Source organism: Neovison vison, chromosome 7 (genome assembly GCF_020171115.1).
Source record: "Neovison vison isolate M4711 chromosome 7, ASM_NN_V1, whole genome shotgun sequence".
NCBI lineage: Eukaryota > Metazoa > Chordata > Mammalia > Carnivora > Mustelidae > Neogale > Neogale vison.
In genome coordinates, this window is record NC_058097.1 from 58,500,470 (window position 1) to 58,642,954 (window position 142,485).

Sequence of the window (142,485 nt, forward strand, 5' to 3'; positions counted from 1 at the left end):
TGGCCAACAGCCACATCAATGAAGATATTCCTGAGCTTGCTGGTGTGGAGCGGAAGAGCTTTCTCCTGGGGACTCCGCTAATCAAACTGGAAGGACAAAGAAAAAAGCAGCTGATGCAGAAGTCACACTGAAGCACCAAAAAAAAAAAAAAGAAAGGTCACAGCAAACACTGACAGAGGACTCTGCTGCTATCAGCAGTGCCATCGGGATGTTAGAACAGATGGATGTCAGTCGCAAGACATTCACTAAGCTGACGGGCAGACACAGGATGCTCCTGCTTGCTACGCAAAAACTTGTAATGAGGGGCGCCTGGGTGGCTCAGTGGGTGAAGCCTCTGCCTTCGGATTGGGTCATGATCTCAGGGTCCTGGGATAGAGCCCCACATTGGGCTCTCTGCTCAGCGGGGAGCCTGCTTCCCCCACCCCGCGCCCCCGCCTCTGCCTCTCTGCCTACTTGTGATCTCTGTCAAATAAATAAATAAAATCTTTAAAAAACCCATACAATGAAAAGAAGAAACAAACCGCACAGTCAAAACTTGGTATCCCTCTAAAGAACTCTGCTGGCTAAACCTTCAATGAGTCTTGACGCCTTGGTGCCCTCTACCCGCTATTCTTCAAAAATTAACTGTAGCTCACCACCTCAAACGTTCCTTAGGCCCAGCTGTGTATGTTAATAAGTACCCACACAATCATGGTTTTTCACTTTCAGTATAGTATTCAGTACACTACCTGAGATATTCAACACTTCGTTATAAAACAGGTTTTGTATCAGATGACTCTGCCCACCTGTAAATGAATGTAATCGTTCTGAGGACAGGTAACCCAGGCGAGGTTACGCTATGATGGTCAGGAGGGCTGGTGTACTAAATGCATTTCTGACCACGGTGTTTTCAACTTACAGTGGGTTTACAGACATGTAACCCCACAAGTGAGGGAAGATCTGTGTAGGAGTTTGCAAAAGAGAAAGGAAATGTTAATAGAAAAAAATCTTCAAGACAAAAGGACAATGGAAAGGATACAAGTAGAGGTAAACAGACTATACTTCTCATGGGTTTTGTAAAAATTCCTTGTTGAAGCAAAAAACATCATCCGATATGCTCAGTGCACAAAGAGGAAATACAAAACACAATTATACTGGAGAGTGGGGAATGTGAAGGGGCGGATAAAAGCCAGGTTTCTACATATCAAAGCACTAGGGCGTTGATGCCACAGGCTGTGATAAATTATATGTGTATAAAACAATACCTAAAATGACTACTAAAATACAAAGAGATATTCTCAGAAACACATTTATAGCAAATGAAATTCTAAAAATTAAAGTTAACCCACAGGAAGGCAAAACAAACAAACAAAAAACCCCCCAAAAACCAGAGCAAAAATAAACAGGGAACAAAGAAAGGCCAAACAATAAAATGGCAAACTCAAGTCCTAGCATATCAGTAATTATTTAATCTTAAATGGTCTAAATACAGCAATTTAAGAAAGAAATCAGCAGAATGGATAAAGACAAAGCATGACCTGAGTATGTGCTATTCCTGGACACTTACTTCAAATATAACAACACATGTAAGGTTGAAAATAAAATTATGGAACCATATAAACCCCAAACTGCAAAATATTACCCCCAAAATGCAATAGTGACTATATTAGTGTCGAATAAAATATACTCCAAAGAAAATTTACAGGGGCAAAAAGAGACATTACATAATAATAAAGAAGTCAACACACCAAGATGACAGAGCAATCCTATGAGTGTGCGCACTGACAACAGAGCTTTGAAACGCTCAAAGCAAAAACTGGTAGAATTTAAAAGGAGAAACAGACAACTCCCGATCATACTTCAGGACTTCAATATCCCCCTCTCAGCTATTGAGGGCAATACCAAACAAAATCAGCAAGGATACAGAAAATCCGAAAACATCCTCAACCAACAAGATCATGTGGACATTTACATAAATTCCATCCAATGACAGTAGAATACACATTCTTTTCAAGCAACTTTACAAACATTCATCAAGACAGACCATATTTGGGGTCATAAAGCAAACTTCAACAAATTTAAACAACTAGATCAAATATAAAACAAACTAGAAGTCATTAACAAAAAGCATGAAATACCCCAAACACTAGGATATTAAACAATACACTTCTAAATACTTTATGGGTTAGAGAGGAAGTTTTGAATAAAGAAGTTTTTAGAACCAAATGAAATGTAGTTAAAATGTATTACTACAACTTGTGAGGAAAGTGCTCTGAGGAAAATTTATAGAACGTAATGCTTACATCAGAAAAGCAAAAAATCTCAAATCAGTAATCTAAGCATCCATCCCAAGAAACTACAGAGGAAAATACCGCCAAAGCAGATGGAAGAACGGATATAATAAAGGTCAACACAGATATCAGTGAAATCGGGAACAAAAAGGTAACAGAGAAAAAACAGTGGTATAAAGTGCTGCTTTTTTAAAAAGATCCAAAAAAATGATAAATACCTAAGAAGATTAACAAAGATAAAAAGAGAGTTGATGCGTTTCCAATATCAGGAATCTAACAGGAGATATAAGTAGAGATTCTTCCATCATAAACAATATAATAAAGGAATACTTGAAACAAATTAGAAAATTTAGATGAAATGGTACAATTCCTAAAAATGGACAACTATGGAAATTCATCCAATAATAAACATTCTGAACAGTTCTATACATATTAAATAAAATAAATATATAACTAAAAGCATCCAAAGAAAAATCTCCAGGCATAAATGTTTCACTGGAGAATGCCACCAAACATTAAAAATAAAACCAATTCTATATACTATCTTCCACATAATAAGGACTACTCTCAATATAGTTGGGGAGGTCACTATCACCTACAGACCCAAACCAATGATGGTACGAAACAAAAGACAAAAAAACAAAACAAACAAACATGAGTGAAAGAAAGAAATCTATGTATCATTACCACTAATGAAATTGCAGGAAAACTTCCTCAACATACTAGTATACTGAATACTGTAATAGAATAACAATTATATTCTAAACCAAGTAGGGCTTATTTCAAGAAACACAAAGTTGATTTCACATTCAAAACTCAAATTAATGTAATACATCCTATCGACAAGCTACAGAAGAAAAAAACACAAGATTATATTAATTGGTAGAGAAAAAGTGTGTGATAAAATTGAACACCGATTCATAATAACAACAAAAAACCCCCAGCAAATTAGGAATATAGGAAACTTTCTAAACTTGATAAGAAACTTCTATAAAGAAAACCTTATACTAACATCATACTTGATGAAAAATTGTATGTTTCCCCCTAATATCAGAAACCAGACAAGAATATCCTTTCTTCCTACTACTACTGTTCAACATCATATTGGAAATCCTAGCTAGCACAGCAGATAAGAAAAGAAAATACTAAGTATACATATGGTAGGGAAATAATAAAACTATCTCTTTTGTGGATGATATTTCTATGTTTTCTAACCCCAAGCATCCTATCACAACAAATAAATGGCTACCGTTCAGCAAGGGTGCAGGATACCAAAACAACATCCTAATTTTAATTACATTTCTGCATACTACTAAAACTTGTGTGGAAATGGAAAGTTTAAAAATCAATGCCATTTATAATAAAAGGAAAAAAACTCCTTGATATAAACCTTATAAAGTCCATACAGGACCTATCATTGAAATTTATACAACAGTGATGAAGTAAATCAAATGATACTTAAACAAACAGAGTTTGGGTTAAGTATGAACATACTGTGTTCATAATGATGCAAATTCTCAACAAATTGATCTGAAAATTTAACTCAATTTCTATCGAAATTCAACAGATTTTTTTCATAAAAATAGACAAACTTCTCCAAAACTTTATGTGGAAATTCAAAGTAATGAAGAATGCTAAATCAGTTTTAAATAAAAACAATAAAGAGAAAGAAATCATTTTACACAACTCAAAGATTTACCATCTAATTAAAGCCATCAAGTAAACTAATAGTACAGGACCAAGAAAAAGTCTAAGTATCAGCTCCTCAAAACCACATGAAATTTCTTTCTTTCTTTCTTTTTTTTAAATCAAAGCCTTAAACAGTTTTAACCAGTGCAACAACATGTGCCCATTCATATGTGTGTTCTTATCTCCTCAACAGAAAGGTGTTTGATGGTTCCAGCCTTTGTATCTCTCACAAAGATGAAGCTCCTTAAGAACAGAGACAGTGTTTTAGAACAAAGATGTTCCTGAAGTTTCCAAACCTGCCTTCAATTAACTCTCTTGACACTGGACAGCAAGGAATGTATATACAAGACACATAGCAGTCTGGGTCCTTTATCCTTAAAACAAAACCCTCCCCCTGCCAAGTAAACAAAGGATGCCATGACAAAGTGCCAAAGGCTTGGGAAGGAAGTCTGAAAGAAAATGTGTGTTTACAGTTCATTTTCTCTTCTATGTCTCTTTCTTAAAAAAAAAAAAAAAAAAAAAAAAGAAAAAGAAAAAGAAAAAGAAAAAAATTCCTGAGATATTACTGCGGTGTAAAACAAGGAAAAACATGTAGCTGGAGGTTTTCCTATGTGCACATAATCACTGGGTCTCTCCCTGGATGAACTCTCAGATGTAGGATAAGGCTCCAGATGGGGTAAGTTTCCCATCTGACTCCTCAGATGACAAATGATGTCCTACAACAGAGGGTTTCTCATCGGGAAGGAAACTGAGGGGATTCTCTTTGGTATGAACGATCAGATTCTGAGTAAGAAGTTTCCTCAGTGGTTACATTCAAGAAGTCTTTCCCCAACAGGAGCTCTTGGAGGTTGACTGAGGACTGCCCACTCGTGAAGGGTCTTCCCACTTCAGTTACACGGACAGGGTTTCTCCCAGTATGAATCCTCTGATGCTGAGTGAGGGACGAGCTGCGACTGAAGGCTTTTCCACACTCACTGCACTCATAGGGCTTCTCTCCGGTGTGGATGATAGAGTGTCGGATGAGGTTGGTGCTCCAGCAGAAGGTTTTCCCACACTCCACACATTCATAGGGCTTCTCTCCACTGTGAATCCGCTGGTGCCTCGTGAGCCCTGACCGGCGGTTGAAGGCCTTCCCACACTCCGTGCACTCATAGGGCTTCTCTCCAGTGTGGATGCTGAAGTGTCGAATGAGGTCTGCACGATTGCTAAAGGCTTTCCCACATTCTTTGCACTCAAAGGGTTTTTCTCCGGTGTGGGCCCTTTTGTGCAAGATGAAAGTAGAGCAGTGGGTGAAGGCCTTTCCACACTCGCCGCACACATAGGGCTTCTCCCCAGTGTGGATCCTCTGGTGCCTCTTGAGGTACGACCTGTGGTTGAAGGCCTTCCCACACTCCAGGCACTCAAAGGGCTTCTCCCCAGTGTGGATGACATAGTGGTGAATGAGGGCCGCACTCTCACAGAAGGCTTTCCCACACTCACTGCACTCATAGGGCTTCTCCCCAGTGTGAGTCTGCTGGTGCCACATGAGGTAGGATCTGTGTTTGAAGACCTTGCCACACTCGAAGCATTCGTAGGGATTCTCGCCACTGTGGATGATATAGTGACGGATGAAACCTGGCCTATCACGGAAGGCTTTCCCACATTCTTTGCACACAAAGGGCTTTTCTCCAGTGTGGCTCCTGTTATGCAAAACAAAAGTGGAGCGGTGGGTGAAGGCCTTCCCACATTCATTGCACTTGTAAGGCTTCTCTCCACTGTGGATCCGCTGGTGCTGGGTAAGGTGTGACTTACGGTTGAAGGCCTTCCCGCACTCCATGCACTTATAGGGCTTCTCCCCTGTATGGACCATGTGGTGTTGAAGGAGATAAGTGCTTTTACTAAATGTTTTCCCACACTCGGTACATTCATAGGGCTTCACTCCAGAGTGAATCCTTTCATGTCGAGCAAGGAGGCGTTTCTTGTTAAAAACTTTCCCACATTCATTGCATTTAAAGATATTTTCTTCTTCCTGAATCACAGGATCTTTACCTGACCCATACGAGTCACGGTCATGGAGAGCACCTCCCCGAGGGACAGGCTCCTGTACAATCCCTGAATATACATTATTAGCTGTTCCTATGTTGCCATGTTCAGAGCTTGATTTTCCAGGGAGCTTCTCCTTCTGGGGGTCTATCTCTGGTCTCAAGTGTCCTTCTTGCATTTGCAATGACCCAACCTGATCCTTAGTTCGGCCTACCTGGGAGATCCCTGGAATTCCTTGTGTTAGTTGTTCCTGGTGGAAGACTCTCTCAGACAGGGCTGGCTCACTAGTGGTTGATTCTGTGGTCTTGGATTTTCCTTTGTCACCTGAAAGAAACCCAATACATAAAAAGGTCCATTGGTAATGCCAACACAGAAAAAAATGAGCATTTCAGTGAAATGAAGGGAAAAAAACAAAGATGAAAATAGTGTCTCTGTCTTGCTACCTGTGAATCCTAGGATAACAATGTCTTTCTTTCTTGATCCTAGGACTGTTGACACCATGAAAGGGAAACCTGGGGGAGTGGCTGGGTTAGAAGACAAAGTGCAAGAGAGGAGACACAGTCGATTCCAGATTGGACATTTATGCAAATAGGTAACTCATTTGAGCCCCTGACAGTTCATGCTTAAGAGATGACTGAGGGCAATGTCTGACCACATGCAATCAGAGGGTTGGTGCTTTGAGCTATAAGATAGCAACTAGGCCTCTGGACAGTCACATAGGAAATGATTCAATCATCTGTGCTTATGTGAAGACAGTCAATAACTCTGACCCTCAAGTCAGGTGAAATTCCAAGGCTGCCAAAACTTCGTGCATGGATTTCTATACATCAAAGATAACAAGTCCCTGAGGATACAGTAGGTCATGTATGGAACCCCTCCAAAACCTATTCCTAAAAAACACCTGATACAGACATACTGGATATGACTTTACAACAACCACATTAAATAAGCTCAAAGAGCTAAAGTAAGATATGGAGATAGTCAAGAAAACTATGTATAAACAAAATGGAAATATCAATAAAGAGCTAGAAACCTAAAAAGAAACCAAAAAGAAAAGTATAATAACTGAAATGAAAAATTCACCGCAAGAATTCAAACGAAGATTTCAGTAGGATGAAGAAAGAATCAGCATACTTAAATATAGGAAATGAAAATTCTTGGGGTGCCTGGGTGGCTCAGTGGGTTAAAGCCTCTGCCTTCAGCTCAGGTCATGATCCCAGAGTCCTGGGATTGAGTCCCACATCGGACTCTGCTTGGCAGGGAGCCTGCTTCCCCCACCCCCTGCCTTTCTGCCTACTTGTGATCTTTGTCTGTCAAATAAAGAAAGAAAATCTTAAAAAAAAAAAAAAAAAAAAAAGAGAAATGAAAATTCTGTCCAAAGAACAGAAGAAAAAAAAAATTTAAGAAAAGTGAACATACTCGAATGGACTTTGTGATATACCACTAAATGAGCCAATATAGTTATTGTAGGATTAGTCAGAAAGAAAAAGGGTAAGAGAAAGTATTTTTTTTTAAAGATTTTATTTTTATTTATTTGAGAGAGAGACAGTGAGAGAGAGCATGAGAGAGGAGAAGGTCAGAGGGAGAAGCAGACTCCCCATGGAGCTGGGAGCCCGATGCGGGACTCGATCCCGGGACTCCAGGATCATGACCTGAGCCGAAGGCAGACGTCCAACCAACTGAGCCACCCAGGCGTCCCAAAAAGAAAGTATTTTAATAAGTGGCTGAAAATATCCCAAATTTGATGAAAGAAATCAACAATAAATATCCAAAAAGATCAGTGCACTCCAAGAAAGAAGAACTAAAAGATTCACACCAATAAAACTTACAATCAAACTTTTGAAACCCAAAGATAAACAGAGTATCTTGACAGCAACCTTGATGCTACTTGTCACATATAAGAAATTCTCAATGAGGGGCGCCTGGGTGGCTCAGTGGGTTAAGCCACTGCCTTCGGCTCAGGTCATGATCTCAGAGTCTTGGGATCGAGCCCCGAATTGGGCTCTTTGCTCAGCTGGGAGCCTGCTTCCTCCTTTCTCTCTGCCTACCTCTCTGCCTGCTTGTGATCTCCGTCTGTCAAATAAATAAATAAAAACTTAAAAAAAAAAAAAAAAGAAATTCTCAATGAGATTACGAGCAGACTTCTTATCAGAAACCTGGGAGGCCAGAAAACTGTGGGTCAATATATTTGAGGGTAAAAGACAAACAATGTCAAACAAGAATCCTATATCTGGCAAAAGTGTCCTCTAAGAAGGAGAAATTAAGGGGCATCTGGGTGGCTCAGCTGGTTAAGCATCTGCCTTTGGCTCAGGTCATGATCCCAAGGTCCTGGGATAGAGCCCCACATCAGGCTCTCTGCTCAGTGGTGAGCCTGCTTCCTACTCTCTCTCTGCCTGCCGCTCTGCCTACTTGTGATCTCTGTCAAATAAATAAATGAATAAAATCTTTAAAAATAAAAAAATAAAAGCTAGTGTTACTGTAACTTCGGGCTATAATTCCACATCTAGTTTCTACATAATTCAAAAGACTAATGAATTTAAAAGAGTTATTAGTCTTAAGTCTGGGGCAACACAATATACAAAAATATACTTTTGTGACACGAACAACCAAAACAGTTGAGAACTGAGCTGTAAAGGAGAATTTTGTTTGTTTGTTTTTCAAAGATTATTTATTTATCAAGCCTGATGCGGGGCTTGACCCCAAGACCCTGGGATCATGACCTGAGTTGAAGGCAAACACTTAGCCGACTGAGCCACCCAGGCGCCCCAGAACATTGTATTTTAATAAAAGATCTAATACAGCAAGAAGCTGCAACAATTATAAACATGTACTTAAAAACAGACCATCAAAATATATGGAACAAAAAGTGACACAATGAAGGAAAAGAGAGACAATCCTATAGTAATAAAATAAAATAAAAACTTAAAAAAAAAAAAAAGAAATTCTCAATGAGATTACGAGCAGACTTCTTATCAGAAACCTGGGAGGCCAGAAAACTGTGGGTCAATATATTTGAGGGTAAAAGACAAACAATGTCAAACAAGAATCCTATATCTCAGTCTCAATAATGGAGAGCACAATCAGACAAAATATAAATAAGGAAATAGAGGACTTAACATAATAAACCAGCTAGACATAACAGACATATACAGAACATTCTATTCAACAACAGGATATAAATTCTTCTCAAATGAACATGGAACATTTTCCAGGATAGATCATGTTAACACCAAAATTAGGTCTCAACAGATTTAAAAAGATATCATATAAAATATGACTCACTTCTACTGAAAATGAAAACTTAAGATATTAAAACTTACAGGATGCAATGAAAGCAGCATTAACAGGGAAATTTACAGTTATAAATGCTTATGTTAAATAACAAAAGAGACGTCAAATCAACAAACTAGTAGACAACTTAAGGATGCAGGAAAAGAACACACTAAAACCACAGTGAAGGGAAGGAGGGAAATAGTAAAGATTAAAAGGAAATGATAAAGAAAATAGAAAAATAGAAACAAAAATCAGGATAATAGAAACTTGGTTCTTTGAAAAGATCAACAAAATTGGCAACCTTTAGCTAGATGAACTAAGAAAAAAAAGATACTTAAATGACTAAATCAGAAATGGAAGTGGGGACATTACTACCGATTCTGCAGAAATTTAAAAAAATAAGATTATAAGAGACTATTATGAACAACTGTACACCAACAAATTGGGTAACCTAGATAAAACAGACAACTTTCTAGAAACATAAAACCATGAAGACTGAATCAGGAAGAAATACAAAATCTGAATAGACATCTACCTAGTAAGGAGACTGAATTAGTAGTAAAAATATCTCCCAACAAAGAAAAACCTTGGCCCTGATAGTTACACTTATGAATTCCACCAAAGGCTTTAAAAGAAGAACACCAATCCTCTAACTTTTCCAAAATATTGAAGAGGAGGAAACACTTCTTAAATTATGAAGGCCATTAATATCCTCATACCAAAACTAAAGACACTACAGTAAAATTATAGCCTAATACACCTCACAAACATTGATGTAAAAAATCCTCAACAAAATAACAGCAAATTCTGCAGCATATTGAAAGGATCATACACCATGACCAAGTGGGGTTTACTGCTGCAATGCAAGGGTGGTTTGACATAAGAAAACTGATAAATGTAACAACACATTACTAGAATGAAGGGGAATTGCCCATAAAATGATCTCAATGGACACTGAAAAAGCCTTTGAAAATTCAACATCCAGGGGCGCCTGGGTTGCTCAGTGGGTTGAGCCTCTGCCTTCTGCTCAGGTCAGGATCCGAGAGTCCTGGGATCAAGCCCCGCATCAGGCTCTCTGCTCAGCGGGGAGCCTGCTTCCCCCCCCACTCTGCCTGCCTCTCTGTCTACTTGTGATCTCTGTCTGTTAAATAAATAAATAAAATCTTTTAAAAAAGAAAAGATATTTCATCAAAGACGACATACAAATGGTTAATAAACGCAAGGTGAGAACGCCTGAGTGGCTCAGTTGGTTGAGCAACTGCCTTCAGCTCAGGTCATGATCCTGGAGTCCCAGGATCGAGTCCCACATTGGGCTCCCTGCTCCACAGGGAGTCCGCTTCTCCCTCTGACCTTCTCCCCTCTCACTCTCTCTCTCAAATAAATAAAATCTTGGAGTTCGATTGGGAGCGGGAGCGAAGACCAGACTCGAGAGAGCCCTGAGCAGCCCTACAGCCGCCACTGGCCTAGTTTCCTTCACACCCCGGGAGGAGCTGCCGCGGCCGCAGCCGGCATAGTCCCCATCACCGCAGCCAGGAGCAGCGAGGCCAGGATCCTGCAGCCGCCTGCTGGCCTCGCCCTCCGCGCTGCCCACACCAAGGCCCGCAGCACAAGGAGCGGCGGCCCGGGGGGGCCTCACATTGGCGGCGCCTGCCGGCAGGGACAAAAAGGTCATCGCAACAAAGGTTTGGGAACAGTAAAATGGTTCAATGTAAGAAATGGGCATGGTTTCGTCAGCAGGAAGGGCACCAAGGAAGACGGATCTGCATCACAGGCTGCCCGAGGGAAGAAGAACTCCAGGAAGCACCTTAGCAGTGGAGGAGACGGAGAGACTGTGGAGTCAGATGCTGCGGACGGAGAGAAGGGTGCCGAGGCAGCAAACGTGGCGGGCCCCGCGGGAGCCCAGGGCGGGCCCCGCAGGAGTCCAGGGTGAGGCGGTAAGTCCGTGACAGACCCGAGCCATTACACACGCTCTCCGCGTCGCAGGGTCCTCCACGCAGTCACCAGCCGAATGACCGGAGCAGGGAGCGTGCGGGAAGGACGCGGGATCGGAAAGTGCTCCCGAAGGGCAGGCCCACAGCGCCGACCCCACCGCAGGCGACGGTTCCCGCCTTGTTCCTGCGGAGACCCTACAGCACGGACTGCAGTGGGCCAACCCTCCCGCGCAGGGAGAAGGGATGGCAGGTGCGGACACCGGGGTGCACGGGAAGAAGGGGATTGAAGACCCCGATTCCACAGAGGTCCTCCTCATCAAAGACAACCTAGAGAGGATGGCAACGAGGAAGATAAGGAAAATCAAGGAGATGAGACCCAGGGTCAGCAGCCACCTCAACGCCACTACCGCCGCAACCTCAGTTACCGACGCAGACACCCAGAAAACCCTAAACCACAAGACGGCAGAGACAAAAGCAGCCGGTCCACTCGCTGAGAATTCGTGGGCGCCCGAGGCTGAGCAGTGTGGGGCTGAGTAAACCCCTGCTTTCCGTCTCTACCAGCACCCGGTTAGTCACCCAACACGAAGAAATGAAGATGACATTCCAGCAATAAGAAATGAACAAGAGAATGGAGCTGGGGGCGCCTGGGTGGCTCAGTGTGTTAAGCCGCTGCCTTCGGCTCAGGTCATGATCCCAGAGTCCTGGGATCGAGCCCCGCATAGGGCTCTCTGCTCATCGGGGAGCCTGCTTTCTCCCCTCTCTCTCTGCCTGCCTCTCTGTCTGCTTGTGATCTCTGTCTGTCAAATAAATAAATAAAATTTAAAAAAAAGAGAGAGAGAATGGAGCTGAAGACCTTAAGTGCTTGCTTTTTGCCCACTGACCAGATAAACAGAACTACCTGCATTATCTATGCAGCATGGCCTTTTACTGCTTTTACCTAAAGATGTCTCTTTTTTGAAATGACAAACATGTTTTTTAAGAAAAAAAAAAAAGCCTCGTTTTTCTCAATATACCTTTAAAGGTTTTAAAATTGTTTCATATCTGGTCAAGTTGAGATTTTTAAGAACCTCATTTTTAAATTGTAATAAAAGTTTACAACTTGATTTTTTCAAAAAAGTCAATAAACAGCAAGCACCCGTTAACAAAGGTCTTTTTTTTTTTTTTTTAACAAAGGTCTTAAAAAAATAAAATAAAAACCCACAAGGTGTTCAACATCACTTATCATTAGGGAAATGCAAAGGAAACCTACAATGTGGTATCCTCTCATGTCTATTAGGATGGCTATCAAAAAATCAGAAAGAACAAATACTGGCGGATGTAGAGCCAATGCCAGCTCTGGGGCACTGTCGTGGGAATGCAAAATTAGACAGCCTCTGCTGAAACAGAAAGGAAGCTCCTCAGAAAGTTAAAAATGGAATTCAGAGATGACTCAGCAATTTCATTTCTTGTTATATGCCCAAAGAATTAAAATCAGGTTCTCAAAGATGCTTGTACACCCACGTTCACAGCAGTCTTATTCCACAATAGCAACCCAAGTCTCCGCTGAGGGATGAACAGATGACAAAGTGTGCTATGTGGAGTATTACCAAGCCTTAAGAAGGAAGGAAATTCTGACACGTGCTACAACACGGATGAAACTTGAGGACATTATGCTAAGTGAAACTGGCCAGAGCCAAAGACACACAAATACTGCATCATTCCACTCATACGAAGTACTTACAGGAGTCAAAATCATAGGCACAGAAGTAAAATTGTGGTTGCCAGGGCCTGGAGCAGAGAGATTGGGGGTCACTGTATCATGGGTATAGAGTTTCAATTTTACACAATCAAAAGCTTTGGAGATGGATGGTAGAGACAGGTATACGGGATTATGAATGTGTTTTGTACCACTCAACTGTACAATTAAAAATGGATAAATGTCAAGTTTTATGCTATGAATATTTTAACACACAAAAATAACAGCAAGAATACACATACAATCCCTACAAATCAAAAAGAAAATGCAAAGTTAATAGAAAAATAGGTATTTATCATGAAACGACACTCCAAGGAGAAAATACAGACTGACCGAGATCATATGAGCAGGTGCCAAAGGTCCTCAGGAGGAAGGAAAAGCAAGTGGAGCCCACATGAGATACAGTTTCGTTGACCTGATACCTGAGAGTAGCAGACACCGGGCAGAGTACTGTCAGCGACCGAGGAGCCCTACAGTACCAAGTCCCGGGCAAAGCATGGGCCGAAGGAACCTCCATGCGATCCCGGGGCAAGTGTGAACTGCTACGTGTTCTTCAGAACACCATGGCCGTTAGCCAGTGAGCAGGTGAGCCTGCATGGCCTATAATCCAACATGTCACCCCAGGAGACATCAGAGACACCGCCATCTCTTGCTAGATGACCGACGCAGGACTGCTCCTGGAAGCAGCACCTATGAGAGTCAGAACGTGTGAGTAACGAAGCGCAGAGTGGGTGAACACACCGAGAGACAGGAACTTTCTTACTGCTTTTCTTCGACTGTGAGGATTTGAGCCCATTTGTATGGTGAGTCGAAAAAAAGTGAAGTCACATTACACAACAAGCAGAATATGAATGAAGAAAACAGTTTCCTGCAAAGGTGTGCTCTAGACTCTGGCTCAGAACTGGCCAGGGCCAAGGGCAAGACCACTCCCACTCGATGGTAGGGGAAGCTGCAGACCCTGGAGCCTGAACGAGTGTGGTAGGGTTGAGGATCAAGCAAGGGAGGCGGCGGACCTGACTTTCAACGCCAAGACCCGCTGAGACATCATGGCTGGGGCAGTGGGAAGCCCTGGAAGTGAGTCCGAGCCCCTGAGGTAACTCGTGCAGAACACAGAGTTGACCAGAGGCCCAGCAGATGCAGAGGCCGGTTACGAGGCTAGCAGCAACCCCCAGAGAAAAGACGATGGGAGTGTGCACTGAGCCTGGGGACCGGTCTGAGGGAGGCGGTACGAGTGATGGATTCGGGAGATGGAGAAGATGTAAAATGCATGGAACATAGGCATAGCTGGATGTGGGGCCGGAGGGAGCTGGGGGTGTGAAGAACTCTCGGAGGCTGTCTCCAGTCTCTAACCTGCTTGGGTGGCAGGACCATTCCCTGAAACTTGGGAGGTGGGAGGAGTCAGCGACCTTCTGGGCCCCTTGGCAAGAATGCTGACTTCGGGTCAAAGGGCTCCATGGCATCCAAAGCAGCAGAGAAGCCAGAACAAGAAGCTTCCCCAGGGAACCAGGGCCAGCGGTCTCCTGCTGGTCTCGAGCCTGGAGGGTCCCCCACCTGCCCACACCTTGGCTCGTACCTGCATAGGCGCTCTGAGACAGGTGTCCCTTTAGCATCCACAGCTCCTGCCCTTGCTCCAACTGGTAGATCAGCTCAGGTCTAGGAACAGGACACCCTGTTCACAGAGAAAGAAAGAAGATGCTAGGGTTTGTGTGAAAAGAAAGAAAATCCCTCCATCTAGTCTGTAAACAAGACCTTGGAATAAAACCAGCTCCCATGCACACAAAATGCTACCATGCAAACCTGGGAGCGGAAGGCATGCCATGCTGCCGGGCAGTTTTCTTCCTCATGTAAAGTAAAAAACCAATATATAGAGTCATAAATATCATAGTATAAATACAAACTCTAATCATAAATAAAATCGTAAAGGACTGTGTCAAACAAATGCCTTATAGCATTTCAAAATTGAAATGAATTACAATTTACACATTTATTATTTTTTTTAAAAGATTTTATTTATTCATTTGACAGAGAGAGATCACAAGCAAGCAGAGAGGCAGGCAGCGAGAGAGGAAGGGAAGCAGGCTCCCTGCTGAGCAGAGATCCCAGGATCCTGAGATCATGACCTGAGCCGAAGGCAGTGGCTCAACCCACTGAGCCACCCAGGCGCCCCACAATTTACACATTTAAAATATTGATGTATTTATTCAAAACTAGGCATTTGGCTTCAATGATCTAGCTCTTCTTCTAGATCCTAAGCACGGTTTTGTACTGTTCTTCCTATACGCCACAGACAAAATGAGGATTCTGTCGTAGGACTTCCACCCAGCATCCTTGGCAAGTACACGCTGCAATCAGCACCACTTTGTAGATGAAGAAACCAAGGCTCAGGCAGATAATGGGATGTGCCAAAGAGCACAGAGCTGGTGACTGGCTGAGCCAAAATGGAAACCTGGCTCTAGCCGTACCTGCTCTCTATGCTGTTTGACCACAAAGCTGCACACCATCGTTCCAGATGTGCTGAGTCCAGGCATAAGGATGATGACGACCATGATGAGAGAAACAGGACTGGCAGTGAGATTTTCAGCTGCTAACCTGCACATGAGCTGGTCACACCATGTGTGTGTGAATCCCAGTGACCCACTGATCCGGGCTACAGTCCAGGAAGTAAAAACTAAAGTATGTATCACCCCAGCTCACCATCGAGCACACCGAAGCACAGACAGGTTTGGTATCTTGTCTGCAGCCACAGTTTTTAAGGAGCAGACTAGGACTGAACATCAGGGATCTGGCTCTAGACCTTTGTCTCCTAAACATGACACTAAGGAGGAAAAGGCAAGCAACTCTGTGTGTGGCCAGCAGCCTCAGACCAAGTGGAGGGTGGTGGCGAAGCAGGGCCATGAGCATGAAGATTCATCCTCAGACCAGAGGGGTCTGGGGAGGGACAGACTTAAGGACTCTAGACTTCAGCATTTCTTAACTACTAAGAAATAATAAAACTGAGACTCCTACACAGAGATATGGTCACAGACCATTTACAGAAACATCAAATATTGCACACTGTCAAAAGCATTAAACATAAAAAGGATTTCTACTAAAAAGAAAGAAAAACACCAGAGAACAGCTCCATAAAATGAAATACGTTCCACACTGAGTAAATTAAGCTGTGTGGGGGACTCACTACAGTGGCCGAGGTTTCCTGATCTCCTGAACACCGGGATGCCATGAGATTATATGGGGGAGCAGGAAGCATGCCTGGGGCCGTGCTCCAAGGACCTGAGCAGGCTGTGGCTATTATTAACTACTTTTCCTAAAAGTGACTCACTCTTTATTTTTCCTAGATTCCTTCAACAACGGAATCTGTATCACTGTAGTAGGTGGGAAATCAGCATCATTAGCCTTGATGGGAGGTCACCCTGAAGACTCAGCAAAGAAATCAAAATGATCTTAATCCCCAGTGAGCTCATGAAAGGCAAATTAGCAACGATTAGGGGGTGAGGCGTTAAAATTCAACACTAAACCCAGATTTATCCTTAACAACAATCAGAAGACAGGGAAGAACAGAAATAATGCAAAGATGATGTCAGGGTGTCCCTCCATGCCAGCTGCTGATGTGTCCATTAGTCCCTGAAACAGGGTTTCTCAACCGCCATACAACTGACATGTAAGTCACGGTAATTCTTTGCTGGGAAGATAGGGAGGAAACTCCTGTGCATTGTAAGGATGTCCGGCAGCATTCCAGGTCTCTGCCCACTCAGTGCCTGTCCCACCTCCATCCCACCTGGGACAACCAAAAATGTCTCCAGACATTGCCCAGTGTCCTGGAGGGATGACATCGTCCCTGAATGAGAACCACAGGCATAGCGGGTTATAACCAGGAAGACGAGAGAATGTGAGGTGGAGGGAGGATCCTCCGTGACAGCTGCCGGTCAGGACACAGATGGAGAGGTGGGGACTATGCGCAGAAGGGGCGACCGTGTGAGAGGCCGAAATGCCCCAGAACACGCAGCAGCAGACACGACAGCCAGCGGAGTGAGCTCCAGGAAAGCACTGAAGGTGAGGGGTGAGGTCAGCAGGAGGAGAGCGTGGACTTTTATTCTGAAACATTTTGTTACGAAATATTTAATCTATCAGGCTGTTCTAGTTTTGCTGTTTCTCTTCTCACTGGCAGACGTAATTCCAGTTCTCCAAGAACAGACACGTCTCATCCTCGGCTCTGGATTTATAGTCCCCCTTTCCCTCAAATTGAACAGCCTGTGCTGATTCTACCCAAGGAGAGAAAACACTGAAGCTGGTGCTTCTCAGCCGCAGCACCAGGGACGCAGCAGGCGGCACAATTCGTCACTGAGCGGGCGCTGTCTCAACCATCAGAGGGGGTTACACCATCTCCGGACTTGAACCCTAGATGCCAGTCCCAGATGCACCCACGGCAGGACAACCCAGAGGGCACGCAAACATTGCCAAATGTCTCCTGAGGGCACAACTGCCAGCTGCCGAGGAGCATTACTCTAACGTCTCTCGAACCGGCAGAGGATGCTGGCCCTTGAACCTCGGGACCATCATGGAGGCACAAACACAGAGAAGCCCCATAACTGGGACCATGTCCTTTGGGACAGTATCTGTCGGCGCTGAAGGCAAAGGCCTCCCGGGGGCCTGCCTGACTCACTCCCTCCTTGGAGAACATCCCATCACTCACAGGCCTGCTAAGGACACTTGAGCCAATCAGGCTCGTGCAGTCAGCTCCCCCTCCGGAATGTGAAATCAGAACCTCGGATGGAGGCCAGTCTGTGCTGGGCACTGGGGTGACAGGTCCCGAGAAGTACTGGCTCCGGTGGCCGTTCCTGCCTCAAGAACACCCCACACGGCCCAGCAGCAGACAGACAAAGAGGAACAGTATAAGCACGCCAAGATGCGGAGACGAGGCATCTGGGGGCCAGAGAGAGAAGGGACCAGTGGCCAGTCCTGTCACTACTTGATGAGGCAGGAAAAAAACCTTCCTACATACAGAGACATTAGCAGAGAGAGCCAGAGAGAGAAGCCAGGACAAGAGACCAGAAGCCACAGCATCATCGTCGTGGTTCCCAGTTCCTCTACCAGAGCCTCACGGGACCAGCTGGAAATCCTCCCTTTGGGTTCTGCAGAACACCCCCCTTTCCTTCCACGGTTTTCTAGGAGCCAAAGAGGAACTGTTTCTTGCCCAAACAGACACAGGAGAGCAGGTCCAAAGAGATTAACCTAGAAAATGGCTGAAGCTGCAGGGAGGAGGGTCACGGGGAGGGCTCCAGAGGTCTTCTTGATCAGCCAGGCCTGGAGCCAGAGGGTGCTCTGACAAGGAGGCAGCAGGTGTCCCCATGGTGGAGTGGGGAGGACTTACCCAGAGACACCAGAAGTCCACAGTTTTCCAGCATCACCTCCTGGTACAGGGTCCTCTGGGCGGGGTCCAGCTGCCCCCACTCCTCCTGGGTAAAAGTCACGGCCACATCATCGAAGGTCACAGATATCTGCAAAGTCAAACACAGAGAGTAGCGTTGGCCTTGGGGCTGCTGGATGGGACCAGAGCTCATCCCTACATCCCCGGTAAAGATGCAGAGTGATCAAGGCTCCAATCACCCAGTACCTCCTGAGGGCCAAGCTCTGTGCTGGGTTCGAGGGGGAGGTGGGCCCTGCTCTGGATGTGCTCCAGTAGTGTAAGGGGGAAGCCCTCTGTGGGAGGCCCTGGAAGGTCACACAGACAATGGAAATGACGCAAGGACTGGGAGATGCAGACAGCAAGGGCTCTAGGACGTCAGAGGAATGAGCGAGCATGGTAATAACGGTGTCAGTAACAACAGCAGTACCTGAGCCTCACTGATCTTGCTAGCTGCCTGCCTCAGGCTGAGGGCTTCGCATCCTAGGTAAAGGGACTACGAGTCCCCAGCTCTTAAGTCACCTTGAGTTTCCACCAGTGTTGTCTAGTTGTTCGAGTGTTGACTTGAAAACACTTCATAAGGAGTTTGCCTTGTTAACATTACTCCACCATTTTCTAGTTTCCTCAATGTTAAATATCCAACATGTGCAGGACCACATCCTACACACCACAAGTTAGATATAAAGAAATCAGCTACTCCACTCCCCGATGGACAGCCCCACTACTGCACATCTGTCATTTAAATGCTCCAAGCCACTGGCTCATGGTTTTTAATGTGCACTTTCAGTACCCACATCTCTGTGCATTGCAGTTTTGTCCCCTCTATAAGTGCTCTCGAATTAATATTTCAATTATATACCTGGACATTCCTAATTAATTGGTTCATACATAGGAACCCTGCAGTATTACCTAGCTCTGGTGCTGGATAAACTCACATCACCAGGCACATCTTGGGCATTTAGATAAACACAGAAAAGTCAACTAAGGCCTCCACATTGACAACCAAATGATATATGTCTAAGTTATGGAAACTCTCTGACATGCACTCCCCTAGCATCGTATATGTGATTGGTTAGGGTACAGATATGCATTTTTCTGATCCGTCTTGAGCTGAAAATTGGGGAAGAATTAGCAAGGATCAGTTATTAATCAAATCTTGGCTACCTGGGGCCGAGTCTTAGAGAAGTCATGGTCTAGCTTCCTGGGTGTTACTCAGGGTTAGGAATCGGGCTTCCAGCCAAGAATGACAGAGAGGACTGGTTCCCAGGTTGCTAAGAGTAGAGGAGGGATTCAATTCCTGGGCAGGAGCTGCACGTCTGGGGTCAGTGTCACTTTTAAATACGGTGTGCCCATTGTCGGGCCATCTGCACATTCAGTCCCTCTCCGTGTACTCTAAGACTGGAGATGAAGAAAGTGACAACCTTCTCCACTCGTCTGACACACACACATCAAAGAGAAACCGAGTACCCCCTCGCTCCAGGCTGCCCAGGAGCCCTCTCCGCAGCAGCGAGGCAGCAATACCCCAGACATCGTCCACTCACCCGCGCAGGGTCCATCCATGCCGCCGCCATCATGGGACCCTGTGCACGGAGCGGGGCCCGGACCCGCAGCGATGCAGGCAGGTCCCGCCCGCTCGGCCGACTGCCACCTCTCCCCTGCCCCGGGAGGTGTGACCGCGGCTGACGTTCCGACTCCCCGGACGCTGGGTGGCTCACGGCTCCTTCAAAGGCGCGGGGCTGAGCGGTAGCCGTCTCTCTGCTCTTCTTGGAAGAGCTTCACTGGAGGCGGCCACAGAACAGCGACGCCCTCCCCACAGCTGGCGTGGACGGAACCGTCGCACACGAATGACGTAGGACCAGGAGCCCGGAAGCCCCGCCGCCAAGGGAGCGGACGCCAGTGCACAGCCTTCTGGGAAGTGTAGTTTGGGCTCTATAAAGTGCCCCGGAAGAACCTGTTCCGGAGCGGGTCCTCCTCCTCCTAAAAGACTTACCAGACCCAGAGCTTGTCGTCACACCCCCTCTTCACGGCGAACACAACGCGAGGGGACAGAGGAAAAAAGGCGAGGCCGTCTCTGTCCCGCCCGGGGAAGGCGAGGCTCGGTGGCGGGGACCTCCGCCCGCGATCAGGACGCGTGGTCACCAGGCCCTTGGGTCAGCCGGTGACTACCCCCGTGCGCCTCACCTCCCGGAGATGCCCCTGGACGGAAGACGGATGCTCGAGCGGTGAGGACACCGCCGGGGCTAGGACGCCGGAAGCCCCCCTCCGACGCGGCCCCCTCTGAGGGGCCTCTTGTGGGCCAGCGCCACGCGTTGCGGCGCCTTGACGCGCGGATCGGGCCCGGGAGCCGGAGGGGCCGCGTGCGAGCCCCGGGGCTGGGGAGGCCGCCCGTGACGCAGGCTGGAGCCCGGCGCTGTGGAGTGTCTGTCCCACGCGGCACCTCGCCCTGCGTCTAAACGCCGGCGGAGGGGTGTGCGTGGACGTGGAGTACGGGAGTGGTCGGCCGCCACCGCCGCCTGGGGTCTCCGCCAGGGCGAGAGTAGGTGGAGACGCGAACGGACCCGGGCGAAGCCAGAACTAGCCCGGCGCTTAGGGGGTGCAGACGAGAAACCCATAAAACCGTGTTAGATGCTAACATTCTTTTCAGAGTTATATTAGGCAAAATCTTACATGTCGCCATCAGGGACTTATATAGTTTTCTTCTCATGACTATGAGAGTGAGAGAATAACACCTCACTTGGAAGGAGTTGAGAAGACATACGGTCGTGAAGAATGGAAACTTTGCAGAAGATATCAAGAGATTTAAGTTTATGGACTATTACTCATCCATGAGAAGGAATGAAACGGTGCCATTTGTAACGACATGGATGGAGCTAGAGTGTATTATCCTAAGCAAAATAAGTCAGAGAAAGACAAATACCATATGGTTTCACTCAGATGTGGGATTTAAGAACCCAAACAAACGATCACGGAGGGAAAAAAAGAGGAAAACTAAGAAACGCTATTAACTATAAAGAACAAACTGACTGATGGTTGCCAGAGGAGAGGTGAGTGGGGGAGACGTTCAGTAGGTGATGAAGATGAACGAGTGCACTTAAAAAAGAAAAGATTTTATTTATTTATTTATTTGAGAGAGAGAGAGATCAAGAGCATGAGAGGGGGGAAAGTCAGAGGGAGAAGCAGCCCTCTGCTGAGCAGGGAGACCACTGTGGAACTCAATCTCGGGACTCCGGGATCATGGCCTGAGCAGAAGGCAGCCTAATATAACAAACAACTGAACCAGGTGCCCAGGAGTGCACTTCAGATGAGCATTGTGTTGTGTATGGAAGTGTTGAATCACTATATTGTACACCTGAAACTAATATTACACTGTATGTTAGTTGTAATATAAATAAAAATTAAAAAATTTTCAAAGTAGAGAAGAGCGTAATGACTGAATCAAGGATTAAGATGCAGTTGATTTCCTAGAAGAAGATGCTTTTTATAAAAGGAGGTTGTGGAGAAGTGTGGCTTAATTAGCACACAAGGAACAGTGTGATCCATCATTGGGCATAGTAATTTGACCAAATTGGAAAAGGCATTCTTCTTTTCACATGTGGTTGACACCATTAAATTAAATGGTTTGAGGGTAGGGTGTACATCAGGTACCAAAGTTAAGATTTTTATATTCTGTGTCGTGGGTGGCAGAATGTCCAGAGTAAGTGGTGAGAAAAACTATGTAGCTATTGGGAGACTTTGAAATCCCTACTGTAGAGCATGTCTGAGAGTTTTCACAATTTATACACATCGCCTGGTAGTCAATGTGGAAACCCTCATTGACTTTTCTCTGCTTAATCCCCAAATATGGGCCCAGTGACATGTTTATCTAGCACCAGAACTGAATAGTCTTGCAGGGTTCCTATGTACAAACCAGTGAGTTTATTAGGAATTTCCAGGTGTTTAACTGAAATACTGATTTGACAGCACTGACAAGACAAAGCTAGAAAGCACAGAAATATGGGCACTGGAGGTACAGATGAAAAACCGTGAACTGACGTCCTGGAGCATTTAGATGACAGATCTGCGGTAGTGAGGCTGTCCGTCCGCGAGTGGAGTGGAGTGGCTGAGTTACTTCGGTTTACTTAGTGGGTCTGGTCACATGCAGAGACGTGGTCCTGCAAGTGCTCGACATTTCACATTGAGGAACCCATGTAGAATATGGTGAAGGGAGTGACACATACTTCATATAAAGTATTTTTAAGTCAGGAGACACAGTGGTGAAAGCAATGACTGCAATGAGCAGAGAACATGCTTAAGCTCCCAACTGTGTTTATTCTGGTGCAGTCAACTTATGGATGGACGGAGTAGCTGACACATGAGGCTGTAACAGGATACAGGGAAAAGCTGAAGAGTTCCCTAAATTGCTGCAAGTGGAGGAGGTCTTTTCAGAAGATGCGATGTTACATTCATTATTTAGGCATGATTTACTTGGTGCAGTCAGAATATGACACATGACAGAGGTGCTTGTGAATTCATTGAGAATTGAGTGGCACTGATGTACAGTGAAACATTTTGTCTCAGAGATGGTAGCATGCTGGAGGGGAGTATGAAGAGGGTGGGCCTCTGGGCTGATCAGTCCTGGCTTACAAATGGCATACTCATGAGAACATGGGGAATAGTACACGGAGTCTAGAAGCAAACGTGACAGGTGGTAGGTTGTACACCACCAGAGTGGTTATCTGCATAAGGCAGTTACTAGTTCTCTTTTTTTTAAAAGATTTTATTTATTTATTTGATAGACAGAGATCACAAGTAGGCAGAGAGGCAGGCAGAGAGGGGAGGAAGCAGGCTCCCCAATGAGCAGAAAGCCTGATGCGGGGCTCGATCCCAGGACTCTGGGATCATGACCTGGGCGGAAGGCAGAAGCTTTAGCCCACTGAGCCACCCAGGCTCCCCAGTAACTAGTTTTTAAGGTGAGTGGCTGAGTCACCATCCTTGCCTAGGAGGGACATCATCTTGGGAGGCTCTCATGGGAAAGAGCTTCTACAAGAAATAAAGATTCTACCCAGTCACACACCAACTCAAATAACTATAAAGAACTGCTACAAAATGATTCAATTTTTATTAATTAAAATTGTGAATCTAAAACCAACAAAAGACTGATAAAATAGTAGACCCAGGAGAGCTCTCTGGGCAACCACAATGAAACATGTACACACAAGGCTCAAGAAGCCATCTGAATGGATGGAGGCAACACCCTCTGAGAGTGGGCCTGGACCCAGGGGTGCTCCAGGATCTGGGCTAAGGGCAGCCGCTCTGAAGGCTGGTACCTGAGAAGCCTGGAGATCAAGTCCCGGGCCCCCAAAGGTAATGATGGGGGAAGCCTTACATCGACCTGATGATGCCAGAGAAGAAAAAAAAGAACATTAGTTTCTGTGCTGTGTGTTTTCTCCATTCCTTAAGACCCCTGAAAGCACTGTTCTGGATCTCATTAGACAATCTTTACGTGCACCACAGGCTCTGCAAGCCTGGCTCCCGAATGAATGCCCAGAGTGTAGCCATCTTACCTTGAGGATGCGCTGGTATGTCTCAATATGGGAAGGGCTCTCAAAGGGTGGACTTCCCACCAGCAGCTCATAACACAGCACTCCAATGCTCCACAGATCTACTTTCTCATTATATGTTCTCCTTTCAATAATTTCGGGGGGCAAGTAGTCCAGAGTCCCACATGCTGTCTTTCTCCTAGAGGACACCAGGGAAGGGAGCACTATGCAGAGGCCCAGAACAAGGGTAACCCTCCTTTTCTAGATTCCAGTGAGATGGGAGACCCTCAAAAGTCCGAGAAGTCCCCTCCTGAGCATGGGAGTTTGGAAACACTAAGTTGTTTTTTTTAAAAGATTTTATTTATTTATTTGACAGACAGAGATCACAAGTAGGCAGAGAGGCAGGCAGAGAGAGAGGAGGAAGCAGGCTCCCTGCTGAGCAGAGAGCCCAATGCGGGGCTCGATCCCAGGACCCTGAGATCACGACCTGAGCCGAAGGCAGAGGCTCAACCCACCAAGCCACCCAGGCACCCCATGGAAACACTAAGTTTTAATAAGGATCAAGGTTTAGGGACAGCCAATACTGGGACCCACCAATTCTGTATTTTGGAATTATTCATGTAGTTATGCAGTTATGTAGCTCATGATCCAAGATGTTTTCAGATATCTTGGGCATCAATAGAGATTTTGAACAAAGAGACAGTGCATCAAGAAGGACCAATTAAAATTCCTGGAGTTATAGAGCAATGAATTTGACCTATGTGGGTACTTACTGGGAAAGTCACATTACCAGGGATCAAAAGATAAAAGATAAGGTCGAGCTACATTCTTTGTCTACAATTACACATTAAATATATGCATTTGAAAAAGGCAGTACTCAGGGACGCCTGGGTGGCTCAGTTGGTTGAGCAGCTGCCTTCGGCTCAGGTCATGATCCCAGCATCCTGGGATCGAGTCCCACATCGGGCTCCTTGCTCAGCAGGGAACCTGCTTCTCCCTCTGCCTCTGCCTGCCATTCTGTCTGCCTGTGCTTGCTCTCTCCCCCTCTCTCTCTCTGATAAATAAAATCTTTAAAAAAAAAAAAATTAAAAAAATAAATAAATAAATAAAAAATAAAAAATAAAAAAAAAGAAAAAGGCAGTACTCAAATACAAAAGCAAGTTTGCATCTTGCATCTGGGTCTTACACACAGCATGAATTAAATCGGATCATTCCTAAGTGGCACCCAGGGCCCATACCACCACCACCACCAGACCCACCTCAGAGATGGGGTGTGCACAGACCAGCCAAAGTCTGCAATCTTCACCTCACCCTTGAGCCCCAGCAGTAGGTTCTCTGGCTTAATATCCCTGTGGATCACCTTTTTGTCGTGGCAGTAGATCAGAGCATCTGCCACTTCCTCCATTATCTGAGAGCAAAGAAAGAGCTTTTTGGAAATGAAGTCCTCCCCCCCACACTGCATACAAGACAAAATACTCCTCACGCAGTTATAGTTGTAGTGAAATCTTTGTTTCCTGCTTACCGACCCCATTACTTCCTTAATGGCACCACAGTTCTTGGTGGGGGAGGGATTCCTCTCCCTGTTTTATGTGGTCTTATAGGATGGATGCTGAGGTGACAGAACCTCCCCTTTGCCCTAGAACAGCAAGTAGCTGGACACCAGCCCTGTGCTGAGCTAAACAGATAATCTCCCACAGGACCTGAGGCCTGAAAAAATGATACAAAAGCAGGAAGAAAGCTGCAAGATCATTCATTCCATCAGCAAGCTGACCCAGCACTTCTGCTGGTTTGACTGTTGCTCTGATTCCCCATCTGGAACCCTCCAGAAATCTCTTGCTTCCGATTTCTAAGCCAGTTCCACTCACTTACCCGGGGAACCCCTTCCTAGGCTTTCAACATGCTTCTCTGTATAAGGTAGCAGAGTCAGACGGTCTTGCTTACCCTAATTACTAATATCCTGGGGTGATTAGGGCATCCACTGTGAAGTTATGGGCTGTATATGTCATTACATAAAAGGTACAGAATTTGAAACAAAGAAAAAAGAAGAACATGGACAATAATGACAGCCAAAAGCAGTGACTGCCCCTCCCAAGCAGTCCACAGTAAACTCATGGGCCCCAGAGCTCCCAAGACCCCCGTCTCACCGTCACTGTGCGCTGTTCGTCTAATGTGTGGCTCTTCTGCAGCTCCTGGTAGAGCTCACCCCTTGGAGCATATTCCAGAATCAGGTACACGCGGCGGGCATCATGGAAATAGTTGTAGAGGCGCAGGATATTGGGGTGTCTGGAGAAGGGAAAGAGGAAGGGTTAGACTCTTTAGGCCCAACTCCTGATGCTGTCACAAGTGACTGGTCACACAAGGAGCAAGTTGTGCTGGGACCAGAACAAAGCAGATCCGGGAGTGTGAGAGAGGACAGGAGGAGCAAGCAGCAGAATTTGGGTGCCTGGAACAGGGAGGATGACACGGTGTGAGCGCAGTGAACTGCAGAAAAAAATCGAGGGGCCTATTGGAGGGTGGTTTGGGGGGAATGCCGGGCGGGATGCCAGAGATGGAAGAGAACACAGAGTGAGAAGCCGGTGCCGGATACTCCTGTAGCGGGGCCTCACTGCAGGTGCGCCTGGATTTCAATTTCCCTGCGCAGCTGGGGCTCCAGTCCTTCCTTTTCGATCTGGGACTTGAAGAGGACTTTCAGGGCCACGATAAAATGGCTTTCCTTGAGCCGAGCCAGGTACACATTCCCAAATTTCCCCTTGCCCAGAGGACGCCCGATTTCAAAGTCATCCACTGTGAAGCGCCGCCTGTGAGGAAAGGAAGAAAAGAGCCTTATGGGAGGGAGGTGGAGAGCAGTCGGGGACTCCTCCTTCCCTGGACCCCACTGCGGCCCCTGTCCATTCTCATCCGGTCCACGAGCCACCACTAAACTCGCGTGGCTTGCTCATCGCTTGTCGCGCCACTCCCGTCCCCCTGCAGCGACCGCGCCGCTGACACTCACACGGGTGCGCCGCTGAGCTCCACGCGGCCCGCTGCAATGATGGGGGACGGAGGGCGGTCGGCCCTTCTTCCCGCGCTGCGTCCGCCCCCGGCCGCGGACACCAGCCCTTCGCGACGTTTCTTGCGGTCCCGGGTCCTCTTCTGTTTCCCCGCGGGCTCAGATCGGTTCGAACTCATCACGGCGTCTGATCAGCTCCACGGCGACCGGACGCCTTCCTGAGCCTACCGTAAACGTCCTGAAGGGTGGCGAAGGCCCGCAGCGTACAAGCGCCGCTCCTCAGACGCGGAGCCGCACACAAACTTGCAGGGAAAGCCACACGCCTCAAAGCCTGGGACCCACCGACACCGACGAACTCCCAGCCAGCCAGCGCGAGGCCCTTTATCCTAGCGCCCCCCATTGGCTGAACCTGATTGGTTGAAGCTTCCAAGCGCGGAGGCTGCTGGGAGCTTCCCATTGGTTGAAACTTCTGAGCGCGGAAGCAGCGTGCCCAATAGGAGAGATGGAAATGGCGGACGCGGGCGCGTGCGCGGGGCAGGGTCCGGTGGGACATCGGGAGCTGGGGCGTCGGGGACGCAGGACTTCTCGGAAAAGGGGGGACGAACAGAGGGCAGCCTAGAGGGTAGGATACTCAAGGGTCTCCATGAATTAATACCTATGGAAATGCACGAGTGCGCGAGTCCAGTAATGAACTGACCCGGGGCACGTGGGAACAAATAGACGCCAACCGCGGGAAGCAGCCAGGGTGCCCGTGTGAAGCCTGCAAACCACCTGCGCGCCCCACCGCACCGTCAGCTCTTGAAGGTCGTGCCCCATTTGGGCCACTCCCCAGGGCCCTCCTCCATCACGCTCCCTGTAATTTCGGCCTCCTCCCCCAGTGTCGTGCAGCTTTTGGCCTCCTCACTCCACCCCACAAGCCCTGCAGCCTCCCCTAGGCCTGCAGGCCCACTCGGCGCGGTGACACATAGCCTGGTCACCTCTTGCCTCATATATTTGTTGGACCAGCAAAAAATTTTTACCAGCCAAAAAACCAGGTTTATTTGGAAATAATGGAGAATTACAATTAGGGACAAGGAATCTACAGCAAAAATAATAGGCTAGTCCCTCAAACAGGAGAGGAACACAATTTGCGGAGAAGGGAATTTGGGAGCAGTTGTTTTGAAGGAAAGTCTGTTGGAGAAAAGCAACAGTTAAGAAAAAAAGGTTTCCCACTGCTTGAGTTACAGGGGTGGTCAGTTTCTTGCAGGAAAAGCAATGTACATCTTTTCTCCTTGGGGCCTGTTATAGATTATTCTTTCCTGTGGAGGATTATTCTGTTGGGATCTGTGATTGACATCCCTAGGCAGCATGTGAGAGCTTCCCACCTGGACTCCCATTTTAGAAATTTCCTTTTATTTTCATAGACCCTGTCATCAGTTTGCATTTGGAGTCTCAAATAGTAAAATCAATCCACATGTCTATTTGGCAAATACAGAAGTTCCAGATATTTTTAAATGGAATTCTTTTAGATAGGTAACAATATAAATTATTGGAGAAATAGAACTTAAAAAGAAAAAAATCTTCTCCCAACCCAGAAAATCTCTCCACAAAGGTAGTAGAGAAATAAAAGTGTTTATTACTGAGTAAGCCTTAAACCAGAATGGGATGCCTTATCACAGATAATTGCTAAGAGATGGCAAAGTCAGAAAGATACCCTTTCATATAACCAAGCAGATACTAGCTTTCTCATTACATATTTTCATATGTAATGACAGTCATTAGACATAGACAGTCATTAGTCCTCATGTAAGAAAACATGACAGCACCAATTGTTACACAATTCATCCTAAATTTACCTAGTAATTGAGTTGGCTTTCTGCTGCTACCTTGGCTTTCTATGAGGGAAAACAAACTTCTCATTACCTGAGGGTAGATTGTAGTGTTAATCTTAAAAATACAAGTTACTTTAGCAGCAAAAATGGGTTTATTTGGAAATAGCATAGAAATGCAATTAGACACACACAAGCTATGGTAAAACCATAGGCAGAGCCAACAAAGAGAAGTTACTTTACGGAGGAGGAAGAAGTTGGGATGATTGTTTTGAGCAAAATCCTTTGGAGCAAAGCAACAATTCAAGGTGATGACCATTTCTCAATGGCAGAGTTGCAGGGATGATTGATCTTATGAGAGATCCAATGTCCATATACCCCATGGGGGCCTAGAGTTAGGCCTCCACCTTCTGTCCCAAAACTGGGACAGAGGGATGCTATCTCCTTTGATGTCAGCATTTCAAAGAGAGAGCTCCCAGGTCTTCTGATAAAGACATTCCGGGGTTGGGAGAGCACCGGGTCCCTGAGGGAAAGCAAGAGGGCTAGTGTTAAGGAGGGCACACAGTGCAGGGAGCACCGGGTGTTATACACAAACAAGGAATCATGGAACACTACAGCAAACAACTAGTGAGGTACTGTACGGTAACTAGCAAAAAAAAAAAAGTCCATTTTGTCCAAAAAGAAAAAAATGGCGGCTAGCATGTCTAGAGCTGCAACTGCAGGGGTTCAAGCGGAACGAGACGAGTTAAGTAAATGGAGATAAATTGCGTAGAACCTTGTCAGCCTTTGTAAGGAGGTTGCAGTGTGTTCCAGAATGTGTTCTAAAATGCACCTGTTATTTGTTTAATCAGATATGGTAACGCAGTGGACCTGAGAATGATTGTCAGGAAGAAGTTTATGCTTACAGATTCCCAGACAAGTGAGTCAGGGAATCCTACCAGTGGGAGATCCTGCAGTGTATAAATAGAGCCCTCAGTTCCAGGATTCCCTATGGAGGATTTCCGTGGGGATCCACTCTCAGCAAGCCAGCCAGGATGGTAGCAAGCACAAGTTTATTACAGATGGTATGCTGTCAAAGTGGGAGAGCAGGCCGGCCCAGAGGTGACAACTGCCCACAGGGATCTTTTTAAATAAGTGGGGGTCAGGGCTCATGGAGGGAGTAGTCTCTAATGGAGGCTACTTCCAATCATTTGGGGGACGATTCCTACTGGTTGGGAGGGCGAGTTTTTGATCCTACAAGATTTGTACCCTCCTGGCACTTTCCCCCATGGGGGAGACAAAACCACAATGCCAGTGCATTATAATGTCCCTAGGGTCACCTGGTGCAGAGGGGAAGAGAAGAGCACAGGTTCTGCACCCGTGACTCCTTGTCTGTTAGCCCTGGGGTGCTGGAAGCCAGTCAAGGTTGTTGTGACCTCGGGCTTCTAGCGTGTAACCTGCTTTCACCACCTTTGCCTCCAGCTCATGTCTGTCCATTCTGTCAGGCATACCTTACAGGTGGTATGGGGGCCGCAGCCATGATGGAGAAAGCACAGCCCAGCACACGGACTGTGTCTTTTTGCAGGAAAGGCAAGGTAAGACAGGTCATCAGTTTAGGATTGACTTGTTTGCACAGTCGGAGCATACATGTCACACTCTCTGACTGGTCCCTGGCCCTGGTGTTTTAGAGCAGAGGAATGCTGCCTCCTGGAGTTTAGGAGCCAGAAAGGTGGTTGGTTTGCATATGGAAAGTGAGGTCTTGGAAAAGTTGTTACCTAGTCCAGGGAGGAGCAGCATCTCCCCAGTCAGCAAAGCCCCACATGCAGGACCACAGAAAGTAAAAAATACATACTTAGTATGCTGTGAAACATAACCATCCTGGGGGGGAGGTGTTGAACTGAGTGGCAATGTAATCTGAGTCATGAATTAGAAGATCAATCTGGATATTGTGTGGAGATTAAACTACAGGAGGGGCAAGAAAAGGGAAGACCTGTTAGGCTGTTTTCCAGATGGGTGAGGATGAGGATTTAAATGAAGGTAGTGACAGGGGAGGTGGGTTATCACAAAGTGCGAACAGCTGATCAGAAGGGACAACTTACCAAACTAGTGCAGAAGCACGGACACGAATATAATGGTCTCACAGTAGGCATTGTTGTTCTTTAATTGACCCACACCCCACACGGCCTCCTTCACATGGTGAGCAGATTTCTGGCGATACTACAGTGTGTCCTCACGGAAATGCTTTACTACATAGAGACGCTCAGGCAAATATCACTGTCTGCTGTCCCAGAGCCCAAGCCAAGGGCCAGGCCCGGGGACCATGCAGGAGTGTTCCCGGAACAGCCTCTGCTACTCAAATGCTACGGATCGCAAAGGACTGGCCTCTGACCAGCTCCGGGAAGACAACCGGAGTCCTTGAACACGGCCTGGTCAGAGGGACTTCAGGCCTGTATCTGCAGGGCCTGCGCTTCAGGCTGACCGGGTCACTTAAGCTAACACTGGCTCACAGGAAACGGAGAACGGAGGGTTTTGTATGCCCGAGCCTCTGAGCCACACTGTATCTTTGCCTCCTGTGGTCCCACCGAGTATCCACGGGCAGTCACCAAGGCACTGCGTGCCTCAGGAAGAAACCCTGGGCACTGAAGCGTGGTGACTTTCCCTCGTTGGCGATACCAGAACATGTTGTCCTACATGTTTGCTGAAAGACTTAAGCAAGGGCCTGTGCAACTGCACTGGGAGGGAATGCCTGGAAGCTCGGGCTTAGTTTCTTTACCCTGTGTGCCTTTTCCCTTTGGGGACCTGGACCTGTGTCCTTGTGCTGTCACAGACAGTAACTGGGAGTACAGCAGTTCTGAGTCAAGGGACTCCTCCTGGTGAACCACCAAGCAGGAAGGTGGTTCGGGAGCAAAGAACCACATGCGCACATGGTTATGACCTAGATGGGTGTGCAGGTAAAGCTTCCCTGAGGAAGTGCCATCTGAGATGAGAGGGGAGGGCTGAGCATGCGCTAACCGGGCAGCGTGGGGACAGAAGAGGCCATAGCAGGTGGGAAAGTGAGGGAAAGGGAAACGGGAAGTGAAGAGAGACCAGAGTTGTGCAAGACAAAAGGTAGTAAATTAGGCACATCTCACACCAGGTAGGGCTCCAGGGATGGGCCATGTTAAGCATTTGGTTTTTATCCCAAGAGTGAAGGGAAGTCACGAAACATTTTAGGGGAAGGGGGTGGGGGTGAGCCCTCCATGACCAGTTCGGGGCCACATCTCTGGTCAGTGTGGAGAATCGACTGGGGGAGAAGAGCGGAAGGTAAATGGAAGCTGAGGTGTGGGATGATGCCTGGCTGGACCCTGGAGGGGGCAGTGGATTGCACAGTGGCAAGGTCCCACGTGGGGAAAACTTCACCGTGACAATGGCTGCTAGATGCAGACTGAGAGAAACAGAATGAATGGGGACTTTTAAAAAGCCCCCAGCAGCTAGGAACAAGGCCATGAAGTAGATCCCGGCAGTCTGACTCGAGGGCCCATGCTCTTGACTTTCCACTGCTCCAAGGAGTGCAAAAACCAGTTGCCCATTTACAATCTAGCTCAGACCATTCACTCGTGAGATATGTGAATCTAGCTCATTCACTCGTGAGATGTGTGAGCTCCTGTGAGCAAGCAGCTAACAGGCCGTTAACTCTCCAGACCCGAGGATGACATCACTGAGCCTTCCAGAGGCAGCCCCGCATCTAGGACTGTGACAGGAAAGGCCATCTGTGGGCCGGGGGCTGAGCACGGAGGGAGCTGCGCCTACTCCCAGGGACCAGACTCCCCCAGGCCTCCAGCATCTGGTCTCTGTAGCAGGCCCTCCCAGCTGGAGCCCAACGCTCCTACTCCCGGGTACCCCCTCTGATGGGATCTCAACCTGACCATGCCCGCAACACATCAGTCTCAAGTTAGGTGCACTGAATGACACACATACTGTTTTCTGTTCGTTAAAGCCAGACACTTAAGAGTATGAACAGCAGGAACAAAGAGATGAGAAATCGCTGACATGTAATACAGAAAACACACGGCATCAATCTGGCCTTTACATTTTTATAGATAAAGGTAATAATGGGTCTATTTGCAGGTCCAACCACTTGAAGTCACATATATACACACACATAATTCACATACATCTATCAGGTGTATGCATGCATATGTGTGTATATAGAGAATCCTAAGTGATGTGTGTGTACTCACACTTACACACACACACACACACACACACACAGTGTCAGTATTTGGAAGAAGTCCAGTCTCTTCTCACCAGATTTCCCTGTACCTTGTCATCACTAAATTAAATCCTGGTTAGTCTCTAAGTTCTACTGTGGCTTAGGTTTTTTTTGGCTACAGGGGTTATGTTCATAGAAGCCTCCAAAGCAATGACTTTTTTTTTTCCCCGAAGTAATGACTTTTTTCGAAGTAAAGACTGTGTAATTGTTGTTGTAGGAAGTGTATTTGCTTTGTTACAAAATCTGTTCAGCCTTTTAGTACCATTCAGTCTGTATAAGGCTGTAATACAGCAGGCCGGAGAATTCCTATCCTTGCTGGGCTTTGAAACCTCAGAGGTCAGGTTTCACACCATGCCCAGACACGAGTGTCTCAGTGTGCCCAAGTTTTGGTGTAAACAATGGGGTTTGCATTGAATGCCAACTATCGTTTTGGAAACCTAGAACTTGGCCTGTGCTAGGAGAGCCCCACCCCCTCCAAAAACTCTGGGTACCGAGAATCTCTAAGGAGCTTCTTTAGCAGACGTTTTAAGTAATTGTCTTAACTCTCTGAAAGACCTCCAGTTAAGCCTGTCTGACTTCCCCGAGACAGACTCTGACACCCTCTGGCTTTCTTCAGTCCTTGTACCTCCTCCCTTGGCTGAGTTCGCTTTCTATCCTTTTGCTGGAATGAATCACAGCTAGTGACTATGACAAAATGTGGAGTCCTGCAAGTCTCCCTACTAAACCACTGAAACAGGCTGACCCTGATCACTGACAGCCATTCACTGGGACTTCTGAACCGTTACCGATCTGGCCGTACAATCCTATGCGGGTTCTCATCAAGGTCAATATGTCACATATGTGTTTATATAGTATCAACCATATAAACAGCTTTGTGTAAATGCTCTGTGAGGGACCCAAACATGACAATAAAAAAACACCCTGCTGTGTGTGGCCATTCACTAAGACACACATATACTGAGGCTATAAGGGGGAGAAAAAGTGAAAATGAACACAATGGGACAATGGCTGAAGTGGGGATGATGAAAATGGCTGCAAAGTGTCTGACTTGGGCAACAAGTCAGAGGACAGTGATAGTCACTGAGATATTGGGCACCTCAAACATGTCATATCAAAAATCAAATGCATGCCTTAGCCTTTCTCGACCTCTCCACCCCTCACACCCCTTGTCTGCACTTTCTGCAGTTGTAACACATTATGCAGCCACGAGAGTGAGTTTGGTTTATCCCAACCTAAAGGGATGGTCAAGATGTAGTGTCAAATGAGAACAGTAATTTGCAGACAAACGATAGTGATTTGTTCTATTCTGAAGGGGTGCACAGACCTGCCCTAGAGAGGCAGTAAAGTGGTAAGGGCATGGATTCTGCAGCCTGCCCACCTGACCTCTAGTCCCAAATCCCATACTTCCTAATCAATTGTGAAATCCTGGACAGATACTTTAACCTTAAACCCAACAGAAGCTTTGTGCCTTCGTTTTCTGATCCGTAAAACAGGGATAACATGATCTACCACATAGAGTTATCACAAAGAGGAGGAGCTGATGTGTGGAAAATATTCAAAACAATGACGGAAACATAGTAACATACCATGTCTGCCTGCTCTCGTGCTGGTTACTGCTGCATCCTCATGGGGACGCCTGTGACCACATGGCACACGCAGACAGGCTCCATGTGTATGATTACTGCCCAGCTGTGCAAGGGATGACCAGACAGAAACATTCAACCTGGAGACAAAGATTTGGGGAACTCTGTAGGTCACTGAGCGTCAAATACCTTGAGGGGGGAAACTCACTCACGGAACACCTCCCAAATCAGAAAGTAAGGGCGACAGACGGACTGAGAAGCACCACTGTTTAATGGATGGAAGAAGACATAGTTTCTCTGAAGGAGCAGGGCAGGAGCTCACAGAAACCAGGAAAGTGCCTTCAGGTCAAAGACGTGGGCAGCAGGAAAAAGGTCCCATCACAGCCTGTGTGGGGGGGGGAGGGCGCGGTGGAGAAGGGTGGGAGGACAAGAGGGAACTCTGGGGGACTTGCTTAAGTCAGGTGACGGTGCTGGAGACCACTGTTTAGTTGTCGGCGGGGTGAAGGGACATGAGGGGGTGGCGACAGACAGTGGGTGGAACGGTGACACAGGGTGTGTGTCCACGCGGGTAAAGAGAAGGGCAGAGCTTACTGGGCATGTGGGGCAGAAAGTGCCTGGGGGTGAGACTAGAGACCTGAACACAGGTACAGATGAGGTGGCTAGAAGGGGATTAAGATAAGTTACAGACCAAGCAGGGAGAGTATACAGGAAAGAGGTCCTAGACAAGTTGGGGGTTGGAGGTATGTGTCCAGGCACAGAAGAGTGATCCTTGAGGAGGAGGAACCCCTTCTCCTCTGGGGCTATAATAAGGCTTAGAGAGGTGGGGAATTTTACACACAATTCTCCCCTGAAGACTAGAACCCTGAGTCATCTGCAAATCACCTTCCATTTTAAGATGCATTTTAAGAAGTATCTGTGGATAAAAAGACCCATTTCTCCAGATACATTAGAATTTCTATTCCAATATCAAGATAAACCACCAGAGAATCCTGACTTTGACTACACAGTTTTGCCTGTTTTTTAGAAGTCCTTCTTTGGTATTATAAACTAGGCAAGGAAATAGAATATGTAAAAAAGGAGAGGTTAAACTGGAAAAAAAAAAAAAAAAAAAAAGCAGCAGCAGCCAAAACCAAAACATCAGTGAATAAGCTCAGCACGGAGGAAATGAGAGAAAAGAGAATCAGTGAGCTCAAAGATCAATGGAGGGGTGCCGAGATGGCCCAGTCATGATCTCGGGGTCCTGGGACTGAGGCCTGCATTGGGCTCCCTGCTCAATGGAGAGCCTCCTTCTCCCTCCCCTGCTTCCCCTGCTTGCGCTCTAAAATATATATAAAATCTTAAAAAGAAAAAAAAAAAATCAGTGGAAATTGATCAATCTGAGTAACAGAGAGAAAACAGACTGGATAAAGAAAAAAACGATTTGAAGACGTTAACTGTTGAAAACTCCCCAAATCTGGCATAAGACCTATATTTTCAGATTTAAAAAGATGAACAAATATTAAACAGAACTCCAAAAGTTCAATGCCAGAACACACTATAATCAAACTGATGAATTCTATAGACAAAAATACCCTGAAAGCCCTCGACACATGATGCAGCACAGGCAGGGGAACAATGGTTGAACAGCAGTAGGTTTCTCATCTGAAACCATAGAGGACACAGGGAGGTCACATGTTTTTCTTATACTAAAAGAACTGTAAACTCCAAGTCTTTTATTCCACAAAAAACATCTGTCAGGAATGAAAGGGACAGAGAAACAATTTCAGATGCAAGAAAACAAAGTCCTTTGTCGACAGCAGACCTACCCCAGAAGAAAGGCTACAGTAAATTTGCCAAACCGAAGGGAGATGTTAACAGAAGGCCTGGGACCTCAAGAAGGGAGAAAGAAAATGGAATGGGTAACATAGGTAAACAGACCAGACTTTTCGTGAGTTTTCTAACAAATGTTGTGACAGCCCAAGCACAAATTATAACACCCAATACGGTGTTCAATGTATAAGGAGGAAATACTTAGAATAATTATATTAAAAACGGAAAATGTAGGGCGCCTGGGTGGCTCAGTGGGTTGAACCGCTGCCTTCGGCTCAGGTCATGATCTCAGGGTCCTGGGATCGAGTTCCGCATCGGGCTCTCTGCTCTGCAGGGGGCCTGCTTCCTTCGCTCTCTCTCTGCCTGCCTCTATGCCTACTTGTGATCTCTCTCTGTCAAATAAATAAATAAAATCTTTAAAAAAAAAATGGAAAATGTAAAGGAACCTCATGGAATTTAGGTTTCTATACATCAAAGTGCTAAAATGCTAATAATATTAGACTGTGATAACTTAGGTACGTAAATACTTAGAATACAAAAATTAAGACAATACCCAAAAACATTATAGATAAATCAAATGGAATTCTAAAAAATGTTGAAGTAACCGACAGAAGGGCAAAACAACAACAAAAAAACACAAAACAGAAAAGCAAAATAACAAGAACCAGAAAACAAGTTGAATGATACAAAGGTAATACAAACAAAAACAAATTAAAAAATGGTACACTTAAGCCCCAACACACCAATAATTATTTTCCATTTAAGTGATGTAAATCTACTAATTAAAAGATGAAAAGCAGAAGGGATAAAAAAATTAAGACCCAACTATATGCTGTTACAAGAAACTTATTTCAAGTGTAATGATACAAATAAGGTTCAAAATAAAATTATGGAAAAATAAAAGCCATGCAAACATTAATCAAAACATGCAGTAGGGACTATATTAATATCAATATTTGCGTCAAAGGCAAGAAAATGAACAGGGACAAAAAAGGGACATCACATAACGAAAGGGTCAACACACAAGATAACACACCAAGACTAAACGTGAATGCATCAAACAACAGAGTTTTAAAATACCTGAAGCAGAAAATGATAGAATCTATTTTTTTTTTTTTTAGATTTTATTTATTTATTTGAGAGAGAGAAGGAGAGCACACGCGCGAGCGCGCACGAACAGAATGGCAGGCAGAGGGAAGGAGAGGAGAAGCAGGCTCCCTGCTGAGCAGGGAGCCTGACATGGGGCTCGATCCCAGGACTCTGAGATCAGGACCACTTCATAAACACTTCAACAAATTTAAACAGATCAAACCAGAATTCAGTAACAGAAGATAACAAAAACACTTCCAACACTAGAAAATAAACAGTAATCCATGAACCCATTAAAGTCTCTAAAGAAATCAAGAAACACTAGAGCTGAATAAACTGTAATAAAAGCTTGCAGGATGCAGCTGTCACAGTGTTGTGAGAAAATTTCATACTACCAATGCTAACACTAGAAAAGAAAAAAAAAAAAGTAAAATACAACCAAAGAAGAAGCTATAAAGATCAGAACAGAAATCAGTGAAATTATGAACAGCAATAGAGAAAAATCAGCGAAGAGGCGCCTGGGTGGCTCAGTGGGTTAAGCCTCTGTCTTTGGCTCAGGTCATGATCTCAGGCTCCTGGGATTGAGCCCCCGCATCAGGCTCTCTGCTCGGCTGGGAGCCTGCTTCCTACTCTCTCTCTGCCTGCCTCTGATCTCTGTCAAATAAATAAAATCTTTAAAATTAAAAACTCGAAAAAGGAAAATCAGTAAAATAAAGTGCTGGTTCTCCAAAATGATCAGTAGAATTGATAAATGTCTAAGAGGATGGACAAAGATAAAAAGAGAGTGGACAGATTTCCAAAATCAGCAATCAAATGGGATATAAGTACAAATACTGCTCCCACTAAAAGGGTAATAAGGAAATATTTCAAACAAGTCTATAAACTAATTTAGATGAAATGGAACAATTCCTTGAAAAGGACAAACTTCAAGCTATTCAATGTATCCAACATATAAATCATTCTGAATTCAAGAAATTAGAGGAAAACCTCCTCAACAAAATATAATCAAAATGGAATGTTTTAATATAAAATATATATAAAAAATTCATACTCTACGACCAAATGGGGTTTATTCCAAGGATGCAAGACTGGTTCAATATTCACAACCAGTCAGGCTACAGAAGAAAAATCAGATGATCACATCATCTGACGGAAGCAAAAAAAGTCTAACACTCATTCATAACAAAAAAGACTCAGCAAATTAAGAACAGATGGGAATTTTCTAAACTTGATAAGAAAAATCTGGGGAGGGAAAAAAAGCCTCAGCTAACATCATACTTGATGAAAACCTGAACATTTTCCTCCTAATTTGAGGAATCAGTCAAGAGCATCCTTTCTTACTACTATTCAACATCAGGTTACTTACTACACTATAACTAGTGTAGTAAGAAAACAAAGTAACAGATATATAGATGGGAAGGAAGAAATAAAACTCTATATGCAGCTGACATGTCTTTGCAGAAAAGCCTGAGGATTCTACCCAAAGAAATGGCTACAAATAATGTGGGTTCACCATGGTTGCAGGATACCAAAATATCACTCCAACAATTACCTTTCTGCATACTACTAAAGATCATATGGAAAAATAAAAATGTAAAAATCAATGCCATTTACGATCACACACACATACACACACACACACACACACACACACACAACCCCTAGATACAATTCTCTACAAAAATGTACAGAAACTGTATGATGAAAAACTATAAAACAGTAGTGAAATATCAAGAATGACTTCAACAACTGAAATGTCATACCATGTACGGTGTTCATGATGCTGATTCTCAATAAACAGAGCTACAGATTTCAACCAATTCCTGTAGAAATCCAAGTAAGATTTTTTGGTATCCTAAGATTTATATGAAAAGTCAAAGGAATTAGGAAAGCTAATCAATTTAAATAAAAATAAAGAGAGCAGAAGCACGTTCCCTGATTCTGAGGGTTACCACACAGCTATAGAAATTAAACAGACCAAGAACAAGTCTGAAAAAAATCTGTTTGGTGTTTAAAACCAAATAAAGAACAGTTTTCTAAAATTGTAAGCTTTAGAGTCTTAACTGGTGGAATAAAATGTGTTCTCACATGTGCATTTATCACTTTACTGCCTGTCTTCAACGGGCTAACCCGACACTGGGCAGCGATGAACGTGTACGTGACGCGCATGGGGGCAAGGCCCACTGCGTCTGCAATGATGCCCTGGTCCCACGTAAACATGTGAATCCATGACAAAGTGCTGTAAGCTGGGCAGAGAATTCCCCAAAGTTTTTCGTTTCATTCGCTCTTCTACATCTCCACCTTCTTTTTATAAAAACTCCTGAGATAACACTGCAGTGAAGGAGAAACATGCAGCTAAGGGTTTTACCTCGTGCACAAGAAACCCTGCTCTCTCCCTCACAGATGAATTCTCAGACACAGAATAAGGCTCTGGGCTCGGTCAATCTCTAAAATGCATCTCTACCGGACTACTGATGGTCTGGGACAGATTTCCTCACAGTGAAGATACTTGGCGGGTTTCTCTCTGGTAGGTCCGATCTAATGCCACGGTAGATGTTTCATCTGGCAAAAGGTTTTCCTCAGTGGTTACATTCAAGAAGTCTTTCCCCAAAAGGAGTTCTCGGAGGGTGACTGAGGACTGCCCGCTTGTGAAGGGTCTTCCCACTTCGGTTACATGGACAGGGTTTCTCCCAGTATGAATCCTCTGATGCTGAGTGAGGGACGAGCTGCGACTGAAGGCTTTTCCACACTCACTGCACTTATAGGGCTTCTCTCCGGTGTGGATGATGGCGTGTCGGATGAGGTTGGTGCTCCAGCAGAAGGATTTCCCACACTCCATGCATTCGTAGGGCTTCTCCCCGCTATGAATCCGCTGGTGCCTCGTGAGCCCTGACCGGCGGTTGAAGGCCTTCCCGCACTCCGAGCACTCGAAGGGCTTCTCCCCAGTGTGGATGCTGAAGTGTCGAATGAGGTCTTTCCTAGTGCTAAAGGCTTTCCCACATTCTTTGCACTCAAAGGGTTTTTCTCCGGTGTGGGCCCTTTTGTGCAAGATGAAAGTAGAGCAGTGGGTGAAGGCCCTTCCACACTCAGCGCACACAAACGGCTTCTCCCCAGTGTGGATCCTCTGGTGCCTCTTGAGGTACGACCTGTGGTTGAAGGCCTTCCCACACTCCAGGCACTCAAAGGGCTTCTCCCCAGTGTGGATGACATAGTGGTGAATGAGGGCCGCACTCTCACAGAAGGCTTTCCCACACTCACTGCACTCATAGGGCTTCTCCCCAGTGTGAGTCTGCTGGTGCCACACGAGGTAGGACTTGTGTTTGAAGACCTTGCCACACTCGAAGCATTCATAGGGATTCTCGCCACTGTGGATGATGTGATGTCGAAGGAATCCTGGCCTATGTCGAAAGACTTGCCCACATTCTTTGCACACAAAGGTTTTCTCGCCAGTGTGTCTCCTCTTATGCAAGACGAAATTGGAGCGGTGGGTGAAGGCCTTCCCACATTCGTTGCACTTATAAGGCTTCTCTCCACTGTGGATCCGCTGGTGCTGGGTAAGGTAGGACTTGCGGTTGAAGGCCTTCCCGCACTCCATGCACTCGTAGGGCCGCTCCCCCGTGTGGATCATGTGGTGCTGGAGGAGGTGTGTGCTCTTAATAAATGTTTTCCCACACTCGGTGCATTCATAGGGCTTCACTCCAGAGTGAATCTTCTCATGTCCAGCAAGAAGGTGCTTTTTATTAAAAGTTTTCCCGCATTCATTGCACTTAAAGGTATTTTCCTCTTCCTGAATCACGGGATCTTTACCTGATCCACACGAGTCATGGTCATGGACAGCACCTCCTGGATGGGTCAGCTCCTGTGCCGTCTGTGAGCATGCGCCATCAGCTGCCCCTAAACCATCAAGCTCAGGGCTTGTTTTCTCAGGGAACTTCTCTCTCCTGGGTTCTAAGCCTGGTCTCAAGTGTCCTTCCTGCATTTCTGACGACCCACTCTGATCCTTGGTTTGGCCCAGCTGGAAGTTCCCTGGGTCTCCCTGTCTTAGTTCCTGGAACAAGGCCTCCCCAGACAGGGCTGGTGCACAACTGGAAAGTTCTGTAGTCGTGAGTTTTCCCTTGACATCTGAAAGAAACCCAATGTACAGAAAGGCCTGTTAGTAATGATAACACAGAAAATATAGCATCAGCATTTCAGTGAAAAGAATGAAGATGAAAATAGTGCCTGTCTCTGTTATGTTTTATTACCTCTGAATCTCGGGATTGCAATTTCTTTTTTTTCCCCCCTAGGTATTAGACTGTTGACACCATGAAAGGGAGACCCAGGAGAAGCTAGATAGGAGACAGGGGTCTGGAGTGGAGACACCGCTGCAATTCCGTACTGGATGTAGCCAGAAAGACTAGTAAGAATGTTGTATGTTTGGTTTTGTCTAAGCGAGGACATTGTTGTTAAGAACACTAGGGGGGCACCTGGGTGGCTCAGTGAGTTAAGCCGCTGCCTTCGGCTTAGGTCATGATCTCAGGGTCCTGGGATCGAGTCCCGCATCGGGCTCTCTGCTCAGCAGGGAGCCTGCTTCCTTCTCTCTCTTTGCCTGCCTCTCTGTCTGCTGTGATCTCTCTCTGTCAAATAAACGAATAAAATCTTTAAAAAAAACAAAACAAAACAAAACACACTAGGAAAGGGTACCTAATGGAGCCCTGATAGAAGACAGAAAGGGTGTAAAGTTAACTTTCCCCCAAAAGAAGTATGATCTTTGTACCAGCTCCAAGGAGGTAACCTCTCAACGCTGTGTAGTTCCAGAGTGACAGACCTGTCTTTGTCATTCATGGTGGGTGCCTAGGAATGCACCTGATACTTTATGACAATATCTAACTCATCGTGGGCCCCTTGTTTATACCAAAGAGATGACTCACAGGGTAAGGTCTGGCCACATCGGAAAACTCAACTATGTAATTAGAAAGCTGAAGCTTTGAGTCACCAGGTATCAGCTGGACCTCTGGAAAGGAACAAAGGCCTAGAGACTTGAGTCTCATGTGCAATGACTCAATCAAACACGGTTCTGTAATGAAGGCTCAATAAAAATCTGGATACTGAGGCTTCGGCCAATTTCCTGGGTTGGCAATATCCACGGACCTATTGTCACATATGGATCCAAGGAGGTACCAAGTCACTGAAGACACAGGCGTTCAGTATTTGGAACACTTCTGGCTCCTCTTCCAAGCTGTACCTTTGTCTGTACCAAACATGACTGACAGGACAGTGTAACAGTTTTTAGGAAGTTTACTGAATCTATCAGCTCATTAAGCCTGAAGGTAATTCTGGGCAATCTCTAAGCTTCCAGTGGCTTCAGATGACTTGGGATGATGTGGCACTCTTAGGAGTTCTGTGTTCTTAGCTTTGAGCTTGGCTGGCTGCGTCCAACAAGAGATCCAAGGGAGTTTTCCCTTGCACAGGAGGTGCCCATGATGTGAGTCCTACTGGCATCATGAGACTCACCACAAAAGAGAAAGTACAAAGGTCACAGTAGCCTTAGGAGACAGAATGTACAAAGGGACTGAATGCACGAAGACGGTACTGAGGAGGATCCAGGGAAAGGGAGGACAGAAGGAAAACAGGATTCCCAAGTTTCTGACAGGGGTGACAGTGAGGCCTCCCAGGACAAGGCTCATAAGGCAGGAAGTGAGCAGGACTGGGCTGGACACGAGTCTGGCTTGCCCGAGGAGTAGTATGGTGAACAGACTTGCAAAATACACATGATCTACATGAGAACACAGTAATGCTGTACTTGAAGACATCCATGGTGAAAAAATTCTCCATATAAATCGATGGTAATTTCTTCCACACTTTATGTCCTGAGAAGTTTCCCAGGAACACTCTAATTTGGCATAGTGGGGAAACCTGTATGTCCATAATTATTCAACAAAACCTGAGCCAGCGTGGGGGGGGGGGGTCACTTAATAACATAAAACTGACAATGCTACCCAAGCGAAGAAAAAAAATTCAGTACAATTCCCTATAAAATGGCAACTGGGTCATCAAGGAACTTCATAGTTTGATGGTAGGACTTATAGGAAAGATCAGACAGGCAAGATTAAGGAGAAGGATACCTACCACCTCAGATGAGTGTACTGTGATGGAAAAACAGACTCTCAGACATGGTGGTACTGGCACAGAGAGAAGACAAATGGACAAGAGAAAAAGAACAGAGAGCTCAGAAAACACACACACACGGGACTCTGGTGGATGGTAGAGGAGGCAGACAGCTCAGTGGTAAAAAGAGAGAAAACACAGTAAACGGAGCTAGAAAAACTGATGTCACCCTGGCAAACCGTATTCCAATCTCACACTCATTCAAATTCAACCTCAGATCAAAAGGAGTTAAATATCCAGATAAAATAAACAAGACTATTTTCCTGATGTTGGGGAATAAAACAAGATTTTTACACAAGACAGAATCAATATTATGTAAGAACATTACACTAAAATAAAAAGCTCTATTCAAGAAAACATACTTTAAGTGAAAAAACAATACTGAAAATTATTATTATAGCTGCAGCACCTATAACCAATGATAGGTAAGTGTAAGGACTACACCGAGTGAGATAATAGAAAAATAGGTATTTATCATGAAACGACACTCCAAGGAGAAAATACAGACTGACTGAGATCATATGAGCAGGTGCCAAAGGTCCTCCAGGAAGGAAAAGCAAGCAAAGCCCACATGAGATACAGTTTCATCGACCTGATACCTGAGAGTACCAGACACTGGGCAGAGTACTGTCAGCGACCAAGGAGCCCTACAGTACCGAGTCCCGGGCAAAGCACAGGCCTAAGGAACCTCCACGCAGTCCCGGGGTAAGTGTGAGCTGGTACATGTCCTTCAGAACACCACAGCCGTTAGCCAATGAGCAGGTGAGCCTGCGTGGCCTATAATCCAACATGTCACCCCAGGAGACATCAGAGACACCGCCATCTCGTGCAAGATGACCGACGCAGGACTGCTCCTGGAAGCAGCACCCATGAGAGTCAGAACGAGTGAGTAATGGAGCGCAGAGTTGGTGAACACGCCAAGAGACAGGAACTTTCTTACTGCTTTTCTTCGATTGTGAGGATTTGAGCCCATTTGTATGGTGAGTCAAAAAAAAGTGAAGTCACATTCCACAACAAGCAGAATATGAATGAAGAAAACAGTTTCCTGCAAAGGTGTGCTCTAGACTCTGGCTCAGAACTGGCCAGGGCCAAGGGCAAGACCTCTCTCACTCGATGGTGGGGGAAGCTGTAGACCCTGGAGCCTGAACGAGTGTGATAGGGTCGAGGATCAAGCAATGGAGGAGGCGGACCTGACTTTCAACGCCAAGACCCGCTGAGACATCATGGCTGGGGCAGTGGGAAGCCTTGGAAGCGAGTCCAAGCCCCTGAGGTAACTCGTGCAGGACACAGAGCTGACCAGAGGCCCAGCAGACGCAGAGGCCGGTTATGAGGCTAGCAGCAACCCCCAGAGAAAAGACGATGGGAGTGTGCACTGAGCCTGGGGACCGGTGTGAGGGAGGCGGTGCGAGTGATGGATTCGGGAGACGGAGGAGATGTGAAATGCACGGGACTGGGGCACGGCCGGAAGCGGGGCTGGAGGGAGCTGGGAGTATGAGGAACTCTCGGAGGCTGTCTCCAGTCTCTAACCTGCTTGGGTGGCAGGACCATTCCCTGAAACTTGGGAGGTGGGAGGAGTCAGTGACCTTCTGGGCCCCTTGGCAAGAATGCTGACTTCGGGTCAAAGGGCTCCGTGGCTTCCAAAGCAGCAGAGTAGCCAGAACAAGAAGCTTCCCCAGGAAACCAGGGCCAGCGGTCTCCTGCTGGTCTCGAGCCTGGAGGGTCCCCCACCTGCCCACACCTTGGCTCGTACCTGCATAGGCGCTCTGAGACAGGTGTCCCTTCAGCATCCACAGCTCCTGCCCTTGCTCCAGCTGGTAGATCAGCTCAGGTCTAGGAACAGGACACCCTGTTCACAGAGAAAGAAAGAAGATGCTAGGGTTTGTGTGAAAAGAAAGAAAATCCCTCAATCTAGTCTGGGACTTCAGAAAGTGGTTATGACCTTGGAATGAAGCTACTCCCATCCAAACTAATAAACTACTAACCTGTCGCCTAGAAATAGGCATGAACACCACTCTTGGGATCCAAAGACTTTAGACAGTAGTGCTGGCTGTGTAGACAGCATCTATTCTGACTTCCAGCATACAGAATCCCAGGGAGTAAGACCCCCTCCTTCCAGAAAGTGTTTTTTAACCAATCCAAGTAAGTGAGTCTCACCCAGGTGTGCATCAGCACCTCCTGGGATGTTGGGTTCTTAGCCAATGGAAACGAAATCTCTGTAGGTGAGGCCCATTACCGGTAGATTTTAAAATCTCCCCAGATGATTCTGACATCAAAGGAAGGTTGAAAAGCCAGTCTCTACCAACCTGCAAGTGGCATTCCTCAATCACTAACAGTCAGAGGTATGCAACTTTAGAAAGCTCTATTCCAGGATGGCTGAGTAAGGGGATCTGCTCCTCCTGCTGTCTGGTGGCATCCCAGGACTTTTGTGAGGGAACCTGCCTAAGAAACCTAGACCACAGAGAGGAAGTACAGAAACACACCACTGGGTTATCACCCACCCACGGGGGAGCCAGTCCCACTCCTGAGCCTCCTATTATGTAAGGTAATAAATTTCCTTCAGGGTGAAGACCGAGTTGCTCTGTCACACGTAGCCAAACACAGATGCAGGGAGGGGAAACAGCCACAGAACTCTGGAGAGAAGGGCAGAGGCACCAGGACCCACAGAAGGCCACAGAGGCACCAGGACCCACAGATCTGGCGGATCCTGAACAACAGCCCAAGATTATCAGTTGTCACTGAGCAAATCTCGCTCACATCTGCAACACACTCAGCACAGAGCCCAGTAATGGGTCGGTGGAAAGGGGAGGAAGACTCCCCTTCAGCTATCCGGAGTCATGCTTCCTGCGACCCCAGGCCCATCCCGTGCCTGTAGCCAGCTCTAACGCTTCCGGTCTCAGCTCCCAGGTCATGTTCCTGACACGTCTTTGCTGAAGTGTGCCTCCTGGGCCCAGGTGCTTCATTCCTCTGCCACTGTTATTAAGGAATTTTTAATCCCCACAGTAAATGAAAAACTAGCATTTACACTGCTCCTCTCACCAGCGGGAGACAAATACACAGGGACTGTGTCAAGCTATTCACATACATTATGTTGTTTCAAGTGGAAAAGAATTTATGGAATTTAAAGAACTGACATTTAAAATACTGACTCTTCATTCAAAACAAGGTTATGTGTCTTCATCGATCTAAGTGTTATTTTAGATCCTCAGCAAAGTCTTTTTGTAGTTTCAGGTGTGATAACCTGGGTCTGCGAGGGCTGATTCCCTAGTTGCCACTTTATCTGGAAAGATGGATCTCATCAAAATGTCCTTCCATGGTCAAGTTTCGAGGGTGGAGGGAGGGATGTGTCCCCAGGGGCAACTAGGATAACCAGTTATCATGCAAGGCTGAGGTGTCCCCAGAGACTACTGTTTAACCAACTGGGCCAGCAGCTGGTGGGCAGTACCACTGGGTTAACTGTGACAGACCAATTACACTGGCTCATCCTTCTAGAGGCACACCTGGTAGAGCGTCCCGGCACTGGTCCCTCATGTGATATAAGGGATCCACAGCAACACAGAGTGGCATGCTCTCCTCAGATGCCATGGCACAACAGGCTTAAATTGCTTGAGGGCAAATCTCACCATTGTTGCAGTCTGACCCCTCACCCAGCAGGGTATAAGGGACCCCATTCATGGAGACCCATGATTCAATGTATAATGGAGAGAAAAAAAGTGTATGGAATATCTTGTTCCTGCTCCCCGTTAAGATACCTCAGAATGTTTCTCACCTTATTCTTGATTGTACAACCTCTGGCCAATGTGTTTGGGGACTTCTGACAGCTGCTGCCACCAGCAGGCCAAGAGTCTCCTCCTTAAAATCAAACCAACACAATCAGGATACCGATGCTGCCGCCATTGCTGCTCTAGATGTAAGCTCAGCCCCTTTCTAGGGTGCCTGGGGCACCTTAGAAAAGGAGGCCACCACTCACAAGGCCACTTGGGACTGCCAGAAGCTTCTTGGGTAAATACCCAAAGAAATGAAAAATGGCCAGGGACAGAAAGGTGACAAAAACAATTATGCTGTGGACCAGGGCCATCCCAAGGAGGCTGCTACCCAGAGGCCCCAGGCCCTCCCTGCTGCTCCTCTCACCAGCGGGAGACAAATTCAATATGGGGCTTCAGGAAGCTGAAAGCCCAAGAGAAAAAGGAGGGGGTGCACTTTAAAACTTATGTACCAAGGAAACACCAGGTCTAGAATACATGGCTCATTCTAAACTATTTATTGATTCAAAAGAGTAACAAAGCCCTAGATACAGAGAGAGAAAATAAAAGATAACTAAATAGGGGCGCCTGGGTGGCTCAGTGGGTTCAAGCCTCTGCCTTCGGCTCAGGTCACGATCCCGGGGTCCTGGGATCAAGCCCCACATCAGGCTCTCTGCTCGGCAGGGAGCCTGCTTCCTCCTTTCTCTCTGCCTGCTTCTCTGCCTACTTGTGATCTCTGTCTGTCAAATAAGTAAAATCTTTAAAAAAAAAAAAAAAAGATAACTAAATAACACACGATATATAACTAAAAGTCTATAATTTGACAACTGGAAATGCAAAATTTACATACTAAAAGCTTACGTAAGTTATATAAAATAATTACGTACAGCATCACAAAATTTGTATTCCAAAAAAATTATACCACCAAAGAAAACACGGCATTGAATGGCTTTTCTGATTCTATTAATACAGGTTCTGAGTTAACTTTATAATTTGCTAAAATGCACCAAGTGACAAAACTTCACAAATTTAATCAATACTAGGGCTCAAATCATAGCCATATTGGAGATTCCACTTAGATATTATTCCGCCCAAACTTAAAAAGTAGCAAAATGCAAAGGAAAAATAGGTACGTCTCACTTAAACTGTAGACTTGCCTTTATTTCCCCTACTCATACCCATACCCACTGTCCTAAAACATCCCACTCTGGGCATGGATGCTCTGACACAACACGTAATTAAATTTTTGGTGCTTACAAATTGACCTGGTAAAATGGGACCCATAGACACCAGTTAAGGTAATGAATATGGCCCAAAGGAAGCTGGGAAAGGGCCTCCATGCAGTAAAACTTCACATAACAGCTAATCAATAAAGGAATGACTGTCCCATTGCTTCTCCATTTGACAGCTCAGTTTCATGTGCTCTTAACTCTGGGAAAAAAAACAAAGGGCACCTCACAGTGGGTTACTACAATCTTAAAGCGGTGGTCAATCCATTAGGGTTCCTGCGAAGGACCAAGTGTGTCTGCCCCTAAATGTTGTTACTAAGCCCAAATTCCCAATGTGATCATATCTGGAGAAAGGGTCGGTAAGGGGGTAATTAGGGTTAAACGTCACCAGCCCCAATCTGGTAGGACTGGTGTCCTTAAAAGAGGATTAAGGGGGCTTTCCAAGCCAGAGGCAAGGCCATGTGAGGACGGAGCACGAAGGCACAGCCAGGAAGAGATCATCAGAAACCTGTCTGCCTGCACCTTGGGTCTGGGGCTTCCAGCCTCCAGAATGACACGAAGGAAGCTGTTGTTTAAGCCACACGGTCTGGCAGCCAGAGCTAATTCATACAATCCATACTGCCAATACCCCATATAAATAAAAAATGATAGCCAATCAACAACCCAGTGATTATCTTGGGCTCACAGATCTGGCTAACCCTGTTTAGTACCTCAACAGCTTCTCTGCCAGCCTGCCTTTACTCTGAAGGTCAACACTTCCCTTTTTCCAGGCTGCCTGGGAGGCTGGCCCCACGGTTCTGCCACCGTGCAATCTGTGCACTCAAGATCTTCACCACACCTGCCTTTCTCCAGTAACACAGGTATGGTATATCGGTTATAGCCTTGTCCAAGGAAATTCATTCGACGCATTCATTATGCATACATAAATCCAACGTCTTTCAGTCCCACCGTGGGGACAGTTTTAGCTAATACAATTACCTCGTTATTATCTGAGGCCTGGTGACCACATTCCTCATTTACGGACTTTATTTAATCTCACTACTGCTGCTGTTTACAGATCAGCCCACCTTAAATGGGGTTCCCCCCGACAAAGACTCTAAATCTACTCAAAATACTCTTAACAGAACAAGCTCAGCGCAGCTCCTGAGAACTCTCTAAGGCACAACAGAACCCAGTCTGGGTCCTCTGGCATAACTCCACCAGGAGGTGGCAGCTTCTCCTGTCCTCAGTCCCCTGCCAGATGCTAAGGTGCTGCAGGAGGTCAGCCCTCCCTCCCCCAGACCCTTTGGCTATCTGGAAAGTCCCTTGAGATTAACAGAGTGAACAGGTACAGGAGTTCGTGGACCATTAAAAGGACACTGCTTCCCATCATACACGATGCAGCTCAGTGGAATGCGGCTGCTTTCTATCCCTCAGCCAGAATGTTCAAATAAAAAATGGGACCTAAGAAACATTACTTTGGACAAACATCGAGGGTTATCTTAGTGCTGGATGCCCTGATTAAATAATAAATGGTCCCATCTCTACATTTATCATAATCTGCTGGGCCATTGCCTAAAAATGGTCTGCTTTAGAGTAAAGAACACTTAATCTCCTGTCTCTTGGGCACCTGGGTGGCTCAGTTGGTTAAGCAACTGCCTTTAGCTCAGGTCATGATCCCAGAGTCCCGAGATCGAGACCCGCACTGGGCTCCCAGCTCCTCGAGGAGTCTGCTTCTCCCTCTGACCGTCTCCCATCTCACGTTCTCTCTCCCTCTCAAATAAATAAATAAAATCTTAAAAAAACAAAACAAAACAAAAAAGAATCTCCTGTCTCACAGACACTCCAAATAGAGAAGTAAAAATCACGTACCTCTACACATGCAAGGGCCACAATACAAGGCACTTCCAGGACATTCCTTATCCCCTTCAGAGTTGTAGACAATGGACACACATTTCACTTCTCAAATTATGCAATGCTACGTATGCTCTGGGAAGAGACATTTATAGAGCTTTCTGGGCCCAAACATGCCCCAGACTTGCTCCTAATAGCTGTTTTAAGGAAAAGACAAAACAGTCACTTCAAACAACTCCTTTTCAAATTCCAGTGTGACAAAGAACCCCTACAGGGTCTCTATCTTGCCTTAATAAAAGGCCTCTTGACCTACTTACACCCCACACTAACACCACTGTTTCAACCAAAGATGGCAAAACCCCCACCAACTCCAGAGGGTACTCACTTACAAAGAATACCCCAGTCACACACCCAGACAACATCGTCCCAGACCAGTACCTCAACCATGAAGGTGACTCCACCCGGATGCTAAAACCTTCACCCCAACTAATATCCACAGACTGCCTCTCCTAAGACAGAAATTTGACACAGGGCCTTTTCTGGTTTCTTCTTTTAGGAATTCTATTATGTTCCTGAGGTGACTTTTAAAAAACTCCTAAGGGGGAAAGGTCTGGGGAACCAATCATGTGATTCTAACATTGGAACATTCGGTTCCATCCCAGCTTCCTCTGTGGAGGCAAGAAGGGCTAGAGATTGAGTTCAATCACCAATGGCCAGTGAGTTATCAATCATGCCTATGTAATGAAACCTTCCCAACTAAAGCGGTTCAGGGACTTTCCAGGTTGGTTAACACACAAGGTACTAGAAGGGTGCCAAGCCTGGAGGGCATCGGTGCTCAGTGTTCTGTCCTAAGCACCTAGCCCTTTGCATCTCTTCCATTTAGCACTTTCTAAATATAATCCTTTATAATAAACAGGTAATATTAAGTAAGTCTTTCCTAAGTTCTGTGAGCCACCCTGGTAAACGATCAACTCTGAGGAAGGGGTCCCATCTCTGACTTACAGCCAGCTGATCAGAACGGGTGACAACCTGGACTTGTGCCTGGCACCTGAAGTGGATGCGTGGGAGGGGGAGGGGCCAGCCTAGGCCACTGAGCCCTTAACCTGCGGGATCCGGACTAACCCCAGGAGGGCAGCATCAGAAATGCATGGTGTGAAAACAAAATTGTGATATCAGAAGTTGCTGAGTAGAGGAAAAAGATTTTTTCTTTTACACACAACTACCACACACAAAGGCATGTATGTACATGTGTGCCTGCGTATATACACACAAATACACACATAGAGAAATGTAAGACATACAACAGCATTAACCTCCCCGTTCTGTCACTAAGTAACCTCTACAAACTGAAATCCTGGAAGTACAAGTTACTACAGGCCGAATGCTGTGGGAATTTAAACGAGTAGAGCATGACGATCCCCGGAGAATCCTGCTTGGTCAGTGCCAGGATATTTGTGCTGATGATTATGAACCACTTTTTAACGTGATTCATGTTTAATTTCTCTTCTCTTCAAAGAAAGAATCATGCATCACTCGGTAAATGGGAAACCTAGAGTCACTTCCTTTGGTGGCAGGTCACCACAAAGACTCAGCAATGAAATCTAAATGATATTAAGTCCCAGTGTCCTAAAGCTGCCTACGCAGGGCTACAAACTCAAGGCTACTCCCTCTGTTTTAAAGGGAAAAGTACCCACAATCGGAGTGTGAGGCGAGTGAAGAAAGTATGTTAAGATTCAGCACTAAACCCAGACTTGCCAGGAACATTTAAGGCAGGGCGTCTCTCAATGCCAACTGATGCACTGTTCCTATCCTCTCTGAAACAAGGCTTCTCAACCTGGCATAATTATTGAGGTTCATGGGCATGATTATTTATGTCAAGATAATTCTTTGCTAAGAACACAAGGAGGAAAACTGTCCTCTGCTTTGTAAGGATGTCCAGCAGCATTCCAGGTCTCTGCCCACTCAGTGCCTGTCCCACCTCCATCCCACCTGGGACAACCAAAAATGTCTCCAGACACTGCCCAGTGTCCTGGGGGAACGACATTTTCCCTGAATGAGAACCACAGGCATAGCGGGTTATAACCAGGAAGACAAGAGAATGTAAGGTGGAGGGAGGATCCTCCGTGACAGCTGCCGGTCAGGACACAGATGGAGAGGTGGGGACTATGCGCAGAAGGGGCGACCGTGTGAGAGGCCGAAATGCCCCAGAACACGCAGCAGCAGACACGACAGCCAGCGGAGTGAGCTCCGGGAAAGCACTGAAGGTGAGGGGTGAGGTCAGCAGGAGGAGAGCGTGGACTTTTATTCTGAAACATTTTGTTACGAAATATTTAATCTATCAGGCTGTTCTAGTTTTGCTGTTTCTCTTCTCACTGGCAGACGTAATTCCAGTTCTCCAAGAACAGATACGTCTCATCCTCGGCTCTGGATTTATAGTCCCCCTTTAGACACGTCTCATCCTCGGCTCTGGATTTATAGTCCCCCTTTCCCTCAAATTGAACAGCCTGTGCTGATTCTACCCAAGGAGAGAAAACACTGAAGCTGGTGCTTCTCAGCCGCAGCACCAGGGACGCAGCAGGCGGCACAATTCGTCACTGAGCGGGCGCTGTCTCAACCATCAGAGGGGGTTACGGCATCTCCGGACTTGAACCCTAGATGCCAGTCCCAGATGCACCCATGGCAGGACAACCCAGAGGGCACGCAAACATTGCCAAATGTCTCCTGGGGGCACAACTGCCAGCTGCCGAGGAGCATTACTCTAACGTCTCTCGAACCGGCAGAGGATGCTGGCCCTTGAACCTCGGGACCATCATGGAGGCACAAACACAGAGAAGCCCCATAACTGGGACCATGTCCTTTGGGACAGTATCTGTCGGCGCTGAAGGCAAAGGCCTCCTAGGGGCCTGTCTGACTCACTCCCTCCTTGGAGAACATCCCATCACTCACAGGCCTGCTAAGGACACTTGAGTCAATCAGGCTTGTGCAGTCAGCTCCCCCTCCAGAATGTGAAATCAGAACCTCGGATGGAGGCCAGTCTGTGCTGGGCACTGGGGTGACAGGTCCAGAGAAGTACTGGCTCCGGTGGCCGTTCCTGCCTCAAGGCCTCAAGAACACCCCACATGGCCCGGCAGTAGACAGACAAAGAGGAACAGTATAAGCACGCCAAGATGTGGAGATGAGGCATCTGGGGGCTGGAGAGAGAAGAGATCGGTGGCCAGTCCTGTCACTACTTGATGAGGCAAAAAAAAAAAAAAAAAACCTTCCTGCATACAGACACAATAGCAGAGAGAGCCAAAGAGAGAAGCCAGGACAAGAGACCAGAAGCCACAGCATCATCGTCGTGGTTCCCAGTTCCTCTACCAGAGCCTCACGGGACCAGCTGGAAATCCTCCCTTTGGGTTCTGCAGAACACCCCCCTTTCCTTCCACGGTTTTCTAGGAGCCAAAGAGGAACTGTTTCTTGCCCAAACAGACACAGGAGAGCAGGTCCAAAGAGATTAACCTAGAAAATGGCTGAAGCTGCAGGGAGGAGGGTCACGGGGAGGGCTCCAGAGGTCTTCTTGATCAGCCAGGCCTGGAGCCAGAGGGTGCTCTGACAAGGAGGCAGCAGGTGTCCCCATGGTGGAGTGGGGAGGACTTACCCAGAGACACCAGAAGTCCACAGTTTTCCAGCATCACCTCCTGGTACAGGGTCCTCTGGGCGGGGTCCAGCTGCCCCCACTCCTCCTGGGTAAAAGTCACGGCCACATCATCGAAGGTCACAGATATCTGCAAAGTCAAACACAGAGAGTAGCGTTGGCCTTGGGACTGCTGGATGGGATCAGAGCTCATCCCTACATCCCCGGTAAAGATGAAGAGTGATCAAGGCTCCGATCACCCAGTACCTCCTGAGGGCCAAGCTCTGTGCTGGGTTCGAGGGGGAGGTGGGCCTTGCTCTGGATGTGCTCCGGTAGTGTAAGGGAGAAGCCTCCTCCGTGGGAGGCCCTGGAAGGTCACACAGACAATGAAAATGACGCAAGGACTGGGAGATGCAGACAGCAAGGGCTCTAGGACGTCAGAGGAATGAGCGAGCATGGTAATAACGGTGTCAGTAACAACAGCAGTACCTGAGCCTCACTGGTCCTGCTAGCTGCCTGCCCCATGCTGAGGGCTTCGCATCCTGGGTAAAGGGACTACAAGTCCCCAGGTCTTAAGTCAGTCTCCTGTGGCTTGCATCCAGACTCCTGAAACCGACACTTGCCAGCTGCGTTACCAAGAGGACATCACTTCTCTGAGGCTTGGTTTCTGGACCAATACAGTAATAGTTCCCACTTCAGCAACAGCTGTGAGAGTTAGACAGGAGTGACTCAGTGCTCAGCGGGCTCTGGGATCTGCAGGTGTCTCCAGCCTGGGAGGTAAACACCTCATCATCTTGGTGCACCGGCCCTGAAAGGCTGAGGGAGCCCCGCCAGGCCAGCAGCCTCACATCGTGCCACCCAAAGTGCGGTTTCAGGACTGACTACTCTAGCACGGCACTAACAAGCGGAACCCGGCCCTCTTGCCTAACCAGAGTGACTGCAGTGGATGGAGGCTGCGAAGCACTTACCCGGGGTTTTGCTCTTAAGTACATTTCCTTCCCCCCAAATATTTCCTTGAACATGCACAGAGGAGCTGCGCCCTCCTTACCAACCTCATGGGAAATGCAGCTGAAGGGGCGGAGTCTCCCTGGACACACTGCAGGGCCCGGACTTGCTCCCCAGGCCCCTCCGACGCGCCTGGGCTTCCCAGACTCGGGGAGATGCCACCATGAACATAAGTCTTTCTCCCTCCTGAGCTGCCAGGGTACCTCAGGACCCGCAGCACAACCGGCTGCAAACGCCACAGACACTGGCCTCGCGGCGGGCCTGCTGAGGGTCGGTGGAGCGTCCTGCAGGACCATGGGGAGCAGCCACGGCAACCTCGCAGACCCTCACGGGCTTCCCTCAACAACCCGTGTCCCCCACTTCCGTCCACGCACTTGTCAGAAAAGCTGTCCCCCTCCGTCCGGTGCCCCAGGTCGCCTGCTGGAGGACAGCAGGTGGAAAGCGTGCATCAACCCAGGGCAAGGGGGGATGGAATTTACTCGAAGAACAACGGGAGTCCCGGGCGGAAGCATCCCTCACTCCTCCCACACTGAAGTCAGAGACCGCACACTTGAGAGTCCGGGATCACGCGCCAGCCGCGCACACCGACACACACCCCTGTGGACACGCGTCCGGCGGCCGCCGCGGGTCCCGCCCGCCCCTCGAGAGAAGCAGCAGTCCCGAAACCAACGTCCACTGACCTGCGCCTGGCCGGTCGGCGGCGCCGCCATCACGGGGTCCCCCCGGTCGAGCAAGGCTGCAGCGGCGAGCTCGGGGCACCCTGCTGGCCGCACCTCTGCCCCGCGCGCTCTGGCGACCTCGACGCACAGCGGGAGGCCGGACCGCAGCGTCCCCCGCGCAAAAGGCACGGCGACGCGGGCGCTGCCCTTGGCGACTGCGGGGATGAGGGCGGCTGCAGAGGCCGCGGCCCAGGGGGCGGCCGGAGGTGGGGGGGGGTGGCACGCCCGCCACAGAGGGCCCGGACCCTACAAAACGCGGTGAGTCCTCTCCTCCTTCCCGGCTCGTTCTCCAGGCGTGGAGCCGCTGTGGCGCCGGCCCGGTCCTCAGCAAGTCAACGCCGCTCTGGGGCGACCAGCAGGGGCTAATGGCGGCGGCGGTAAAAAGCACCCGGAAGTTCCGCCCCCGTACGCAAACCGCAGGAGACGCCCCGTCCGGGGCTGTCATTGGCCAGCGCCACCTCAGATGCCTTCTGGGTACTGTGGTTTTCCCTCCTCCGTGTCCTACTGCGCGAGGCGGGTCTTCGTAGGAGTTTCCTTCCAGGGAAAGAATCGCGGGCAACTGAGCAGCCTGTCCGCCTGTTTACAGTTCGAGAGGACTGGCAAGGGGCAGGAGCGAGAGCCTTCGTTCTGGGCCTGGGGAAATTGAGGCTCGGGAAGCAGGGACGTTCGTCGGGCGGGGGCACGCATGCAAGGGTAGAGACCGCGCCCTCGACTCGAGGCTGGCCTGCTCACTTCCCCTTTTGGTACCCCCTTCCCGCATCCTCCCAAAAAAGTAGTGTAAAAATCCTGCCAAGGAGGACACCGGAAGTCCCCTTTCTCTCCGCAGAGAGCTGCACACTCTCCTGGGCCTTTTTCATGCGATGACATTCTGAGTCATGTAATTGGCCCAGATCACCGAGAAATGGATTTGCCATCCTGTGAGGTGGAGAGGAGCACATGGAGGAAGCTTGGAGGGGGACTCGGGACTCCACCTGTGAGCGGGGTGGGGGGTGTCTGAAACGTTTGTGAGACCACAAAGCATGTGTTACCGATCACTGATAAAGGAAAATTTGATGAAATAAAGGAAAATTTTCAACTTTCCGTTTTTGTGGGCCCTGTTATGGGGCTGTCAGGGAAGCTATACTTGAGCATTTACCAAAGTCAAAATGACTTGGCAAACATCAAAGCATGGCCTCTATTTCTGCCCCGAGCACACATTGCTCATCTGCTTTGTTGAAAAACAAAAACAAAAACCAAACAGGAGCATTCTAAGCATAAAGATAAAAGGGAAAAAAAAAAAAAAAACCCTCCTTCGTTCCCCTAAGATTAAAGTCATACTTTAAAGTCATATATAAAGTTTTACATATACTAAAAGCATAAGAGAAAGTCTGTAACTTTTTGGAATGCCTGTTCATGATGATTTGTAACTCTTTATGTAAAAACAAAAATATAAGAGTGCACCAAATGTTCCTTCCCAGAGCACTCTCTTCTTTGTGAAGATTGTGTATACCGGTTAGCTGTCCTAACCTGAGCTTAAATAAAACTCTCTTTCTCTTTAAGATTTTAAAAAAGCTTTGTTCCTTTTGTGTGGACACTACCCATACATTTGGGAGTTACTAGCTTACACCAATATTCCAAATCATGATACTAGGTAAGACCATCAGAGTAATGAGTGTAGACTGGAGAAGAGAATGGACAGAGCATGAATCCTGGACCAGTCTGGCTTTGTTAACTTGTTGATGTCAAGAAACCAACAAACTCACATTACGGGTTCTAATGTCCACCTGGAGCTACATTAAGCAATCTTAGAAGTCACCATTGGTGATTTTTTTTCCCCCATAACTGTGAAGCTGGGAGAATCAAATGCATTTTTGATGATTTGAGGATGCATACAGATTGAGAACTGGAATCAGGGAGTATAGACATGCCCTTGAGATAATATTTCTAAGATGAGAGAGAATCATAGTGACAAGTTATTAATCAAGTCAAGGAATGAAGATCTATCAAGAGTTCTGCAGACAACTAGTAAGATATATGTTTTATAAATGTTTACATGTACACCTGTTATAACTATACGGTGTATATATGGGCATTACATATACATATATAGGTACAGTATGTATATGAGATTTATTTCAAGAAATTCGCTTATGTAATTGTGGGGCGTGGCAAGTTTTACTCTATCCATAGGTTAGAGGGTAGGCGGGTGGGCTGGAAAGTCTCCAGACAAAACTAATGCTGCAGTTTTGACATTGAATTTCTTCCTCTGGGAACTCTTACTTAAACTCATAAGACCTTTGCACTGATTGGATAAGGCCCACCCACTACCAAATAAAATCCTTTGCTTAAAGCCAATCATTTGTAGATGTTGAGCATATCTATAAAATATCTTCATAGCAACACTACATCAGTGTTTGATCCAATAACTGGCTAAGTTTATACATAAAACTAGCCATCATATTCCACCTCTTGTCAAATTGGCACCCACATACATCTCCTTAAACCATACTTAATCTCCAAATAAAGACAGTAAAAAGTCATACTTCTGCCTAACTAGGTAAAATCTGGTATTGGCCCATTACTGGTAGGACCATATTACATACAATGGACTTTACATGATGAATGCAATGTGATCCGGGTGAAATGAATCTACTGACCTGATGTTAAATTCTCTGACATTAGAAATTGTCCTCTGGTTGTGTAAGATAATATCCTTGTTCTCAGAAAATACAAGCAAATATGAGACATGAAGTATCAAGCTCTTAAATGGTTCAGAAAAATATAGATTGAGGGATAGCGGGAGGGAAAAAGGATGAGTGTTAGTGACAAATGTGACAAAGTGTGACAAAAATGTGGCTGGGAGCAAAGAAACATGGTTATCACCAGACATGAGGAGTCAAAACAAACAAATGAAAATCCATATAAACAGACCTTGTTAAGATAACTTTGGGGGCAATGGGTGGGTCAGTAGTTTAAGTCTCTGCCTTTGGCTTAGGTCATGATCTCAAGAGTCCTGGGGTTGAGCCCCGAGTTGGGCTCCCCGCTCAGCTGAAGGCCTGCTTCTGACTCTCCCTGTGTCACGCCCTCTGCTTGTACTCCCTCTCTCACTCAGATAAATAAATAAAATCTTTCTTTAAAGATAACTTTTATCTTCCTTTAGTCTCCCCATTTATTTTAGCTACTTTTGAACAATTGCCTCTCTTTGTTCAACTTAACATATAAGCACTTAGGTTTCCTACTTCTTTGCGTCTTCGTTTTCTTATGAAGTCTTTTTTATCAGGTGAAACTTACATTAAATAAATTTATAAGCTTCTCTCCTGTTAATCTGTCTTATGTCAATTTAATTCTCAGGCCCATCCAGAGATCCTAAGAAGGTAGAAGTAAAATTTAAACACACTCTCTCTCTCAAATAAATAAAATCTTAAAACATATGGAAAAGTTTCCCTTGTAAAATCAGGATGGAAATGGCTGCATCATGGGAGAGTCCAAAAATTTTCAATTTTTAAAGATAATGCCAAGGTTTTTTTTTTAATAGTCTTTTAAAAAGGATTTTATTTTTTTATTTGACAGAGAGATAGAGAGCACAAGAAGGCAGAGCAGCAAGCAGAGGGATGAGGGAGAAGCAGGCTTCCCGCTGAGCAGGGAGCCCATTGCAGGACTTAATACCAGAACCCTGGGATCATGATCTGAGCTGAAAGCAGACTGAGCCACCCGAGCACCCCAATAAATGCCAAGTTGTTGGAGGTTTCCAAGTTTTTGGAAGAGACAAGAGATGTTTATTCATTTAGATCTTATTCAATAACTTGGAATTGTCAAACTTCTTATATTTCGCCAATGAAATCAGTGTAAAATGGAATTTAATGATGGTTGTGATTTCCTTTTCCAGACACTGATGAGGTTGAGAATTTCCCCATCTTTCCTAAATTGTGTTTCCTCTCTTCTGAAATGTAATCTAATCTCCACAAGCTCAGAGATTTTCACTGACAAAAATTTGAGAACATCTTTTTCACAATGGCCAATGATTTTCACTTTTTTATTTTATTTTATTTTATTTTTTAAAAAAGATTTTATTTATTTATTTGACAGGCAGAGAGAGAGGAAGGGAAGCAGGCTCCCTGCTGAGCAGAGAGCCTGATGCGGGGCTCCATCCCAGGACCCTGTTGAAGGCAGAGGCTTTAACCCACTGAGCCACCAGGGCCCCCGATTTTCACTTTAAAAAAAAAGATTTTATTTCTTTGTTTGACACAGAGAGACACAGCGAGAGAGCGAACAGAAGCAGGGGGAGTGGGAGAGGGAGAAGGAGGCTTCCCGCCAAGCAGGGGAGAGATCCGGGGCCCCATCCTAGGACCCTGAGATCAGGACCTGGGCCAAAGGCAGATGCTTAACAACTGAGCCACCCAGGCGCCCCTGATTGGCTTTTTAGATGCCACATATATGTTAAAAATTTTAGTATAAATTTAAAATATATATTTTAAAATAAATATAGTATTTAATTGGAATAAGTATAATAAATATTTAATTTATAATCATTAACAAATCATATAAGTTATGATATTTAAATCCAAGTAGGTATACATAAAAATATATATCAAAAATAGACATTTTAATAAATACAAATGGCAGAAAATTGTGCTCTAGGTGTCTAGACCAATTTGGCGGAAAATATAGTAAAAAAGGTTTAATATACAGAAGTGAATGACATACAACTTACCGCTGTTTTACATGACTATAGTATAAAAGTTTCCTGATAAGTATGTTATTGTCCTGATTAAAGAACTTTCAGGAAAGATTTAATATTTGATCACATTTTATTTGTTAGAAGTCAGATAGCTCATGTGGAGTGCCTGGGTGGCACAGTTAGCTAAGCGGCTGACTCTCAGCTTTAGCTCAGGTTGGGATTTCAGGGTTGTGGGTTTGAGCGCTGAATTGGGCTCTAAGCTGAGTGTGAGGTCTGCGTAAGATTCTCTCTCCTTCTGCTCCTCCCCCTCTCTCAAATACGTACATAAATAAATCTGTCTAAAAACCAAAAAGAAGTCAAATATCTCAATAAATAAAACTTGTATTACTTATCTAATTCCTCTTTAAAGTGTTTTAAAATAACACAAACATATATGTGTAATAAAATGAAACTTTCCTTCTTATCCTGTGGTACTGTGGATTGCAGCTACCAACAACTACAAGAATTTGTCACCTTCCATCAAGGCTGATCAGTGACCTCGAGAAGAGATTGCAAGGGAGAGACTTTTATGTTCATTGCACAGGCAATCTCATCTGAAACCACTCTTGCCCCTGTGGGGTAGGATCTTGTTTTTATTTACATTTTTAATATCTTATATACATGGACTTTTTACAATTAATTTTTGGTTTTTTAAGTATTGCATTCAAATCTGATTTATATTGAAGACAGAATTTTTTGCACCCTCTTAAATTGCTCCTGAGGTGAGAACTTCACTTTCCATCCCTAATCCTGGCACTAATTAAAAGAACTCTTTTAATTTTCACTTGCTTTTTGTTTGTTGTTTTCCTTAAATAAGCTGTATGCCCAACACCCAACATGGGTCTTGAATTCATGACCCCAAGGTCAAGAGTCACATGCTCTACAGACAGAGCAAGACAGGCTCACTAAGAACTCTTTTAATCTTTTAAAAAAATTTTTTTTTGTTTATTTATATGACAGAAAGAGAGAGAGCACAAGCAAGCAGAGCAGCAGGCAGAAGGAGAGGGAGAGGCAGACTCCCCGCTGAGCAGGGAGCCCAATGTGGGGCTCCATCCCAGGACCCTGGGATCATGAGCTGAGCTGAAAGCTTAACCAATGGAGCCACCCAGGCGCCCCAAGAACTCTTTTAATTTAATAAGAAAAGGTCACCACTTCAAAAGATAAGTGAAGAACATTTTTAAAAAGCAACTTAAAAAAATGTATATAGGGTGCCTGGGTGGCTCAGTGGGTTAATCCTCTGCCTTCCGCTCAGGTCATGATCTCAGAGTCCTGGGATCAAGTCCCGCATCAGGCTCTCTGCTCGGCAGGGAGCCTGCTTCCTTCTCTCTCTCTCTGCCTGCCTCTCTGCCTACTTGTGATCTCTCTCTGTCAAATAAATAAATAAAATCTTTAAAAAAATGTATATAATTAATGTTGAAAAAATGTGAAAACAGTAGGCCTTGGAGATTGTCCTGTAATGGGTTAGGGTTAGTATAAATGATTAAATCTCCATTAATGGAAGAATAGGAGGCTTATCTAGCCCTTCCTAGCTTAAGAGGGTCTATGGTTCTAAGAAGTGATTCAACTGGCAAAGATAAAACTTCAGAATCACTAAAGATTAAATAGACAGGAGGGGCCGAGCCGGCTGATGATATAAGCCCATCCTCGAAGCTGCGTTCCAGTCTGATCCTCAGACTTCAGAACGCCGTTCCAACACAGCCCCAGAGAACTCTCCAAACGGTAAGCGCCCCTCACACCTGACTAAGTTTCCATTTTGTTGGTTTGGAGAGGGAAGTGGACTAAAAATTGGGTTTAAAAACCTACTGGGATTGCCAGAAGTTGTGGGAATTCCATTTTTAAACTTTGAAAAAGCTGTACTAGGGTTAGGGAAAACCAGATTCTGTCATGTGAGATGAAAATGTGCGTTTTCTGAGCATTGGGGGTTTCAGAAAGGTACAGGCATTTAAGAACTAACAAGACAGATTGTTGCTTCAGGAAGGGGAGGGAGAGAGACACATTTAAGAAACTATGAGAGCCATAAGAAAGTTCAGAGACCAGAATATCTTTGGAATCAAAGAAGCTTCCAGATTTCTCTCTCCAGGCTCAACTTTTCTCCTGAACCTTGGGTTTGTCTGTCTAGGTTGACTTGTCTCTAACAAGCATCCCAAACTCAACCAAACCGGACTCTCCATGTTTCCACCCGAACTCTTCCTGCCTGAGTTTATCCTCACACGGGACATGCCAGCCAAAAAAAAAAAAAAAAATCTAGGGAACATCCTTGAGCCATTTTTCTTTTATGACCCACATCTAATCAGGCTGGAAATTCTGCTGGCTTTAACTTTCAAATATTTTAGGAATCTGACCGTTTCTTGGTCCATCCCCACATGGCCCTGTAAGGCCCTATATAATTGGCTTCCCACCCCCACCTAAGGACTAGGACCTCACCTGCTCATGCTCTATATCCTCCTCTCCAGACTGTCTAACCTTGCTCTCTCTTAAATAGCGCAGACAGGCACCCGCTGCTATCCCCAGTTCCCGCAACGTACCTGTCTCAATGTCAACATGGCTTCTTCCTCTCTTATTTGCTTCAAGTCTTTGCTCAAGTCATTTTCTCAGTGAGGTCTTTGCTAATCACTTCACTTAAAATTGTGACCATACCCTATGCATCCTCTCCTTTCCCTCCTTCCTTTTTTTGCCCTAGAAATATTCACCCTCTGACAACAACATTTCACTTGTTTGCTATCTCCTGACTCTCCATGAGGCCATGGCTATCTTGTCTGCTTTGCTCACAGTGCCTAGGGGAGGGTGGAGGGTCTTGTGGAGGGACTCTAGAAATACGTTTTTGAACAGTTAAAACCCCCATCATTACAAGCATCTGGCTTTATCTGGCTTTAACTTTTCAACTGCAGTTTTCAATTCCAGCAATTTTTCCCATCTGTGTTTGGCATTTTATTTAAGTAACTCTTTTCTATCTTAGTGTAACATAGGGTTTCTTGTACATCATCTTCCATTTACTGTAACCTTTTACATGTCTTTAATTTGGCATTTTAAAATATGCTGTCTATTTTATGGCTCAACTTCATTTTTCTTCATACAGTCAGCCGTTTTCCTTACCCCACACTATCCTTTCCCGGCACGGATTCTGGAGGCTGTAGCCATCCCAAGTTCTCACATGTAACAGGCTTTCTATTTGGTTCCATTTGTCTACTTGTCTGTTTCTGCATGCGTACCATAGGGAAAAAAATTGTATTAATCTATTTTATCTGGATAATTAATTCTATCATCTGTATCTTTTTAAACAAAATATATAATCTATTTTGTGGGCTTTTATTCTCCCTGTACATTTTAGATTGCTCTCAAAACCCCATTTGGTTCCTCCTCAGAAAACATAGCCCTAGTCTAATCATAGAAAAATATCAGATAAAATCCAGTGGGGTTCTACCAAAAAAAATCTGCTCAGGACTCCTCAGAACTGTCCATTTCATGGAAAACTGGGAAAGTCTGAGACACTGTGAAGAGTCAAAGGGACCCTAAAGAGACAGGATGACCCAATGTAGCACGACGGTACCTTGAATACCCTCGAACAGGAAAGGATATTAGGTAAAAAAAAAGACTTTTATTTTATTTTATTTATTTTTTTAAAAAGATTTTATTTATTTATTTGACCGAGAGAGATCACAAGTAGGCAGAGAGGCAGGCAGAGAGAGAGCAAAGCAGGCTCCCTGCTAAGCAGGGAGGCCGATGTGGGGCTCCATCCTAGGACCCTGGGATCATGACTGAGCGGAAGGCAGAGGCTTAACCCACTGAGCCACCCAGGCGCCCCAAAGTAAAAACTTTTAAATAAAAACTTTAAAAATGTGAATAAAGTATGGACTTTAGTAACTAATAATGAATCAGTATCAATTCATTAGTTGTGACAAATATACTGTACTAATGTGTTAAAAATAGGGGAGGGGCACCCAGCTGTCATTTGGTAGAGCGAGTCACTCTTGATCTTGGGGTCATGAGTTTGAGCTCCACATTGGGTGCAGAGATGACTTTAAAAAGCACAATGAATGATAGGGGAAATTGGATGTAGACCATATGGGAACTCCTCATACTACCTTTGCAACTTCTGTAAATCCAAACGTCCTAAAATAAAATTTACTTCAGATATCTTGCCAGCATTTTTGTCTGGAAATGCAGTTCCCTTTTGGTGGACAGTTAAGATGTTCACTACTACCGGCACTACGGCAGTGACTTTCCACTTGCATTACGCACATGCACGTGGGTCACCGGTTCCTCTAGGGCACAGACTCTCCTGGCAATGACTGAGCTGTAACTCTGTCCGGAACCTGGTGCTCCTCTCACCTGCTCCCCCCACTCCCCAGTCAGAAATGAACTGGATCTTGATGCTGCTCTCCAGGAGCCTTTAGCTTATTGGGCTAAAGCATGTGCCTGGGCTGATGAAAGAGATCTTGCTGTGGCGCCTGGGTGGCTCAGCCGGTTAATCGTCTGCCTTTGGCTCAGGTCATGATCCTGAGATCAAGTCCCACGTCCGGCTCCCTGCTCGGCTCAGCCTGCTTCTCCCTCTGCTTGTTCTCTCTCTAACAAATAAATAACATCTTTAAAAAAAAAACGGAAAGAAAGCAATATTACTCAGTTTTGATCTCTTCGCTTCGCTCCTTCCTCAACTTGCATCTTCCTTCTGCCCTCCCTCATCTCTTCCTCCCAGCCCAGCCTCTACACGCGTGCCTCAGTGTCTCAGGAAGCCCTAATCTGCTTATCCCTCCCCCTGCTTCCTAGAGGGTTGGTCTGGGTTAGTCAGAAGTTCTAGAGCTACTTAAGGGCCTTCCTTTAAGCTTTTTATTGTAAAGGAATTTTTTTTTCTTAGAATGGATAGTCGAGGGCCTGTGCACAGAGAATAATGTAAGTGACGGTGTAATACGGGTGGTAACCTGAGAGAGTTTTTTCACCTAAGGCCAACTTCAGAACCAATCACTTGCCAACAGGAAAATTAATCACAGGTGCACCTGGGTGGCTCAGTCGGTTAAATGTCTGCCTTCTCCTCAGGTCATGGTCCCAGGTCCTGGGACTGAGCCCCTCATCAGGCTCCTCATTCAGTGGGGAGCCTGCTTTTCCCTCTGCATCTCCCCCTCCCCTTTCCCATTCTCACTCTCTTGCAAGCTCTCAAATAAATAAAAACCTTAAAAAAAATCCTGTCACAGACTATTTGGTGCATGGAGCATGGGCCTTAGACTGGAGAGTCAGGAAGGACCCTCAGAAGACAGTACTCAAGCTGGAGCCTGTCGCAAAGGAGCAGGTTATTCGGTAGCCATGGGAAGAGCATCACAGTGAGAGAGGAACAAGCACCATGCTCTGGGGTAGGAGGAAGTTGGCCTGGTTGGACAGAGAAGTTAGGTGTGGCGGCTGGAGGACATACTTACTCCAGGGTATAAGGTCAAAGTAGGTCAAAGATATAGGTAAGGGACTGATCAGCATGATTTTAGAAGACTTGTGGGTAATAATGAAGTTAGCTTTCCCCTTTCAGGACCACTGGCTGTCCCAGTGGGGCAGAGCAGACGACTTACGACTTACCAGCATTGGTGGCAGAGCGGATGACTCACGACTCACCAGCATTGTGAGTTCAACCCCCAGGCTGGGGGTAGACATTCCTTTCAAAAAAGTTCAAAATCTAAAAAATAAGTAAATAAAAACACATACATAAAGTTTACCTTCCCCTTTCAGTGTAGTACAAGAGACCAGGTACGCAATTGAAGATATAGGCTTTCAGGAGGGACATTCAGGGAATGTCCTTAAGCATCCTTAGAGACTAGAATCCATGAATTCTTTTGCTTAAGGAATGCAATGAGTAGCCAGTTAGGAGTTTTTACTGGATTTTCTTTTTGCATAAATGGAGAGTTTGGCTTTCCTGAGAGTGACCTCAGCAATACCGCAGATCCGTATAGAGATGGAGTCAGCTTGCTTTTTCCTGTGAGGTGTCAGACAGAGCCACTCAGCACATAAAGTCTCTGGTCAGGACCGCAGCTGTTGCGCTTCTGACTGAACCTCGAGCATCCTCAGGAACCATTCTTCTCATCTCAGTTCACGAAGTCCAATTGTGGTACAGAATCATACACTCCAAACAAATGCCCAGGCTTTCCAGATCTGGCTATTTCAAGGTGGCGTTCTGTATCTAAAATCATGTAATGTGGGGCAACTGGATGGCTCATTCAGTTAAGTGTCTGCCTTCAGTTCAGGTCAATATCCTGCAGTCCTGGGATCGAGACCCGTGTCAGGCCCCTTGCTCAGCGAGGAGTCTGCTTCTTCCTCTCCCTCTGCCTCTTCCTCTACTCATGCTCTCACTCTCTTATAAAGGAAATCTTTAAAATAATAAAATAATGCAATGTGGTATTTATCCCCTATTTGAGATTCTATTGAAAGTATGGAATTTTTAAAAATTAATTATATACTCCTCACAGTGTTTTAAAAAACATTTTGGAGGAGCACCTGCATGGCTCAGACATAAAGCATCTGCCTTTGGCTCAGGTCATGATTCTAGGGTGCTGGGATCAAGTCCCGCATCAGGCTCCCTGCTTGGCAAGACAGCTTCTCTCTCTCCCACTCCTTCTGCTTGTATTCCCTCCCTCGCTGTGTCTCTCTCTGTCAAATAAATAAATAAAACCTTAGAAGAAACATTTTGGAAAGTGATCCTGTTTATCTGTCACTGAGGGCAGTGGACTTCAAAATGATTTAATAAGTACCAGACTTTAAAAAAAAAAGATGTTATTTATTTATTTGACAGAGAGAGAGAGAGAGAGAGAGTGCGCACAAGCAGGGGAAACAGCAAGCAGAGGGAGAAGCAGGCTCCCTGTTGAGCAAGGAGCCTGATGTAGGACCCAACCCCAGGACCCTGAGCCGAAGGCAGACACAACCAATTGAGCCACCCAGGTATCCCTAAGTATCAGACTTTTAACCAGAAAAACTGAGAGGGGCTTAATGATACTTCATTTGTTCTTCATTTCTATGGGTTCAAGTAGGGATCCCTGGGTGGCTCAGTTGGTTAAGCAGCTGCCTTCGGCTCAGGTCATGATCCCAGCGTCCTGGGATTGAGTCCCATATTGGGCTCCTTGCTTGGCAGGGAGCCTGCTTCTCCCTTTGCCTTTGCCTGCCATTCTGTCTGCCTGTGCTTGCTCTCTCTCCCTCTCTCTCTCTCTAATAAATAAATAAAATCTTTAAAAAAATTTTTATCTATGGGTTCAAGTATTCATGATTATAATGTAATTGTGACCTTCTTGACTCATTGTTCTTAATTTATATGAAGAGAACACATCCATTTTCCATGGGTTTTGAAAATAGAAGACTTTAACTTCCCAGTCATGGTATTCAGATCAACTAGCAAAGCTCAAAATCATCCTTGTGGTTGCACCTGGGGGGCTCAGTTCGTTGAGCATCTGGTTTCAGCTCAGGTCATGATCCCAGGGTTGTGGGATTGAGTCCCGCATAAGGCTCCTTGCTCAGTGGGGAGCCTCCTTCTCCCTCTGCTTGCTGCTCCCCCTGCTTGTGCTCTCGGTCTCTCTCAAATAAATACATAAAATCTAAAAAAAAAAAAAAAAAAAAAAGAATCACCCTTGTGTTTAAAGGCTTTATAATTGTGGCAGAGTTCTTTCCTACTGGGTTCTGGTGGATTCCAAATGAAAAGGGTAAACCACTTATGGTTTGTCTTATGGACATTGGGGAGGGTATGTGCTTTTGGGTAAATTGGAAGGGGAGATGAACCATGAGAGACTATGGACTCTGAAAAACAATCTGAGGGGTTTGAAGTGGCGGGGGGGTGGGAGGTTGGGGTACCAGGTGGTGGGTATTATAGAGGGCATGGCTTGCATGGAGCACTGGGTGTGGTGAAAAAATAACGAATACTGTTTTTCTGAAAATAAATAAATTGGAAAAAAAAATCATCAAAAAAAAAAAAAAAAAAAAAAAAGAAAAGGGTAAACCAGAGTCTAGGTAGAGCCTGAAGTTTGAAATGTATAAGCCGGCCTATGAAATGCTTCCTCTCTCCTGACCTTTCCACAGAGACCATAGCAATGAATCAGAGACGCAACCGCACTAGGTTCACAGAAGATCAACTGAAAATCCTCATTAAGGCATTTGACCAAAATCCTTACCCAGGTTATGCTACCAAACAAAGACTGGCTTTGGAAGTCAACACTGATGAGTCTAGAGTCCAGGTAAGTCACAAATTCTATATCTTCAAGACTAAAAGTGGAAAGGGAGGAGAAGGAATCTGCTGATTGAGCAGAGCTGCAAACGAGTCTGAGAAGAGCTTTGTATGGAGTATCTTTGTGGGGGGCAATAAAGCAAAGCTTATTGAGTGATAGTACATAGCTAAAGAGGGAGGGGACCTAAGAGGGTTGCCCTGAGGCGTCCTGACTGACACCCAGAACTGACAAGGATGTTGCTCTTTGTCTGACTTCACAAATGTGGGTACTGAGGATGAAAGAGCTTACAGGAGTGGGAAGGAGGCGGGCAGGTACTCCTTCAGGCAAGAGGAAATGTTTGGACTACCTGTAAAATACATAACTGCAGCATCTACTTATTAACTTAAAAGATTATTACAGTCCTGTTGGGACCAGACTGTGGAGATGCTAAATGCCAAGCCTTGACCTAAGACTTCGGCAGATGTGACAGGTATCAGTAACAATCCCGAGCTTTGATCTAGTAAGAATCACATATACACCCTTGAAGAAAGGCAGTGATGGGGTTGAGATGACATAAACATACTTAATTCTCTCATTTTGTTTTCCTCACTTAAGATTTGGTTTCAGAATCGAAGAGCTAGGCACCAGTCCCAGAAAAAGTCAGAACCCGATGAGGATTTAGAATCAAGCCAAGACCAAGATCATGCTGAAGAGGAGATTCAGAGTAAATAGTCTGCGCCAGTCCTGGTCCCTGGCAGGGCCTCTTGGGTGCCCAAGTGCCTGTCTACGCTGGAGCTAACTCTTGCTCCTAGCAGGAAAGAATGTTCTCTTTCTGGACTTCCTTCCTGCTTGGGTCTTCAGGTTCAGGGTTCAACATGGCCCCTGGAAATTCTTCCTTTCATGGATCACGAACCTTTATCTATTTTTTCCTTTCACATTTTATTTATTTATAGGAGAGAGAGAGGGAGGAAGAGAGAGAGCATGAGAGTGGGGTGAGGCCCAGAGGGAGCAGACTCCCTGCTGAGTAGGGAGCCCAATGGCGGGGCTTGAGCCCAGGACTACAGGATCATGACCTGAGCCAAAGTCCAAAACTTAAACTGACTGAACCATCTGGGTGTCCTGGTTCATGGACCTGAGACTCTCCTCTGTTTACATTCTTTCCACTGGAAAGAACCAGCAACCTAGCCATATACTGCATCTCTTCTAGAACTTTCTCCCTGTAATAAGCTGGGGCAAAGCCCTCTTAAGGAGAAGCAACAGGCTTCAAATTAGATGGGAGACAGAGTGGGGCATGTTTGGGCTCCTGTCTGAATGTGTAAACTGACCTCTGAAATGTTCTTTGACCCTTGATCTCACATTCGTCCCAGGCAGAGAAGACAGACGGCACCGTTCCAGCTATACTCCCTCACAACTACACACCCTCATCCAGGCGTTTACGAACAACCCTTATCCTGGGATCAATACCAGAGAGCAACTTGCTAAAGAAATTGGCGTTCCAGAGTCGAGAGTCCAGGTAAGTGATGAAGAATTCAACTGCTCCATGTCCTAGAGACAGAGACATATGGGAAGGGGAACTACGTGGACATGACAGGCACATTCCCTCTCCAGGGCCTTTCCACAAGCTGTTCCCTCCATCTGGTAGGTTCTAGCCCAGGATCACTCACAGCCAGCTTTCACCCCCTTCAGTTGGTTTTTTGTTGTAATCAATGTTCTTTTTTTCATCTTTTCACTGCATTTATTGCTAATATTAAAAAAATTTAAAAAATTCATTCTCCATTCTCCAGTGGCTCTTATCCCTCTTGCCCACATACCTGACCCATTTCCTCAGGACCAGTTCAAAACTGAGCCTGTCCATTGCCATTTTCATAGGAAGCAACCAGTGCAAGGGATGTAGCAGAAGGTTGGAGGAAGGCAACAGTGTTGTCCAGGTTCCACTCAAAAGCCAGCTGGGTGGAGAGTCACAGAATTCAGACAAAAGGACTAGTGACCTGTTAGTGACATAGTCTAACTAAAGTGGGCTGGAGAGGAGATAGGGTAGTCCACCAGAGCCTTTAGTGAACGCCTCAAACCTAGAAGAAACGATACTAGTAGAAGAATGGGGAGGACAAGGGAGGCAGTCTTCTGGAAATTTCCATAACTCTCCCATGTTGAGAGGTGTGGAAAATCGAGAGGACACCAAAGAGCCTCACTCGTTTTGGCAGAAAAACTTAACTGTAGCATGAGGAAGTCACAAAGATGCTGCCCACATTGCGAAAGGCTACACAACGATGCCCAATTTCACCAGCACCGGGATCACAGACTAGAGTGGTGGGGATCACACTCCTGACATGGAATCTATGAGATGCAAAAGCAAGGAGAGTGGCCTTTCAGGGGGAAACTCCCGCATCCATGCAGACTTGAGTCCAGGTCAAATAACCTGGTGGGTACCACAGAGCAGCTGGCCACGCTGGCGTGTCACATAGAAAGGACTTGAAATAAGCAGCTAGAAGAAGAGAATGGCAGGAAACTTCTCCAGGGCTCTCAGGAATTGTTGGCAGTACCGGGGACAGCTGCAGAAGCAACAGCACTGAAGAGGTTTCCTGTTCAGTCGCCAGTTGGACAGGGGGATGAGGACCCAGGAGGCAGATGAAGGGAGCAAAGATGGGGTCCTGAAAAGGAGTCTGGAGGCTGGTCAGAAGTAGTGCACACTGCACACCACCGAAGATGCCACTCTGGGCCCAGGGGGAGGAGTCCAGATGACAAAGGAGTAGGGGGACCCTAAGTTTGTCTCACTGCTCAAATACAACTAGATAGTTACCAAATCATTCTTAGCACCTGAGAAATCAGTCAGAGGTCTGAGGAAACAAATACTCCAATTCTTTTGTTTGTAGAAAAACAACCACCTTTTGGAAGGTAGGAGTTGTTTTTGCTTCTTCTCTTTCTTCTTTTCTGGACAAAGTGATGAGGAGAAATTCATCCCATAAGAAAGAAGAGGAGGTAGTACTCGAAGCCAGGGATTTAATCAGCATGGATAGAAGTAAGATGTCTGAACGGGAATTTAAAACAATGATTATAAAGATACTAGCTGGGCTGGAAAAAAGCAGCCAGAGTCCCTCACTGTAGAGACAGCTCTGGACCCCAAACTGGGGAGGTGGCAGATGCAGGTGGGGGTTCCTGACTGAGGGTGGTGGGGGGAACAGCCTCATGGTAGCCATCCCAGGGGCACAGGGAAATATATGGCCTTCAGGCCACTGCAGGCTCTTCCCAGCCGGGATGGGAAGGTGGTCTCCCAGAGGAGGACCGCCGATGCCTGAGTGGTAGAAGGCACAGAGGTCCTCGACAGTGGCCCTTTTTGGCTAAGTGTCAGCAATACAGGGAAGTTGGATTTGTCTCCCGTGACCTGGGGTCCATCTTTGGGCAGGCAGACCTTCTTCTTCTTCTTCTTTTTTTTTTTTTTAAAGATTTTATTTATTTATTTGACAGACAGAGATCACAAGTAGGCAGAGAGGCAGGCTGAAAGAGAGAGAGGAAGAAGCAGGCTCTCTGCCCAGCAGAGAGCCCGATGTGGGACTCGATCCCAGGACTCTGAGATCATGACCTGAGCCGAAGGCAGCGGCTTAACCCACTGAGCAACCCAGGCGCCCCAAGGCAGATCTTCTTGATAAGAGACCAGCTTTTGAACCTTCAAGAGTTTCTCTGCCCTTTGTGAAAGCCTCCCCAGAAGGGACCCCGGTGACCCCGTCTGGGAAAAGGAGATTCAGCATCAGTCTCCCCTCTACCGACCACAACTGTTTGGACCACACCAGCGGCCTTGGCCTCCCTGAATTGGGCCTTTGCCCAGGGAGGAGGTGGGGGACTCAGCAGTGGTAGAATCATTAGACCTTGAGTCTGGAGGACCTCTGTGACGAGCTGACTTGGGGTCATCAGGCTTTCCATTGGCCAGGAGGTCACGTGGGCCAGTGGGACTCCTGTCCTTCTCATCTCCAATCTCTTCCCTCCTGCTCTGGCATCGAGGGATGCTGCTGCTGTTGCTGCTGATTCTGCTTCTTCGGCTTCAGCGTCATGGTTGCGGCACTGGCCAAAGTGGGATTTGGAGGGCGGTGAGGAAGGGACACGTTGGATGGTTTCCTATTTGTTTTCTGAACAGTGCCTGACACATGATGATAAGGATTCATTGAATGAATGAAGGAAGGAAGGAATGTTACTTTACCTTGAATTCAAGCCAGACATTTGGCTAAACTCTTTAGATCTGCCATATTTCTCAACCTTTCTAATTATCCCATGAGGTTGGAATTATTTTGTCTAGAGGTTTAACATTTAGCTCAAAAATGTAGGATCCTTTTACTAAAAAAGAAGATTTTATTTATTTGTTAGAGAGAAGGAGCACAAGCAAGGGCATCAGCAGGTAGAGGGAGAGGTAGGATCCCCATTGACAGAGGAGCCTGACGCGGGGCTTGATCCCAGGACCCCAGGATCATGACCTGAGCTGAGGGCAGATGCTTTACCAGCTGAGCCACCTGGGGGTCCCAGCAATGCAGGGTTCTGACGGAGTGTGATTCTTCCAGAGTAGTGTACTGCGTGTGTATTTCCACACCAGTGCTCCTTGCAGTAACCAGGAACCAAATGACACGAGGAGGACCGATGTGCCATCCTCTCTGCTCTCTTCCTCACCCCTTCTGTGTCTTTCATGCTGCACTCGTACAAGCATCTGCGGTGTGCAAGGAGCAGGCCTACCTGGTGAGGCATTCATGAAAACAGAAGCTTGGAAAATAGTAAGGGAGATGGGCAAATGAACCGCAGTTTCAATGGTGCGATAAAGTCACACAAATTCACCTTCTAGACAAACACGAGTGAACAAATGAGTTTGGTACCAATAGGGAATCAGATGCGTCTGGCAGAGATCGTTTCACAGAGGAAAACTTGATCTGGGGCTTGACAATCAGGGGAAACTCCCCAGGGGAAGACCCAGATAGAGGGGGTTAGGAAGGGCAGCACTGGCGGGAGACCGGATTCCAAAGAGCAGTCCTGTGGCTTCCAGAGAATCGCAGATCTGTCTACGGGCTGGTGAACTAGCATGTCAAAGATACTTGTGGGAGCTCCAAGTGTGGACCAGCTGCTTGTAGCCAGTTAAGACGGTGGACACAAAACCCAAATGTGACATCATTCGTTAGCCTGTGAGTTGAGAGATGGGGCCCATCTCTGATTAATCCCTGTATGCTCAGGCATGCTCAGAGGTCTTGAAGTGGATTACACACTTGGAAAGTGTTCACTGGAAGGGTTTATATTTCATCCTTTGGGTGGGAGGGACGTGCTTGAGGAATTAAGGCAGAGGAGGAGAAAGCATGCTTCAGTTACAGCTTGAAATAGCTTCTCTTCCTCCAGAGTGAAGAATGGACTCTGCTACGGAGACTGGAAATAGGTTGGACAATCAGGGAAAAGTCAAGGAGGCTGAGGCATGGAAAGGGGTTAAGGGACGGCATGGATACAGACTAACACAGGGCACGGACAGGGTGTGGGGGACAGGAATGGCGCGGAGAGGGAAAGAGATGAACCAACCCGGAACATATGGCGTGTTTGGTTTGGATGGCTGATACGGGTGTTATCCAGCAGGAGGACGGGGTTCTAGAAGAATATAAGGAGTCCCACAAGGTGGGAGGTGTCCTCCTGGGATACCCAGAATGGATAGTTAGGAGGCAGATTCCACAAGGCTCCCAAGCTCTGGGGAGGAGAGGATGCGTCCCAGTGAAGGCTGGAGATTTTACAGAGAAGCCGGATGGAAATGGCAGACTGACTTTTGAGTAATTGGTTCGGCGGGATTCTGAAAGAGCATGAGCGGAGAGAAGAAAACAGAAGTCAGCGGTAGAAGATGAAGTGAATCATGTCCTAATAAGGTCATTCCAATATTCTTTGGGCTAGTTTTCTCCTCAGAATTCAAAGCTGAATACATTTTTCCTTAAGATTAAGATATGGGTAGGTGCAGAAAAAAGGAGAACTTATCTGAATGGCTTCGTCAACAGGGGACTAATTCTTGTAGCCATCACAAGCATGGCAGACGGAGAAAGGGGGTTAGGATTTGGGTGTAGATGCCACGTACAGGGCTATGCATGTGCGGGCTTCTGAGACTAGCATTCATCTGCAGGGTGGCCTAGACCGTTAGGAAGGACGTGAAAGTTTCCAGGATATTATGTGACTTTTCCAAAACCTGGTTTTTGGACTCCAGACCTGTGCTTTATTCTGCTTGCAACCTCTGTGAAAACCAAAAGTAGCAGCTGTGGGACAGGCGTGTGTGTGTGTAATATATAAAAGCATGTGTTTTTCTAAAGTTATGTTATTATAAAATGTATACATATATTTAACGTCTGTGTCTAATGTGTCTAAATTACATGTAGTGTAATTTATGGGCAGAGGCTGGGAGTAGTAATCCATTATGCATTACTGTGGAATAGAAAATATTTTCCTAGGGGCACCTGTGTGGCTCAGTGGGTTAAGTCTCTGTCTTTGGCTCAGGTCATGGTCTCAGGGTCCTGGGATCAAGCCCCACATCGGGCTCTCTGCTCAAAAGGGAGCCTGCTTCTCCCTACCCCCGCCTGCCTCTTTACCTACTTGTGCTCTCTCTCTGTCAAATAAATAAATAAAATATTTTTTAAAAAAAAAGAAAATATCCTGGGTCATGGAAGAGGGTATAAAACCCATCACGCAAGTACTATGTGTGAGGTTCAGAATTTTGGGCTTTATCTCCAGACCCAATAGACTTTCCTAGATATCAGATGGAATGACAGTGATTTTGAAATTAAGCCTAAAACAAACCCACTCTTCCTTCTGCCTTATGACAAAAGCGATGGCGAAACTCCAAGACGTCACTTGCTTTAATTAATTCTCAGTGTTTTACCCATTTAGATTTGGTTTCAAAATCGGAGATCCAGATTCCATGTCCAGAGAAAAAGAGAACCTCATGATCAAGACTGAGAACAGAGACAAGACCAGCAACAGGATCTCTGGGATGAGAGCATTCAAGGTAATCCCGCTGTCGCTCACAAGCCGAGCCTCCTGACTGTCCAGTCGTCCCACATGGTGGAGGCAACCCCAACTATCTCTTGGGAACTAGAAGATATTCCTACTCAAAAGAAGGATAAACTTGGAAGAAGGATAGGTTAGAAGGATAAAAGAAGGATAAAGCTAGAAGACAAACCTACTCAAATGCCTTATCAGGTTCCATGCAGTAAGGGGATTGGTTATAGTGTCTGTGAAGGCTCTCCCCAAGTTATGGTTCCCCCCCCCAAGGAATTCCACTGGGCACTTTTCCAGCCGGAATGCAGAAACCCCAGGAGAATGGGAATTATGTTCACTGTTGTCTTCCCAGGGCCTTGTACATAGTAAGCAATCAGTAAATTTTTGTGGAAGGTATGGTTGACTTAATAGAAGAATCAGTCCTTAGGTGTGTTCTGCCAGGGGCCTCCTAGTGTGTGGCTTTCCCAGGGGGTAGTAAGTTCCACATTGGGCTAGGAAGGTGGGAGTGAGTTTACTTTCACGTTTGAAAATACAAACTGGCTTCTTCCATTTCTCTTTCTTATCTTTCCCCCTTGGGCATAGAAACTACACAAAATGGCACCAGTCTCACTCTCAACTGTCTTATTTCTCCAGAGCAAGACTTTCAGTATATTTTATGTCTTCATCCTGGGATCTAAATCTCTCTTCTAAGCATACCTTCAGCTTTTCCAGAAGTTGAGCCTGTTGGAGATGATAAGCAGAGCTTCAGGGAGCAGAGACAGATACAGGCACCACACAAACCTACTGACTGATTTGATCGTAGATCCAGAGTCCAGCAGATCTGGAGAACAAGGAAAATAAACATACCAGTAGAGCATTTTCCCAGCCATCACAGTAATTGTGCTTTTTAGTAAGAAACATTTATTGGTCTTCATCCCCATTTCTAGCACAGTTTCTAAAATCTTTGCACTTGGGACGCCTGGGTGGCTCAGTTGGTTGAGCGGCTGCCTTCGGCTCAGGTCATGATCCCAGCGTCCTGGGATCGAGTCCCACATCGGGCTCCTTGCTCGGTGGGGAGCCTGCTTCTCCCTCTGCCTCTGCCTGCCATTCTGTCTGCCTGTGCTCGCTCTCCCTCTCTCTCTCTGATAAATAAATAAAATCTTTAAAAAAAATAAATAAAATCTTTGGATTTTCCAGTGATGAAAGAAATCAGAGAACTGGCACTTTCTGGTCTTCCTCCCTGACCTCCAGGAAAGGGAGAGGGTCTGGAGGTCGAACCATTTGTCAATAGCCAATGATTTATTATTTTTTAATCTTAATTCCAGGATAGTTAACATACGGTGTTATATTAGTGTCAGCTATACTATATAGGGATTCAACAATTCTCTACATTATTCAGTGCTCATCATAGTAAGTGTACTCACAGTCCCCTTCACCTGTGTTCCCCACTCCCCCTACCTCCCTCTGGTAACCACAGGTCTGTTCTCATTAAGAGTCTGGTTTTTTGTTTCTCTTTTTTCCTTTGTTCATTTGTTTTGTTTCTTAAATTCCACATATGAGTGAAATCATATAGTGTTTGTCTTTCTCTGACTAGTATACTGTATTTTAACATGTGTCTTTTTAAAAAAGTTTTTTAGAAGATCTATTTACTGAGAGCGAGGGAGAGGCACTTGAGTGGCAGGAGGGGCAGAGGAAGAGACTCTTTCAAGCAGACTCCCTACTGAGCTCAGAGCCTGACACAGGGCTCAGTGCCACCACCCCAGAGATCATGACTTAAGTTGAAACCAAGTTGGATGCTTAACTGACTGAGCCACCCAGGTGTCCCATCTATTTAAAAAAAGTCTTTATTTATTTTAATTTTTGTTTTTTAGTAATCTCTATCTCCAATGCGGGGCTCAAACTCTCAATGCCAAGATCAGGAGTTGTATGCTCCACTGCCTGAGCCAACTGCACACCCTCTGATTAATTTCATTAGCATGTTAGTCTCTACATCCATCCATGTTGTTGCAAATGGCAAGATGTCATTCTTTTTTATGGCTGAGTAATATCCCATTATATATATAGTCTTTATTTTATTTATATTATATATATTCCATTATATATATTCTGTATATATAATATTCCATCATATATATGTATATGTAATTTATCCATTCATCTATGAATGGACACTTGGAATGCTTCCATAATTTGGCTGTTTTATTTTATTTTTTAAAAGATTTTATTTATTTGTTTGACAGAGAGAGAGCACAAGCAGGGGGAGCAGCAGGCAGAGGAAAAAGGAGAAGCAGGCTCCCCATAGAGCAGAGAAGCTTGATATGGGACTTGATCCCAGGACCCTGGGACTTGAGCTGAAGGCAGTAGCTTAACGATTGAGCCACCCAGGCACCCTCCTTGCCCCTGTGTCTGACTTTCACATAGCATTATGTCCTCAAGGTTTATCTGTCTCATGGCGTGTGTCAAATTTGTCTCCCTTTCTAAGGCTGAATGATACTCCATCATGTGCATTCACCACCTTGGGTTTATCCATTTATTCATGGATGGACATGTAGGTCGCTTTCGTCTTTGGGCTATTGTGAATAATGATTCTATAAACACGGGGGGTACAAATATCTGTTTCAATCTCTGTTTTTAATTCTTTGGGTTAGGTATACACCCCAGAAGTGAATTTTTGGACCATATGATGAAGAATTTTTTAAAGTAAACAGATATTATGAAGCAGATATCTTAAAATATTTAATAATAATATTAAATAATAATTTTAAAATATTTTTCTGAACTAGGCTCTACTCCCAATGTGACCTCGAACTCATGACCCCAAGATCAAGAGTCACATCTCTACTGACGGAGCTAGCCTGGTGCCCCTAAAGCAGATATTTTAAAAAGTAAAGTATCTGGTCAAATAGGGATTTCTAAAAGGAGTGTGATAATTTCAAATATTCTGAAATCTCATACCCAGTCAATAAAGTTGCATTCTCTAAAAATTAAAAGTTAAATAAATCTGTTATGTGATAGATGGAGAACCTTTAATTGATGTGTGCCCCCCCATGAAGATATCTGTGACATATATACCTTATAAAAAGATTTTTTTTTAAATTTTTTTTAAAGATTTTATTTATTTATTTGACAGACGGAGATCACAAGCAGGCAGAGAGGCAGGCAGAGAGAGAGGAGGAAGCAGGCTCCCTGCTGAGCAGAGAGCCCGATGTGGGGCTCGATCCCAGGACTCTGAGATCATGACCTGAGCCGAAGGCAGTGGCTTAACCCACTGAGCCACCCAGGCGCCCCAAGATTTTTATTTTTTTATTTGACAGAAAGAGATCACAAGTAGGCAGAGAGGCAAGCAGAGAGGGGGGGGGAAGCAGGCTCCCTGCTGAACAGAGAGCCCAATGCGGGGCTCAGTCCCAGGACCCTGAGATCATGACCCCAGCCGAAGACAGGGGCTCAACCCACTGAGCCACCCAGGCACCTCATATATACTTTATTTTTAATTAAGTTCATATTCTAGGTCAATAACTATCCAACAGAAATCTCTGTGTTGCTGCAAACAGTCTTTCTTAGTGCTGTTAATAGCCACAAGCCACAGCTGATTACTGAATAGAACAAATATGGCTAGTGTGACAAGAACTGCATTTTTAATTTATTTTAAATTTTTAAAGCATTACTTATTTGAGAGAGAGGGAACACAAGTGGGAGGGGCCCTGATGTGGGGCTTGATCTCAGGACACTGAGATCAGGACCTGAGCTGAAACCAAGAGTTGGACGCTTAAACAACTGAGCCACCCAGGTGCTCCGTAAGTTATTTTAATTTAAATGTGTATAGTCACTCTAGGAAACAAACTGAGGGTTGCTGGAGGGGAGGTGGGGGGATGGGGTAACGTGGTGATAGGCATTAACGAGGGCACTTGATGGAATGAGCACTGGGTGTTTCACGCAACTGGTGAATCACTAAACTCGATCTCTGAAACTAATAATATACTATAAGTTAATTGAATTTAAATTTTAAAAAGGCAAAAAAATGTATAGTCCATGTGGCTAGTGGTTACCCTATTGAAGGGTGCAGATCTAGAAAGCATTTTGTGAACTGTTTCATTCAACATTACATGGGCGGCATCTTTCCAATTTTATAAATGTGCTCTTCAAACACTGGTACCTATTTATTTGATGGCATTAGTATGTTAGAAAGTATAATGTAAAACTCTATCTTAATCACAGCAAAACTGAAACAGTGCCCTAGGGTTAATGAAGTTAAAAGTAGCAGAGAATGTTAATCTTATTTTTTAGACAACTGTTTCCCCCAATAAGTTACTGTGTCTTTTCAGACCCCACCAACAAACCCACTAGTGACTGCACAAGCCTGGAACTCAAGGTCAAGTGATACAGCCCCAGCCAGTGAACAAAGAAGGCCCTGCATTTCTTTCTTTCTTTTTTTTTTTGAAAGATTTTATTTATTTGAGAGAGAGCTCAAGTGAGTCCACAAGTAGGTAGAATGGCAGGCAGAGGGAGAGGGAGAAGCAGGCTCCCGCTGAGCCGGGAGCCTGATGCGGGGCTCGATCCCAGGACCCTGGGACCATGACCTGAGCCCAAGGCAGACGCTTAGCCAAGAGCCACCCAGGTGCCCCAGGCCCTGCATTTCTTAAGAAAATGAGCCCAGACCCTATCCAGCTTATCCCAGCTCCTGGAACATGCCCTAAGTTGTTTCCCTTTGTCCCGACATCAGGGGCTGGGTTTTGCTTCCTTCTGGTGACGTCTTTACCCCCAAATGAACAGGGGATATATATTACATATATGTTTGCTCATTATGCATGCTCCATCTTTACTCATGAAAAGTCAGGCTCCCCGACCCTTTTCAGCAATATGCATGTAGCCCCAACTCCTGTGATTATAAAAAACTTGTTCTCTCCCCCTTCCAGAAGGTGGGTTTGAAGCTCTACTTCCCACCTCCTTGTCTCCTCACCTAGCTGCCTCTTAGATAAACCCTTTTCTTGCTGCAAACCAGGGAGTGGCTCTGCTGCCTGTCAGGCAGAGGGACTTGGGCTCAGTTACAGAACTAAGGATGGATAAATTTTAAGAGAATGTACACAACCCAAATGAAGAAACCTAAAATATTGCACTAAGGCACCTGAAAAGAAGACATGAATATTAGTAATGGCAGGTGGGCAGTGAACCCAGAAGTTGGAAAAAGTACTAAATGAAGTGAAGGCATAAATACTAAATGAAGATAAAGTAATCTGAGTAGTTTGGGGGCAAGGGTTCCTCAAGATAACGGAGTCAGAAAACGTGCATGGTGAGGTGATGTTTTGAGCCAACAGTGACAGTAGGAGAACGCATGAACTACGCGAGGATCTAGAGGAAAAGATTTCAGACAGAGTTCCAGGTAAGAAAGGGTCGGAGAGACTGTCCGATAGGGATGCTATTGAGGAAGGAAATGCTGGGCACTGGAGGGGCAGCTTTCTAGAAGAAAGCTTTCTAGAACAAGTGAGCCTTTGAAAGGTTTCCAGGCGGTCTTAGGTTTAAAAGGGCATGGATCTGGGGCCCCCTGGGTGGCTCATTCAGTTAAGGTTAAGCATCTGCTTTCAGCTCAGGTCATGGTCCCAGAGTCCTGGGATGGAGCCCCACAACAGGCTCCCTGCTCAGTGGGGAGTCTGCGTCTCCCTCTGGCCCCTCCCCCTGCTCCTGCTCACATGTTCTCCTGTCGCTCTCACCCTCAAGAACGACCCGGGGGCACACAGGGTGGCAAGCTTCTTTATTGCGCTCTCCTGCGCCGCGATCTGGGGGCAGCCCTGTCCCTGGGACGCCCTGCTGGAAGCAGCCCCGTCCGGGGCCCCGGGGGTCTCCGCCGGGTGCACCACGCCACAGCGCTGGGAACCTGTGCTGGTCCACCGCTCCCGGGGCCCCGCGCTCCTCCCCTACACGGAAGTTCATGCACATATATACGGTTTGTAATAGCCAATGAGCAGCCCTATCATGCAGCGCGCGCATGATCATTCCCTTCCACCACCTAAGGGTCCCGCAGTGTTCATTCACCTCTTACATAAGCTGTCAGCCAATCACATCTTGTTCCTCAAAAGCGCATGCGCCATTTTGCTCTTAATCTGCCAGCGTGGCTCCCGACATTCTCCCTCTTAAAAAAAAAAAAAAAAAAAAAGAAGGATGTGGATCTGAAGAACAAACCGAGCCAATAAGTGTTGGGAGGTTCATGAAAAAGAAGTGGGTTGTGTGTCGGGGATCCCATCAGTCCTGGACACTCCAGGGTTAAGATGAATGTGAATTTTCTCATCCACCTCATTTGCTATGAACCCCCTGAGTCAGGGTGCCTGGATGGCTCAATCTTAAAAAAAAAAAAAAAAAAAAAAAGATGCAAAGGAAAAGCATTGGATGCTTAACCATCTGAGCTCCCCAGGTTCCACTAAGGAAAATGCTTTATTACTGGTGTCCAGGTTGAGAACAGTATCTACAGGATGAGCTATTGTGGTTACTTTTCAGGAGTGGATTGGAGTTAGCAGAGATATTTTCTTTTTTTTTTTAAGGTTTTATTTATTTGACAGATGAAGAGATCACAAGTAGGCAGAGAGGCAGGCAGAGGGAGAGGGGGAAGCAGGCCCCTGCTGAGCAGAGAGCCCAGTGCGGGGCTCTATCCTAGGAACCTGAGATCATGACCTGAGCCGAAGGCAGAGGCTTAACCCACTGAGCCACCCAGGCGCCCCTGGCAGCCCAGGCCCTGTTTTAACACTTCACATGTGTTAGGTCACTGAATCCTCATGGTATCCTCCCCATATTAGAGATAAGAGGAGGTTGTAAACTTGTCTGAGGACACAGCAAACTGCAAAGCTTGGCTTCGAACCCAGGCAACAGGACTCCCAAGCCCGTGCTCTTACCCATAAAGAAACATGTGCTCACCGGCAGGCCACTGTGTACAACTGTGCAGTTTGTGCATTGCATGGAAACTCCCACCCAGGGTGGAAGTAGGAGCTGAAATCCAGCTCACTGTCTGCTCACCAGGCCATGGTCCCTGCTCTCTGCTCCACCTGCCTCGAGGAACAGATGCCTTTTTCTTCCCACAAAAGTGTCACCCATCAGCCAAACCATGTATCCAGGGGTCTGTCTGACCAGAAGGTGCCGGTTCCTAATTTGCACCCATCTATTCCAAACCCCAGCGGCTCTGGACGCATGGTTGTGGGGCTCTGGGCACACTGGTTTCCCTGTAAGCAGGGATTTTCCTAATCTTCTCCCAAATCCCACCTTGGCTCCCAGATCAATTTTTTTTTTCTTTTCATCTTGGAGCTTCCAAGATTACTAGGCCTAAATATTTTCCTAGTAGCCCAGATGTGCCATCCTTCAGTGGCCCGGCCTCCAATGCCCATCACTGTTGGGTCACCCACTCACTGCTCAGTACAGAGAGACTCAAAAGAAGAATAGACACGGTCCTTGGGGGAAGACAAGATTTGCACACACTTAATAAAATATTTCCAATGTCATTATACATAAAAGTGCTTTTGGCACTATTCTGCCCTATCCTCTCTATGAAGAGAGAGATCTGAAGCTGAAATAACCCTCAACAGCCAGGAAAATGTGGCACAGAGCACATCACATGCATGTGTGCATCATTCCACGTGTTCCAGTGCCATGCCTCTCTATACATTTGGGTAGCATCTCAATTTCAACACCCCAATTTTTACCCTATCCCTCTGCAGAAGCTGTGTCTCCTGTTTACTCGTTCCTTCAGTGGGTTGTGAAACCAGGAATCTGGGAGCATGGTCACTGATCCCTGCTTCTCTCTCATCTCCCATAAGCAACGGACCGTCTGTCCCTCTGGTCTATCACCTTAGATGCACGTTTCATCCAGAGCACCAACTCCTCCATTCACTATCTCAAAAGCGATCTCAGACAGGCTTTAAAAATAACCGGGATTCGTGGATTTATGTTATAGGGATGGCCCCAGGAAGGGCTGATATGTGGGAACCAGGTGAGGCTCTATCCAGCAGCTTAAACAATGTTGACAGTAATCTAGCTTCTCTTTCTCTATTCATGCTACTTCCACTGTGTTGACTTGATCCTCAGTTTCTACCTCATGGTCTCCTGGTAGCCCCAGCCTCTCTATTCTGGGCAGGAACACACCATATCATACCAAATCATTTTGGGGACAAGAGAGCAAACATCTTTTTTCCAGAAACCCTAGCAAATGCCTCCTGTGTGCTCACTGGCTGTGCCTGAGATATGTACCAACCTCAGGACCATTTGTGTGGTTGAGTTGGAGGTGGGGTTCACTGACTAGTTAGGCTCTGGAACATTCTTAGAGTTGAGTGTAGGGTCAGTTCTACCCAGACAACATGGGTTGAAATGGAGAGTGGGGGTATTTCTAATGGAAAGCTCATGCAATCTCCTATTCTCTTTGAATGGTCAGAAATCCAGTGGCTCCATTTTCAAAATATCTAGAATCTTCTCAGCACTGTTATCCTGGTTGGAACAACCATTTTCTCTCCCTTGGATCTTACAGAAATGTCACTGCATCCACATTTGCCCCCTGCCGCCAGACTCAGGACCTAACTGCCAGAAACTGGAAACAAACTCAACGTCAATTAACTGGTGGATGAATGCATAAATTGTGGTATAGCCATCAATGAATACTACTTGGTGGGGGAAAAAAGAGTGAACCACTCTTACTCACAGGAACATGAATGAGCCTCAAAATCATTAAAATACAAAAAAGCAGCCAGACACGAAAATGTGTATCATATAACTGCACTTCTATAATAGTTTGGAAAATGTAAGTGAATCTATAGTGACTGAAAGCAGATCAGTGGTGTTCTGGGGAGGGGGCTGCTGGAGGGCATGTGGGGGGATTAGAAAGGTGCATGCCTAAAACTTTTGGGGGTGATGGATAGGTTTCCTGTCTTGACTGCAGTGGTGGTTTTGAAGGTATACATTAATCAGAAAGCATCAGATTGTTCATTTTAAGTACCTCTCGTCTATTGTAGGTCAACTTTGTATCAGTAACACTGTAAAAAAAAAATCAGAAAATCTAAGAAGCTGATATAAGACCAACCTCAATAAGGACAAAAGCAGTCATCAAGGAATCAGAAGCCAGAGAAGAAGAGGCATTGATATGCAAATATCAGAGCCTGAAGTTTGTAAATAGTCCCGTGGTTGGCAGACCTAGCTGGGAAAAAAAAGGACAGAACGTACACGTTATCAGAGTTTTGAATGATCTAGAAGTAGACACATACACAGATCAGGTTTCCAGGGTAGAAAGATAGTAGATGATCATTTATAGTAATACATTTGAAAGTCTCAGATGAGTGATTTTCTAGGAAAGGCTGAGCAGAGTTCTTGGGTAAATTTTAAAAAAATATTTCAGAAACATATAGGTAATAGGGACGTTCCAGAGCATTAAAAGAGCGGAATATTAGTTCTGATACCATATAACACTCCTGGTGCCTACCCTATGTGTGGGGAAAATGCGCAGAGTCCCACATCCTCCATCATCCCCAAGCCAGGGATATGGTGGTCCAGCCTTAAACCTTGACTTTTTCCACACTGCCTACTTTCCAACTGCCAGAAAGTCCTGTTTCTCCTCCCTCAAAGCACCTCCCCCGGCTTCCCATTGCCAAGTTTCAATAATCTCTTGCATGGACCTTTGAAGTGGATTCTGTTGGGTCACTAGGGGCGGTTGGTTAGCCACACCTCACTCCCCTCCCATTCAGAAATAGATCCCTGGGGTGCCTGGGTGGCTCAGTGGGTTAAGCCCCTGCCTTCAGCTCAGGTCATGATCTCAGGGTTCTGGGATGGAGCCCTGCTTTGGACTATCTGCTCAGCAGGGAGCCTGCTTCCCTCTCTCTCTCTACCTGCCTCTCTGCCTACTTGGGATCTCTGTCTGTCAAATGAGTAAATAAAATCTTTTAAAAATATCTGAAATCAACTGCCTGGAGCAGTCTCGGGAACCCACTTGTCCCAGACGGCGCTGCCTGCTGCGTCTTCATTGCCAGCTGTTCCACATGCGCAGGACCGAGCTCACTTTCCCAATGTGAGCGGTCACTTTAAGGCCATATATATACACAGACATGCTGGATATGCTGCAGAGTGCTCTTAAGTCCAACTAAGTGCTTCAAAAAGAAAGCGCAGCTGGTGTCAATACATTGTTAAATGTCTAATAATTACCCACTTGCCTTTTAAGGACAGGCCTGAAGGGAAACGGCTCCTTCTGGGAACCTCACATACTCACAGCGGTGGCCAGTTCTCCACCCAGCACATCCTTGCTTGCTTTTGAAAGGCCTATGTTTGCAAAAACATTCGAAGCTGTTTAAAGAGGGGCCTGGCTCACTCAGTGGGGCAAATGGCTTTGGGTGTAGAGATTACTCAAAAATAAAATCTTTAAAAATAGGTACATGAGGGTAGGGGGGTACTGGGCGCTGCAGTCAGTTAAGCTGAATTCAGACTCTTGGTTCCAGCTCAGATCACGTTCTTAGGGTTGTGAGATGCAGCCCAGCTTGGGGTCCTTGCTGGGCAGGGAGTCTCTATCTGAGATTCTCTCTCTCCCTCTATCCGTCCCCCACCACCACTTCCCTGCGTTCCTGCTCACTGTCCCTAAAAAAATAAAAATAAGTAAATCGAGCCATTTAATGGAAAACTGTTAGGCAGAGTCGGATAATCTAGAAAACTCCATAATGGCAGCACCAGAGTGTCTAAGGGGTGGGGATTCCTGTGTTAAGCCAGGAAGAAAGCCTTCAAAAGGCCACCCCCTGCCTGCTGCTGGCTTCTCCGAGAGACGGGCCACTTAATGACTTGGCCTCTGCCACCATCTAGTGGTTGCATGTGGCAACTGCCACGGAAGTCCGCAGGGTCAGGCTCCCAGGTGCGAGGCAGGGTGACACCGAGCACATGGGAGCCTTTGTCCCCAAGCACACGGGAGCCTTTGTCCCCCAGGAGCGCAAGATCATCGCTTCCTCTTGGGCTGCACATACTTTAGCATGATGCACACGTCCCAGTGGGTTCTTAGCTCACCCCCGTATGTTGATGGCTTTCACATCTCCCTACAACAGGAAATAAATCTTTATTCAAAAAAAGAGGAAGAAGAAAAACAACAGCAACAAAAGACAGAAATCTTGATTATTGAGAGCAGAGAATGCTCCAGGTAAGTTTTCCAGACCCCCCAGACCAGAAACTCTAGGCGGGGGCCCAGCACTGTTTACCCAAGCCCCTGCCAGTCCCTGCCTCCCACCCTCATGGGGTTCTGAGGCAGGCTCAAGTCTGAGTTCAACCATTTAGAGCAGTGGTTCTGAAGCAGAGGTGGTTCTTTTTTAAAGATTTTAATTTTTTTAGCAATTGAGAGACAGAGAGCATAAACCAGGAGAGAGACAGTGGGAGAGGGAGAAGCAGGCTCCCCACTGAGCAGGGAACACGATGTGGGACTCGATCCTGAGACCCCGGCATCATGACCTGAGCTGAGGGTAGAGGCTTCACCGACTGAGCCACCCAGGCGCCCCAATCAGAGGTGATTCTGCCTCCCAGTGGACCCTTGGGGATGCCTGGAGACATTTTGGTTGTCATAGCTGGCCCGGGGGAAGGGGACGGAGGTGGGTAGAGGCTGGGACACAGAACATCCTGCTAGAGCAAGGAATTATCAAGCTTCAACTGTCAGTAGTGCAGAGGTTGAGAAGCCCCACAGACCAGTACCGAATTTCCCCCACCGCCCGCGCTCCTGCCCTGTCTCTGCCAGCTCCTTGTCCTCCAGACCCGTGCTTGCCCCCGACTCTGACAGGCATGGAAGATATTCCCAGTATTTCACGGGTAGGGCACTAGCCAGTGCTAAAGCAGTCCTGGCCAAGTCCAAGGATATGGGCTCCACCTGGGAGCACTTGGCACAGCTGCCTGGCTTGTTTGGGGCATCAGAGTAATTTTTCTAAGTTTATTAATATTTTTTAAAAAGATAATTGATTTATTTGAGAGAGAGAGTGAATGAGCAGGAGAGAACACGAGGTGGGGGGAAGAGCAGTGGGAGAGGGAGAAGCAGGCTCCGGCTGAGCTGAGAGCACGATGTGGGGCTCGATCCCAGGACCCTGAGATCATGACCTGAGCCAGAGGCACAGGCTTCACCGACCGAGCCTCCCAGGTGCTCCTACTATTATATTTTTTAACTCATCTCTACACCCAACCTGGGGCTCAAACATAGAGCCCCGAGATCGAGCCACATGCTCCACCGACTGAACCTACCAGGTGCCCCAAATTATAGTAATTTTTTTCCAAATTTATCATTTAAAAAAAATCAAGGGCACCCCATATCCACAATTTAGGGGAATACAGGTAAATGGTGGGGCGAAGCCAAGGTGGTAACACCCACATCCATGCAGACTCCGTGTTGACCCTTAAAGGGACCAAAGAACATGCCTTTGCTTTCCTTGCCCATAAAATGCCAAGAATGATGGTGTCTACCTGGTGGAAAACATCCATGAGCAGGACGATTTATGATCGTGATAAATGCTGGGAGAACAGAAGAGAGGGGTGCCTGGGCAAGGTCACTCTATGTGGGGTATTCCTGGAAGGCTCCTCTGAGGAGGTGGCGTTTGTGCGGAGGCCTGAGTGATGAAAGGGAATGAGGTGTGTGCAAACCCGGGGCAAGCACTTGAGTCATGGAAGAGTGACCCCAATCCCGAGCTACAAGAGTGAACTCGATGGGTCTGATTCACTTCGGCAGGTCCTGTTCTCCTTGCTGGTGATTGCGTTAGGGCCGGTTAGGTGACCCAGATCTGGGCGATGGGATGTGAGATGGTGTCCGCCGAGAGGTCTTCGGAGAAAGTTTCCTTCACTCCTAAAATGGTGATACTAGAAATGTTTTCCCTTGAGGATCCAGGTGTTTCTGCAGCTGGAGAGGGGTCCGGAGACCCCAGAGCCTGCCTTGTGCTCCCCGCCCAAGCACGAAGCCCTCACATTTCCCTCAGCCTGCTGCACTCCTTTCCTTCTGGAACTTTCTGCTGCAGAGAGAGAAGGGGGCAGAGAGACAGAGAAGATGAGAAGGAAGCACAAGAAAGTTCCTGGGTTTTGTCCTTTCCCCCTTGGGCTGAGGAGTGTTGGTGGAAGGGAAAGAGAAAATAAGGGAAAATAAAGAGAAAATTGGAAAGAGAAAAATAAATTGAAGAAAGATACAGAAGAGCAGGGTAGGGCCGGTGCCAATTCGACCTTGTCTACACGACGCTGAGGCATCTCACACCCTGTCTGTGCACGCCCGCAAAAATGCCAACGCGTCTATCACACTGTCAAGTTTATGCGAACCGTTTCTGAGAATCACCCCAGAATAACAGTTACCATTTCCTTCACGAATATTTATTTTGTTTTTAAAACTGGTGGTTTTGGGTGCCTGGGTGGCTTGGTGGATTAAGCCTCTGCCTTTGGCTCAGGTCATGGTCTCATGGGATAGAGCCCCACATCGGGCTCTCTGCTCAGCAGTGAGCCTGCTTCCCCCCTCTCTCTGCCTGCCTCTCTGCCTACTTGTGATCTCTGTCTGTCAAATAAATAAATAAAATCTTTAAAAAAAATGGTGGTTTTATTTGAGCGACTCTGTGTGTGTCTGTGTGTGCGCGCGCGCGCACGTGCATGCGTGTGCCGTGTGTCATGTCTCCTCTCAGCAATTTCTAGTACACAATACAGTATTGGGTTTTTTTGGTTTGTTTTTTGTTTTTTAAAGATTTTATTTATTTATTTGACAGAGAAAGATTACAAGTAGGCAGAGAGGCAGGCAGAGAGAGAGAGAGGAGGAAGCAGGCTCCCTGCCGAGCAGAGAGCCCGATGCGGGACTCGATCCCAGGACCCTGAGATCATGACCTGAGCCGAAGGCTGCGGCTTAACCCACTGAGCCACCCAGGCGCCCCACAATACAGTATTGTTAACCACAGTAATTACAGGGGCCAAGGGCAGGCTGCCTCTGAAAGGGCCATTTTGGCATATTGATTATTTTAAATTTAAAGTTTCTTGGGGAGCTCAGGTGGCTCAGTCAGTTAAGTGGCTGCCTTTAGCTCAGGTCATGGTCCCTGGGTCCTAGGATCAAGTCCCACATCAGGCTCCCTGCTCGGAAGGGCGCCAGCTTCACCCTCTCCCTCTGCCTGCTGCTCCCCCTGCTTGTGCTCTCTATCTCTCTGTCAAATGAATAGAATCTTTAAAAAATTTTTTCTTAAGAAACAGCCAGTGCAAAACACAAAAAACAAAACCCCCGCACGAAACCTAAAACCCTCCGAGCCCCTGTCTCCAGAAAACAGGAACTAAGTCCCACTGCGAGGAGGGTCCTGCCCGTACAGGCGGAGAGACGTTCTCATTGGCTGGGTTAGAAGCTTCAGAGCCAGAAGTCTGCAGAAACCGCCACCACTTGTCACTAACTAACTCCCCCGGCCCAAGTTCTGTTTTGAATTCTTCACTAATCAAAGCTCCCCGCTGCACGTTTGCTCACTGTTACTTTGTCTAAAAAGCATAAAAACCCCTCGTCGCGGTCATCTCTTCGCATGGCAGTTTTGTGACTGGGCCTCCTGCGTGAGCACAGGACTCAACGCCGGGTGTTTCCCTCCTGTCCATCTGGCTCCTGTCAGTTTGATCCTGGAACCAGCTGGAAGCAGCCTGAAAGGCAGAAGCAGCTTTCCTGCCCAGTGTCACCACACTGCGCATTAGCTCCCCAAACTCCCCCGCCTCCTCACCGGAGGCTCTTACCCGTGACCGTGACCAGCAGCCCGTGTTCCCCTGTGGGCCCTGCTAACCACCCTTGGGCTCTGCTTCTGTGAGTCGGACTCTCGCTCCTACTTTGTCTCTTTCAAAGGTTCCACGTAAGTGAGATGAGGCTGGATTAGTCTCTCTCTGCCCCGCTTACCTCAGCAGGATGCCCTCAGGTCCAACCACATTGCCGCCAGTGGCAGGATTGCTTTTTTTCTCGTGCTTGAGTAATATCCCATCATATACTTGATTTTCAGTCATATAAGCGGTATTTTAAGGACCTCGTGCTTTCAGCAGGGCTGACTGGAACGTGGGATTTCTGTAGGCGTCTGAGGAAGACCGCAACACCATTGCATTTTCTGGTCCTGGTGTGAGGACTCTTAAGTTCCCATTTTAATTGGGGCCAGAACATACCTGATAGGCTTTTTTGGGGCCAGTGGAGGTTCAAGTCCAGGCTCAGCCATTCTTTTGCCAGCCACACTGGTCTGGGGTCTGCAGGGGACAGAGAGTCTTTATGCCCCCAGAGTCACTCGTTGAGATCTAAGCCACAGGCCATGGCACGAGGCTGTGAGCCTTTGGGAGGTGGGTCCCTCATGCTGGGACCAGGGCCGTCATTCAAGGGATCCTAGGGTACCCCTTTCCCCACATGAGGACACAGAGAAGGTACTGTCTTTGAACCAGACCCCGAATCTGTCAGTGCCTTGATTTCCGACTCCCGGCCTCCAGACTGTGAGGAAGAAACCTCCAGGTCTGCGGTATCTTGTGATGACAGCCTAGCCGTGAGTACACTTCTCCCCTCTTCCTGTCACAGGGAATCCAGGCTGGAGGTGCAGGGATAGGGGCGCTGGAGGAGGGACCGGCGCCCAGAGACCTGCCCGAGCTCCCACAGGCTGTGCAGTCAGACGGTGTGTGGGAGTCAGCCCAGCTGCATGACCAAGGATATTGAGACTTGGCAAGGGACCTTTCCTGTCCAAGCCCCAGGCTCCTCTTCTAGAACACAGATCGCAGCCACTCCTGGATCATAGGGTTGGCATGAGCATGAAGCCAGTCATCCTATAAATGCCAGCCAGATCTGGTTCTTCAGAGCCTGTTTCTCACATTGGGGCCCAGAAAGCTCAGGCCTCAGGGTGTCCGGATGCAGGGGCCTGGGGTCCCTGAGACTAAGGAAGCAGAGCCTTCCAGGTCCAGCTCACTCTTTAAAATGTCACCTGCTCCATTTTCTTCAGGGCCTGTATGTGTCCGTATCCAAAATGATTTTTAAAAGTTGATTCGTGGGGCACCTGGGTGGCTCAGTTGGTTAAGCAACTGCCTTCAGCTCAGGTCATGATCCTGGAGTCCTGGGATCGAGTCCCACATTGGGCTCCCAGCTCTGCGGAGAGTCTGCTTCTCCCTCTGAATTTCTCCCTCTCATGCTCACTCTCTCTCTCTCAAATAAATAAAATCTTTTAAAAAAAAAAGTTGGTTCGTCTGCTAACGATCTGTCCTCCTGCCTTACAGTGTGAGCTACCTCTGGGCAAGGACACAGTCAACCTTGTCCCCCAGGGGGTCCCTGACCTAGAGTGGGGCTTGGAGAGGAGCAAATCTTCAATGTATTCTTTTTTTAAAAAGATTTTGTTTATTTCTACACGAGAGAGATCCAGAGCAAGAGAGCACAAGCAGGGGAGAGGGGGAAGCAGGCTCCTTGCTGAGCAGGGAGCCCAACTCAGGAGTCAGTCCCAGGACCCTGGGATCATGACCTGAGCCGAAGGCAGACACTTAACCCACTGAGCCACTTGGGCACCCTCTTAATGTATCCTTGTTGAAGGGACAGCAGTGCGGAAAACCTGCTCCGAGTAGCACCTGAGGGCTCAGTCGAAAACGTTGGTTTTCGATTCAGGTCATGATCTCAGGGTCTTCAGATCAAGCCCCACCCCCCTGTGCTTGACTCAGGGACTATTTGAGAATCTCCCCTCCCCACCCTCTCCCTGCTCAGCTTTCTCTCTCTAAAATAAATAAATAAAATCTTTAAAAACAATTTTGAGAGAAAGCAGGTCTCTGGAACGCTGAAGTCGGGGTTGGGGGGCGCAGAGCGAGGACAGAGGCAGCGGCTGGGGGAGCACTGCAGTGGAGGGATGAGAAAACGCCTCCTGGCAGGGGCGGCAGGAAGAGGGGCGGCTGGAGGGGCCCCCCATCTGCGGGGTGAGCTCCCATATGCTCAGTGACTTCTGAGGGACAGGGCAGGAACTCGGGCTCAGAAGGTCCAGGTCAGCGGCTCAGGGGCAGAGCCATCTCCTCCCCAGCCCTGGGGTCGGTGGCTGGAGCCGCACGTGGATGCGGAGAAGCTGCCGGTGACTGAGGCCAAGAGATGGCGCTGCCGGAACAGTGTCTACAACGTCCCCGACTAGGGAAAAGAGGGTCGAAAACGAAGAATGCTTTCGTTCTGGACGCACTTCAATCCATTGTTTTTCAAAGAGGGGAGCGACCTCCCCAGAGGGACACCAGGGCATTTCGAGAAGCAGAAGGGGGGGGGGCGTGAAGGCCACCGACACCCAGGCAGGGTGGCGGGAAGCCAGCAGCCAGGAGCAAGGGCGCCCGGAGCTGGGGTACAGAGGGTACAGGCTGGAGTACGCTCCACCGCGTCGAGACGGCTCCACCGCGTCGAGACGGCGCCCGCGGCCCCTGAGCTCAGAGTTCATCATTCAAAACTGTCCGTCCAGCCAGTCACTGGCAGGCAGAATTCCCGTCCTCAGAGCATGCTGGTGCAATGGGTGACAGAGGATAAACATGATGATGAGGATGTCAGCGTCCTTTAAGGCTAAGGAGCGTCCAGGAAGACCCCCGGAGGTGAACATGGGGATAACTCTGGAATGCAAGAGAAGGCCCCGTGGAAGTGAGAGGGGGTCAGGAGCGACCTAGCCTGGAATTTGGATTCGCTTTAGGGGACTCCGAGGAAGAGTCCAGGGAGGCAAGGCTTCGTTCTAGATGCGATGTGGTCCCAACGGACGGTGGAGCTGTGACGGGGTGTCGAGGTGTCTCAGCCGGTCTGGGGACAATTAGAGCTGGGCCAGCATGGTGATGGGCAAGGAAGTGCGCTGGAAGCCTTGGAAGCCTCGGCCAGGACAAAGGGCTGCTCGCTCGTTTTTGCTTCTTGGACAGTGTCTGCGTCTGGGTTCAGACGTGATCACAGTATGGACGTGTCTTGTCCTGATCCGTCCGGTTACACAGCGGCCTCTTCTGAGGTCGACGTGCTGGAGGACAGTTGCTGAAGGCACCCCATGGCCGGGCTTCCCGTTCCCACGACACGCCAGCCAGCTCCTTTCGGAGATCAGGGGCTGCTTTCCTCTTTCTCAGGAGCAATTAATGCAAAGCAGAGATGGGGGACATAGAAGGCGGGGCATGATGCTCCCGGTAGGGGGGCTGGAGAGGAGTGAGTGAAGACAGGGCGCCTTGTCGTTTTCCCGACAGCAGAACAGCGTGGAGTCGCTTCTGTCCTGCCTAGAGGTCTGTGCCACTGAAGAGAGGCTGGAGTAAAGACAGCTGATGTGGGGAAGCCAAGGGCATGGCGCTCTCAGCCTTCAGTGCAACCCTTACTCCGAGCAAGATGGGAACCACGGGTAGACTAAACGGGAAGGACATCCTCCGGTTTCCATGCAGGATAACTAGGATTACAAGGCCATGTTGAGACAGACTCAGGGGCAAGAACAGAGGTTGGGAGAACGGATTGCATGTGGTGGACTCTTGCCATCATTCCATCAAGAGCTGCTGGTGGCGTGGCCCAGGGCAGTGTGAAGCTGTTGAATTTTTGAATATGTTTTTGATGAGAATCATCCCTGATCTTCTGATGAGCAACGAGATATGAGAGGAGTCAAGGATCCTCCTGGGTTCTGCGGCCTGGGCAGCTGGAGGAAGGAGATGCCTTTATGGGAAACTTGCAGAAGCAGCTGGCTGTGTGGGGGAGAGTGGATGTCAGCAGCTTCGACTGGGATTCGATTTTTCGAGATGCCTTTTGGATATCCAATAGTGGGATGTCAAAAATGTCCGTAGACACATGGCTCTGGGATAAGGTCGCTAGATGCAATGCAGGACGCCCACTTAAGTTTGAATTTCAGATAAACAACAAGTAACTTTCTCATGTATGTCTAAGAGATTGCACAGACATACTTACACATCAAATCAAATATTAGTGGGGGCGCCTGGCTGGCTCCATGGGTAGAGCACATGACTCTTGATCTTGGGTTCAAGAATTCAAGACCCATGTTGGGCCTAGATCTTGCTTAATAAATAAATAAATAAATAAATATTAGTTTTGCAGGGGGGAACAGAGAAATTTCCTGTACAGAAAAAATCCCAAATAATTGGTGTCGATTGTCTGCCCTCAAGTAGGTGGAGCACAACTCTTTACTCTTAGAGGTGGACCCTACCTGGTAACTTCCTTCCTTCTAGACAGGAAATATACAAAGGAGGGGAAAAGAGTAACTTTGTGGGGGAAAAGCCTGACAAACACTACTTTGTCCAGGTGGTCAAGCCACGAGCCACATCAACAGTATGTACTCTTGATACGGTGTGATAAGAAATGGCACTTCCCACTCTGGGGTCTTCTTCCCCAAAACCCATAACCCTGTCCAGTCATGAGAAAAACATCTGAAAGCTCCAGCTGAGGGACATTCGACAAAATGTCTTTCCAGTTTCCGAAACTGTCAAGGTCATCAAATACAGGGAACGCGGAAGAAGCTGCCACAGCCAAGGGGAGCCTGAGGTGGAGAAGTGCTTGGGTGGCATGGTGCATTGGGCATCCAATGGGTTTCAGCTCCCGTTGTGATCTCAGGGTCCTGGGATCGAGTTCCGCATCGGGCTTCTTGCCCAGGAGGACCCTGCTTCTCCCTCTGCCTCTGCCTGCCTCTCCCCCTGCTTATGCTCTCTTCCTGGCAAATAAATAAAATCTTCAAAAAAAGAGAGATGGATAGATCTTTAAAAAAATAAGTAAATAAAAATAAAATGCTTTAAAAATACGATGCCATGTCCTGGCTGGGATCCCAGAATAGTAAAAGAACATGAGGTAAAAGTGAAGGAAATCTGAGTTAATAGTAATGGACTCTGGTTAAACAACAACATCTTGGTAGTAGTTCTTTAACAGTGGCAAACCATGTTAACCTAGGTTGTTGGTAATGGAGGAAACCAGGGGCAGGGTCTACGGGAGATCTCTGCAGGCCTGTGCAACTTTTCACCAAATCTTAATCTTTTCTAAAACAAAGGTTATTAAAAATTACCTGTTTGTCTGAAAGTCATATAACCCGGGCGTCCAGCACTTTTTTTTTTTGCGATCTCTGGCAACCCCGCTCAGGGCTCTCTGACCCGGACAGGCATTCTGGCCAGATGTTGGTGATAAAAGCCGGGGCCTGCATGAAGCCCCGAGGGAGGGAGCGTGATGAGGGAGCATAGGGTCCGCCGGAGGTGGAGGACAGGCTGCAGGTGAGGTGTTCACTTTGGGGGCAAAATGGTTGGTGGCACTCACACTGTGGGACAGCTTCCTCTCCCTGCCTCAGTTTCCTTGTCTTTTGAAGTGGAGATTAGACTCCCCCATGCCCACCCCTGGGACTCCTTGGGTGGGGAAGTGAGTTGATTTGGATAAAGCATTTGTCATCGCATCAGGTGTAGACCCCAAACCCTGGAAATTAACTTCCACCTGAATTTATCAATCCTTACGGATATGCCTTTACCTACACACATGAAGGCACGTACTTAGGAAAATATAAAATATATGCCTACATTTTAAAAAACAGGGTATGCATTAGGTTAACACGAAACGTTCCCTTCTTTCTGAGTTGGGGAAACTGATCCCAGAAGAGCTCCACGGAGCACTTACGGTGTGCCAGACACCATGGTGCACACTTCTAAATAAATAACGTCCACAGATTATAAAATCCAGTGTTGTCAGTTCCTTTGGATGAAGACCAGCGGAGGATCGGGTCCAGGGGCAATTTGCTCAACAAGGGGGTATTCAGACACACATGATCTTAAACAGATGTCTACAGATGCTGTCCACACTGTCTCATGTCTAAGAGAAACCTTCCCTATCCTTGATGACATGGGATGCATATACTTCTTGGAATCCGGCCTGGCCTTTAGCTCAGTGGAAAATTCTCGTGATGATTGTCATCTGGCAGTGGGAGAGACGGTCAGCTCCTCGCTGCCTTTTCTCCCTGAGCACGAGCTCTCTTGGTGGTTTTCTTTTCTCACACTGCCTCTCACTGAGCTCCCACCAATCTCTCCCCAGCCCCACCGCCCCCAGTCTCCCCACACCACCGTGCCTCCATCCCCCTCTTGTGCTTCAGGCTGGCCTGGAAGAGGCAATCCAGCAAGTTCTCCACAGGATGAAGCCCCAGAAGAAATCCTCCATTTGCTCCCTTCTCTGGGGTCCCTGTGGTCAACCGACTGCATGGTCCATTGTGTCAGTGTCGCCATCCCCCGACGCCTGCCGAAGTCTCTAACATGCGGGGCATGTTTCTTGGCCTTAGACCTGACCACCAGCAACTCAGGCCTGGGAACCGGACTGGCGCCTTGCTTCGGGCCTCCCAACTGGGCCACTGGTATTATCGGTCTTTTTTGGTCCCTTCGAGGCCATTCACCTGGCCATCCTTGTATCGCCTTGGAAAGAGAAATCCTTATTTTTGCCCTGTCAGAGGTGTCCTCAGAGTGGAAAATGGCAGGCCTATCTCACCACGCACAGACACGTAAAAGGTCTAAATTCTGCCACACGATACCCAACAATATATACAAGGATAACACATCAGGACCTGCTGACTTCTCAGAAATGAAAAAAAGGCAGAAGAGTTTGATAGACCCGTCTTCCCCTCTTGGAGTCACACACAGAGCCCGAAGCTCTGCTTCTGAGGCTGGAGGTCCAGGGTCAAGGTGCCAGCGATGGGTACCTGGAGAGAGCCCGCACGCCGGCTCCCAGACGGCACTCATCTTACGACAACCTCGCACGATGGAAGGGCACAAGGAGGCTTCCGGGAGCTCTCTGGTTTCCCCACTGAGGTATAACAGACAGATAACATTCTATGACTTTCAGAGCGCAGCGTAAGGATTTCATGTTTTTGTGTACTGTGAAATGAGCGCCACAATACGTCTGGCTAACACCCGTCACCACACACACTCACAGTTTTTTTTCCCTTGTGATGAGAACGTTTAAGATCTACTCTTGGGGCGAGTCCTCTCCCTCCTCAGGAGCTTTGTGCTATCACTTTGCTATCGCTCAGTAAATGGGGCTGCGCGCCTGGGTGGCTCAGTCAGTTAACCACCTGCCTTCGGCTCAGGTCATGATCCCAGGGTCCTGGGATCGAGTCCAGCTTTGGACTCCCTGCTTAGTGGGGAGCCTGCTTCTCCCTCTCCCTCTGTCTGCTGCTCCGACTGCTTGTGCTTTCTCTCTCCCTGTCAAATAAATAAATAAAATCTTTTAAAAAAATCTACTCTTTTAGCAACTTTCAAACATGCAATGTGGTGTTTTAATGATAGTTGCTGTGTGGGGCCTTTTAAAAATTTTTATTTATTTATTTATTTGACAGACAGAGATCACAAGTAGGCAGAGAGGCAGGCAGAGAGAGAGGAGGAAGCAGGTTCCCCGCTGAGCAGAGAGCCCGATGCAGGGCTCGATCCCAGGATCCTGAGATCATGACCTGAGCCGAAGGCAGAGGCTTAACCCACTGAATCACCCAGGAGCCTGTGTTGGGCCTCTTATCAGGAGACCGATCCCATTCATGAGGGCTTCTCACAGCCAAATTACCTCCAAATGCCCCACCTCCAAACACCATCACACTGGAGATCAGCTGTCAACATATGACTTTTGGAAGGAGGCAGCATTCAGTCTGTTTCAACAACCTCGGACGTCACCCGTGTTCACCAGCCACCCAGTGCCTCCTCCGTGCTGTAAGACAGGTAGCCTATATATATATATATATATATATATATATATGTATCTTTTTATATATTATTATTTTATCACACGTGCTTTCTGTAGTATTTATTACATACATATTATGTATCTCAATATAAGACACTGTAGTGCATTATATACATAGATTTTAATACATTTTCTGTTCCCCCTTTTTCCACAGTGGTGGCCACCCTTCCGTTATTATACAACTCACTTTCATTTCCCTGTGCACTTATCTCTTCCAGTCCTTAAAGAACATCCTTAGAATTCCACACAGCTGCACCAAATTCCACTGAACGCGTCCATTGGGATTTAGCCAGTCCCTTCTTGAAGAATATTGCATTGTTTCCAATCGTGTTATTGCAAGTTATGGGGCCATAAAGATGAGTTGGTAAAAAGGGAGGTTTGCGTATGACCAAGCAGAGGGAGGCCAGCAGGAATAATTAAGGGGCTTCTGCGTCTCTGGCTGGCTTGGACTCCCTCGTACTCTGTGTGTTTCAGAATTTCTCTCTGGAGGGATGTTTGCCACAATCTCCGAATTCTTCATCCTCTGTCCATTCTGCTTAGGATCATGAACATAAACACTTTAAGTTCATTCTCCCCCTTGAAACTGCCATTGTTCACTTAGGACCACAGTATTTTAGAACCGAATGGCCGGGTTTCTGAAAAACAAAACAAAACAAAACAAAAAAACCCCAAAACCGGTGAAAATGCCTGTAACCATTAGACGAAAACACTAGCAGTTTCTACGGTGTCGTGGACAAAAACAAGCAAACATTTGCTTCAGCAGATGTTTAAGGCTTTGTCCCTCGTGCCATCTGCTTCCCTTCTCGAGGCACGAATTTATTGAGAATTTCCCCAGGCACCCAAAGTTCCACTGCGAAGCACCTGCCCCAAGAATTTGAATTGTGATTAATAGCAGCGTCTCAAAATTAATAGCGATCCGTTTCTGAATGTGCTGCCAAAACCAGTCTCTATTTGCAACTCCTGCCCCCCTCCGCCCACCCCCTCCACAGATCTTGAAAGTAAGGGAATTTGAGCTCTGAGTTGTGGCTGATCCTTTGGTTTTGTTCAAGTTACCGTTAGTTCTCAGAGCGGTTGGGTGCGAACGGGTGCTGGGAAACAGGTGCCCGACATCTTTTGAAGCCAGAGTAAATGGACCCCTCACACTTGTGTTTCTTGGGAAGAAAGATCCTTGAAGCTTTGCAGCCCTATTTTTCACTCCTTATAATAGGGTTTTTGTTGTTGCTGTTTTGCAATTATATTCAAGTGCCACCGCGCCCTGGGCACTCAATCAACTTGTGCGAAAGGGACAATGAGGTGCTGCTGAGCACAGAGAACAGGTCACGGATATGTTGCTGGCACCTGCAATAACGGGTCGCAAACCCGTGGTTTCTTTAAGAATCAGCAGCAATTCCCTTGGCCAATTATTTTTTTTTTTCTCTTCTGCAAAAACCCCATCCAAAGATACTACCCCCCCCTTCCAAAGGGACCTTTTAATGATACTAAAGGCCTGAGTGACCAGAACTGTGGGGTGGGATCTCAGGCCTTAATGGACCCCCAGCCACAGCATCCCCAGCCCAGGCCCTTCTGACTTGAACTGGTTCTCACCAGCTCAAGGGGGCTGAGCTGCTGCTCTGCAGAGACTGTTGCCATGGAAACCACCACTGGAGCGGAGGTACGAAGGGGAGAGCGAGATGCAGTGCGGGGCTTGGAGACTGGAAGTTTCCAGGCCTGCAAGACGCACAATGTACAGATGCAAAGTCCCAGTCTCAGCACAGAGCGGGTGGTCCATAAAGACCCATGTTTATCATTTGTGAAGGAATGAAAATACAGGGTCTTTGGGAAGAGAGGTGACCTCTCTGAAGGCTTAGTTTGCCCTTTGCAAATGGGCATAATCATCATTCCCCACTACTAGGACTTGGAGGGGGAGATTGTTAAATCACTCCCTGCCCACCCAGGCCTGACGACCCGAGGGTGCCGTGGAGATCCCTTGGCTCAGAATCACCTGGCAAGTGAAGGTTTGTAGAAATGCCAATTCCTGGGCTCCTCTCCAGACTTCCTGAAGCAAAAGATCTTGTCCAAAGTATCCACCCACCTTCAAATCCCTCTCTCTTTACTCAATAGTTTTCCTTACAGTGCTCTTTAAGTCTGTCTTCCAATATAAGCTGCAAGCTTATGGCTGAGTGCTTGAAACGTCGCCCATCCCAATGGAGAGATGTCGTACTTGTGAAACAAACACCAGATTTTGAAAATCTAGTCGAAAAAAAATGGTATCTCTTCAATCACTCTATTGCATTAGTGTCCTTGGTCTAAATGGTGATATTTTGCATATATTTGGTTAAATACAACCTATTAAAATTAGTAAAACCTGTTAAGATTAATTCCACTGGGGTGTCTGAGTGGCTCAAGCCAGTTAAGCCTCTGCTTTTGCCTCAGGTCATGATCGCAGGGTCTTGGGATCAAGCCCCACATTGGCTGCTTGCTTGGCAGGAAGCCTGCTTCTCCCTCTCCCTCTTTCTCTGCCTGCTGATCCCCCTGCTCGTGTGCTCGTTCTGCCAAATAAATAAAATCTTTTTTTTTTTTTTTAAGATTAATTCCACTGGTGTCTTTTTACCTTTTTAAATATGGCTCCTGGAAAATCTAAAATTACAGGTCTGGTGTAGGTTTGGGGCTCACATTGTATGCCCACTGCACAGCTTCAGACCTTGCTTCAGAGTGAGAAATAATCTTGCTAATTTATTTCTCAGTCGTTTGCTCTCTCTACCTCTGCATGGTGGTGAACATTCCAAGAAAGCAAAGACCTTATCTATCTTGTTTATCCTGCATTCCCAGAATTTAGGACTAGCCCCCAATATATTTGCTTAATGATTGTTTGAGATAGCAAGTAGATATTTGGCAAGAGGACAGAGAGACATGGAAAACTCTCGGTCACTGATCGGCTGGAAGTGGTACCCTCCAACATAGGCCTCTTTCCTTCCGTCATTCACGGATGCCATTCTTGCCGCCAAACCTGGATCTCCTCCAATCTGTTAATTTTGGTTTCTGGAAAAATTAAGCATAAATACTTGTTGAATGAATGAATCAGCCAAGTAACTAATTAGTATAGCTAAGAACAAAGGCTGTTTCCATCGTCAGTGCCAGTAGCCACCATGGAACAGAAACCCGTGATTTCTACTCCTGTCTGCAAAGGCACAGGCAGGCAGGGTTTTGTTGTTGTTGTTGTTGTTTTGTTTTCCCCTTGTGGTGAGAAACCATTTAAAATGTGCCCATTTTAAATTGTGATGTGCCCAAAAGACGTGCCCAAAATCCCAGAGGGGGCTCAGGCCTGTGCCCCCACCCCACCTGGACCTCCCTCCAGCCCCAGCTCAACTTTTCTGGCATCTGTTACTCTGCCCTGGTCCTTAAGAGAATTCACTGGCTTCAATGAGGTAGGCAGGCTCTGGTCGCCATGGAAACTGCAGCAGGAGGGAGTGGCGGTGGGGAGGAGGCTGAGAAACACTGCGGATGGAACTTTCTAGACTCTGTGTGGGTTAGAATCCCAGCCTGCCACACTAACGGTTCTCAGTAAATATCTGTGTGGGGATTGGATGAAAACACAGGGTTGTGGGAAAGTGACTTCACCTTTCTAGGACTCAGTTTTCTCTTCTCAAAGTGGGGAATGTCTCCCCTGGAGCCCCCGATCGTGGTGAGGGTTTTAATAGGGGTGTGTGTGTGTGTGTGTGTGTGTGTGTGTGTGTGTAGGGGAGAGAGGGATGATGGAGACGCAGAGTCATGGGCCGCCCTCCCGACCAGCAGACGTGGGAGAACACTCCCTGCCTGGGGCCCTCTGCGCTCCTCCCCTCCTCCCGCTGGCTTTGTTTTACTCTCCTCCTCTGAGCACCTGAAGCTTCTTTGTTCCTTTCTTCCCCCCCCCCCCCCACTCTCCCACCCGCCCCCGGCTTTAGGGAGGTCTAACTGACAAACAAAAATGGTATATGCATTTACGTAATTTTGATACGTGTTTGGAAATGATTACCACAAGCAAGCGAATCCACACATCCATCACCTTACATGGGGCTGATCTGTGCGTGATTGTGTGATTATGTGTGTGCGCGTGTGTGCATGTGTGTGTAGCAAATGTCAAGGCAACAGTACACTAAAGTCCACTAGAGTCACCGCAGTGTGCATTAGACCCCCACAACTCATACATCTCCCACGACTGGAACCGTGCTCTTCTTTTTTTTTTTTAAAGATTTTATTTATTTATTTGACAGACAGAGATCACAAGTAGGCAGAGAGGCAGGCAGAGAGAGAGAGGGGGAAGGAGGGTCCCCGCTGAGCAGAGAACCCGATGTGGGGCTCGATCCCAGGACCCTGAGATCATGAACTGAGCTGAAGGCAGAGGCTCAACCTACTGAGCCACCCAGGTGCCCCTGGAACCGTGCTCTTTGACCAACATCTCCCCATTTCCCGCACCCTCATTTCGTTTTTGTCGTCTTTCCCTCATGACCAAGTAAGTTCCATTCCGTGAGAATGGCTACCCTGCCTTTTTTAAAAATAATTTTTAATAAACATATAATGTATTATTAGCCCCAGGGGTACAGGTCTGTGAATCGCCAAATTTACACACTTCACAGCACTCACCATAGCACATACCTTCCCCAATGTCCATAATCCCACCACCCTCTCCCTACCCCCCTCCCCCTGGCAACCCTCAGTTTGTTTTGTGAGATTAAGAGTCTTTTATGGTTTTTCTCCTCCCAATCCCATCTTGTTTCATTTATTCTTTTCCTACCCCCCAAACCCCCATGTTGCATCTCCACTTCCTCATATCAGGGAGATCATATGATAGTTGTCTTTCTCCAATTGACTTATTCTGCTCAGCATAATACCCTCTAGTTCCATCCACATCATCACAAATGGCAAGATTTCATTTTTTGATGGCTGCATAGTATTCCATTGTATATACACACCACATCTTCTTTATCCATTCATCTATTGATGGACATTTAGGTTCTTTCCATAGTTTGGCTATTGTGGACATTGCTGCTATAAACATTTGGGTGCACGTGCCCCTTCAGATCACTACATTTGTATCTTTAGAGTAAATACCCAGTAGTGCAATAGCTGGGTTATAGGGTAGCTCTATTTTCAACTTTTTGAGGAACCTTCATGCTGTTTTCCAGAATGGCTGCACCAGCTTGCATTCCCACCAACAGTGTAGGAGGGTTTCCCTTTCTCTGCATCCTCGCCAGTATCTGTCATTTCCTGACTTAATTTTAGCCATTCTGACTGGTGTGAGGTGCATCTCATTGTGGTTTTGATTTGTATTTCCCTGATGCCGAGTGATGTGGAGCACTTTTTCATGTGTCTGTTGGCCATCTGGATGTCTTCTTGGCAGAAATGTCTGTTCATGTCCTCTTCCCATTTCTTGATTGGATTATTTGTTCTTTGGGTATTGAGTTTGATAAGCTCTTTACAGATTTTGGATACTAGCCCTTTATCTGATATGTTGTTTGCAAATATCCTCTCCCATTCTGTCAGTTGTCTTTTGGTTTTGTTGACTGCTTCCTTTGCTGTGCAAAAGCTTTTGATCTTGATGAAGTCCCAGTAGTTCATTTTTGCCCTTGCTTTCCTTGCCTTTGGCGATGTTCCTAGAAAGAAGTTGCTGCAGCTGAGGTCGAAGAGGTTGCTGCCTGTGTTCTCAAGGATTTTGATGGATTCCTTTCTCACACTGAGGTCCTTCATCCATTTTGAGTCTATTTTTGTGTGTGGTATAAGGAAATGGTCTCGTTTCTTTTTTCTGCATGTGGCTGTTCAATTTTCCCAACACCATTTGTTGAAGAGACAAATGTCTTTTTTTCCATTAGACATTCTTTCCTGCTTTGTCGAAGATTAGTTGACCATAGAATTGAGGGTCTATTTCTGGGCTCTCTATTCTGTTCCATTGATCTGTGTGTCTGTTTTTGTGCCAATACCATACTGTCTTGATGATGACAGCTTTGTAATAGAGCCTGAAGTCTGGAATTGTGATGCCACCAACGTTGGCTTTCTTTTTCAATATTCCTCTGGCTATTCGAGGTCTTTTCTGGTTCCATATAAATTTTAGGATTATTTGTTCCATTTCTTTGAAAAAAAAAGGATGGGATTTTGATAGGGATTGCTTTAAATATGTAGATTGCTTTAGTAGCATAGATATTTTCATAATATTTGTTCTTCTAATCCATGAGGACCCTCCCTTTCTTGATCTCCTCCTGGCCCCTCCGCCCATCCCAGGGCTCAGCATATAGCAGGTGTGTTGTGTGTAAATGTTTATGAACCTATGGGAGCATCGGTGACCTGTCTGGAGGGACAGAAGCTTTCTGAAAGGAGAAAGAGCTATGAAATGGAAGGGGGTTATAGAGGATGCTATGATGGAGAGACACCATCAAGGAAGGCAGGCCAGCTGAGGTGGCAAGGCTGGCATGCAGGATCCGGGTAGGAGGAGGGGGGCATCTCTGACTCTGGAAACAATCATGGGACACCAACCCATGGGACATCAGTATCAGAAGTCGCTGCCTCCCAAGCTTGCAGATGCTTCTGAAGTCTGCGGAGGAGCCCCCCACCTTAGATACTCGTAAGTGTTGCCCAGGTCACAGATAGGATGAAAACAGACATGGGCTGGTGCACAGTTAAGCCATTTGGAATCCTCTCCTTGACCGCAAAGATGTATCCCTCCCTCCACTCACTAAAAACATTTGACTCCCACCACTTGCTCGCCGGATTGGGGAAAAATCAAGAGACTGAAGACAGCAAGTGTTGGTAAGGATGGGAAGCCAGGGCAACACTCGAGTACCATCGGTGGGGGCATGAAATGGCACAGCCACTGTGGAAAAGGACTGGCATTTTCTTAACAGTAATAACCCTGTCAGCCTGGCCTCGGTGTTCTCAAGCATGCAGAGTAACATCTCCTGGGAAGGGGAGCTCGCACCTCAAGCAGCATACAAAGAGGGCACCGATGGAGTCTGGACCCCGAAGACAGCAGGGCGGGATGGGGAATGCAGTAAGGGGACAGAGAGCCTTATCCTGAAGCAGACAAGGGCTATCAGACACTGCTTAACAACTTCCGTGCATGAAATCGAGCGCAGCATCATTCACATTTTCTGAAATATTCAAGAGAAATCAGAAAACCATATTTTGGGGTTGAAATGTCTTCAGCGCTCATTCATCATGGGCGGGCGTGTAGACAGACACAAGCCATTCTCCATGCCAAATCTGAATGCCTAAACCCGGAATCCTGAAGCACCACTACGAGGAGTATCTGGCCAGAAGTGGCTGGCTCACACACGTGTGAGATAGCACGTGTACCTGGGATCTGATGGTGGCATCGTCTCTTACAACAAAGGATCGTATACAACCTCAGTATCCACGAGGACGGGATGGGTTAAGTAAGTCAGAGGACAAATTACTATTCTGTTAAAAAAAAATGGGGGCCTGAGAGCATCATGTGCTTGGAATATTGATGTGTCCAAGAACGTGTGACAGATGGGGCTTCCGGGAAGGGAACTGGTGGCATGGGACGGGGGAGGGAGTGGGCTTTTCTCTGCATGACTGTCACATTCACTGAGTTACGAAGTAACCACCACTTACATTGTCTTACTGTTAAAAGAGGAAGGAGAGGAAATTGAAAACAATACTGATGGCTTTGTCGTCCTGAGACTTTTTGGTGCTGAACGTATTATAGACACTTCTGCGTGGGCACTTACACATCTAGGACCGAAACCTCAGTAAAGGAGGCACTGAGATTTTTTCCCTTCATCCCTAGAACAAAGCCCGAGGCTTAAAATAGGTGTAGAATTAGTATATTAATAGAATCATCCATGCTCCTCATCTATTAAACTGAATAACTAAAAAAAAAAAATACCCGAATAACTCTTAGTGACATAAATTAGTGGTGGAATGAATGAATGAATGAATGAACGAGCTGGAGGACAAATAAAGTTTATGCTGTGGCTCCTTCAGGGGCTTTGGGATTTCCAAATTTCTGCAGAGACCTGTGCAGACTGGTTTCTCCCCTTCTGCAAAGTCCCTGTCTGAGGATGTATTTTAATTGCATAGAAGTCATGAGCGGACTGCTAATGGGGACCCCGGCCCCCACAGACTAAGGCCCTTGCCTCCACCTTCCCAGCCTCAGGAGCTGTCACCTGGTGACCACCGCTGCCATGGAAACCACAGCCAGCACGGCAGAAGGAGGGGGCTGGGTTGGTTCAGGCTCAGGAATTAGCCAGTTCAAATCCCAGCCTGTAATGCAGGAGGGCCTTGAGGGCTGTGGAGGAATCACTGATGGGTGTCGTAGGCAGATGGCTTCTCCCCCTGACCTGTACCCCCTTGCACACTGCATAGGAGCCCTGGGCTCGAGGCCCATGGGGACTAGTTCGGGTGGCCCCAGCCTGGCAGGTCCAACCTGGCAGGTGTTTCTCAGGGGGACCCTAAGCCTCCCTCTGCAGGTTCACCACCGAGGGGAGGTTTGCCAAGCGTGAGGATGGGAGGGCTCTGCCTTAGAAAAACACTTCCTAGAATCTTCTACTGACTTTGCCCCGATAATTTTCCTCTCTCTCTTCTCCAAATAACCTTCAGCTGCCCTCTTATTTTTTATTTGCTCCTACTGTGCGTTGTCCCTGTCTCCTGTTCAGGAGAAGTGTGTCCCTGCCAGTGGAGCCTGTCTGTCTGAGTTCCCTCTGGACCCCCAACTTCGGGAGTGCGTGGCACATAGGAGGCCTACAGTACGGGTAAGACCTAGGTGATGGATAGATGCATGACTTTGTGCTTCCCTGTCACACCATAGTCTCATGGGGTGATTGGACTGGAGCATATCTTCTGGATTTTTCTGGCCTTCCAGGGAGGTATAAGTTAAAATCTTGGCTCTCACCTTCTTATTTTTTTTCTTTAAGATTTTATTTATGTATTTGACATAGAGAGCGAGCACAATCTGGGGGAGCGGGAGAGGGAAAAGCAGGCTCCCCGATGAACAGGGAGCCCAAGGTGAGGTTCGATCCCAGGACCGTGGGATCAAGTCTGAGCAGAAGGCAGACGCCCAACTGACTGAGTCACCCAGGCGCCCCAAAACCATAGCTTGATCACATTAATCAATCTAATTGTTAACAAGACATTTCACCTACTTTATTTCACACACAATCTTCACGGTCCAGTGAGTGTTTTGAAGTTCACAGCCCATGTCACCCTGCTCTGGCCACATCTCCAGGGCTCCGCAGTCATGTTTGCCGGGTGTCTGCCCAGGGACAGACCGTTATCACCTGCTGCGAAAAGCGGCCAGTAGAGGTCGTCTGAGAATATCGTCCACTTTAAAACCACACAACTGGAAAGAATGGCTGAACCTGAGAAAGAAAAAGGCTTATGGCTGGAGACCCCTTTCCTTCTCCGTGGAGGAAAAGGGGAGCAGAGAGGAGGAGAGGCAGGGCTGCATCTTAAATGAATAAAATCTTTAAAAAAACAAATCAGCTCTTTATATATACTACCCCCCCCCCATGAGTGACTGTATGAGTTTGCTAGGGCTTCCAGAACAAAGCATGCAGCCTGGGAGGCTTGCAGGACAGGAATGATCTCCTAACGATTCCCCTAAAGCCTCTCTCCTTGGCCTGGACACGGACACCTCCTCCCTATGTCCCATGGTCTTCCTTCTGTGCACCGATCTCTCTCTCTTTTTTAAGATTTTAAAGTCATCTCTATACCCAGCGTGGGGTTCAAAGTCATGTATAGATTTTATTTATTTGAGAGAAAGAACATGAGCAGGAGGAGGGGCAGAGGGAGAGAGGGAAGCAGGTTCCCTTCTGAGCAGGGAGCCCCATGTGCGGCTCGATCCCAGGACCCTGGGATCATGACCTGAGCTGAAGGCAGACGCTTCACCGACTGAGCCATCCAGGTGCCCCCCAAAAGGAAAAGATTAAACAAAATTTTTTTTAAGTAACTCCATTCTGGGAGCACTCCTGTATAATTGGTATGAAAGCAATTGATTACTTAACACACCAGAATCAAACCAAACCAAACCAAACCGAAACCAGATGCCTCGAGTGGAATGTGAACTGTGGAGACCAACAGAATCCTGACAAAAAAGCAAATTGGGCAATGCATTTACACTCTTCCTATTTCGTGACCATTGCCCTGCATGGGTTCATGCCAGCTTCATGCAAGAGTCTTTCTCTTGAGGACACAGACACAGAAATATTTATGGATGAAATAGTATCATGTCTGGAATTTGCTTTAAACAAATTCGCGGGTGAGGTGACGGGAGTGTGGATATGAGAGGCTGAGGAGGGGGTTGTGGGCAGATTGTCGTCTAAACCACGAATCTAAGAGGATTCCTGATGCTCTTTTGTCAACTTCTGCATGGTTTCAGGCTATCCTCCACATGGCACCCCCACTGCCTCTCATCAAACTCAAAGCACTTGTAATTGTTCTGGACCTTGAACCTGACCACTCCCTTGCTGAGCCTCAAACCCCGATGCCCTCCTGAAAACTGTCAGAAAGAGGGGCTCTCTCACTGTATAGATTAATAATCTCACATCTCAATCTTGCTTAAGTCCTTCCGCACCCAAGGCTTTGGATGCCCATCTGTTGCCCAGGGAGATGGTGACATTCCACTAAGGCCTCAGGTGACACCTTGGGCCCTTCTGGCCTCAGGTTTCCCTCCCCAAGTAGCACACTTCCCACTTTGCTTCCTGTCCCCCTTTTATCACAAAGCACCCTGATCGGAACTCTGAGAGAGAAACAGAACCAGCAGCGATGGGGGAGCAAACCACCCAAGGCAGTCCTGGCACACAAATGTCCCAGCCCCCGGCTCTGCGTGCCACCTGCAGCCTCCATGTGACATGCAATTTGTCTTCTTTCTCTGGGTCCGTTCAGTGATGTCCATGTCATGACTCCCTGGGGGCCTCAAGATACAGACCCATTCTCCAGCTTTTGGCACCAACCAGCTCTACAAGGCAAACCTTGGTGATCCTGGAGCCCAAGGATGGACATACCTGACACACTGGTCATGGGCTCGGCTTTCCTAACAGCTAATCCTCCCGTCACGGCATGATGAGCTGCCTCTGTCCAGCACACAGTCCCCCTGAAGGTGGCCAAGGGCAACAGCTGACCAGGGGCTGCTGTTTCTAACCTTGTGCGGCGCCAGGAAATTTGCCCCAGACCATCATGGACAGCGGAGTCCCCCCAGTCGTGTGGTTCCAAGAGGCACCCCTATTTAGGCAGGAGTCTGTGGCATCATCAAGCACCCCTCACCCCAACCTGCCTGGTACCAAACTGTTCTGCCCCCCTTGGTGATTTTACAACACACACTTGGGTTTTCCTACAATTGGGGATGGGGTTCAGGGGACTTTTCCTTAGGAGTGAAACCTAGGACTCCAGATGAGGCTGTTGTAGGGCAGAAAGGGCAGAGCAGAAGAATAGAATGTGTCTGACCAAAACAGAGCAAAAGAAATAAGATCCAGACCAAGTCCCCAGGACTCCGGCACCGAGAATGGCTCATGGGGCCTCCAAGAGAAGATTTGCTTCCTCTGCGTGTCCTTCCTGCCCCTATGCTCCGGTCACCGTTCGCCTTCATGTTCCATCCACGTCTGAACGTCCGTATGGCGTGTTGGAAACATGTGTGGGGAGTTCAACAGCACAGGGGCACCTGGGGGGCTCAGACAGCTGAGCCTCTGCCTTCGGCTCAGGTCATGATCCCAGGGTTCTGGATTGAGCCCCGAGTCGGGCTCTCTACTCAGCGGGGAGCCTGCTTCTTCCTCTCCCCCGCTCATGCTCTGTCTCTGTCTCTCTCTCTCAAAGGAATAAAATCTTAAAAAAAGAAAAAAAAAACTAATCCAACAGCACAGACTCTCTTGCTGACTTGGGGAGGCAGCAGAGTCCCCACCTCCAGAGCCACGTGAGGGACAGAAAGGGTGCTGCTCCGCACACAGCCGACCGCGGTGGGTCTCTTGTGTGAGAGATTGTGACTAGCTGTGTGTGAGCGCGCAAGGAATTGCGTTGTGTGTGTGTGACGTGTGTGCAGTGGCTGGTGAGAGTTGGAGGGGGAGGGACAAACAGGTGGAGCCCAGAGGACTTTAAGGGCAATGAAAATACTGGGTGATGCTACAGGTTGGAGACATGTCACCTCACATCTGTCCAGACCCGCAGTGTGCACAAAGCACCATGAGTGGTCCTGAGAGCACACTATGGACTCCGGGTGACAATGGCGTGTCGACATAGGCTCACCAGTGGTGACAAATGCACCCTGGACGGGGATGTGGATAGTACGGAGGCCGTGCAGGAGTGGGGGCAGGGGTGCATGGGAAATCTCTGTACTTTCCCCTTAATTTTACCATGAACCTGAAACTGCCCTTAAAAAATGAATTTTTTTAAAGGTCTTTTTTTAAAAGATTTTTAAAAAAAGATTTTATTTATTTATTTGATAGACAGAGCTCACAAGTAGGCAGAGAGGCAGGCAGAGAGAGAGGAGGAAGCAATCTCCCCGCGGGGCAGGGAGCCTGATGCGGGGCTCGATCCCAGGACCCTGGGATCAGGACCCAAGCTGAAGGCCGAGGCTTAACCCACTGAGCCACCCAGGGGCCCCTAAAGATCTTATTTTTTAAAAAAATTTATTTGTCAGAGAGAGAGAGAGAGAGCACAAGCAGGCAGAGTGGCTGGCAGAGGCAGAGGGAGAAGCAGGCTCCTTGCTGAGCAAGGAGCCTGATGTGGGAACCTGAGCCGAAGGCAGTGGCTTAACCAACTAAGACACCCAGACATCCCAAAAAATGAAGTTGTTTTTAAAGATATGTATATATTTTAAGATTTTTTTTGACAGAGAGAGAGCACAAGCATGGAGAGCAGCAGAAGAGGGAGAAGCAGGCTCCCCATGGAGCAGAAGCCCGACACGGGGCTCCATCCCAGGACCCCGGGATCATGACCTGAGCCGAAGGCGGATGTTTCACTGACTGAGACCTCCAGGCACTCCCACTTTTTAAAGGAAACACGGTAGAAACTAAACAGTGTGAATAAGTGTGACTATGCCAGTGGTTCTCAACCAGGGGTGACTTTGCCCACTGCAGGACTGCTGGTCGTGCCTGGAGACGGTTTTGGTTGTCACCACATAGGGGAGGGCCATACCACTGGCATCTGGGGGGTCAAGACAGGCACCCTGCACAGGACACCCCCGCCACAAACGGTTCTCCTGGCCCGGGGCCACAGTGCTGGGCGAGGAACCCCTGGGCCAGGGGCTGCTGCTTGCCCAGGCTCTGCGTAAAGTTCTCTTTGTTTAGAAAGCAATCAGCAAGGGGCGCCTGCATTGCTTAGTGGGTTAAAGCCTCTGTCCTTGCTCAGGTCATGACCTCAGGGTCCTGGGATGAAGCCTCACATCAGGCTCTTCTGCTCAGCAGGAAGCCTGCTTCCTCCTCTCTCTCTGCCTGCCTCTCTGCCTGCTTGTGATCTCTGTCAAATAAATAAAATCTTAAAAAAAAAAAAGCTGAACCATGAAATGACATCACAACAGTGCAGTGTGCCCCACATTCTGGGAACCCTGGGCGGGGAACGGAAGAGAGCGGAGAAGGTAGGGTGGAGGAAGGTGTGACCATGCACACCAAAGCTGATGGGGGCAGGGGCCAGTGATTAGACGTTTCTAGATAGTGGGGGACGACAGTGGAATCAGTGGGACTCGTGGACGGATGAACGTGGCCTTTGAGGAAAAGGCCCGAAGGAAGATTAAATCCTGCATCACATGAGATGGACGAGGCCAGGGCATGGACAGGATGGTCCGGAGGTTGCCGTGGCCATTCAGGCCAGATGTGATATCTGGCAGAGAGGACAAGGGTGGTGGGGAAGGAAGAAGGAGACATTTAGTCGACAGGAAAGGATGCAGAGTGACAGGAGGCAAGAGAGGGACGGGCAGCCTAAGAGTCAAGATAATATTTGAATGCAATACCTTGTTAGTTTAAAAATCATGTAGAAATAACCCATGATGCACCCCAAACCTAAATTCTCGCTCAAGATGGGATCTGATGCTACACTGTGCAACTCTTCTCCCTCTTCTCACCACGATACGGATCCTATCAGATCCACTTCAGTTAAAACATTATTTTGTTCACCGTTGATTTTTTTTTTGCATTAATTGTGAAACTTTAAGTGTTGCATTAAAATATTGTTTCTCGGGGCGCCTGGGTGGCTCAGTGGGTTAAGCCGCTGCCTTCAGCTCAGGTCATGATCTCAGGGTCCTGGGGTCGAGTCCCATATCAGGCTCTCTGCTCGGTGGGGAGCCTGCTTCCTCCTCTCTCTCTCTGCCTGCTTCTCTGCCTACTTGTAATCTCTCTCTGTTGAATAAATAAATAAAATCTTTAAAAAAAAATTGTTTCTCTTGTTACTGAGATGTCTGTGGCCCGCTCAAACCCACACTTTGGTTTTACACCCGAGCTGAGAGCCTCCCCTGCTTCACCCCAGTCCCGGCCCTGCTGAATGTGACAGAAGCAAGAAACACTCCAGTGTGAGAGAAGCTGGCCGAGTGGCCCAGACGGACCCTCAGTGCTCCAGAATCCCACGGAATTTCCATTGAGCTAACGGCCAGGCTGGATACCAGCAGTACATACGTCCATGGGACCAAGGACAGGAATGTCTCTCTTGGACCTGGCTCGGTACAGACCGCAGTGTGGAGACACCCCTTTCCAAAATACGAGAAAAAAGAGTAATACTAACCATCTGTTTGGCAAACTGTTATCACCACATTCTCTTTCTAACCAGTTTTTCCCTCTGCAATCTGAGAACTGCTCATTTCGCAATGTTCTTTTCGAAGGAAATAGCTTTCTGTCCCGGGGACCCTTCACGGTGTCTTGGAGCCAGTTGGTGTCAGTTAAATGCTGAATGCACGATTTCCACTGATACAGGTGTGGGAGCAGGGGGAGCTTCCATTCGTGTGGGAGCCTCGCTGTGTGCGTGCCTGCTTGTGTGGCACATGTGTGCCATTACACACATGTTACGGACACAGGGATGAAGGCCTTGGCGAGGATGAGTTCAGGTAGCATGTCTATCCCACGTGTGGAAGGATTCCTGGCCCCATGCCACGTGCTTTAGGAAGAAGTCCAACCCCTGTATTCCAGGACCTCACAGGGAAGGCATCATTCTGACCCCTACCCTGTGGATAACTAGCTCGGGGTCAGAGAGGCTCTGGCACCAGCCAGAGGGAGCAGAGCCCGGCTGCTGACCAGGTCCTCGTGACTCCCAGCTCGTCCCTATAATGAACTGTGTTGCTCAAGGGCCCCAAAATGTGTGTTCTAGCTCAAGCCCCACTGCCGTCGCAAGATCTGTGGCCACGACCCCTGGACCTCCCAGCTCCACTTCCTTGGGGCTATGGCCCTTGCGCCCAGCTGGTGCCAGCATTTGATGGAAAGTATGGAAGATGTGCTCACATTCTGCTCCGTAACAAATTACCACAGTCCTGCGGCTTAGAACAGCACAAATTTGTTATCTCGTGGATTTTCTGGTCAGGAATTCAGGCAGGGGTTAGCTGCACCTTCTGCTTGGGGTCTCAGGTTGAAATGAAGGTGTGGTCTTACCTGAGGCTCAGGGCACGCTTCCAAACGCGTGCACGCACACACACACACACACACACACACACGATTGGTTGTTGGCAGAATTCATTTCCTTGCTGTTGGATAGCCAAGACCCTTTTTCTCATGGGGTGGTCTGCTCTCAGCTCCCTGAGGCTGCCCCTGGTTCCCTGTAGCATGCTTCCCATAGGCAATTCACAAACAAGCCGTTGTTGCTTCTTCTTCCAGGCCAGAAGTAGTGTGTCTTTCTGGCATCCTCTGCTGTTCCTTTAAAAGCCCACCTGATTAGGTCAGGCCCACTCAGGGGGCTCTTCCTTCTGCTGTGGAACATAACACAATCACAGGAGCAAGACCACCCAGCCATACCCAGGAGGATTACACAGGGTGTGTACACCAAGAATGTAAAGCTTGGGGACCATCTTCAGATCCACAGAATGAGAGCGATATACGGGCCAAGCTAAGCTTTCTTTGGTAGACGGTGGGATCTGCCATGAGTATTTAAGTAAAAGATGCTCACAGTCAGATCAGGTATTGTTGACATTAATGTTCTAGAAAACCACGCTGAAGATTAGATTAGAAAAGATGAATATGGTGGCCATGAAACCCCAAAAGGGGCTTCCCCAGGAATCCCGGGTGTGGGAAGTGGCTGCAGCGTCAGGTTTCCCACGATGAGCACTGAGTGACACCAGCTCTGCGTCAACCTCCATGCTAGCCACCACGCAGCGGCGCAGAGAGAGAGAGCACAGATCTGGTCCTCACCTCATGGGAATTACCTCTCAGCAAGGGAGATGGATGCTGGGCCGTCCACGGCTTCCCAACACCTGCTCAAACGCTACTCTGAGTGTTTCTCTCAGGGTGTTTTTTGGTATGAGTTTAAATCTGTGGACTTTGAGTCAAATATGTTGTCCTCCCTAATGTGGGTGGGCCTCACCCAATCCATCAAAGGCATGAACAGAACAAAAACTAACCTCCCCAAGCAAGAGGAGATGACCTTCACACTTGAACTGCAGCAGGAGCTCTACCTTGGATCTTCAACCTGCTGCCCGCCCCCCTGCAGGGTGTGGACCTGCCAGACTTTGTAACAATGTGACCATTTTGTACCTCTTGTGAACCTGACCAATACAGATGTGTATCAGGAAAAATGACAGTCCATGGTAAGCGTTACTAGAGGAAAGGTGCCCAGGGCTGTGAGAGCTTACGGCAGAATGGTCTTACTGTCGGGGCGCAGGAAAACTCCTCTCATTGACCTGATATTGTACACGGAATTCCTCCAGGAGCCAGAGAATAAGAACTGGAACAAAAAGAGCATTTGTTTTCTCAGGAGGAGAAGACAATTTCCATGATTCTAATCCTCTGGTTGCCGATTTTTAAGAAAACAGTCCATTTCCAAATTTCCACGTTTGCTATTTTCATTATGTCATTCAATGAGCATGTGTTGCTCATCTCTTGTGTTGGGCGGTATAGCAACAGGGACTGTGGTACGTTTGCAGACATGACAAATGTTCAGGGGCTGGAGAGAGGACTGGATGAGACGGGGCTGGGGCCGGAAGCCCATCTGCGCATAGACAAGCCACCTGACCGCACGGAGCTTAAATACCCCTGGCAGGAACGGACGACAAGCAAGTCAACAAACCGAAGGAAATGGGCCTCTGAGGCAATGATGTTGGAGCTGGCGCCTGAATGCTGACAAGGAGAATGTCCTGGGGAAGGACTTTCCTGGCTGAGGGAACAGCAGGTGCAGAGGCCCTGAGGTGGGTACAAGCCAGGCCATCTGGAGCTCCTCGAGAGATCAGATTCCAGAACATGGTCCAGAGCTGTTTCTCAGAACACAGAATGACTGCATGCTCTTAAGATCTGTCTACAGGGTTGAGGGCCTCCCTGTTTCCTTTCCCCCAAGGACATGACCTGGGTTCCTGTTTTCTGGCTCTTCCGGTTATCATAAGCTGTGCCTTCCTGGGGAAGTCACTTAACCTCTCTGTGCTTCAGCTTGCTTACCTATAAAATCAGCGATGGAATAGGAAGGAAAACACTCGTGGGTATTTGACACGAGTGACACAGTCAGAAAATGAAACAGTCAGAAAACAGGCAGGAGACTTGAACTAATTAATTGTGCATAGACAGATGATGAGATAAAGCAGTTGTGGGTTGCAGATACCAGGGAATACGATTCAGCCTCTGAAAAGGAGACCCTTGTATTTGAAGCAGCTCAGCTTAGCCTGGGGAAGAGCTGCTTGGCGAGCACAGCCAGGCCCAGAGAGAACCCAGCGCACCGTCCCAGCTGTCAGGGGATCGCAGAAGCCGGGCCTGGACAAAGTGGAGAGCGGAGCTGTGGGTGCCGGTACAAATCCAGCTTCGAACGGCAAGGCTCGGCTGGGTTACAGGGACATTCCAAGGCGCATGACAGCAAACCAAGTGTATCTGGTCACACTTCACTTTCACATGGCGATGTGCTATAGCAGAGACGTGCACACTGGGCCTCGAAACCCAGAAAGAAGCCGAGGGCGTAACTTCTGTTATTCATCACTGTGATGTGGATGGGGTTTTGACATGGTAATACTTGGATTTCTTGAGTTAAATAAAAACCTTAGGTATATTTTTATAAGAAAGAAAATAGCGAAGAGATGGTCGGGGTGGGGGAGGACAGAGGTTGTTGTGCTCATCAAGGCTGGGCCGGAGGGATGTATGCATCTGGAGTGTTCTGGAAGCAGAGCCAAGAGGCCGTGGGGTCAGGCCTGATGGCAACAGGAACAGAGAGAAGGTCAGGGTGCAAGGTCCTTGCCGGCTCAGGGGTCTCTTTATACCTCAGTAGGTACTGACAGGGGCAGAGTGAGCCATGTTTGTCTGACCCCCCGGGGGAATGTTGGTATAAAAGGAATGAGGTAGGGAAGGGTCAGTTGAGCGGGGAACGGTGCATTTTGGCACCCCCACTTCCCGGCTGGCCTCCGTGAAATTGTCTTAAGAGTGGTTTCCGAATCTGTGTGTTGAGGCTGAAAGCCTTTGCTCTCACGTAGGTGCTGCTTGAGGATTCAGTGAACTCAGCGGAGGGAGACATATTGACAGGTTTCTTTCTCAGTCTTGACCCTCATCCCCCAGATCCATGCTCTAGACTGAAAAAGAGACGTCCTCCTGGGATGCCGGCTGACTCGGTTGGTGGAGCACGTGACTCTTGATGTTGGGGTCGTGAGTTTGAGACCCACATAACTGTTTCCACAGGCCACATCTGGCTTCCCTGTGTTTTCAGATGAAGCTCTGCTGGGATACAGTCATGCCCATTCCTTACGAATTCTCTGCGGCTGCTTTCACCCTCCCGGAGGCAGGCCTGGGGAGAGAAAAGGCTTGCCCACCCCTGCTCTAGAGGTAAACCCCATCGCCAATCTCTTTGTGTCTCTGCGGAGCTACCGAACACGTGGACTGGCACCAAAACTGCCCCCTTGCCTTTCCCAGAAACAGAGAGTAGCCCACACTGCATTCTTTGCTCCTTGGTTTTTCCACTAAACACAGTGTCCCGGGGATCATACCCCAGCAGTGCACGAGGATGTCGTGTGTATTCTTACCTACAGCCTAGCACATTCCATGTGTGAATCCCACAGTCTCACAGACCGGTTTCCCGAGGAGTTTCTATTGTGTCCCTGTTGCATCATAGGAGCAGTCAAGTCCCAGTGCAGTGAACAGTCTAATTGTACAGATGTGATTTCATCTGGATCTTGCCATGACTTCTGGATGAACTCGTGGGATGTCCTTGCAGATTCAAGGTTGTGTGTGTTTGCAATTTGGGTTAAGTATTGATTAATCGGCTTCTGGGCCAGAGGGGAAATGTGCATGTGAATTTTCTAGATGTTCACCAATTCTGTCTCCTGGGTATTGTCATGGTGCCAAAACCAGGCACCCATCCTGGGCAGCTTGAACAACAGACATGTATTCTCTCCCGGTCCTGGAGGCCGGAAGTCTGAGATGCAGGTGTGGGCAGGGCGGCTTTCTCCTGAGGCCTCTCTCCGTGGCTTGCAGACAGCCATCTCCTCCCTGTGTCCTCATGCGGTCCTCCCCGTGTGTGCGTCCGTGTCCTGATCTCCTCTTATGAGGACACCAGTCACATTGGATTAGGCCTGCTGACCTCACTTAACCCTTCATGACCTCTTAAAAGGCTCTGTCTGCAAGTACACTCACATTCTGAGGGGCTGGGGCTGCGAGGGGGGGTTCAATACATGAGTTTGGGGGAGATACACTTCAACCTGTAACAGTGATTTTCTGTGGTTTATGAATTAAAGGAATGTAGAAGATGGAAATATCTCTGCTTTCAGGGAGCGCTAGAGTAGATGGAGAATGTCAGCTAATAGAGTAAGAAAGTAATTCGGCTCATAATAGTGAAAAAATTTACGTTTAGATAGACAGACAGCTGGATGGATGGATGGATGGATGGATGGGTGGATGGATGGAAGGAGGGCAGGAAGGAGGGGAGGGAGGGGTGAAGGAAGGAGGCTAAGGGATACCCGTTCTGTCTGGAGGGGACGTGTAGGTTTCGCACTAAGAGATCTTCCTCACTGGACTGGACGAAGCCCCAGGGATCTGCACTTTTATTCAGCCCTCCCCCCACATCAGGTGATTCTCCTGCTGTGTGTTTCTACCTGTCACCATAGAAAATCCCAGAAAAGGGCCACATGCTTTGCAAACATCATCGGGTGCTTGCAACAGCCGGACGAGCTAGGAAAGATGGTTCCCATAATCTGAGACACCGCAGTCTGAGATGTCGTTCTCTGACGAAGGACGTCAGAGGCCACACGCAAATGCACCTGCATGGGCCCTGCAGCCTCCGTCCCCACCCTGAACCCCTCCGTGCCCTGTCTGACCAGAAGCCTGGAACCTACAGCCGCAGCCAGGGCTCTCTCCGCCCCTTCCCCAGCTCCTCCCTCCCCCCCCCCCCCCCCCCCGCCCGCTGTTCCCATGGCAACTGCTGAACTGGCCGCCCCACCCCCACCCCTCAACAGAGCTGATAGACCAGTAGACCCCCGTGTGTTACCTCCTTATTTTGACAACAGTTCCCACAGTTGTATCGTATACACAGGTCTGCTTCCACATCCATAAATACCATCCAAAACACCCCAGAAGCAGTGACCTCTTTCTCTACTTATGGATATTAGGGCTCGCACAAGTGTCTATGGCTGCTGACACCAAGTGCCACGAGCTTGTGGCTTACAGGCCACACTTACCATCTTACAGCCCCGCAAGTCCCAAGTCCAGAGTGGGTGGGTCTCGTGACCAAAATCCACAAACGACAGGGCAGCGCTCTTTCTGTCCCTGGCCGTGTCTGGCTTCCAGAGGCACCTGCATGCCTCCGCTGTGGCTCCATGTCCCTCCACCCTCGGCCTCCCGAGTCACATCTCCTCTTCCCTCCATCCAGAGTTCTTCCCAATTCCTGTTTCGCTGGTGACACAGTGAACACCTCCGTGCACATGTCCACGTGCACCTGTTATTTCCTGAGGAAAAAGTGTGGGGTCATGTGGCTTGCAATGGCAGCCACCATGGAACTCTGCCAGCACCCATTTTCACTGATCCTCCAGGTCTTACTTGGTTTGGGAGGCTGTATCCAAAGAGCACAGGCAGGGCAGCTGAGACAACAGACATTTGTTTCTCATGGTTTTGGAGGCTGGAAATCCAAGATGGAGGACTTGTCTCCCTAGTTTGGCTGCCTCTCTGCGGGTCCTCGCAAGGTGGAGAGAGAGAGGAAAGCTGGCTCTCTGTCCTCTCTACTTATGAGGACACTAATCCCATCACCGGGATCCCACCCTAACAAGGTCATCTAAACCTAATTTCCTCCCACAGACCCCACCTCCCAAAACCATCACTTTGGGGTTTAGAGTCTCAACATATGAATTTGGGGGGGCAACGTTCTTACTATGACCACTGCTCATTGGGATTCCAGTGTGTTCACATGTCTCTTATGATTCACCTGTTGATTGCCATAGGTTTTTTTTTCTCTTGAGATATTTACCTTATTGATTTTTTAAGAGTTCTTTATATATTAAGGCAATCAATTGTTTCTTATATGGCATATATTGGATATTTTGTGTGTGTTGATTAAGTTGCTCCTTGGTTATTTTTTCCAAGAATTAAAACTTTGTTTTTGTTTGGTTTATTATTTTAACCATAGTGTCTGCCTTTAAGTCATTTGGGTGTAAGCTGAAATCTGGAAGCCAACTGGACTTTATGTCGTAGCTAAAATTTTCTGGATATGCTTGCTTGTGTCATTTTTGGTGTTTGGAAAAGGTGGCAATTTGCATGCTAACAGGAGAGAAGGAGTGGAAACAAACCTACCTCCCATGTCTACCTACTCACTTTTCCTTATGTTTCCCTCCTGCCCACTTGTGCCCACGAACAACCTTTCATGTTTACCATTTCAGAGCTATTGAGAGAGTGTGTGTCTGTTTCTGACCACACTTCTTCATATTTTCTACAGCAAATAATAGCATCATCATATCTACTATTTAAGACCTGGCTTTTATATTTAATGTTGGGGATCATTCTTCAGCTCTCTGTGGTGCTAGTTTCTAGGTGGTTTCTCAGGTGGTTGGCCTGCCTTTGTCACCCACAGCTTTGAGAGCTCTCGGAGCTGGTGATGTGGGTGCTGGGAAAGAGGACCCTCAAAATGGCCTAATAGGGGTCCAGAGGAGAGGCATGGACTTGGGACTTTAATCGCTGGCTCAGTCCTGTGTTTCATGAGTGTCGAATCCCGTCTCCGGACAAGAGCTTTACAGAGGGCAAAACTGGAGTGAGTCTGGCCTCCTTGGGCTCGGGGGGTGGGGAGCAGTGAGGGTGGTCAGAGTCGTCCAGCAGCTGTATGGATGTGGGAGGCATGATGACCATCTCCTCCTCTTCACTGATTAACCCCTTCATCCCTTCTGTCATTATACAAATGTTGACCGACGTCTTCCTATGGGCTCTGAACCCTGTGTGTCCCAGGAACCAACTGGGAGTGGCCCCTTATTCCCAATAGCCACATGGTGGGAGCAACCCAGTGCCCATCGGCAGATGCCCGGATAAACAAGCCGCATGTATCCACGCAGTGGAATGTGACCAACCTTACAAAGGAAGGGAATCTGGACAAGAGATTCGACATGGGTGCACCTTGGGGACATTATGCCAAGTGAAGTAAGCCAGTCATGAAAGGACAAATACTATGTGATCCTACTTCTGTGAGGTCCCTAGAGTTCTCAAATGCTTAGAGACAGAAAGTCAACGCTGGTGCCAGGGGCTTGGGGCAGGGTGGGGCATGGGTGGGGAGATGGTGTTTGATGGGGACAGAGCTCCAGGTGGAAAAGACGCAGAGAGCTCCAGATGGATGGGGGCAGGGATACCCTGCGCAACAGTATGAAAGTCCTAATGCCCTGAACGTATACTTGAAACGGACAAGAGGGTAAATTTTATGTTATGTGTGTTTTCCCACAATTCAAATTCTAAAAAGATAGAGATACTTGACTCCCCACAACAGTTTGGAAAACAAACCAGTTTCACTTGCCATGAACGGAAGGGAAGGGAGAGATGTGGAGAAGTAGGAAAAAACAAAAAAAAAGAAAAGCAAAGAAAGATTACCAAAATTTTAACAATTAAGATTACGCTTCAAAAACAACAACACAACAACAACAACAACAACAACAACACAATGGTTTACCCAGGCAGTGAAACTATCAAGAACGGCAAAGAAATTATTATTATGAAAAGCAAGATGGTGGATAGCTCTGGAGGGGAGTGGGCTTCTGGGAAGCCAGCTTTCCTTCATCAGCCTGGAAAATAGCTCCAATTACATGTTGACCTGAACAAATGAGCTAGATGCACCTTTTTTCCTGTATTGTGTATCTCACGAGGAAAAATGATGTGGACATTTTAAAAAATTAGTGAGTGAGCCCTTGCTATAAGAAAAGACAATCCCGTAATACCCAAAAGAAAAAAGGTGAATATTTGCCTTGTTGGGAAGATGAGAAGAGCTTTTCTGTTTTGCAGCAACTTAAGAGATCGTGCCCTGCAGAGAATCACGACTCCCTAACGATGAGTCATTTTCCAAATTGTCTGAGTAATGTGAACACGGGGAGATCAGCTCAGGTTGGAAATCTGCAAGTGAAAATGGCTCTTAGCAGGTCCACAGAGATGTCTTTTTGTTCCGGATTCTGAGACATGACATTTATCACGTAAATGTCAGCCCCTTAGACAGGAAGGCAAAGCAGAACAATTACTGGCAAGGGGAATGCATGCCGCCTTGGAAACCCAGGAAGAGGTTGATGGGAACAGCGCACGAAGTTGAAAACATCTGCTTCATCAAATATTATAGATTCCTCTCAATATACCGAATAGGCTTTCGTTTATTTTCTATTTTATTTTTAAAGATATCTATTAGAAAGAAGAGAGAGAGTGTGTGTGTGAGCAGGGGGAGGGGCAGAGGGAGACAGAGAGAGAGAGAATCCTAGACCAGAGGCCCTCCCCACCAAGTGCCAAGCCCAACACGGGGCTCTATCCCAGAAACCCGAGATCATGACCTGAGCTGAAATCAAGAGTTGTCTGCTTAACCAGCTGAGCCACCCAGACACCCTGGCTTTCATTTATTTTAAGAAACAGTACAGGGCACCTGGGTGACTCAGTCGGATAAGCATCTGCCTTTGGCTCAGGTCACAATCTCAGAGTCCTGGGATTGAGCCCCACATCAGGCTCCTTGCTCAGTGGGGAACCTGCTTCTCCCTCTGCCCCTCTGCCTGCTTGTGCTCACACACACACTGTCTCTCTCTAATAAATAAATAAAATATTTTCTTTGAAGTAAATAAATAAATCCTACATACATACTAGTCCAGAATCAGGGTAATGATTTTGGCCCTAAAATGTTATAAGCCTGAGCAGACCTCAGATTACCTTGCAAGGGAGACCAAGAGCTTCAGGGAGAGTTCAGTGATGGACTGGATATATAAAGCAGAGTCCGACACATCCAGGCATTCCTGAGGTGACTGTGGTGGGTGCCCACACTGTCTGGGTAAGTCCAGGGTAAGCTGCTGTGCAAGGATCTCCCTGCCCAGCTGTGCCTGCACCTAAGCGTTCACCAACAACTTTACTCCCATCAGCAGAATTTGTGGCAGCACGAGATTAGACACACCCTAAACATCTAGGCAGAGGGAATAAAACAGATTGTGGTGGGGCCCAGCAGTGGAATACTATACAGTCATGAAAAGGAGCGAGGCAAATTCCTACACGCTGCTATGGACCCAGCACTAAGACGCACCATTGTGTATGGAAAAGAAGTGAAACACAAAACCTAACCCACATAACATCGTGTTTTGTGTTAAGAACGGAACAAACAGAAAACGTTTCTTCGGAATACACAGGATCTCTGTAAGGATCCACCAAGAATCTGGTACCTGGTGGCCTCGAAAAAGGGGACTCAGTAGTTGGGGATCGAGGATGGAAGGAAACTGTGGTAATTTCCCTTTTACATCAGTCAAGTTTCCTATCACGTGAATGTAGCAACTATTCACAAATTAAGTTGTTGTTTTTTTTAAAATTGTGAAACAATGCAAAATCCATTGGCTCTTTCTGTCCAGGGGGTGCTGGCACTAAACGGTGCCTAGCATAGAGTTGGATCAGTAGCTCACCAATGACTGAATGAATGGCGGTTCTCTTCCCCCCAAGGAGGGTGATTATATCCCCCAGAGCCAGGAGCGGTGGGATAATTCTCCATGGGCCAGAATGGATAGATCTGACTTATCATTGGAACCCCTCTGAATTTGGGGGTGACTTTTCCCCACCACGGACGGGTGTTTAAGGAGTTTCTGATGGTTTGCAATCTCAATCTTCCAGTGAATTACTCTGTGCCAACATGTTCTCCTGCTGTTGAAGCTCTCCCTTTAGGGTAGATTTCCAGAAGTGGTTCAGCTGAAAGGAAAGCGGGGGTGTAGTTTTGTCCTGAAGGATCGTCCCACTCTGCAGTCCCACCAGATGAGAGAAGCTGTTTCTTGTCACCTCACCAGCACATGTATATATTCATGTGTTTCGTTGTCCAAGTATTTATGTTCTGTCCATATGCTCTAAAGGTTTCCTAGTCTGACAGGTGAGAACTGGTATCTCAGTATCGCTTCAGCCTCTGTTAGTCTCATTGTGAGTGTGAACATTTTACATTCATTTTTATAATATTTTTATTTTATGTGTTATCTTTATTTTCAACTTTGGTTTTATTTACTTTTTTATGATTTTCATTAATTTCTTGGTGAATTATCTGTTCATGTCTTTTCCCCATTGTTCTTTTGGGTTACCGGTCTTCTGTCTCATAATCGTTAAGAAGTCTGTACGTTTGGGAAATTAACCCCCTTTTTTTTTTTAAGATTTTATTTATTTATTTGACAGACAGAGATCACAAGTAGGCAGAGAGGCAGGCAGAGAGAGAGAGAGGAGGAAGCAGGCTCCCTGCTGAGCAGAGAGCCCGATGCGGGACTTGATCCCAGGACCTTGAGATCATGAACTGAACCCAAGGCAGAGGCTTTAACCCACTGAGCCACCCAGGCGCCCCGGGAAATTAACCCTTGTGCCTATTTTATCCCAGTGAACAGTGTTATCGTAAAAAGTGATTTAAGAAAATAAATTAAAAATAGAAATAAATAAAAGGTGACTTTAAGGGCACCTGACTGGCTCAGTTTGTGGAGTGTGAAACTCTTGGGGTCATGAGTTTAAGCTCCACCTTGGGGATAGAGATTACTCTAAAATCTTAAAAAAAAAAAATAAAAATAAAAGGTCATTTCATATCCTTATTTTATTTTTTTATTTTTTTAAAGATTTTATTTATTTATTTGACAGACAGAGATCACAAGTAGGCAGAGAAGCAGGCTGAGCAGGGAGCCTAATGTGGGGCTCGATCCCAGGACCCTGAGATCATGACCTGAGCTGAAGGCAGAGGCTTAACCCGCTGAGCCACCCAGGTGCCCCATATCCTTATTTTAAAAGGAACTCCAGCTTGGAAGGCCTAGCTGGGTTCTCTCTGCTGGGTCCCCAGTCCTTCCCTCCCCATTCCAGCTGCCCTCTCTGAAGGGACAGCCTGATCACCCACTGTCCCCACTGCAGGCTAGGGCCTCAGGGGAAGAGGAATGCCACAGCAGCCAGCTCGGGGGCTTGTGTCCCCAGCAGAACGTATAGTTATTACTTATTAAGACAGGACTCGAACACAGTATTTACAAGAGAGCCAAGAAAGGGCTGTGTGGACCTTTTCAGACTCCCAAAGACACCAGCTTTGGGATGAGCAGCTTCTTTAAGTGTAATAATAATATTCTGTTTCTTCACATATTCATTTATTCATGCAAAAAAATATTTAGAGAGAACAATTAATATGGACCAGGTACTGTTGGAGACACCAGGATTAAAACACTGAGCATTTCTTGTGATTTCTTTTTAAAATGTTATTATTATTATTATTTTTTTACATAATCTCTGCACCCAATGTGGAACTCGAACTCAACGCCTAGATCAGGAGTCTCCTGCTCCACCGACAGGGCCAGCCAGGTGCCCCCTGCATTTCTTGTTATTTATTAATCAGGAAACCACATACACCTACATTTCAAGAATATGTCTTTTTTGTTTGGTTGTAATTGGACGCCCACTTGGTCATTGGATCACAAAATTGACGAGATACCTGACCTCAGATTAAATTCTTGTGTGTTTGAGCAGGAAAATAAAAACGACACTTTCCAAAAATAATAAATGATGGGGGAAGTAAAACAAAGTAATATGATGACAAAGACCAGAGTGGAGGGACTATGTTAGCCAGGGTGGGTTTGGAATGACCTTTCGAGGGAGTGACATTAGAGGTGAGACCTTTATGACATGTATCAGTAAATTTTTTTTCTGAGTAGTATTTTTTATTGTATGGATGTTTCAAAATTTGTTCCTCACTCCTCTTGTTGACGGATAGACATTCCAGTTATTTCCAGTTTGGGGCTATCGTGAATAAGGCTGTTACAAACGATTTTGTCTAACTCTCAGTGGAGGTGGGTCTTCAAACCATTGAGAGAAATACATACAAGTAAAGTGGCTAAATGTTAGGTGTAGAGATCATATTCTGAGAAACTGTCACACTTTTTTTCCAAAATGCTTGCCCCGTTTTACACTCTTTTCCATGCCGTGTGAGAGTTCCCATTGTTCGAAGTCCTTGCCAACATTTGGTGTTTCTAGGGTTTTCCATTTCAGTTTCAAATATCTCGTTTGGGGTTCAATTTGTATTTCACGCCAACAACTGAGTTGTGTGTTTTTTGAAGCACTCACTCATGGTCCATTAACACATCTTTTTTTTTTTTTAATTAATTCTTTAAAGATTTTATTTTAAAGTGACCTCTACACTTGTGGGGCTGAAACGTGGGGCTGGAACCCATGACCCCGAAATTTAGAGTTAAACACTCTGCCAACAAAGCCAACCAGATGCCCTCATATCTTCTTTATTAAATTCATGTTCCTTGTGTTTTTATTGAGTTGTAGGCATTCTTTCCGTGTCCTTTGCAGATTTACGTATTATATACGTGTACGGCTTGCATATTGATGCAGAGATGTTTACTTTCATGGGGTCCAATCTATTACATTTTTTTATGGTTAGCTCTTTTGTCTCCTAAGAAACTTTCGCCTTTTCCATTGTTATGAGAATACTCTTCTAACATGCCTTCCAGAAGTGCTTTCATGCTGAGGTCTAATATCCATCTTGAATTAAGTTATGTGTGTGTTCTAGCACCATTTCCTGGGAAGACTGTCCATTCCTGTCGAATTGTCTTAGAGCTTTGGTCAAAAATTGATTGACCATATACGTGTGGATGTATTTCTGGACTCTCTATTCTGTTCCATTGATTTATATGTTTCTCAGAATGCAGAGACCACATCATTTTATTGCTCTTACTGTAGGTTTATATCATGTCTTAAAAGCTGATAGTAACCCCCCCACCTTTGGTCCTTTGTTTTGTTTCAAAGATTTTGGGGGGGAGATAATTTTCGGTCCCTCATCATTCCATACAAACTTTAGGATCAGTGTATCCATTCTCACAAAAAATGGCACCAGGATTGTAAAAACGACTTCAGGAGAATGGCTGTCCTAATATTATCACATCTAAGAAAGCCTTAGTCTCTGTTTATTTAGGTCTCATATAATTTCTCTCAGCAGCATTTTGTGTTTTTTTTTTTTAAGAGTAGAGGTCATTCATATCTTTTGCTAGATTTGCACTAGGAATTGCATATTTGTCAGATATTAACGTAAGTGGTATTTTTAAAATTTCACTTTCCAATTGTTTTTGCATGACCCCTGTCTGGATGTTGTTTACATTTCTTTCCATGACGTAAAACTGTAAATAATTTTATCATATTTGTTAATCTTTTTTTTCTTTCCTGACCCTTACTTGGAAAGGACTGAGCACATCACATAAATGTTAACCTCTGGCCCAGTTTATAAAACAGAAATCATTAATTGTATGTAGTTACACTTGCTCTCGGTAATTCATTTTGAAGGAAGGACAAAAGTACTGAACCAACAGGACGAAAAGAAATCTCTCTCCCACCTCTCACTCTGCCTCTCTAGTCAATTCCTGTAACACAAATTTCTTATCTCACCCTAGAGCTTAGTTTTACAAATAGGACCATGCGTGTGTTGTTCTGTATAAGTATACTCTCATAGTTGCACATTATACAAAATGATAGTCTTTACAATGTGGCACCATGTCCTCCTCCTGCGACAATTCCCGTTGGGCTCTGCTCCCTCTCTGGATGTTAAGAGCAATCTTCACCGGCTCTGGACTTTAGCAGAATCTTCCATAGTGTGATGACACCAACATTGCCTTAAGCCGTTCCCCACCCATGAACAGTGGAAGTGTTTCCACTGTTTCCTGGTTCCAGAAAAGCCAGAGAAAATCACTTCATCTGTTATCTGGCACACATTCGGGATACATTCTAGAAGCAGTATTGTTGAACCAAAGGACATGCCCCCTATTTTCATTCACAGTGTGTACGTCAAGGAGCATCAGGAAGGATCAGTGTGATTCGAGTCCTGGAAACGCAGAAGCGAACTGGACAGGCGAGGATCTCGGTGCTCGGGGCCTGACACTGGCGCCGGGACAAACCAGGGCATAAACGCCAGTGAACACACCATACACATTCAGGTGGTTGCAGCAAAAGTCAGGAAGTGAGGCCAACGGAAAGAGAGCCATGGACAAGATGGGGAGGAGGCTACGGGGGTGGGGACTTCGGCCTCCATGGCCTCACCCCTCCCAGATGTCAGCCCGGTACCCCTGCAGCAGTGATGTGATCTCTGGGAGCAATGCTGAAAACCCATTCTGCCACAATGAAGGATTCCCCATTTTCTCCTTCTTCACTCATGCACAAATCGGTGTTGACTTTAAAAAAAATGTACAATGTACTCACTTAAGGTAGCTTTGTGATGAAAATCTTGGGGGGAAAGAGCGGAAGGGACCGAGCTGGCTGTCTCTGGGCATGTGCCATTTAGGTGGGGGGGAAGCAATGTACAGAAGGTCTGGACCTGTGAGATGGGGGGTTGAGGGCAGGAAGGAAGGTGGACCTGGTCCCCTGGAGGAGACACGGGGCTCCCTGAATGTACTCCTGGCAGACGCCTGGGAGGTTGTCCCCGGCCACCTTAGAGCCCAGCCCTGCGCCAGTGAGGCCCAAGGGAAGCTCAGGACACTGGGTAAGGGTGGGGGAGATGAGTTATTTTAACAGAAAAACCTCTTGCTTTTGTTAAGAGGTAGCTGATGTGAGATTTCCATTTGAGACACATCCTGCGAGTGTGTTCGTCTCCTAAGAGGAGCGACTGCACCAGAGACAAGAGTAAATTGTCCTGTTTCTGCGTGATCGAGTGACACATTGATGTGAGCTAGACCTATGGCTGAGGGCAGAGTCAGAGGAGGGAGAGGAGGGGGTGCACAGGGTATCCACATGGGAAGACGCGACGGGGGACCACAGAGGTCGCCTGCAGACTGAGTGTGCACCTGAGACCACCCAGGGTTGCTGTGGAGACGGCATGTGCTGATGGATTTCAGGGAGACACGGAGGTTCATAGAGGATGGAAGTTGCAAAAGTTCCAAATCAGGCCAGGCTTTTTGGTCTGCAATTTCTTCCCAAGTACAACATCGTCCCCTGCCCAGCGTGTGCACAGGGAACTATGGCCCAGGCAGGGGCACACAACACTCCCCAAATTCACGATTAATGCGTGACGGGGGTCTGGGCTGTACAAGCTCATGCGTTGTTACTCGACGTGAAGGATAACACAGTGGGTTTTCAGGGGCAGCACGGTCACCTCTGCACTCATGAAGTGTCTCTTTCCACGTGGCAAAAAAGAAAAAAGAAAACGAAAGGCGTCCCAATCCACTGAGATGGTTCTGCTGATTGTTTCCATGGGTACCGCTGGCTGTAATCATTCCCAGGTTTCTCAGAGGCTGAAAAACCCGCCCTTCCATTTGGAATGCAATGGCCAGCATCCTGGGTTCTAATGGCAATGTCCCACACGTAGTCATCCACAAATGCTCCTTGCTGTGAGTTCCTTAAAAATAGCCCCTTCTTAAAGGAAAAGTATTATGTGTATTTACATGCACACAGGAATAATATCATCCATTTGTTTTCTTTTTTTCACAGCGATGCGGCATGAGTCAAGAAGGTAAAGCAAAGGAAGCTTCCCGATATGCTCCTAACTCCCCACTTCTTGCAAAATGTTGCTCCCCCATGCTCCCCCACAGAGGAAATTCCACAGCTCTCCCCGCCCATTGGACGCACTCCTCCTCTTTGCTATGCGAACATTGGGAACCCACTGGGGGTTTGTGCTGGGTGATCACAGGGTCTGACGGCTCCCCGAGAATAGTTTAGCATCGACCTTGATGATGGCAGTTCCTCCCTCCCCTCACTTCCCCACCCCACATACATCTTCAAAGCATATGTGGTCAGATGCTTTCAGCTATTATTTTTCTGATGGATGGTTTTGGAATCATGGTTCACAAGGCCTCTTGTATCCTTTGCAAAATAGAAAGCCACCCACCCATTTTTCGGCAGTACTAGAGTTTTCCAACCCTGTGTCACACTCTCCACAAACTTGGCTTCAAACCACCACCATTTCTCTGGGTCAGTGATGCAGGCACAGCTGAACTGGGTCCCCGGCTTTGGGCCTTATGAGGCTAAAGTCAAGGTGGCCACAGGACGGCGTGGAGGCCTCGGAGCCTCCCTGGATCTGATGCCAAACACGCTAGGCTTGTTAGCAGACTTTGTTGCCTGTGGCGGTGGAGCCCAGGACCTGGCCTCTGCTGGAGGCCCTGCTCCCCACCCCCGCAGTGGCCACCCACCTTTGCTTGCTGCCTGTGCTCTCCCCACGCGGACACTTTATAAACCCACAGGGGCCCCTCGAGGGAGTCTGCGGGCAAGATCGCATCTTAAGTAACATTACGTGATCACGGGAGTGAGGGCTCGTTGCCTTTACCATGCTCGGGTTTACCGTTTTCGGGTTGTGGCGGGGGAGGTGAACACCAGGAGGTAGGGGCTTGGGGGGTCCTCACTCGCAGAGCCCTTCTGCACCGCGACCCTGCCCTCCCACACACCTCACAGGAGGGCTCAGTCCAGCCCTGAACGGCAGGGAGGGGGGCGCAGATAGAGGGAACATTCTGACGGGCACATCAGAAGATGCACTTGGAATCCCAGACTTGGCCCATTTGCCAGACAAAGGCTCAGCTCGACAACCCCGGTAGAATTTTCCCAGGGTTGCCTGCGTGGGACCCCGAAGACACCCAGGAAACGTATGCATATCTGCAGACCTCAGGCAGAGAGGACCTTCTCAGGAATAGCACGGCATGGCCAGCAGGGCTGGGCTGTCTGTCCTCAAACCTGCCAAACGGCAACTTGCAGCTGTCCGTGCACAGATTAGGTCCCTCGAGGCTGCCAATAGCCAGCTCTTCCCGAATTTCCTGGGGCCGGCTGTTTTTTCTCCTCAGGGCCTGACATAACGGATTCCTGTCCTACGTGCCTGGGAGGGGGTTCAGCTCACAGCTGGCCCTGAGCACGGTTCATGTTCCCTGCCGTGAGGCAGACCCACTCTCAGATACGCTTGTTGAGGAAATCCCACACAAGCATGGGTTTTCTCAACCTTGGCGCTGCGGACATGTCAAACCTGACCATCCTCTGTTGGGGAGGCCCCCTGGTGCTCTGTATGGTCCCTGATCCCCTGCACACTATCCCCCAACAGATGTCAGGAGCCTGTCCTCCCTTCCCCAGTTGTGACAACAGAAAACATTCCCAGACATTGCCAAGTGTTCCCTGGTGAGGGAGGCATCACCCTAGGCTGGGAAGCAAGGTCACAGTGCACAAAGTAGGTAATGCTGCAAATTTCCCCCTTGTCCCTTTCTAATCTCACCCAGGTGCCTCGCTGGGACCCCAGGCCGAGGGTCAGCATGTGCAGCTGAGCTCAGGAGGGCAGGAGGCAGTCACTGACGACCTCCGTGAGGCTGTTCCTGCCACAGGGAACAGCAGGTGCGAAGCAGAACAAGTCAGCGCCGGCCAGGGACCTCTGGAGCAGAGGCTGGGAGGAAGGCGGCGGCAGGTGGCTGAAAACCAGACACCAGGGCCTCCCAGGGTCTCCCCGAGCTGGGGGTTTAGTGCTCTGAGGTCACCATCATGAAAGTCTTTGTCTTATCTTTGAGGTTCTGTTCTGCACATGGAGTCCACCGGGGCAGGGAGCATGGCTTGGAGAATCACCTCCCAGGGATAGGTTGTGGGCCCTTGGTTCCCTGCCCCCCGCCCCCGAGCCCCTGCTGCCCTCAGAGTGTGGGTCCTGGCTGGGGGGATGGGGGGGGTCAGCCCAAGCCACACAGCGGGAGACCCCGTGTGGGCCCTGCCAGGGCAGAGTCCGCACCGGGGGATGATCTAGTACCCCAAAGAACAACGCCATCGAAAACCTTGTGTTCGCTCCCCGCGGGGAAAGGAAGGGACGGCAGCCAGGCAGGAGGCACTTGGACCAGGGGCTGGCAGAGAGCAGGCCTGTTAGCAGAGGACAAGGGAGGAAGCTGGTGGCAGAAAGAGAGACTCCAGAAGAGGCAGAAGCCGGAGGCCTTTCTTGCTGCCATCTCCTGCTGCCTGAAAAGAAGCAGATGTGGAATTTGCCCTTGGCCCCTGACCCCGAGCCCCGAGGCAGGGAGTCCAGCCAGGCCTGGAGGCTCCACCACAGACCCGGCCTCTGCCCGGGGAAAAGATTGGTTCTCTTGGAAACCACAAACCTGGGTCAGAGACCTGGAGGTGCCCATTTGTAAACCATGTTTGAGTTTCAGACACCACTGGAGCAGCTATCCCAGGCAGATACAAAATAAGGATCAACCATCTCGAAGCTGCATCTGGCCTGTACCCTAGGTGCTTCTTGGATCCGTGGGGAGAGTCTCCCTGTGGCTGCTGGCACTCTTGCTCTGTGTACACTTCAGGGCCCACCTCCTGACACACCAAAGGTTCCAGACCTGGGAGCTTGGTAAGCTCAGAATCGGTGGGGGGTCTTGGTGGAAGACAGTCCTGGGCAGAGAGACCAGGGGGTTCAAAGGCCCTGGGGCGGGAGCAAAGCCTGGGGATTCAAAAATCAAAAGAAGAGGGCCATACAGCCAGAGGTGAATCTGGGGACACTCTGGCTAGCCAATTACCCAAAGCTGACCTGTGGGGAGATGCAGTTTATTTCAAGAGCAGAAGGGAACTCCTGGGTCTCACGTGTGTTGCTTCTTTTATTTTTGCCTGGCATCTGAGGGGAGCATCCTCTTTAGCCTGCAAAGTCCGAGCCAGCGCCTGGTGATGAGCGCCAGAAGGGCCCTGCAGGCCCACCCCCTCAAGCGGTGGAAGGACGGAGGGCCCTTGAGGCCCTCGGGCTCTTATTTTATTTTATTTTTAAAATGAATATACAGCACAGCTGACCTTTTCTGAGTGTGTCGTTCTGAGCTTCAACCCAGCCACAGACTCTGTAGCCAGTGGTAGGAGTTCCTCAAGGCTCCCCAGGGGTGCCCTTTTCAGTCACATCTCCTCAGCCCGTCTGTTCTCTGTCACCATGGCTTTGTCTTTCTGAGAACTTGTGTAAATGGGAGGCGCCTGGGGGGTCACTCAGTTGGGCGTCCGACTCTTGATTTTAGCTCAGGTCACAATGTTGGGTCCGGGGATCAGGCCCCGGGTCAGGGCTCACACTCAGTGGGGAGTCTGCTTGAGGTTCTCGCTCTCCCTCTGCTCTCCCCGCTCCGTCACCCTCTCTCCCTCTCTAAAATACATACAAAAATAGAAGAATTCATGTAAATGGAATCAGTGTGTAACCTTTCAAGGCTGGCTCCTCTCACTCAGCATACTGCCCTGGAGAGAATTCCAAGAATCCACTCTGTTTTTATTGCCAAGTAGTATTCCATTGAAACGCTAAAGGTTTTTGGTCAACCTACCAGTTAAAGGGCATTTGGGGCTGTTTCCAGTTTGGGGCTATTAGCAATACAGCTGCTGTAAGTCACTCACGGATAGGTTTTAAAATTTATTTAAATAATATTCTGGGGCGCCTGGGTGGCTCAGTGAGTTAAAGCCTCTGCCTTCGGCTCAGGTCATGATCCCAGGGTCCTGGGATCGAGCCCCGCGTTGGGCTCTCTGCTCAAATGGAAAAAAAATAAAATAAAATAAAATTTATTTAAATAATATTCTTTATATAAGTCACTGTGTATGAAGTCATATCCTTTCAATATCTAATCAATATGCAAAATTGTGAACGAGATGGGCAACATTAATTTTTGCATTAAAAATTTTCTGTCATGGGGGCGCCTGAGTGACTCAGTAGGTTAAAGCCTCTGCCTTCAGCTCGGGTCATGATTTCAGGGTCCTGGGATCGAGCCCTGCATTGGGCTCTCTGCTCAGCAGGGAGCCTGCTTCCCCCCACCACCCCACCCCACCTGCCTCTCTGCCTATTTGTGATCTCTCTCTGTCAAATAAATAAAATCTTTTTTAAAAATTTTCTGTCGTGGTAAAGGGTACATCACAAAATTTGCCGTCTTGGCCGTCTTCAAGTGGACAACATGGTGACCCCAGCAACTCGGGACCTCGTGCCCACATAGTTCCTTTCCACTTTCAGGTTTCCCATCATCCCAAACACGCACAGGCTCCCTGTTTCCCCTTCCCCGACTCCTGGAAACCAGCGCTCTTTTCAGACTGGCCTATTCTAGGACCAGAGGAAAGTGCCCTTGCGCCCGGTTCACATTTCGTGCCTGGCTCGTTGGTGTCACATAATGTTTTCAAGGCCCCACGAACCGCGTAGCAGAGCAGTAGGATAAACCCCATTGTCTGGGCAGGTCCCGCTTTGTGAATGCATGTGAACCATGATTCACAGTAATGCTGCTCTGAATGGGGGGACAAGCACCGGGGTGAGTCCCTGGTCCTTCAGGTACGGACCCAGACGTGGGGTCCCCAGAGCACATGGTAACTGTTGGTTTCCCATTTTGAGGACCTGCCCCATTTCACATTGCCATTGGCCACACACAAGGATTTCCGTCCCTCCACACCTCTCCGGACAGTACACAAGCCCCAGGAGGCAGGGACTGTCCCCTTGAGCCCCTGCAGTGTCCAGCATTGTGGCAGTCGGTGCTCAGTCAGATATCTCTGATGGAGACTAGGCTGTGCCACCCCAACATATGCCACGTCGGACGCCAGTTATCTTGAGCTGAAGGCATCTGAGTTCCTGAAGTCCCTTATCTGTGCAGAACCAGAGCCTCTTGGAGGGACTCAGTGTCACGACTCCTCCCGGGATCAACTCAATCTCTTGTGGGAGGCGGGAGGCGCACCCCACCCACACAGGCGCCTAGTGGATCCTCCAGCTGCCTGACCCCCGTCTGCTCCCCGAGGGGCCCGGTTATCTTCCCAAACACCAGTGCTGCTCTGACAGTGCCTTTCCTCCCTCCCCTCCCCTGCTACATGAAGTGCAGGGGCCCCGAATCCTGACAGCTTTGAGTCAGTGCCCGGCTTTCTCCCACGTGTCACCCAGGGCCGTGCACGTGTGACTAGACCAGGACACGGGAGCTGGTGAGGAATGAGCACTGGGTTCTTTGGGGCAGGGGACCGGCAAGGACAGGGACGGGACCGTAGGGGACATGGAGTCTGGAAAGGTGCAGAGCCCCCCATTCCGCTGAGAGCTTTGGGTTTTGTTATTTGGTCAGAGTGAGTGGCTAAGGCTGATGACACCGGGAGCACAGAGGAGGAAAGAGTCTCTTCCTCCCACGCCTCGGGTTCTTGGGGGTGTGGGGAAGAAAATCAGGGCCCAGCTCACGGGAGGCCCCTCATAAATGCAGACTTCAGGCCTGGGCCTCCAGGAATGACCCTGAGAAATGTCTGTCACACGACTGTTATCAGAACGTTATGGGGAGAATTTGCCCCAGCCTGGGGGCAGAAAACTGTCGGACTTTCATCTCCATTCCAGGATACAAACTTCTTCATCTCTGTTTCTCAGAAGAATCCCATAGCTTCAAGTCAGATAGCAGCCAAATGTTGTTTGGGCAGGACTGTAAACCCGGATTATAAAGGCGGATGAGTTTTCCAGGCATATCTCAGTGAATCCCCAAAGAACCATGATTCTCCTTTGCTAATGAGCAGACTTGTGGCTCCAAGAGCTTAGGACACATCTGGACTGGATCGAGCCGGCCGTGGGAAGATGTTTGGAGGAGACTCTTCCAGGAAGGGAGAGCAGCAGTACCAAGGCCCTGGGGCAGACTGATTTCGTTCTCTCTGTGGAGCAGGAGAGGGGCAGTAATACAGGAGACGAGTGAGAGTAGGCATCAGGACAGGACAGGGAGTGGGGGGAGCCGTGAGCAGGAGATAAGCAGGTTTGATCCTGCTCTAGCACTCATGAAGGGCCTCCTGGCTCCTCAGCCCTGGCTTCAAACCTCCCCAACCCCCTTTCCTTTCCTGTACTCCAGCTGCAGGCTCTAAGGTCACCCTTGAGCCTGCTGGGCCCCCACAGGCAAGGGTCACCCCGTGGGAGGATGGGGCTGCCTCACCGGCTTCAGACCAGCCTGGCGGGGGAGGGCGACGCTCCCCCATGCTAGCTAGCTCTGCATCAGAGGCCACATTAAATGTGAGCCGGGCTGCTTCAGGAAGACAGGACAAAGTCCTCTAAGCATCTCCATTCTGTTGGAAGAATCTAGGGAGGCCCTCCTGTGGGCCGGAAGCTATTCTAGACACACGGAGTATGTTGAGACCCCAAATGGGTCCCTCCTGAGGTCCGGGACTGGCAGGAGAGACGCCTTCTCCCTCACTCACTCATTCAGAAATGCATTCACAGGCACACAGCAGGACATTATTCAGTGCTAAAAAGAAGTGGGCTTCCAAGCCCTGAAAGGAGGAGGAGGAAACTTCCACCACATTACCAGGGGGGAAGGAGCCAATCTGCAAAGCCCGCAGCAGTAGGTAGGATTCCGGCCTGCCCTGCAGGCAGGAACGCTATGGAAGCAGTGAAGAGAGGAGAGGTTGCCAGGGGTCAGGGAAAGGGAGAACAGGGGGAGCACAAAGGACTTCTAGGGAGTGAAAGTACTCTCCGTGAGACCATAATGATAGGTTCGGGATTATTACTGTACATTTGTCCGAACCCACAGAACGTGTAACACCAAGGGGGAACCCACAGCTTCACAGACCAGTGGTGTCTGAAACTCAAACATGGTTTACAAATGGGCACCTCCAGGTCTCTGACCCAGGTTTGTGGTTTCCAAGAGAACCAATCTTTTCCCCGGGCAGAGGCCGGGTCTGTGGTGGAGCCTCCAGGCCTGGCTGGACTCCCTGCCTCGGGGCTCGGGGTCAGGGGCCAAGGGCAAATTCCACATCTGCTTCTTTTCAGGCAGCAGGAGATGGCAGCAAGAAAGGCCTCCGGCTTCTGCCTCTTCTGGAGTCTCTCTTTCTGCCACCAGCTTCCTCCCTTGTCCTCTGCTAACAGGCCTGCTCTCTGCCAGCCCCTGGTCCAAGTGCCTCCTGCCTGGCTGCCGTCCCTTCCTTTCCCCGCGGGGAGCGAACACAAGGTTTTCGATGGCGTTGTTCTTTGGGGTACTAGATCATCCCCCGGTGCGGACTCTGCCCTGGCAGGGCCCACACGGGGTCTCCCGCTGTGTGGCTTGGGCTGACCCCCCCCCATCCCCCCAGCCAGGACCCACACTCTGAGGGCAGCAGGGGCTCGGGGGCGGGGGGCAGGGAACCAAGGGCCCACAACCTATCCCTGGGAGGTGATTCTCCAAGCCATGCTCCCTGCCCCGGTGGACTCCATGTGCAGAACAGAACCTCAAAGATAAGACAAAGACTTTCATGATGGTGACCTCAGAGCACTAAACCCCCAGCTCGGGGAGACCCTGGGAGGCCCTGGTGTCTGGTTTTCAGCCACCTGCCGCCGCCTTCCTCCCAGCCTCTGCTCCAGAGGTCCCTGGCCGGCGCTGACTTGTTCTGCTTCGCACCTGCTGTTCCCTGTGGCAGGAACAGCCTCACGGAGGTCGTCAGTGACTGCCTCCTGCCCTCCTGAGCTCAGCTGCACATGCTGACCCTGGGCCTGGGGTTCCCCCATCAGTTCCCCGGGTGGTAAGAGCCTCTGGTCACTGTTGTGCTATGGTGGGATAACACAGAGGTCAGGTTTGCTCTCGGACCTGCTTTTGGTCCTGGTACAGAGTTGCTGCAGAGAAGACATCCCAAGACCCAGGACTTGGGATAGAAACACCAGAAATACCTGGAAGAACAGTCCCTTGGATAAAGGGACTCCCTGTGCTTTAAGGATGCACGACATTGGCTTTACTACATGTGTTAAGGGAGTGCTGCACACCAGGTGGGACCGGGGTCCGGGCCTCAATGGACTCTCTGTGTCCCCTTCTCCAGCCCCTTGCCTCCTGGTTTCCAGGGCAACAGCCTGAGTCACAGCCGGCTGAGCTTGGTGGAGCAGATGGGTGGGTGCAGGGCCAGGGGTGGGGCGAGGTTCTAGATGCTGGAAAACAGAGCTGTGAGAAATAAGGCCCAGGTTCCGACCGCTGGTGGATCACTCCTTCCTTTAGCCGCACAATCCCGTTCCTCCTGCAAGCATTTATCACGGTCCTGCGTGGGTCAGCATGGAGTTAAACATGATCAATGGAGTGAATCCAAGGCCGAGGTCCTCCTCGTGCATCTTCCGTCTGCAGGACACATGCGCAGAGAGGGTGGCATCTGGCCATGTCTGAAGACGGAGTGTATTTGTGATGCTGAAGGACACAGAGGCCAGTGGGTCTGATGAGGAGAGAATAAGGAAGACAGGCCCCAGGGGTGACGTCACAGTCCCTGGTGGCAAGACATGCTGGGCTTTTGAGCTTCCATGTGGTGAATAAACACACAACTCAGTTTATCACTGTTTTTCTGAGACGTATTTCCAGTTCTCTGTTGGGTGGACGGAGGGCGGGCGGTTAGATGTGTCCATAAATGGGCAGTCAGGTAGACTGATGGCTGGTTAGTGGGTGGGTGAACACAGAGGCTGATGGGTGAAGGCTGGGTGGGTGTTTAGAGGAACGAGGGTTGGCTGGCTGGATGCTTCTCCGTCAGTTCTGAATCCAAGAACTCGCCTCTTCTTTTCTGTCTGCACCACTCATCTGTGCAGACGACGACTTTGGGAGATAAGTATGTATTTACGGCGGTGGTGAAAGAAGAAGGATGGCTGCCAATGGCCTCCTCCTTGCATGCAAACACCTGTGGAGTTGGGTAATGTTTGTGCTGTTACTCTGAGTAGTTGGTGAGGGTCTGAGTGCCCCTGTCGTGTGCCCCACTCTCTCCAGGTAGCCTCAGTGAGACCCTCACTCACAGTGTTATCTGCTTGGATGGCATCCTTGGAGTAATATAACTCTGTGGTCTCCAGTGCCCCCCAAAGTCCCATCCCTAGTCCAGATCTCCCTCACGAGATGCAGAGACGTGCATTCACCTGTGAACCGGATATCTGCCTCAGACGACACTCAGCATGAGCAGCGCAAGCCTAGCCACCACCAAGCCCAGCTCACTGCCAGCAGGTCAAGGTTCCCCAAGACAAATCCTCTGACACACAGGTGTCCCTCACTAGCTTTGTGAGTCTCCACAACTTCCTGACTCCTGTGTCCCCCCATGTCCTTATATGTACCCTGGTAATATCAGAACATATCTCTAGAGCATTTGAAGAAATGAGAATTCAGAGAGCTGAACGGCATAGAGTAAGTGTTATAGTATTGTCTGTGAAACTAGACACCATACATCATTTTTATTATTCTTGCATGGGTTCAACATTGGGAACCATGGGAGCAGGGCACATATTTAGTTTCCCTAAAAGGCACCACGATATGCCCACGGTAAATGCCAGATCTGGAAGCCCATCTCAGTGAGCTTGTTTATCGTGGTTAAAACTGGGGGGCTACGGGGCACTGGAAAACAGTATGGCTGTCCGTCCAAAAATTAAAGAAAGAATTATCCTGTGATCCAGTAACTCCACCAGTTTCTGGGTATACACCCCCAAAGCCCTGAAAATACAGTCTCAAAATGATATCCACGCAGCCGTACTCAGAGTGGCATTAGTCACAACAGCAAAAGAGCGGAAGCGACTCAAATGTCCGTCGATGGATGACGAAGCAAAATGTGTGTTTGAGGGTGCGTGAGTACATCGTGGAACATGACTCACCCTTAAAAGGAAGGACATCCTGACACCTGTTAGAGTGAACCAACCTTGACAAAAGTGTGCAACGTGAAGCAAGCTGTCACAGAAGGACAAACACTATGATTATGAGGTCCCCAGGGGAGTCGGAATCACAGAAGCAGGAGGCAGCAGGGCAGGTGCCAGGGGCTGGGGGCGGGGCTGGGGACAGGGCATCCTCCCCAGGACACGGTCTCGGTTGGGTGTGATGCAGAGCTCTGTGGACGGATGGTGGTGATGGCCGCCCAAGAGTGTGACTCGATCTATTATCACTGCCCTATGCGCTTCAGAAAATGGCGACTAGGATAAATTTTATGTGTGTCTTCCCACAATAAAAAAACTTGAGGGGGTTGGTGGAACGGACAGTGGCGCAGGCGGGGTGGATATTATTACGCCCAAGAAGTACGAACAAGAGGTGGGGGGCACAGGGTAAAGAGTGAGGACGGCGATGTGAGAAGAGGTCTGGAGGGGTGTCCGGCAGGAGAGAGCCCCGGCTGGGGTCGGCGGCTGGAACCCACCATCTCACTGGCAAAGCCTGCTGCCCTCCCTGCCTCCTCCCCAGCCCCTGGCCTCCCACTCAGGCTGGAGTTTCCATGGCAACAGGCCAGAGTCTGCACCAGAGTCTCTGTGCGTACTTCCTGCGCATTGAAATGCGTCACCATCAGCAGTGTCCCTGCAGAAGGGGAGAACTGGCATCAGGAGCCTTTGGGGTCGTGCTTAGAAATCCTGAGTGTCTTTTACACACCAGTGAGTCACGTTGCCAGAATACTGATTGATCAGAAATATTGATGGAACACCCCTCCCTCTCCCTCACTGGACAATTGAATGAAATGATGAGCCGAAAGAAAGCCCTTGTCTGCCCTTCCGGAGCAGAGAGACGACTAGGAGAGGCAGCTTTCCAGGCGCCTCACGATTCCTTCGCCCACCCACTTCCTCAGACAATACTTGCTGAGAGCGTATTTTGCGGCAGGCCCAACAGCAAAGAACCAACCCACAGAGCTTCGGTTCCCTAGAGCTAAACTCTAGTTGGATTGGGGGGGGCGTATCTTAAGTTGAACATAAAGTCAAGATTTCAGGTGGCGGTGAATGCTAGGATGGACAAAAGGCACAGAGAGCAATATTTTAGAGTGGGTGGTCAAGGAGGGCTTTTTGGAGGTGGTGATATTTGGACCTGACTGGAGGGAGGAAGGGAGGGAGTCATGGGAAAATCAAGAACACTCTGGACAAAGGAATTTATACCTTGAAAAGGCCCAAGGCTGGACGCTTGCCCTGCTTGGGGACCAGCAAGGAGACCAGTGTGGCTGGAGTGCAGGCATCAGGGAGAACCCTGGAGGAGATTAGGAGCCTGACCATTCTGGTCAAGAGGGCCTACCATCTAGTGCAGGGGTTGGCCAACTGCCTGCCACTTGTCTTTGAAAAATGGGGTGCTTATTTTAAGTGGGACACCCCCATTCTGTGCTGAGCTGGCCTTTGTGCTCAGACCCGGTGAGAAGGAACAAGAGGGACCCCGGCAGCACGTGGTGTCACTTCCCCCACCCACAGATTCCATGCCTGAAAGCAGCCTCAAGGACATGGACCCGGGTAACCTAATTAGGAAAGGACGCATTTGTTTTTCATGTAATTTATTTCATTTTAAGTGTATGTGATTTAATGCTTCCTGAAGAATGTGCTTAACCAGCTGGAAAAACCCTTGAACGTTTCCCAGCAAGTTTCGGTGCTGTGGCAGGCCCTGGCTCCGGCCTGTGGAGGGCAGGGGGGCGTGGGAAGGTCCCAGATGCTGTCCCCACCACATCGAATCCTGGGTCTTTGTTCACACTGGACCTCCTTCCACGTGGGTCAGTGCACTGAGACATAGTTGGCTCTGGGCCAGCCGGGGAGCCCCTAGGAAGGGTCTCAGTGCCCCAGACACCTGTTCCCTATCCTTCCGGCTGCACCGGGACCTGGCAGCTGGGTGCAGGGGCTGCAGGAGCAGGAGGGGAAAGTAGGGGTCTCGGGCCTTGGGCAGCAGGAGTGAACGCGCACACTCCATGTTCCACCAGCTTTCTGACACGACGTAAAAAAAGTGTCGTAAGTGATCTGAGCATCCCACACACGGGGCTCCCTCCTCCAGGAGAGCAGACACTTGGCGTGGGCGTGGGAGGCAGGAACTGACTCAGGGGGCGCAGTCACATGGGAGGTGGCTGGTGAGGGGTGCTGAGGAGGCCAGCCTGCTTCTGTCACCTTCTCCCTGCCCTTCTTCTTGACACGTAAAAATCCACATATTTCGTGTACACAGCAGGATGAGTTTAGGGATAAGCACGCCCGTGTGGAAACTGTCGTCACCATCCCAGCCCTAAACATCTCTAACGCCTCGCAGAGCACCCTCCTGGGCCGGTCGTCATCATTGCTGTTGCTGTGTATGTGTAGGAGGCTGCCCAGTGCTGTCTGCTGTGCATAGGCTCCCCCACATCCGGCCACGCCCCGCTCAGCTTCCAGAAGCTTCCCCTCCATCCTCCCGGACACACCCCTGGCTGCAGGGAGAACCTTGCACGTGCCCCTAACCCGCTGCCTGGCCCCTGAGCAATGTCCGAATGGCTTCCTTCTGAGATCTCAAGTCCCAGTTTGGCCAGTAAATGTCAAGAATGGAGAAGACATGAGCAAAGCCTCCTGCCTGTGTCTGCGCTCTTTGTGCTCCCTGAGCTCCCAGTGCTCCCCGGCGCAAGAGGCCTACGTCTAGGCTCTGAGGTGCTTGGAGCAGAATTGCCTGGAGAGGTGCGTGTCCTCATTTGGCAAAATTGATTCAGTGTCGCCCGCGTGCCCGGCGGAGGATTTGCTCCCGATTCTGGAAAGGCCCAGCCTTGGGGACTCCCTCTGTTCACTCTGCCATGCCCTCCTTCCTCATGCAGCCGAGGTGTCTGTGGCCTCAACCCGAGCCCCCGTCCAACCAGGGTGGAGGCAGGGCAGGGGGGGCCGTGGGGGACCCAGAAGCAGTCCCTGGACCAGAGCCCACCACAGTGCTTCTCTGTGTCAAGGGTCGGAAATCATGCCCCACCCAGCCACAGCCCTGGCAGGGGCACTGCCCCCTCTCTCCACTCACCCACGCATCCCACACATGGGGCTGGGGGCCTGGCCTGCAGTGCCAGGATGCACTCAAGGTCTGAGCGACCCTACGACCCTCCCATGCCTGTCAGCTCTGCCCTGGTTATGGCTGAATGGTATCCCTTCAGAATTCCTAT

General features: G+C 47.7%; 4 protein-coding genes and 1 pseudogene across 7 annotated transcripts; 2 read left to right on the top strand and 3 right to left on the bottom strand.

Annotated features, from left to right (window-relative positions):
* Nucleotides 1–4,505: 4,505 nt before the first annotated feature.
* LOC122912135 (zinc finger protein 805-like) lies at nt 4,506–20,099 on the bottom strand. The gene is made up of 4 exons (XM_044257503.1): nt 19,863–20,099; nt 18,289–18,415; nt 14,494–14,589; nt 4,506–6,305 (listed from the first exon to the last, which is right to left on the bottom strand). The coding sequence occupies exons 1-4, from the start codon at nt 19,893–19,895 to the stop codon at nt 4,693–4,695; spliced, it is 1,869 nt and encodes a 622-aa protein (XP_044113438.1). The 5' UTR covers nt 19,896–20,099; the 3' UTR covers nt 4,506–4,692.
* Nucleotides 10,460–11,722, top strand: LOC122914623 (annotated as a pseudogene).
* Nucleotides 20,100–23,412: 3,313 nt separating the features above from the next.
* Nucleotides 23,413–27,008, bottom strand: AURKC (aurora kinase C). The gene is made up of 6 exons (XM_044257504.1): nt 26,833–27,008; nt 26,447–26,638; nt 25,985–26,123; nt 25,100–25,248; nt 23,865–24,039; nt 23,413–23,692 (listed from the first exon to the last, which is right to left on the bottom strand). Exons 1-6 carry the CDS (start codon nt 27,006–27,008, stop codon nt 23,522–23,524), a joined length of 1,002 nt encoding a protein of 333 aa, XP_044113439.1. The 3' UTR covers nt 23,413–23,521.
* A 1,416-nt stretch (nt 27,009–28,424) lies between these two features.
* Nucleotides 28,425–55,990, bottom strand: LOC122912134 (zinc finger protein 264-like). 4 transcript variants are annotated; one of them, XM_044257500.1, is made up of 6 exons: nt 54,404–54,590; nt 53,939–54,065; nt 45,247–45,342; nt 39,113–41,471; nt 34,455–34,591; nt 28,425–29,160 (listed from the first exon to the last, which is right to left on the bottom strand). In XM_044257500.1, the coding sequence occupies exons 1-4, from the start codon at nt 54,437–54,439 to the stop codon at nt 39,844–39,846; spliced, it is 1,887 nt and encodes a 628-aa protein (XP_044113435.1). In that variant the 5' UTR covers nt 54,440–54,590; the 3' UTR covers nt 28,425–29,160; nt 34,455–34,591; nt 39,113–39,843. The 4 variants fall into 4 exon arrangements, with proteins under 4 accessions (XP_044113435.1, XP_044113437.1, XP_044113434.1 ...); XM_044257502.1 differs by lacking the exons at nt 28,425–29,160; nt 54,404–54,590 and adding an exon at nt 55,600–55,990 and having other exon boundaries at nt 32,676–34,591; XM_044257499.1 differs by lacking the exon at nt 28,425–29,160 and having other exon boundaries at nt 32,676–34,591.
* Nucleotides 55,991–68,308: 12,318 nt separating this feature from the next.
* On the top strand, nt 68,309–75,438 carry DUXA (double homeobox A). Its single transcript, XM_044260135.1, has 4 exons — nt 68,309–68,523; nt 69,109–69,217; nt 69,861–70,006; nt 75,370–75,438. The coding sequence occupies exons 1-4, from the start codon at nt 68,335–68,337 to the stop codon at nt 75,436–75,438; spliced, it is 513 nt and encodes a 170-aa protein (XP_044116070.1). The 5' UTR covers nt 68,309–68,334.
* Nucleotides 75,439–142,485: the final 67,047 nt, after the last annotated feature.

What these genes read in the sequence shown, in the direction of transcription:
- AURKC (XM_044257504.1), bottom strand. Translation starts at nt 27,008, where the DNA reads ATGAGTTCGAACCGATCTGAGCCCGCGGGGAAACAGAAGAGGACCCGG. An exon ending in GAAATCCAGGCGCACCTGCA is followed by an intron (nt 26,124 to 26,446) that starts GTGAGGCCCCGC and finishes TCCCTTCTCCAG; the next exon opens with ACACCCCAATATCCTGCGCC. An exon ending in ACGAACAGCGCACAGTGACG is followed by an intron (nt 25,249 to 25,984) that starts GTGAGACGGGGG and finishes CTTTGCTCTCAG; the next exon opens with ATAATGGAGGAAGTGGCAGA.
- LOC122912135 (XM_044257503.1), bottom strand. Translation starts at nt 19,895, where the DNA reads ATGATGGCGGCGGCATGGATGGACCCTGCGCGG. An exon ending in CATGGATGGACCCTGCGCGG is followed by an intron (nt 18,416 to 19,862) that starts GTGAGTGGACGA and finishes TTGACTTTGCAG; the next exon opens with ATATCTGTGACCTTCGATGA. An exon ending in GTCTCAGAGCGCCTATGCAG is followed by an intron (nt 6,306 to 14,493) that starts GTACGAGCCAAG and finishes GGTTTCTTTCAG; the next exon opens with GTGACAAAGGAAAATCCAAG.
- DUXA (XM_044260135.1), top strand. Translation starts at nt 68,335, where the DNA reads ATGAAATGCTTCCTCTCTCCTGACCTTTCCACAGAGACCATAGCAATG. An exon ending in CTGATGAGTCTAGAGTCCAG is followed by an intron (nt 68,524 to 69,108) that starts GTAAGTCACAAA and finishes TCCTCACTTAAG; the next exon opens with ATTTGGTTTCAGAATCGAAG. An exon ending in TGCTGAAGAGGAGATTCAGA is followed by an intron (nt 69,218 to 69,860) that starts GTAAATAGTCTG and finishes CATTCGTCCCAG; the next exon opens with GCAGAGAAGACAGACGGCAC.
- LOC122912134 (XM_044257500.1), bottom strand. Translation starts at nt 54,439, where the DNA reads ATGGGGCAGGCAGCTAGCAGGACCAGTGAGGCTCAG. An exon ending in TGGACTTCTGGTGTCTCTGG is followed by an intron (nt 45,343 to 53,938) that starts GTAAGTCCTCCC and finishes CTCTGTGAACAG; the next exon opens with GGTGTCCTGTTCCTAGACCT. An exon ending in GTCTCAGAGCGCCTATGCAG is followed by an intron (nt 41,472 to 45,246) that starts GTACGAGCCAAG and finishes GGTTTCTTTCAG; the next exon opens with ATGTCAAGGGAAAACTCACG.